Source organism: Chiroxiphia lanceolata, chromosome 2, assembly GCF_009829145.1.
Source record: "Chiroxiphia lanceolata isolate bChiLan1 chromosome 2, bChiLan1.pri, whole genome shotgun sequence".
Lineage (NCBI taxonomy): Eukaryota > Metazoa > Chordata > Aves > Passeriformes > Pipridae > Chiroxiphia > Chiroxiphia lanceolata.
Window position 1 is genome coordinate 59275719 of NC_045638.1, and position 133018 is coordinate 59408736.

Genomic DNA, 133018 nt, shown 5'->3' on the forward strand with positions numbered 1-133018 from the left:
CCAAAGTTTTTATTCCCTCTTTTCTTCGCACAGCGACTGATATTCTTCATGACAGTGGCTGGTTTTACCTTCTTTCTTGTGCACTGAAAGAGCATCTCCAGGCTTTGCTAATCACAGGAATTCCCAAGCTAATGACAGTTCTTGCTCCTCTATCATATCTGACATTTTTTGACTGTTCCTTTTGGACTTTGCCATATATATTTTCTTCACATAGACTGATGTTAAGTCTGTCTTTTAAAAATAGTTGCCCTTGTTATCTAAAGCATGTGTTAATTGACTGTTTTAAAACTCAAAACCAGCGGAATGGCCTTTTGACCAAATATTAATAAAATGATTACTCTTGGACCCAGTTTAATCCTGTTAACTACTTTAAGTTTGAAGCTACTAAGTAGGGAAGATGTGCAAATTAAAGTACAATGTGAGGGGTAGTGACTTTTTCTAGCTCAATATTATTATGATAATAAGGATATCTTGCCTTATAGTTCTTCCTAGATTTAAGTACACAAAAGAAGACTTGTTAGGTTTCACACACAGGGGTTCTGAGCTAAAAAGTGGCAGCTATGATCCGACATCTCTCTTTCAGCTCCTGGGAAAGGTTAGCTTTTTCTTTTTGTCCTAATACTGCAGGAGTTAACAGCTTAGAGGATGAAAATGTCTGAAAGTCTCCAGGAAGATAATACTTGGGAAGACAGGTTTAAGCTAAATAAGAAAGCAGATTTCGTCAGCCTTCTTGGAAACAACCTGACCAGAGACTTGTGATCCATTTCTAAATTTGGCTTTTGCATTTTCCACGTACAGGAAGTGATGAAAATGGCAGCAGTAATCCCTGGTGAATTTGGACATGCACATCAGGGGTTGAAGGCCTTTGTTTTTTATAGGGCTGTGGTAAGTTGAGTGTTGTAAACATGACTCATGACAAGTTTAATTAAGACAAAAAGCATGGGAAACATAGCAGAAGGTCATGCATCTTTGTTCACAGTTTTAGCAACTGAAGATTTTTCTGAGATTTGAATGTGCTGCACCAGCACAAATACAAATACAGGTTTTGTACTGATTTTCTCTTTCTCAAAATGACTTTTTCCCTTATTTTTTGGATGGTGCTAAAATAGTTTGAATAGAAAAAAACTGACCTAATGCATAAGCATATTAACTTGTGGCAAGCCAAACTGCAGCTGATGAAAATAAAAGACGTGGTGAACATATGATAAAACTCCTACAGTCAATTTGGTCCTGCCCCAACAATGACAAATTTACTCCTGGATGAATCAGACTAAATGTATCAGACCCTCAAACACACACTTGTCAGTGCAGAATGTGCCTGTTTCTCAGATTTCCAAATGTACATTTGGTGTTCAAATGAGCACACTTGCTGGTGGAGCGAGAATTTGTTCTGGACTCACTACCTGAGCTTTGCCTCTCTGCAGATGTTGTGTGGAGCCTCAGATTTTGATTCAGAGAAGTTTCTTCCTAAGTCAGCTTATATGGTGAACAAAAGAATCTTTAAAAAAAAAAAAAAAAGATTTGAGAGCTACAGGCACAGTGTTCTTGAGAAGACGGTGGTGATACTCCTTTTGCAGAGAGGGCAACAAATTCAGGCAGCAGGCATTGACTTACAGTTTTGTTCATGAGAGGCACTTCTGAGAACTTCCTGCATATTTGGAAATCTCAGTGATGCCCAGTCACAGCATAGTGCTTAGTGTCCTCTGAATAACACAGTATATGTTGAGATGAACTCCATCTATTTTAACATTGATCACTTGAAAGCTAAGCATCCGTTGAGTTAGTCAGTTGGACTCTTCCTATTAGTGAGGTGAGAATATCTGAAAGGAATTGATTTCACATGAGCAGCAGATTACACACCTCTATGGGTTCCTATTTCTCACCAGTGAAATCAGACAAGGGAGCTCTGGTGATTAGCTGAGACTACTAGCCTAAGTAACTTCATAAAATTAAATGAATCTCAGTCTCAGGGACAGGAGTACTTGTATGAAAACACTCCTCACATGCAGGACTTGTAAAAGCACACTTCTTCAAGACTTTAGACAAGTTTATACCGAATTGGAAATGTCTATTATCCAATAAAATCCTCTTGAGAGTTTTGAAGACCAAGAAGAGCAAATTCATACAAGTGTGGGCAAAATCCCTTAGCATGTGAAATGGGTTAGCTGGGAAGAAGCTTTTAAAAATGTAAGAATTTTAGGTTAATGCAGCCTCTGGATTTTCCCCAGAAGTTGTGCTCTTAAATCCTCCGGAATAATTTGAAAACTTGGTAGCCAAATTAAAAAAAAATGTATTAAATCTATGAACGGGGAAAAAGAAATTTGGATTCTGAAGAAAGTTTAAGTCTCAAGGCTTGCAGAGTCTATCTCAGGATTCAGAAGTATTTTAAAATGCATTTAGATAAAAATTTCCAAATAATTACTCAAACAACACCAATATTTTCTTTAAATCCATCCCTCAATTTCTACCCTTTCTTTAAATCAAAGCAGCAAAAAATCAAGTAATTTCAGATTGTCTTTTGGCCTCTGTGATTAAAACATCCCATTCACAAATATTCACAAATATTTATGCTTGAGTGAAGGTTTTGCATAGCTTACTATCTAAAACGTATGTTTTGGATCATTCTGGTTATGCATATGAATGTATTTATCAGAGGTTTCTCAATTGCATCACTGCATTATTTATTTTATTTTATTTTATTTTATTTTATTTTATTTTATTTTATTTTATTTTATTTTATTTTAGCTCCTTGCTAATAATTGTGAAACTAGATCAGTCTAATATTCTCATGAAGGTGTTTTACATTCATATTAAATGTGTTTGCAGACCAGAAATGTATGCACATGAATAGTGTGAATTTCTGGAGAAACTAATGATGGGCAATTTTACCATCAGATTTTTCAAAAGCCTGTGTACTTTGCTTTTCAGGGAAGAGTCTGGAGAGCTCCATTATTTACAGGGACAGAAAACACGGAAGACGAAACCCCACTCCATTGTGCAAAACTCCTATAAATGAATGCATAAAGACTCCAAAAATCAGCGATGGGGAAAAGCCCTTCCTCTGGGAGTGGCATAGGCAGTCACACCACAAAAGGGACTGCTCCCAGCCATTGCAAAATGAGAGTAGGTTGCAATAATAGCCTCCAATCACCCCAGCTGCAAGCTGTTGCATTGGGAACACCGCAGCAGGACTAAACGACGCACTGGAAAGGATTCACAAAGTCAAGGCTGCAGCCCTGTGCAGGTCCTTGGGCTGGATCGGTGACAGCGGGTGTTTCCTGACCTCTGTGCACCGCGGCTGTACAGCAGCAGCGACTCTGCCCAGCCAGGCTTTGCTCCCCGGGTGCGAAGTGCTCAGCACGAGCATTTCGGCAGGAATGAAAACTTGTGGACCGGGATGGTTTTTGTCGAAGTCCCGGGTCTCTGTCTGGCTTGAGATGTGCAGCAGCAAACCCAGCATCCTGCAGGGTCCTGTCCAAGCAGCCTGGCTGCAGCAAGTGAACTGATTAGCACCGACTCCTTAGTCTAATCTACTTGAATGCCCTATGCATTCCTTTCAAATCTCCTTCAAACTCAAAGCTAAAGGGCAGATGAGCACTGTCATGAAGGCGGAAGTATCATGTTTTACTACCTGATTTGAGAAAAATCCTATTCATACCCCTTCTGGGACCATAATGGCTTCTGAAACATATTTGGTCTTCAGAGCTGAACTAAGGATACAAGTCAGAATGACATGACTTCTGTGGAATCTGCATTTGCAAGAGGTAGAAGGGAGAAATTTGTACCCCCCAAAAATCTCTCTCAAATACCAAGGCAAGAATGCAGAAGTAGGATTTTTTTTTCACTCAATTTTTATTTTTCAGTGTGATTACATTTGGGTTTTTTTTTGTTTGTTTGTTTGTTTTCTTAGTAGGATAGACTTTTTAAGGATAAAAAGGAATTCTGGAGTATCAAAACAAGCTTTTCTTAGATCAGAATTGTTACACCAGTAGCTCTGGTCAGATTGGTGTGCTCTCCTGTGCATTTTGTTCAAGTGGAATGATAATAACTAATGAAGAAAGGACTGTGAGGCTCCTACTGAGTCGGTGGAGGTAAAACTCCCCCTTTAAGTTAGGAAATTTTACCTGAGTAAGAGCTCAACACAGACTGTAAAATCTGGTGATGAAATCCTCAGCTAAGCTGGTAAGAAACCAAAATCCTTCAGACAGAAAAGTAAAATAGGATTTCCAATCTCCATAGTTATTCACATCCTACTAATGAGCTCTGGCATCTGTGGCAGAATTGTTAAAGGAGTATTGATCTCCTGCAAAATTTGATGTGTAATAGTGATTTGCAGACACAGGGAGAATATTGAATCCTCCTCCCTTGTTATGTCCCAGTGGGATGATCAGCTGGGGAATACTAGAAATGCAGATGGCATTTCCGTTTCTCCTTTTCATCCATCAAGTGGTTATTTGATGATCCATCTGATTAGTGTGACTGGTTTGATTTTTTTCTCCCTTTTCACAAATAATGTTATTGAATGTTGATGTTTGAGGCAGTCATATACTATAAAGCAAAGGCTTAATGAAGGGAACTAGTTATAAAAAGGCCCTAGCTCCTGACTAGAATGAAAGCAATTTCTTTTTTGGTAGTTTTAAAAATAGCCAGTGATGTTGAATATATTTGTATTTCAATGCATATTTTTCCTGCTCTTTCAAATGTCACTGTCTCCTTTACTGAGACCTGCATCTGCAGGCAGGACTGTGAAGCAGTTTTTCAAGAAGAACAGTCATGAGCACACCTGTACCACCTTCCCCAAAAGGAGTTAGATGTGGTTTTACCAGCTGATGGCACATTCAGCCATAGCAGGGAGCGAGCCACAGAGTACCACTTCATATCCACCATGAGGATCAGACCCTCCCAGAAGACTCCCTTGGGATGATCTCACATACATCTTAGAAGAAAAATAAGTTATATTGTCCTCAGGGAAAACCACTGCTACCTTTTCCCGAGGACTGCTTGTGCCATTACAATCTGGAACAGGGAGCTGGAGTCAGTGAGCTTATGTCGGATGCCTGACCTCTTCACCTCTTTTGGAAAAGCTACCCAAATTTGGCCAAGCGATAAATGTCTATAAAAAAATCCATTCTTATGTGATCCATGGAGACTTCTGACTCCAGAGGAGGGTTTGAGAAGTAATGAAGCACGAGACCATGTGCTGGAGAAGAAAACAAGATATTGAATGGCTGTTCATTAATCAAGTGCTGGGAACAGAGTGAGAGAAGTACAGTGGTAAAAAGTAGCATGCAGTTCTTATAATTAAGGGCTGTTTCAGGATGCATATGTACAGAGGGAGGTGGGAATGTGAAATAATATTACACAAGCAACCTTAATTTACACATGCCTTACTTCTGGAGTGCTCAAGTTGGTAATTCTGCTGCTGTTTTACGGGCACAAGAGTGTTTTTTTTTCTATTGTATAGAGCAGCTTGCTGCCTTTCAGTTTCCTGTATTTCTCTGGCTTTAAAAGATGTGGAATATTTGTGACTGCCTTGTGCTGCAATGATGCGATTGCAGAGCTCTTTTCAGCTCAGTGGAAGAAATGAAAGGTTGGGCCTCACTGTGAGCAGTTGCTAGGAAAGAAAGAAAGAAACCCTATTTTAAGCTGTTCCACAGAAGCCCATTCTGCCTTGATTGGTTATTGATTCCAGTTTCATTATGGAGAAAGCACATTTTTAGCCACAAACATGTGCAGCCACATGTTGAACTGCAAGTGTGAAAACTGCATCAACTGTAAGTCTCTGCTGTGGGCTGCACTAAGCCCAAGCATCCAAAAAGCTGAGGACCCACATTTCCCACTCTAGCAAATGTCACCAGTCTCTTGAGAAAAGTTTTCTTGGCTCCTTCAGCTATATTGAGCTTTGGATTCAATTCAGTTAGGAGTCGGTTGTGACTTGGATCTCGCAGGCTGTCCCTAGACTGGTAAACGAAACAAAGCCTCAGACTGTTTTGGACATTGGAGCGTGACTGTCTATTCTGCAAAACTGTTGGACTGGTCCAGGGAGTGGTGGAGTCTGCATAAATTATTGCTCTCCCAAATAGTGCCTAGACGTGGGGGTGCAAGAATTTAGGAGGGTGCTGCAGGCCCTTCTGTGCAGCATGGCTTTGGCATCAGACAAAATTCATGGGCATGTTCAGTTTGGTAGGAGGATGTAGATACGCTTCAATATATGTGTATATATATAAACACAGGCAGCCATACTTGCCATTAATATACAGCTAGGTAATGTCTTACAGATCTGTGGATCTCAGTAGATATATGAAGAAGCAAACTTGTACATCCTGCATCAGAGTGCACAGAAAGAAGAGGCATTTGGAGCTGCACAGTTTTGGGTCAGCTTTTACCCCAGCTAAGCCAAAATGGAGGTTTTGTGACAATTCACCGTAAGCCAAGGGCAAGAAGAATATGGGCAGGGAACAGGAACAAGACTACGGATACTGGGCTTTTGATATACTCTTTCTTCAGAGCTGTGCCAGTTTAGTCGTTAGTTCAGAATAAATAACAACAAAGTACCTCCCTGAATCAATGTTTGCAGGAACAGAGCCCAAGGTCAGGCACATTTAAAAGGGACATTTTTCCCCCTAAAGAAAGGCAGAGTCTGTGAAAATGAACAAGGGAAAGACTTGGAAACTGTTAGCTATTTTCTGAAGGCTTTTCTTATTGCTTTTCGTGCAAGTCAATGCATGCTTTGCCTGAATGGAAGTGGGTATTCTCTTTTCAGAAGTACTGGAGATATCTTATATTCCTTTTGTAGGAAGGTTCCAGGCCCTGTAAACTTTCTGTGTTTCATGGCCTGAAAGAATTAAAATGTGGTCACTTTTGTGGGCTGCAAAACTCATCTCTTTAGATCTGTTTTCAGAGGAGGCTTGAGACAGACATCCCACAACAATGAGAGAAGAGAAAGGAGTCCTCTCAGTGCTTATCGGCACTGAGTTGCTATTGAGACAGTTGTTTCCGAAATTCCTATGCTGATCTGTGGATCTAAATGATTGTCATCCAAATTCTGATATTCTGTTTGTCATCTGCAGGACTCTGGCCAAAGTCTGCAATGACAGCTGATGGCCTGCAGATCCAGGTTTTCCTTTTGAAGTTAACAGGAAAGAGGGCAGGTTATTACTAGAAATGTGCCCTATATTGGACTGGAATATGGCCTAAATGCACATCTGGATCCATATTTCTCCAGTTTAAACCAGCCCCATCTCTCATTACAGTTTCCTTTAATATTTGATCAGTTGATCAATCTTCCTTTTTGTTCTAATGAATATTTAATCATGTATATAAAATCAGACAGCTCCAAAATGAGCAATTTGGAGCCATTCTCCCCAGCCACAGCATACAGCTGTGTAATGACTAATGGAGACTTCAGAGCCCTGACAAGCTTCTGCTCTGACTCAACGCGAAAACTTGAGCCTGGACTTCTCCCGCACCCATGTTTTATGGTCCCAAGCAAAGAGAGATCTTTTCTTGCACTTGTCTTATGGTTTCAGTCCTACCAGTTACATTTTAGCTGTTTTTGAAGACTGAGTCTATGTTTCTGAGCCAGGACCTGAACCTGGCCTCCCAGGCAATGGGCTAGTTTGAGTCCCTGTTGCTCAGAACCATTTCTCAGGACAGTAGATTTGACTCGGAGAGAGCTGGTTGGAGTAACCAAGCAGAGCTGGGAACTGAGTATTGCTGGGTTCCAGGACTTCTGTTCTTTCCTAGTCCTTGGAAGGGCTAGGAATGTACCCAGGATGCCCAGCTCCCCTCAGCCCTTGTATGGAGGGAGCCTGGTTTCTTGGCTGAGGATGAAGAATTCATTGGGCAGCAGTGGGATGAGGAGGAGGAGAGCATTGCAGTGCTAGAGCAGACTTGAGGGCCTGTTCCCTGGTGCCTGGCCTTGGTACTACATTAGTTAACACTAGACTCAAACACATCTGTGTTCTGGGGTCCTCTTTTTCTTGAAGAAGCAAGAGGATAGATTCTACATCAGGAATACAATACCATTCAGTAACAAGCTGGAAAAACTTGCTTGCACCATGCTGGTCACCATAAATAAAAAAAATTAAGCCCTTTGTTTTTGTTTTGAATGTATCATAAACCTGATTTCTGGAAGTGCTTCTTTTTTTGATACACTTTAAGCAAGGGGCTCAAAATGAGGAGAGTAGGATCAAACTTAACATCTCATGTTTCTCACTGCTTCTCCAGCAGAAAATAAATTTCCAAAAGAAAGTCAGGATCACATCAAAATCATATCATCCCATGTCCATTTCTGCTTAATGAGGCGTATTCATATAGATCAGTTAGCACAAACACTTATTCGTTCATCCTTTCACTAAACAGTGAACCACAAAAATATAAATGGCATTTAAATGGTGCAGGAGGAGAGACAGCCAGGTTAGTCAGGCTGGAGGTAGGGCCAGTAACTCCACAGTGTAATAAGAAGGCTCTCAAACACCATATGAATTAATTGAAGCTGAACTGGAAGATATGGGTTTTGCTAAGGTTAATAACAGCTGACAGCTTGACCTATTCTTGCAGTTTACTGTACCAGCATCAGTCCCAGGCTCTACTTGTATCTTCTCTCTGTCTAGAGGTTAAAGATGGTGATGAGAGAGTTGAGAATCAAGGGGCAATGCCAACAAGGCAGGTATCCTGGTGGGAGTCTGTTATAGACTGCACAACCAAGGTGAAGAGGTAGGCAAAATATTCTATAAGCAGTTGGGAGAAGTCTCACAATCACTGGTCCTTGTTCTTGTGGGAGATTTCAGCTTGTCAGATGTCTGCTGGAAATACAACACAGGAGGTTCCTGGAGTGTGTGGAAGATAACTAGCTGACACAGCTGGTGATGGAGCCAACAAGGAGAGGTGCCCCACTGGACCTGCTGTTTGTGAACAGAGAAGGGCTGGTGGGTGATGTGATGGTCAGAGGCAGTCTTGGGTACAGTGACCACGAAATGACAGAGGTTTTGGTTCTTGGGGAAGTAAAAGAGGGGTGTCAGCAGAACTGCAATCTTGGACTTCTGGAGGGCAAACTTTGGCCTGTTTAGGACATTGGTTGAAAGAGTCCCTTGGGAAGCAGTCCTGAAGGGCAAAGGGGTCCAGGAAGGCTGGACATTATTCAAGAAGGAAATCTTAAAAGTGCGGGAGCTGGTGGTCCCCATGTACTGAAAGACAAGTCAGTGGGGAAGAAGATAAGAAGCCTGGATGAATAGAGTGCTTTGGCTGAAACTCAGGGATAAAAGAGGAGTTTACAAACTTTGGAAGAAGGGACAGGCAACTCAGGAGGACTACAAGGATGTCGTGATGTTATGCAGGGAGAAAATTAGAAGGGCTAACACCGAACTAGAACTTAATCTGGCTACTACCATAAAGACAATAAAAAATGTTTGTGTAGATACATCAGCAACACAAGGAGGAGTAAGGAGAATATCCATCCTTATGGAGGATGGCTCATGCCTTGGACAGGTGCAGTTTGCTGAGTAGAAAACAGGCTGGATGACCGGGTCCAGAGATTGGTGGTGGATGGAGTTAAATCCAGTTGGTGGCCAGTCACAAGTTGTGTTAGCCAGTGTTCAGGTTTGGGGCCAGTCCTGTTTAATATCTTTGTCAACAATCTGGATGAGGGGATCAAGTGTACCCTCAGTCAATCTGCAAAGGACACCAATTTGGGTGGGAATGTTGATCTGCTGGAGGGTAGGAAGGTTCTACAGAGGGATCTGGAGAGGTTGGATCAATGGGCCAAGGCCAACTGTATGAGGTTCAATAAGGTGAAATGCCAGGTTCTGCACTTTGGCCACAACTCCATGCAGTGTTACAGACTGGGGGAGGAGTGGCTGGAAAGCTGCCTGGTGGAAAAGGACCTGGGAGTGCTGGTTTACAGCCAGCTGAACATGAGCCAGCAGTGTGTCCAGGTGGCCAAGAAGGCCAATGGAATCCTGCCTTGTATCAGGAATAGTGTGGCCAGCAAGACTAGGGAAGTGATTGTCCTTCTGTACTCAGTACTGGTGAGGCAGCACCTCTAAACCTGTGTTCAGTTTTGGGCCTTTCGCTACAAGAAAGACATTGAGGTGCTGGAGCAACTCCAGAGAAGGGCAATGAATCTGGGAAATGGTCTGGAACACAAGTTTTATGAAGAGTAGCTGAGGGAGCTGGAGTTGCTCAATCTGGAGAAAAGGAAGCTCGGGGAGACCTTATCACTCTCTACAACTACCTGAGGTTGTAATGAAGGGGGGCAGTCTCTTCTCTCAAGTAACAAGCTATAGAAGAAGAAGAAACAGCCTCAAGTGGTACCAGGGTAGGTTTAGATCAGATAGTAGGAAAAAAAAATCTTCATCGAAAGTGTTATCAAGCATTGGAACAAGCTGTGCAGGGTAGTGGTGAAGTCACCATCCCTGGAGGTATTTAAAAGGGCATGTAGATATGACAACTTAGGGATGTGGTTTAGTGGTGGCCTTGGCAGTGCTGGGTTAATGGTTGGACTCAGTGATCTTAAAGGTACTTTCCAACCTAAATGATTCTATGATTCTAAATGTCCAGTGCTGGATTTAGCCACTGCACAGAGTTGGGCAGTACCATTATTTGCATGCTGCCACTCAGCCCTGGTCTCCACTGCCAGGTGCACCCAGGCACACAGCTGGGACATCTCCACCTGGCTCCCTAGTGTCCCTCACCCCTGCTATTGGAAGCAAAGGGCAAACGCTGATGGTGGAGTTAGTAGGGTGTGAGTGAATATTGAGGTTTGTCATTATATAGCTTGTGAGTATGTTTACCAGCTGCTTCTATTACCTGACGTTAGACTCTGTCTGTAGGAGTCCATTAGGAGACTTTTCGTATCATATTTATTCTTGTGGAAAAGACATTAAAACAACATGACCTCAAACTGACTAACAAACCTGAAAACTGTATAGTAAATTACCACAGAGAAAAGGCACTCTTCTCAGTGTGTGCCTGGTAACGATGCTTTCTTGCTCTTCTGTTGTTCTAACCTAATGTTTCTATGCAGGTAGCATAAGGCCGCAGGCAGAAGCATCTCACAAGTATGCATTGACTCCAAATGTGTCAGGTCACTGTGGATTTCATAGTTGTTATCACTGACAGTTATCACCTTGCAGCTTAATGACACATAAGCAAGAGCAGCTTTAAGTCTCAGGTGATGTGTATGTTTGCAATGCATTTTTAGGGCCGCATCTTGAGCCCTGGGTAAGGCTTGAAGGCACGCACCAACCCTGCCAGGTGGAACTGGAAAGTGATCCTTAAGATTGCTATCTCTGCAGGAACCGCAAGACCACCAGAGAGGAAGGGACAGGCTGAGGGCAATGTCTCATATGGACACCATTCCTCTTTAATGAGAGTTGGGCCTCTTCATCTAGGATATCACATGCACCAGGATAACCATACAGAGGTGTCAGACCTCCAAAGCTAAGGCAAAATAAGGTTTCGGTCCTGAAATAAACCCAAGCATAATCATGGGGGACTGGTATTATAGGGAAAATGCTGATGTGGGTAATCTCATCTGTTTAGGTTGTAGTTTCCAAAACACAGTAACAACTACAATTAAAAGGTTCAGCAGTGGTGTTGTGAAGGTGTGGAAGGCTTAGATACTCTGTGTAGGATTCATCATTGGATGGCAAAGTCTGAGGTTCCCCTTACCACCCATGGAAAGCAAGGTTCATTTGGCTGAGCTTGTCTTAGGATGTGATGGCTTTTCCTCTGAAGGTTGCTCTTTCCCTTTCTCAATTAGAAAAATATCCTGGAAAGAACTTGTTCTGACCTGGACATGTTTCCTATAAATATCTGAGTGAGACCAGATGGTTCTTACCACCCATGTAGAAAGGAGATCTGCAATGTGAGTTACAAATAGGAGCAATGGATGTTGGTCCTTGGCTTGTACTGTTAATCCTGCCATGGAGCTGGCCTTGGCTTTCCAAATTGCAGCAGAAGGGCAACTGGCAACAACTGCCAACAACTGCAGTGATTTTTCTTTATTACTTTGCACCAGGGAGTACTAAACAAAAACTTCTGATATTAAGGGATATTCTGGGTACCTTCCACAGATATTTTTTACTCTCGAAGACTGGTAGGCAGAAATTTAATCCCTCTCCTAAAATTACTTGCTTCTTTCTTTTGTGTAGAAAAATGAGTTGACTTGCTTCTCTTTGAGCATGTTCTCTCCCTAGTCTGCACAATGTTAGAATACAAGGACAGCAGTACAGATCTCTGTGGTTTTGCTGTCCTGCCTCTGTTCCTATTAATTTCAACATTACTGCAGCTTCATGCTTGCCCCTACATGCTCGTTCTGATCTGGGACCCCTACCAGCTGCTGTGGCCATGTCCTGATACCAGCTGGGATGCACAGGTGCTGCAGCAATAGGATGACACTCTGAGTACTGGACCTCTATTCTTGAGATTTTGTGGGAGTTGAAAGCAACTTCTAAGCAACTTCTCTGTGAGCCTTCAGCCTCTTCAGGATGGGCTGACTCCCAAAGGCAAAGATCTTTCCCAGCTCCCATTTTTCTTGGATTTTTGGATCTTATGTATTTCCATGAGATGTGTGGGCACTTGACACTTCGGATTAACAAGCTCTCTTTCCTCCAAAGCAGATATTTGCCAGCACCCACTGTTCCCAACTTGGAAGAGCTGCTTCCAGAAATCACCCTCTTAGAAGCCTCAACCCTGTTCTGGGAGTTCCTGCAACTGGATCAGGCTTTGCATTTATGTATGGGTGAGGAGAATAGTTGTATTTTAGTCAGACCCTCTGTGAGCCTGAAGAAAAACAAAGCTGAACATCTCCTCCCAATGTTACCAATTGGTCCTATTGTACAGTGGTTTTGTCAGTAAGTTATTTAAGATCTTAATCCCTTTCAGCTATTAGGGGGAACTCTGAGGCAGAGTGAGGCTGGAAGCAGGAGTGATTTTCGCTTGGATTTTCATCTTTTTTTTTTCTGTAGTGCTGTAACCTGATGAAGAGGCAATGCTGTTTCACAATGTGTGCTCCATTCACTGCTGCCTGCTTAAAATGAGGAAGGTGGAGGAGTAAGAAGAAAAGACTCCTTTAAATCCGTAGAGGAGCACTGGTGCTTGTAAGGGCTATTTAAAGAAGCAAAGCCACTTCATCTTGTTGATGTATTTCTGCATTGTAATTTATGCTGCTGTTCACACAGTGTCAGAAAGCTATTATAAACCCTTGTATAAACCCACCCTGTAGACTTGAGGGGCTTGAGTCCATGGCTATGCCAGCACTAGCATATTGGCAATAGGATAATAGCAGGTTTCACTCTTAGAAGCTTTTTTTCTTTTGGGGGGTGGTGTGGTGTTAATATACAAGAGGAAGAATTTTAATGACTCTCAGACCACCTACTTAGCTATTAGCAATAGGCAAGCTACAGTGTATGCATCCCGGTAGAGGTGAGTTTTGAGAAGAGATGTGAAATATGAGCTGGGAGCTTTCACAAACGATTTCTGGAAGGCACTTCATGAAATGCCGCATCAGTGATATACCTTAGAAGAAAGCCCAGGCTGGGAATTGCTTCAAAGCAGCAGCTGGAGGAAAGTTAGCATTTCTTTGGGCATTGCCACTTACGAGAAGGAAAGCTAGATGAAAGATCATTCAGGAGGATAACGTGCTGGGAGCAACAGGGAAATTGGCAGAATAGTGATATAAAGGAAAGACGCTTAAGGATAGGTTTTGTCTCAGCTAACACTAAACATCTAGGCTGTCTTTGTGGTCAGCAGAGCACATCACTCTGAAGCCATGATTCATCTGACCTATTCTGGGCACTAGCCTATGTAGGATGAGGTGAGTTACACTTTATACGTGCCTGTTTCTTCCTACTGGTACTGGGAGGAGCTTCAGGCACATAGCATAGATACGGACATCTGTATTTTAGACACGTCAAGAGAGGTGAGACAAATCCTCCTCTGCACATAGAGTAGGACTGTGAGAGAGGACATGGATGGCCACGTGGCATCCTGTGAATCTGCGACGGCATCCAGTCACCCTCTACCCTTGTCTCCAGAAGAGACGAGGAACTGGAACAACAGAGGATGGAAACCAAGAAAGGAAGAGAGGGGAAAGAGAACAGGTAGGTCTGTTTCAGCCATGTTATGTTTCAGCTCTCAGTAAGAGCTGCTGCAAAGAACATTGGAGAGGTAGGCTGAGGAGAAGAACCCAATAAATTAGAAATGGAAAAATGAGTTTTACAAGTTTTGCTAAGAAGTGAGCTTCTTTGTGAACAACCAACATTATTATAGCTATCAACTAAAAAAAGAACAGAGACATTTTATTATTACCATTTTGTTCTGAAATTGCGTTCCAAAATCTTTATGAATTGTCTTAAACTTGCTGAAATGTATATTTTGTGCTGAAAATCAGGTTTTGCATGAGCAAAAAAGAGAAAGCTTTTGTGATGACTGCAGCACAAATTTCTCTGAATGGTTCTTTAAGCTGCATTGCCAGAAATGTCATGAATCTGCTCAGAACTCCAAGGAGGGGAAGTGGTTTAAAATTCCTAACACTGCTCTTTCAGCCAGAATAGCCATTTTGGGTGTATTTCACATGAAGCATGGCTTCAGGGCTTGATACATCTTCATGCTGGGCCCTGTATTGTGCCAAGGAAGTTCTCAATGTTTAACAAATAATAATAGAAATAAGCTGTGTAAGCATATGTGAATCTTCATGTTATAATTTTACAAGTAGAAAAATGATCTCATAGGCACATAGGAAATAGAGCAGATGGTAAAATGTGTGTTGGACTGAACTCAGGCTGGAGACTAAGTCTCCTAGACAATAAAAGCACAAATGCTGGATGGTCCCCTCCAGCCATGCACACGAAGTACGCATTGTGAACTGAGATAGGGGAGCAGAGATCAAAACAAATTAAGAAGCCACCTTTGATCTGTTGTTTTCCCCTATTACTGTAAGTTGTAGTACTGTGAGCTGTCATTTTCTGTGTGGATATTCGAAGGTGTGCATGCGCTAGGATAGCCCTCTTTTACTGGGAGACAGGTACCCTGCTGCATTATTCCAGTTTTGAACATGTGCAATTCCACCCATTTTGGAGGTGTTTCATCAGCAATGAAACTGTCTCAAGGAGGTGGTTCTGGATAAGGTCTTATAGCTCAGCCCTGCTGCTTTTTTCCTCCAGAGATCCACCTTGGTGGGGATAGATGTATCCTAGTCCACACTCCTATTTCAAGGCATGTGCTTCTCTCAGAGACTAGGGCCAATGTGCAGCCCTGAGCAATAACAAGGTAATCTAGGAATATCAGGAATAACCATGAACTGTCAGAGTTCAAAATTTCTTCTATAAGAAGAAAACTGAGAAATGGAGTCATGCCAGATTGTAAGGAAGCTTTGCTCTGTATGCTAGCAAAACAGAGACCAGCAGAGCATTATAAAAGCAAAACACAGCAAACAAAGCCTCTTCACAACATAATTCTCACCAGAAAGTTTGTAGGTAAACAAAAGCTGTAAATCCCAGGTCTGTTAAAAGACTAAGCTGAGCTGAAAGATTCTTTCAATTATAGCAATATAAATATTCTTAGTGCAGATCTGGCCAACTAGTAGCCCCTGTTTTATGTACAACATTAGATTCATACCTGTGTCAGGAAAAGAATTATCTTCTCCTGTCATATCAGTTTTTTCTTCTTTCTCTTTGCTATAGGATTCCTGATGAGCTATTCTGGAGCGTTAAATACAAATCATCACAGTGCTCTATTAAATAAACTTCTCTACATTGGGCAGATCACATGCTTCAGAGACCAAATCAACTCATGTGTATCTAGTGGCAACTTCCATTCATATCAATGGCTGTGGCTTTGGCACAGCTATCTAGGATTTCATGGCAGAATGTAGTGAGGAAACTGCTAGAATAATTTCATTTCACTTTACAAAATATTTTCCCCCTTTTTTTTACTGTAGGTAATAGACTTTCTTCTACAGTAATGATAGTTTAAAGTAATTATTGTACAGGGAACATGATTTGAAAATGGAAGAATGGGCAATGAAAATTTTGCATTGGGATGCTGAAATCTCAATGCTGAGATACATTGAAGTAATAAGATCTAGAGTTTGGGTTATTGGGGGGTTTGTTTGTATTTGTTGGGTTTTGTTTGTTTGCGGTTTGGATATTTCTTTTTTAGAACAGTTACTCTGTTAGCAGGCTAATATGTTAATTTAAGGCACGGAACCCTGGAAAAAGTCTAGATGCTATCTTCTCCTTTCACCCCAGTACATATCTTACTGAAATGCCTTTGCACTGCTTTTTTCTCAAAAGTAATCCAGAGGCAACCATGTCTACTTACATGATATATTCATTCAGACCACATTACTTATAACAGGCATCCTGAGTCCCTGGAAGAGCACTTCCCCTATCTAAATTATACTGGTATTAGAAGTTGCAACCTGCTTTGAAGTAAGCCACACAGAGATTTTTACTGGTGGAGGTCAGTGGGAGGCAGGAACAAAGGAAGGAGGTGGGAGGTGCTGACTTGAGAGGAAACTGTCTTTGTGATCTTTGTAACTTGCCTTCTTGACAACTAGAGGGGGATTTTCCTAATAGAAAACCTATGAGCTATATTAGGAGGGTAATCCACTTGACCCTTGCCCTCTCCTAAGCCTTCAAGTCATCACAGCATTTCACTTCTTACCAGCTGCAAGACCACTTCTGGGGATTCATTTTGACTGCAATACAAAGACAGCATTGCTTAGTCCAGGAGGAAGACCAGAATAAAGATGTCGGAACAGGTTACGTGGCAAGGACATAGCAATCATACTTGGAGACAGTGAAAGCTGGTGGCAGCAAGGAAGATAAACAGGGTGTGTTTGTGCAAGTGACCTTATTTATTTCAGCATGCTGAGGAGGCACCAAATGTACTGCACTGAAGGAAGTGAGTCCACGCACATATGGGAGTGGGTCCAGCACTACGTGGCTGGCACAAGTTCAGGAGCTGCTTTACAGTGTGACAGTTCGGGGTTCTCAGGGCAGCTGCCGTCCTCAGTGCTGCACTTTTAGAGCTCTTAGCATTGCAGGCTGTGCTGAAATAGGCAGAGTGGTTATTAAGCACTGGTGGGAAAGGTGGTCTGCTCTGGCGTGCACTGCCCCTCTGGCGGGCACCAGCAGTTGGGAGGAACCCACAGCCTCCCACAGCACTAGACTCCCTGCGAGCAACTCATTCAAAATCCTAATTTGTTAGTTCAACATTTGGCTGCTGAATGGCCCATGGACCAATCCTGACAGGGTTTTTTTTAATACTGTTTTTGTTATTCTCTGAATATTTTGGGTGAGTAATTATCCAGTGTGTACTGTGTATTGCAGAACCCAGGAATATTTGCTTTGGCTTTTCTTCCTGGTTAGTTAGGGTGTGTGGTTGCTGGCCCAGATCTCATGGCATTGTTTCTGACTACGTAAATGAAATTTTTATACAAGAGAATAATGAATATACAGACCAGAGAATAAGGCACATTCTGTGGCAATTTCACACAGGCAATTTTTCTTGCTAAAACCCATGAGGGGCTCAGCAGTTGTGATTATTTACACATGTACATAATGGCTGTCCACATATGACTGATGTAGGATAACAGACACCTGGTAACCAGAGATGACTGAGTATGTGGGTGCCTTGAATCATCCCTCTTTTTGTCTGTGTTTTCTTTCCCTCTCCTACTTTCTGTTTGACTATAGAAGCACTTCTAAGGATGAGGAAGAAAACCTTCATTTGAAACTGCATGAAACCAAAGACTGGATGTACCCAGCTTCAAATCCAGGCAAGAGCTGGTGTGTAACTTCCTGTATTACTGTTTTCGTCATTCAGCATATCACACGGATGGGGTGGCATTTTAAAACACACATAGGATTGCTGCCACACATGGGGTAATGCATGCACACACATGCACACTCATCGCTGTACACATACTTCACACTGCAGCCAGTTCAGGTGTGGTGCCAGCAGCAGCCCAGCTGTGGTGAAGAAAACTCAGCCTGAATGTTTCCTCAGCTCCCCATAAGAATTTTAACCCCTGTACCAAGACCCACTTTGTCACAGCTGAAATGGTACCTGGCCTGCCTGTTGTAAAGAGTTTATCCACATTAGGTGACAAGTCCTGGCAAAAGCTAAAGATATTTCTTTTTCCAACTCTTTGAATATGATCTTGTGGTTGTGTTAATGCGTGCATGGCTTCAAGAGATTGAAACTTCAGCATCAAATGTATATCACAAATGTATGTCCAGGCCCCAAATGTGATCACAGTACTCAGACAGCAGCTTACTGAGAGTTCAATCTATGACTTCTCATCCTAGAAAAAAATTGCTGGCAAATCTTCCTGATGGTCTTCTGAAAGTAAAAGAGATCAAATATTACAAAAAAAAAAATATTTTGAATGCATCTAGAATATAATTGGTAGAACACTGGAAACCACAAATTCCACTGACATGGGATTTTGTTACCTGCCGGTGCTTTTGTTCACTGCCTGTGCAGGTCCAGACCTAAACTTGGGAATGTAATGGGAACTTGCTACAAGTGGACATGGGTGGAGATGATGAGGTAGGCATAGAAGTTATTTGCAAGTTACCAAACTCACTGCTTGTGAGAGAATGGAAAATCTTTGCCTGACAAAGAGCTTTCCGTGGGGTTTGAAGGCAAGGCTCTGCCTGCCATCCACACACCAAGGGAGCTCTGATAGGATATCTTCTGCTGTGATCCCATTTAATCTTGGGAAGCAATACAAGCCAGCAAGCATGATGCCTTCACTAGCTGCCTTGTCAGCCACACTGCTCCCTTTCCATTGCTGCATACTGTTCCTGAGATTAGGGAGGATCGGTACTGGTGTGAGCCCGCACATATCGCAGGCTGCCAGTTGCTCAGAAATCCCTGCTCTGAATGGATGAACGGATGGTTTCACGGTGGAATTGAAAATACAGTCCCGTCCTCAATGTAACCTTTAATCTTGATTAAAAAGCTTCCAGGGCCAGGCAGCCTGGCCTGCATCCTTTGTTCAATTCTGGCAGTGGCTCTTGCATTCCCTAATCCCTGTTAATATCACTGCTTGTCAAAGAAGATTTGTGCCTTTCCTGGAAGATGGCCGCCTATTTTGTACCAACCGGGGGAGGAGATGCCTCATCAGCTGGTGCCGGGAACAGCGAGTGGCAGACAAGAAAGGCATCCTGTTTTCTGGGGAGAAGGCGCAGGAGGTGGGTGAGCATCTGGCTTCGACTATTAACTCTGGCTGCTGGCACCACTCCTGTCTTTTCGGAATGCAACACAATCCTCTATTCTAACCATGCACAATCTGTGAACCTGTCATGGCACTGTTTGTGGCCAAGGTAGCAACTTTTGAATCCCAGCCAAACTGTGGGTCAGATTATGCTCTCTTGACCTATATTCCCCTAAAGTCATTTTCAATTAGTGTAGTAGTTAGTCCTCCTTTGTGCACTGATAAATTTCTCCATGCCATAATATTGAGCTGAGATTCCAGAGGCCATGCTCTAGGGGCCATTTTGCTGGCTCTTTAGAGCAGACAGAGAAACACTTCACTAAAACAAGCCCCTCATAATCTCATGTTTCCTTGAAAAGCCTGTCCCACTGCTGCAGGGAAACATAACTGCTCTAGGTGAAGGTGGAAGAAGTCTGGTCCCCAGCCATGTCTTGGTTGATTCCTTTGGGGTCAGGAAACAAAAACCCAACCACTGTGGGGGGATTCATGTGGGGCTATTTGCCCAGCTAGTGCCGGCTGCTGTCTGTGACCTCTCAAGACTGGAGAAATTAAAGGTGACTTCTTACTAAAGGTGGGAAGGGTTGTAGAGGCAGCAGGAGGAATACCTACAAAGGGTGCTTTCCTACAAGGGAGGGGGTTGTGAGTGGGGAGAGCAGCTTTTGTGACAGGTTGAACAACAGGCATTTTGAGGGAGGTGATGTTGCCCTTCTTCTCCACACTGGTGAGACAGATCTGGAGTGCTGGATCCAGTGCTGGGCTCCCTAGTTCAGGGCACACATGGACATATTGGAAGGACCATCTTGGATATGAGCATGGGCTGAGAGAGCTGGGGGTGTTCCTCCTTGTAGCAGATAAGGCTCAGAGGGATGTCATCAGTGTGTATAAATACCTGATGGAGTTAATATACAAACTTTCCTTCCTGCCAGTCTGGCAGTCATGTACAGGTCTGTCTGTGAGGTGAGAAAGTGTGTGGAATCCGTCTTCCGCTTCCATCACTCATTGCTATTTCATTCCTTTTCTGATGGGAAATGCAGGAAGTTGATGTCAGTTATTCATTCAGCAAGAATGGATTGCTGTATTGTATTTTTAAGTAAGAGAAATATATTGAGGTTAATAGCCCTCAATTATATCAGAGAATTGATCTATATTACCAATTTATACTCTATTTTGAAACAGTCTCATACAACTGCACAGGCACTATTCTAGCAAAGTTTTCCATGTTATCTTCTTGCTATGAGACTGTAAACTGCTCTGACACCTGGAAGAACATCTCTATGTAGTCTTTATCATTACAGTAAGATGAAACATATCTTAAAAGTATCTTCTGATGTGACATTCCTCTGGGTATCAAAATAAAATATTGGTTTTGATTGTAGTCGTAATAATGTGACTGAAAACACAAACCTCTTCTTACCTGGGCTTTTCTTCATCTTTTCTTTTTCTGCTTTTGTTGCTAGGCCCAAAGTAATGGCTATTGGCCAGGATTTTATCCCCTCTTTTTCCCATATTTTATTTCAGTTTTGAAAAAACTGGGGAGGAGTTCTACTCTACCTCCTCCTTAGGTGTTAGTCATTTCTCCTTTTTGTGTGAAACTTACACAACCTGGGGAGGAAACAAACTTTATCTTTGAAAGGGGAATTTGAAAAACAAAACTTCGGTTTTGATTACATAAAATAAAAATCTATTTCTAGTTCAAAATTTGTCATATTCAAAATCAGAACTTTTTCAATAAGCATTTGGTAAACTCCTAATTTTGTAGACAGGGTACATTTTCAGTTGAATGTTTGTAACAGTTATAATGGTATTTATTCTCTTTCTTTGTTTCTGGTAAATCAGTATTGTTGGACAGAGAAAGTTATGAATGTTTCTGTCCTTTTCCATCTCTCCAAGAATCAGCACACTCCTATGAGAAAGTCAGAGAACCTCTGTTTATGAAATAATAACATTTTGGTTCATATATTTTAATGTACAGTTTCATTAGAGGATCAGTGCACAAGGCAGATTTGGCTAAAGCATATGTTGAGTTTTGGAAAGTCTGGGAGTGAAGCTAATCCATCTGCAAAGATCCTGGGTCAAGGCACCATTTCCAGAGCTGAGGCTGCTAACCCATGGCTGTAACTGCCTGTCTTCCCTCTGCAAGACCTGCAAAGAGTCAGCCTGACTGGGAGCATGCAAAAGGGTTTGACACCCACTCATGCAACTTACCCGTTGGATTTAACTATTAACTACTTGAACAAAACATCTGTGGGATCCAGAGCACCACCTTCACCCAAACAGCCCTGTGGTCAAGGATCCTTAGATCTGTGCCAGCACCAGAACTTTGCATGGGACAAACATGCTTTGTTGATGAGGTAGAGCAAAGATGTGTGGCTGCATCCCTGCCAGGGTCATGTTATCACTTGATAAGGTGACACTTGCTGGTCTGAGGTAACAAGAAAGCAGTGATTAACTGCTAGGTGAAGGATTTGTCATCTTGACTTCTCACATTTTTTATTTTCCTTTTAAGCATCAAAATGTGTAGAGGCTGATGTTACCCCTGCTGCAAGAGTGCTGTGAATTTGGGCAGGTGTTTTTGGCTTTCCTGCTGCATCACAGGCTTGTGGTGCTGTTATCTATCATGGAGCCAGGCTGGACCAAGGAAAACCCTCCCAGGACTTCACTGCCATGCTGTGAGCATGGGCATATCACTTCAGGACCTTCATCCCTGCCACACAACTGCCAGAAAGGGGCTGTTGATTTCTAAAGGAGTTGGTTGCAGGTACTCATGTTCACACAAGAAAAACGTGGTTAAGAGAGGCTTTTCCTCAAGATGGGCATCCTGGCCAGATCATGGGCTCTCAGGGAGCAAAGGATTTGCATTCATTTGGGTGTTCACAAATATCTGAGCTCCTGTTGTGGCTAATGAGGACCGGAGCCTTCATTCAGCTGCACAAACACGAACATTTAGTGCCATACAAGATGCTCCTGAGTTTCTGGAAGAGTTGGTAAATGTGACCAGATCCAAGGGGCTACCTGTGCCTGTGGTTCCACTGAGCTGTCTCACAGCAGCAGACCTTTTTCAGGGTCACTGTAAGGGTGTCAGTGTCTGTGGGTGCTCTGCTTTTCCATATCTGGGAAGTGGGAGACAAATCCACCAGGTAACTCAGCACTTTTCAGGACCCAGACTCTTTGACAAGGACACTCCTTCCTCACCACTCTGCCTTGTCACTCAAGGGCACCCTGAACCCAGTGCAGGCTCCTTAGCAGGCTCCAGCAGACATTGCTCACCCAGGAACAGTGTCAGTGCCACAGTGAGGTGATATGGCTGTTGCAGATGTGGCTTGTGCCTGGCCGGCTCAGAACAGCAGCACAAGGAGTGGGTGTCTGTGGGTGGGTCCATGTGCTGATGGTTCCTTGCGCAGACCTGCAGGAGGAACCATGGCATCAGGCATCTCACTTGGTGCCACATCCTGGGGGAAGGTCCCTGGCCCTGTGTTAGCAGGATGCCTGTGATGTGGAGCTCTTTTTCTCTCTCCTACCATTAACTTCTTCATCTGCTGCAGCCTGATGCCTCGCACTGGTATGAGGGAGGCAGAGGATCACACCAGGGCTTGGCTGGTCTACTACCAGGGTGACTGAGCTGCCGCATGTGGGTTCCCTGGAGAATTAGGGTTGCTGCTGGCACAGAAGGAGCATTGGTCATCTGGCCTCTGTTTCTGTGCAGTGCATTCTGCATCACCAGGCAGGCTTCAAAATAACTACATCATCATTGTTCTACATTCCTTCCCAGGCCCCAGCCTTGCAGCAAACCCCAAGCAGGTCAGATTCAAAGAGAGCTGTGGCTTACAATGGTGCTAAGGAGAATGATACTCTGGGTACCTCTTAGGATATGTGTGCCAAGTGCTCCCAGGGCAGCTGTGTACCCTGTCTCCAGCTCAGCACAGGCTGTTGGCCAGCTCAGAAAAGTGTCTTTTGCCATCTGGAATTTGCAGCTGCTTCTGCTGCAATCTCCATTAGTTGGCTGAGGTAGTCTGACCAGCATTACAAAATGGGAGAAAAGGACCCCAAAGGCCACTTGGTCTGTTCCTCTTGGCAAGGCAGCATTACATGTGTCAGTGCATTTAGACAGTCGTCCTCGGGAATCACTTCTGTCACTATTCCTTTCCTGGCTACTGCCCATGCAACAGCTGAGAGGCAGCTAATATAATTAGCAAGACTTAATGAGAGACAGTGCTGTTGGCCAGTGCCTTCAGCAGGGCTGCTTAGCCCTGTTTGCATCAGAGCAGAAACCACTCTGTTATCAACCAACTGCCTTGAAAACTGGATGAGATTTTATCCTTTGCTTTCAGGTTTAGTATGAAAAGCTGTGATTCAGCTTTGTATGGAGAGCTCTTCATCAAGTTCACAGAAAACCTGACTTGGCTGGGATCTCCCCCGCACCAGTAAAACTCTCAGTGGTACCATGGTGGTAGTGGGACATAAGGACTACAATTGGAGAGTTTCTAGATCATCACTGTTGTTTATTCATATGTGTTGAATATTTTTATGCTCAACAGTTTCTTTGGATCTCTGGTATTAATAAGCTGTATAAAACATATACATCATCCTCCCTTTTCCATGAAAATGAGAACTTTTCTTGCCTGCAGGTTTTAAATTTTGCCTTCTTTGTTGTACAATATGAAAAAAATTACACCCTGAATAATGAAAACCAGAAACCTCATGGCCTGAGGTGTTCTTCAGTATGATGCATGGATTTGAAAAATCGTTTGGGTTGGAGCCATGGCATTTGGTGACTGGATTTGTGCCTCATTATTGGTACCCAAGCAGGCTAGCTGATGGGGACGCAGCTTAAACCACTGTCCAGGCGGAAGAAACCAGCTGAAACAGTAGGATCAAGGATAGTTGATATTACAAACCAAAACCTTTTTCTCTTTGTCTTTTCTCACTAGGTTCTTGATAGGTCATCATTGTGGTTCAACCCTAGTGAGTAATGAAGCCCGCATAGGCACTCGTTCACTCTCTCCCCGTTGGGATAGGGAAGAGAATCAGAAGAGTAAAAGTAAGAAAATTCATGGGTTGAGATGAAGTGTTTAACAGGTAAAGTAAAATCTACACACACAAGCAAAGCAGAACCAGGAATCCATTCATCACTTCCCATGAGCAGGCAGGTGTTCAGCCATCCCAAGGAAAGTAGGACTTCATCATATCTAACAGTGACTTGGGAAGACAAACACCATCAGTCCAAATGTCCACCTTCCCACTTCCCCCTCTCTGTTCTTCTTCTTCTCCCAGCTTTATAAGCTGAGCACGATGCCATATGGTCTGGAATATCCCTGTGGTCAGTTGGGGTCAGCTGTCCTGGCTGTGTCCCTTCTCAACTCCTTGCACACCCCCAGCCTCCTCGCTGGTGAGGTGGAGTGAGAGGCAGAAAAGGCCTTGACTCTGTGTCAGAACTGCTCAGCAGTAACAAAAACATCCCTGTATTATCAACATTGTTTTGGTCACAAATCCAAGCCATAACCCCTTATCAGCTAATGGAAAGAAAATGAACTCTATCTCAGCCAAAACCAGCACAGACCTTCTACAGGTTATTCTTCTAGAAGTACTGTTGGAAGACTTGTTCATAAGGGAATGAGACTGGAGAAAAGTGACTCCAGCCTGCTACCTCGGCATACCTGAGGTATGGAATCTAATTCAGCTGGTATTTCTCAGATCTCTTCCTATATTTTTTGTAACAAGTGATAAACTTGTATTTTTTGTTAATCACTAATCTTTATTTGCTATGAAAAACAAATCAACCCCATTTACACCGACTGTCTACATCAGAAGGTGATGAGTATATCCTAAAGAAGCAGAATATAAAAGATTTTATTTTTCTTCAAGGTGTTCCTTAAATTAGCTGTTTAAAACCACATTGCTTAAATCTAATTTATGGGAGCCAAAGGCACATACAAGCAATCACTATCAACTCTTGCACTGGTGACTGAATCCATAATGTCACTTCATGAGATAAAATCTCCAGTATCCATGCTGACACAGGGTGTTCCTGACACATAACATATGTCCTTGCCCCTGTCCCTGTGCATGGCACAAGAGTCCCCCAGTTCCCAGGCACAATTTGCACAGCACTAGGAATTGAACTGAAGAACTGATCTGGCTCAAAGAACATCTGCCAAAACCCTTCCCCCTCCTTCTTCCTCCTTCTTCTTTTTTAATCTGGATCAATTCTCCAGTCTGGCCCTAGTGTTAATAAAGCTGACAGAGAAGAAACCTGGATGATGAGGGGAGAAAAGGTGAGAGAGAAAGAAAAATCTTCATCTCATCCTGTTACTGTGGACTCTGTCTCATGAGACCCCACAGCCTGAGCTGTGTAGCATCAGGCACCACATCGGGAAAGATCACCCCAGACCTTTCAACTTTTTTGAGTCTTTGCTTCAGCAGAAGTGATCTCAGGGGAATCTCCGTCAGGCCATGGCTCCTGGAGGGATGTCAGGCAGCAGCAGGGAGGATGCAGTGAATGCTAGGGAAAGAATGAAGGAGCTGCTGGAAGAAATGCTACTTTACCTGGGGAAAAGAGTGGGAACTGTCTAAACAGGTGACTTTTTAGTACATGCACCTGTACGCTGAAGAAAGTGCCTGCCATTCAGGGAAGGGTAATTAATGCAGACTCTGTTGTACTCAGGCACAATGTCACCTGTGCGTCAGTTGATGGGAAGAAGATTGCTTTTTTTTTCTTCAACAAATGGTAATTTTATGTATATACGTATGTATTAATATGGGGCAAGCCACATGTGGCCACAACCAGCCTTTTCATATGCTCTCTGCCAAGAAATCCACCCTGAGGTGCACATGAAACCTTGTCTCTAGGAACTCTTTTTGTACAGACAAGCAATTCACAGACCCCAAACCATCAGTAGATGCCATTGTTATTGCCCTAGATGTTTGTCTGCATCCCAAGGGTGTATAAACTTCGCTTTCCATTCCCTTCCCTGTTTTAAATAGTAATAGGTCATCCCAGAAGCATGTTTACTTCCTTGTAATTTTCAGACTTAAATATAGAGCAGCTCAAATTGCTTCATACTTAAAATTTTCTAATTAAACAGTGGGAAACAGTGGAAGGACTTCGCAAAGTACAATGCGCAGCTAAGCTCAATGATCATCCTTGAGTTCAAGCATTGCCACTTACAGGAGTTTTTTCTTTCTTTCCTCCATTTGTACAGGCTTTAAGAACTTTCGGTAAGTAAGATTTCTTGTACAAGCCCAGATGTTTCCCTTTATACAGGCATAACTGCATTACACTGTGATGGTAGTTATTGGGATAAACTTCTGGAAGGGGAGTGAGAAGGGAGAGGGCTGTGCTTGTCCTAGGCAAAGGGAGCATCATCAAAGTCAGATAAAGAAATAGAATGCTCATAATTAATAGGAGGAATTTATTCTACTTAGTGAAACTAGCAAAAATACAGCTCTGGGCTTTATTTCAGCCTTGGACTATTTTCTTCATTTTGTCCAAGTCTAATTTACTTTTTCATGGCTCTTTGGTGATTTCAAACTCTTTAAAAATGCTCATTTTGAATAGCTTTGTCTGCTCTGATTACTCTGCTCATTCTTCTACGTAGATATTGCTGCATTGGCTCTGGTCAGTGGAGAGCTAAGACAGCTGTAGCAAGTGAGGGAACAGCATCCTGTGCAAGAGCTTCCACTTATTGCTCTTTGAACTGCGTGGAGAGGTAAACCTTCAGGACTCATGCACTGGAGAAACCTCCAAGGCACTGGCGGAATCTGATTTCCCCAGCTTACCAGTTGCTGAACAGGTAGAGGAAAAGCTTTTTACTGCGAGCAAGAACGACAGGGCAACCCCAAAGCCCCACCTTCACAGCACACAGTTGACTCCTGATCCTTCAGAGATGGGCTTGGCAGAGCCCCTGAGTCTGTCTCCAGCACAGGGCTGGGACTCTGTAGGTCTTAGCATGCTGCAAAAGGAGACAGTTTTTTGACATATTTCTTTTATGTAGAGGCATCTGGAGATTATGACATGCAAGGAGCTGATCACATTATGAGTTTCTTGTATTACCTTTGCTGTTATGTAAGGAAGGCAGAGTGTCCTCATATTATGATTGTAATTAAAGAATATTGTGCTTTTAATTTGCACAGTTCCTTCCTCAGCATTGTTTGATATGAATAGATGATAATAGACTAGTTATTGTGAGTTATTAATAACATGTTATTTGCTCACCATATGCCTAGGAGCCAGAGCAGTAAGCAAGGCTGCTATGTCCTAGGTGTCCCTCCCTGCACACACAAATAAAGGGATCATCTTTGATCTCTCTTTGCCTCCTGAGGTCTCTCTTCAATTTGGACTTACTGCTTACTATTCCTTTTGCACCCACCCCTGGCTATGTCTGGGTTAGAGGGATTCTGGAAAAAAGAAAAACAGTTTGTTCTGCCTTGGAGTGGATGCTCTAGTCTGTTTTTAATTTCCATGATTCTATACTGCTTTTGAGTCCAAGGTGCTAAATATAGATCTAACCCATAATAGCCAGCCTCTTTTTCATTTCTGTCTTACGATGTTATTTTCTGCTTTTATCGTTTAAGCCTAATGGATTAATAGGAGCTCTCCAGTGTGTACAATGTGGTTACAAACAAGATGAATGCCTCAAAAGTTTCTAGGAATATTTGTTTGAATAAAAACAAGAGAAAAAAATGACTCTTCCGTCACTCTGCAGGAAGAGGACTGGTGCAATAAAGGCACCTTCTCTCTCCCCTTTGTACTGCAAACCTGTGCATGCCCTCTGGGTAGGGGAAACACATCCACCACACTGCCTAGAAAAATGATACTCTGGAGAAAAATCAGCAGACGGCATGAAAAGTGCTGGCTCAGATATCTTGTGTTGGCAGACTCCTACCAAAATTAGTTCTGGATAAGCCAGTACATCTGCAGTCAGAACAAAGTATTCCTCTTTCTTCCTATTCCTAACCCAGTCATGCCCAAAAAAATACAAGTCAGGAAAACATTTGGGGAAACTATTAAGGAGCATGAAGGGAAAAGAATATTCAGACAAATATGGAGCCATTTGAGACAAATATGAAGTCCTCTGTAATAAATAGCTTGACTTTATAGGGCGAAAAACAAGCCAAACACAAGTGATAGCTTTTTGGTACTGAACTGCGCAAACCAGCCAAGGAAAGAATGTGGTGGATATAAAAGGCCAGGCCCACAGGAGACATGAAGACCACTCAGTACAAAATTAGAGCCATACCTGTGCTTTTCCAAACCTAGTTGGTACCACTGGCCTAAACCAGTAGCTGGTGAGGAGTGGGGTAAAAGGAAACCTTGGTCACTTCATTTCATTTCTGTTAAAGTATCTTCCTCCCTGGGCATACAAGAGTGATACGAGAGAGGACTTCTGTGTCCTTTGTTCCTTCCTTGTTGAGCTTGGTTGGGGTAAGGGTCTCTTTGTGCAAGAGTCCAAGGAGCATGTCTGAAGACTCACTACAAGGTACAGACATTGATGACTCACCTCTCCAGAAGAAATAAAGGTTGGAACCTACATGAACCGCTGCCCTGGGCATAGTGAACTTCTCTTTACTTAGAGAAGCTCACCATGCTTAGCTTGGCTACTGAAGTGTTATCTGAAAAGGGGCTGAGATACACAGAGGCATGCCATGGAACTCAGAGTTTGAATATTTTCACATTGTCAGGTGCCTCTTAAGAGATACCTGTAATGGTTTTGGGAAAGGTGAGTCTTCAGTACCACCCTTAGTCATGGTCCCTCCAGTCGTTCACTTTGCACTACTAACAGATGACCTGGGGTTGTCTTTGGAAGGAGCAAGCTAGTTTCCTCTGAAATAAACTTCCGATACAGTTATGAACATAGTTCACTCCAGGCTTTGCTTCTAGTAGGCACTATGGATGATAGACCAAGTCTGGCTGCTCCACAAAGCCCTCCAGCGCTAAACCAGTACTCTGTGCATCTTGAAATATGACGTTATGCCCATAAGCCATGCTCATGAGGGAGACTACAAGGAAGATAGTTGGCTTATTCACACTCTCTAGTTTGCTGCTGGAAGCATTGATTTCCATGGTGCTTTTCAGAAGACCAGAGGAGAAATCTGTTGCTGCTGGAAATCGCAGTAGCACTATAGGTCTAGGTTGCTGCAAGTAGGACAGATGGCCCAGGAGTTGTGCAGGCCTAACTGCTGCACCCATCTAGAAAGTCCATTGCACAAACCAGGACCAAGCTGGTCCAGGTGGTATCCTGGCAAAGGAAGAAAGGTATGCTATGAAGGAAGGGAGCAAGTATTTACTTTGAGTGTGCTGATGACTGTATACCTCAGTGGGTGGGGAAGCTCAAATATGACAAGTTCAGTTAGACTTAATTTTTCCTAGCAAGAAATGCCAGAGCACTGATGCACATGGCCAAAGTTTTGCTGCAACCTGGTGAAAAGGGATTCTCCTACACTGCTCCAGACTGTCCTGGAACCAGTTAATCCTGTCTCTCCTGTCTGCTGTTTCTGAAAATTTGTGCTGTTCCTACTAACCCAAAAATTAATCCTGGATATTCAGAGACTGATCATTTTAAATGCATTAGGAGCACGGAGGTGCTGGAAGTTCAAAAACACAAAAAAACTCCAGAACCCCACAAACAAACAAACAACCCCCCCCCAAAAAAAAAATAATCCAACCAAAAAAAAGACAGAAGGTGGGGTGAGAACATGGAAGAGAAATTAAAATTATATGATGTTCTATGAGTACATGAACTCAGTGACAGAGAGCACACTAAGATCTTCCAGACCAATGCTACAAACTCCAAGAGCTGCCGCAGAGCTCACAGGGGCAGGTGTGCCCAAAGAGAGCACCCCACAAGAGCAAGGTCAAGTGTTGTGTCCACCATAGGTCTTCTGTGAGCCCTCCACTCAGTTAGGGCAACCTTAAACCAGATAGAGGCTGTGTGTATATTAGTAAACTGAAAATGGTCAGGGTATGACCCTGAACAGTATCTCATACTATTCATACTACAAATTATGGAGACAGTCCAACTTGCACTTTTCCAGGCAGTGCAGCACCATAGTTAGCAGATGGTTAACCCACTCCCAACAGTGGTCTGGAGAGAGCTCAGCTTTGAGGAATACTTGAATCTGTCCTGTATCATCCCAACCACTAAAACCTGACTAGCAAAGCCCTAAATCAGATCATCTTTTAGCTCCTCTTGACTTGCCCTCCTCCTGGCTAGTAATGCCTCTTTTGAGGCCAGCTCTAAATTATCTGCCAGAGGGAAGTTCTTAAAAAGCTTTGTGCTGAAGTAGCCTGCCTTATGTTCTCCATTAGGCAGGCTTTATTCCTCCCATGTTCAGCGTTACACCAGCAGAAGTTGGATTAGACTTGTATTTCTTGGCTAAACAATGACTAAAGGAAGCACGATAACTATCTACAAGTATTTGATGGGTGTAAACTCCAGTGAGGAAGAGGAATTGTTTAGCATGGTTAAAGGACTTTTATGGCGAAAGCAATTATATTAAACTGAACAAAGCAAAACATAAATTGAATCCCCTTTATAACACTAGCAGGCTGCAAGGGCAGCTCCCAAGAGATATGGTAGAAGTAGTGATGTCTGGGTCAGCTGAAACGTCACAGGGAGCCGAGTAGTATTTATGTTACTGACCTAAGAACACCCTCCCATGAACAGCATGTCCACTTTCCCCACCATGTCCACACCCACATTTCCCTTCATCTACATGGGTGCACACCCCGATGAACAAGGAGGGAAGAAGGGTGTCACAGGATGGTTCAACCTCTGCCTGCACCTGATTTGTCCCGTTCGTTTGGTGGTGTAATCCATTACCCTAAACAATAAGTTTTCATTCTGCTGACAGTGATTCTAATCTTGTGACTGTTAAGGGAGAAGTTATGCTTACACTTTCCATAGTGAGCCATGAGTAAGCTTTCCTCAGTACTTCAGCAGGATGGGGCTTAAGCCCCAGTTACCTTAAGCTTACTAGTAATCCTGGGTTATCACATACCTACAGAAATGCCATCAGCATTCCCTTCAGGTTATACCTTTGTCATCTGACAGGATGTGGTATAGGGTGAACAACTCTGTACAAGAAGGGAACGAACAGGAGTACACAGTTCCTCTGAAAATATACTGGTGGTCCTTTATTCACTGATGGAAAAAATTAGCTTAGTCTCTCACATGTGAGAAGTAGTATGCCATAATTTCATCTTACCCTTTTCCTCTGGAAACCAAACACAGGAACGTGCAATCTCATCCATCAGGAGTTTCTGATGGAGATCATGAGCTGACTTGGGCACTGAAAACAAATGTCAGTGTCTCGAGCACTGCTATGTCCTCAGAATCCTGCAGCCTCTGAGGGAAAAAGAAATACAGAGAAACATGGGGTTTGATGAGTCAGGATGCTTTCTCCGGGCATGATTGTTCCTCTGCCTAATTACACAGACACAGTAGCAAAGAAATTAGATAAGCCAGGTAAGATCTGTTGTGAATGTTCTGGTCTCTAAGAGACTAGAACTTTATTTACCTGACATGACTTGTAAACAAATGTACCCTGTTTTTAAAACAGCATATTGCTTCCAAATTGCAGGTTATCCTACTGAAACAACACCACTTAATGGGTTATCTCCCCCTTTAAACGGGTGCCATTGTTGACATGTCATTAAATCCCACTTAGCACAAGTGTGAGAAGCCTGCTGTTAAAAGCTGCAAGCAGAAAGACAATGGGGACATATGCATCCTCCCATGGTGCTGTCAAAGAAGGCCCTGATCTGTTCATAAAAGGTCAGGAAGGCAGCAAGGAATTCAAAAACCTTAAAAAACCATCCTGCACTGTAGTCTTCAGTAGTGCGTCATCACAAGTTCTCTTCTCCCGAGGGAGTAATTCTTCAGATGTTTTACATGCCCCTTCCTGGTGTCTCTCCTGTTTATCTTCAGGAGAGATTTTTCTATTTGTACATTTATTGAGCTTCCTCCGTTTAAACAGAGGCAGAGCTAATAGACATCTCTGCCTATAGCAGAGAATAACTAACACTACCTGGTTAGGTGTGCTCACTAAGGACCATCCAACAGAACAGGTATGGCACTATTGCAGACTCCCTGCTGTGCTGATACATTCTGCCTCTCACACCTGGCTGGCTGCAAAGAGCTCAGTTAATAATATATTTTCTGGTTTATTACCAGTCTTGGTGGCTTCATGAAAAATTGCATGATAAGGATGCCATTTTACATAGGCTAGTTTCCCATCCTGGCCAAGATTTTTCTTCATATAAAAGGCTGGCAGATGGTCATGCTTTTGGTAATGTTTAGAAAAGATTAAATTTTGAGGCAACCCTCACAGGATTGCCTTCTCTTTTCCTTACTCTTGCGTCTTCCAGTAGAAGATCAATATGCAACCAGGGAGGTATATTTGTCAGGCCAAAAGACCCAACAGGTGTTCTTAACATTTAATTAGACTTTCGTTTCAAAAATACGTCACCAATAAGGTATCTGAGGACATGACTACCAGAATTGCCACCTGGCCATTTACCACCTATGGAGCACCACCTAGCGATCCCCTGGAATGACCTTTCTGGGCGGAATAGCTCATTCTGCCTGAGCAAATACCAGAAGTGCAGCAGAATCACAGAACAGGTAAGGTTGGAAGGGACCAGACCTTCTTCCTAGTCTCCTGGGTCATCAATCCCCAAGGGCTGACCTTGGCAATGAAGACTGAATCAAGAACATGTGCAATATCTCAGACTTCTCTGCAACCTCTGTTCTTTTCAGCAGGGGGCCCACATTTTCCTTAGTATTCCTCTTGTTATTGATGTATTTGAAGAAGACCTTCTTGTGATCCTGAACATCCTTAGCCAGATTTCCTTCCAAATGGGCCTTGGCCTTCCTTGTTGCATTTCTACATACTCTGACAACATCCCTTGATTCATCCCAGGGGGTCTGTTCCTGCTTCCACCTCATTTATCTCCTCCTTAAGTCTGGGTTTTGACAGGGGAGTTCCTTGTTCATCCATGCAGGTCTCCTGCTCCATTTACTCAATTTCTTGCCACTGGGAATGTCTTGTAGGCGCTTCATGGGCTGCATGCACTTAGCAGAAGTGATCCCACTTGAGCCTTGTTTTGCTGTGGGGGAGAAAGGTACCTTGTCCCAATTTTAGGGGTAAGAAGAGGCTCAGGTTCAAAAATGCCCTGTGGTGCATCCGCAAAACCTTAGGCAGCATGCCAAAGCATAAGCCTAACCAACTCCCTTCCTTGCTTTACACATTATTTATTTGTTTTACCTAGCGATGCAACATGTATGAGTCATCCCTGGCACTCCTCTTTTCCCAGGGCAGGACTCCCCTCCTATTGCACAGCCACTTCCTGGCTTGGCCGCTGTCTCTTGGCAGCTCTGTGAGCCTTGCCTTCTCACCCAGAGGTCAGTTAGCATGTCACAAAGGCATCAGCTCCAAATTCAGACTGTGGTGCTTAGGACTGCTCTGAGGACCGGAAAGATGCTCCTGAGATGCTAGGGGACCAGAACCCAGTTTCCTCCCCATGAGGCGGAGAACTCATCCTGTGTCCCATTTGAAGGAGACAGGTAGATTATGAAGTACCTCTTCTTTGCAAGGAGAAAGACTTAGGGGGGTTGGTTGATGAAAAGCTGTACATGAGCCAACAATGTGTGCTTGCAGCCCAGAGAACCAACCATGTCCTGGGCTGCATCAAAAGAAGTATGGTCAGCAGTTCAAGAGAGATGATTCTGGTCCTCTACTCTGCTTTCCTGAGATCCCACCTGGAGTGCTGTATCCAGGCCCCAACATAAGAAGGGTGTGAGTATGCTGGCATGAGTCCAGAAGAGGGTCATGAATATAATCGGTGGGCTGGAACACCTATCTCTGAAGACAAGGTGAAACAGCCTGAAGAAGAGAAGCTCCAGGGAGATCTTCTAGCAGCCTTTCAGTACCTAAAGGGGGCTACAAGAGAGCTGAAGAGAGACTTTTTACAAGGGCATGTAGTGACAGAACAAGGCATAATGGCTTTAAATTGAAAGAGCAGATTTAGATTAGATATCAGGAAGAAATTCTTCACTGCAGGTGATGAGGCACTGTTACAGGTTGCCCAGAGAAGTTGTGGTTGTCACACCCCTGGAAATGTTCAAGGCCAGTTTGGATGGGGCCCTGGGGAGCCTGGTCTAGCAGAAGGTGTCCCTGCCCAAAGCAGTGGGGTTGGAACAAGATGGTCTTTAAGGTCCCTTCCAACCCAAACCATTCTATGATTCTTTCTAGCTGTTGGAGGCTTCACATGCTCAGTGTCTTTGGCTTTCCCCTTCCCTGCATCAGGAATCGTAAGCAGTCATGCTGCACAGCAACTACCTCGTTACTGGTTTTCCTTATGTGGCAGTTTGACAAAGGGGTGCGTTGGTACAAAAGAGACATCTATAAACTGAAGAAGATTCAGAAAACAACAATAATAAAAAGCACAATGCTCTTGGAAACATCTATAAGGCAACAATTTAGAGCCCAGCATGCTGGGACAAACCTCAAGACAAATAAAAAGAAATTAACTTGTTAAATATCTCTAAAGCAGGCATGTAAAAAGTATTGTTGTCTGTATGTAGATAGGCTGTGTATGCAGCCTTTTCCACTTGGAGCTATGTCTCCATAATTATGTATTATTTGCAAGAAGAATGAAGAGCGTGAGGAGTGAATATGTTCCAAATGTGTCCGAACCCTGACTAGGCGAAGGCTGTGATTTTAGCTCACTTCAGGGAGAGGAGAACAAGCCCATGCTTTTTGTTTATTCTTCTTGAGCTCTTTGTGACAATTGTACTTTTCCCTGGAAGTGAGTCACCTGGCAAAGAAGATAAGAAACCCAGAAGAACCGCTCAACAAAAATATAGTGCTGGAAACTACCCTCCAAATTTAAGGCTTACAGTCTGTCTGAAACTGTAATCATATTCAGGCCCTTCAGGCTTCCCTAATTACTGAGAAGAAGAACTATCATTCTTTTCTAAATGTGGTGTCAGCATTTGTTACAAGCAACCAGCACAAAATTATCCAAAAACCTTCTGGTGACCTATAAACCTGCAATTTGATATGCCTCACCCAATATTTATTCTGTAACAAGCGAATTTTTTGCACAGATTTTTATTGTAGAGACGCCTTAATCTACTAGGCAACATGTAAGACCCCACGGCTGTAGGCTGCAGCTAGCTATGTTTCAGCTAGCAATAAGGTGCACATCTTAACAGCAATCCATTAAGCACTGAAATTAGTCCTGAGGGGATATGATGAATTCACCACTTCTTGAAGTCTCTGAACTTTGTCTTTCCAAACCTCATACTATACCTGAAATACAAAGTGTGCTCTAGGTACAGGAATTACAGGGAGGTACAGTGTTACAGTATTTCTTAAAGGCCATAAAAAGACATTTTCCACGTCAAAACTACAATTTCTTTCTTTTTTTTTTTTTTTTAAACACATGTAATGAATTTCATTCTTTCTTCCGGTATCAGCTGGTCTACTTCAGTGGAAATCAAAAGTCCACTGCCAAACTATACCGGTAAATAAAGCCAAACTTTTAAGAACATACAGCTAAATTTGCAGATGCCTACTGAGTTGCAGAGCAGAATTTTCAGACACGCTGCCGCCCGCTCCTAATTTTTAGCAATGTCTCTCTTTCACTGTCAAGCCTTCCATCTCCAGAACAATACATTGCTATTGAAATATTTAATGAGTCACTTGTAAATAACCCACAGGAACAACAGCATATTTATCTCATGCTGCAGAGCTGTATTTTAAAAATAGTTGTCTTAAAAAAAAGCCCCATGCAACAACTGAAAAAAGCCCAAATGTTTTCCCCTTCCTACTTCACAGGAGACTTTCTCTCTGCCTTTCCCTTCTCATTTCTCATCCACTCTTCACCCACAGGGTTATGCTGAGGTGGCTATGAGGACGCCCAGGCTGAGACACTCTATTTGCATTCTTCAGTCAATTTGAGTTGGCTCTTCTCCCCTATGTGGGCTTGCAATGTGAAAAAGTGACCTTGTGGCAAACTTGGGTGTGACCTTATAAAACAGCAACAGCTCCCAGCAGGACTGCTGGGTCTCCTAATTCTTACTCCATGGAAAATGTGAGGCAGCTTATCCCATGTGCCCTCTCTGACAAACTTACGTTTATCTTAGGGCAGGAGCATGCATCTATGGAGTTATCACAGTGGGGCTAACTCACCATGTTGTCACATCCTGGCTCCCCTGCCAGTAACTTGTCACAGAGCTCTACTCTGTGCCTCCTTGCTTTGCTAATAGTAGTGTGCCAGAGCCAGATCCTTGCTGTGCACCTTGGTGCTTCTGCTACTGCAAGACCTCAGCAGCACCATGAATTTCTGCTGCCGCTGCAGCTTCCATGACTCTCTTTCTCTACCTATTCCTTCAGCTCAGAAAATGCAAGAGGAGCTTGGAGCTGCTTTTCAAAATTTCGCCTTAATCTGATGCTATGATCCTACTCAATACATCGAAGAAGTGGTTAAGAAGGTAACTGCTGGATGCTGCAGCTCTGAAGCTTTTCACACCATGGGCACAGAGAAGACTCTAGGTGTGTGGGTTCAAGTATCTCCATTTTGGGATCAAAGCAAACCTCTGTTTTCCTAAGGATAACATGCAGTACAAGGACTTTGACAGTAAGGGTGATACCTGAGTCAGAGGTTCTTGCAAAGAGGTTCTGATGCACCAAGGAAAATTACAGAACCTGCAGCACTAAACATGACCCAGACACAGAACATCACTGTGTCATCCTGGCTGCTCCTCTGAACTGGAACACATTCTCATTACTGTGCAAAGAGTGGACCCAAAAAAGCACAAACCATTGGCCTACCTTGTTCATGAATTGTGTACCCAAGCCTGCTTGCAAGGCTGGATTTACCCTCTGTTTACCACCAATGACCAAGCCACTCCAGCCTGAGTTACACAGCTCTGTGGGGGTCACGCTGGGATTATCAATGCACTCCGTATGGGCTAGATGAGTCTGGCCTTTGAGGACATAGAGAGACCTTCCAAGCTTAGAAAGCTAGTTTGGAGGCAAGGGAGGACAATGTCTATTTCTGAAAATTGGGATAATGAGGGTCTTCCATGTCATGCCATATTTTGGACTAGTAACCACACTGATCTGGTTTCATCAGTAATCAGAGAGAAACTTTTTCTCTGCGGAGGTGTCCTTATGCATAGACATTAGCACTACTAGAGCAGCAATTGTTCTGTTTTGGGTGTTTTTATTCAGGCTCTGACAGACTGAGGTTGGCAAGCAAGTGCCAGAGCTGGCTGTCCTTCATTGGCATGCCACACAAACAATTGTTTTGACCTGCTTCTTCCCACTCCCCAACCCATCCACATACACTGCTTCGCTCCTCATGGGAGCAGAGCAGTGGAGATGAAGCAGCTGTGAAATGCACCTGCCCTTCATCTGCAGCCATGCTCAATTATATACTTTTAACTTGGCAATATAGACTAGTTATACTGTAATATAAATACATTTCTTTCCTCTGTCCACAGCTTTGGATCAATCAGCAGCTTGAAACAGCAGGAGGGAACTGAAGTAGTAACATAGCGGGGAAAAATTAAGAGTTGAGGATGTAATCAGCCAACTAAATGCCATTAGGACATAGTGTCCTGAACAGTGGGCGTACAGCTGCACTGGGCCGTGACCAAATCTATTAATAGGCCATGCAGAGCTCTTTTTAGTCCCAAGAGCAATGTTCCTCAAACTTTTGAGCCTAGAGTTCCTTCTCCGTGACTTCAGTAACTCCATTGGGATGTTTAGTTACAGTAGCCAACTCTTCAGAAAAGATCAAAAGTCTGACTCTAGTCTCTTCAGACTAGAAGTCAGAAATCCTGCTCTTCATTTTTTGGCCACACTAGAAGAGTGAAATAGTGCTAAGACCATAAGCTTAGCCCCAATGTGGACAGGAGAGTGCCCATAGAGCATCTGATTTGCTCTAGACTTGATGGTAGATATGAGGGGCAAAGATTGTGGTGGAAAGTGCATGGCTTGGTTTGCTGTTGAGGTGGAAAAGGACCTTTTACATCCCAGGGCCAGGGGACCAGGCTGTGACATGTCTGCAGTATCGTACAGCATGTGGATCAGCACACTTGCCATGTCACCCCAAAAACTGACTGTCATTTTGGGATCATATGGCTCCTGCCAAGAACACCTACCTACACGAGAAACCATCCCCTTAGTCCCAGGCTGTAACTCTAGGGTGACAAGCAGACAATTTCAGCCTACAAGTTACTGATTTTAGAGACATTTAAAGAAGATGATTTCTACCTCACACCCAAGAGACACAGTATGAGGGAACAGGGATGATCAGATGTTTAATAGGCTTAGGGAAGGTAACTCCACGTATCAATGCACTGGGGAGCCATTACTCCCTGAAAATATCTGTAACACCCTTAGGCTGCTCCAGTCTCTTTCCTCTACCAAAGTCTGGTTTGTGGCTGTAGCCAAAAGCCAGTACTGCAGCTCTATGATTAATTCTCATCTTCCCCATGACTGGGTAAGGGACTTGAGATCCCTGGGGGCAGTGAATGCTTTCTGCAGGACATGACCCCAAAGAATTGGAGTCTGGTGAATGTCTGCAGTGCTGTCTGAAACTCAGGGGTGAAATTGTGCTTGGTGGGAAAGCGCAGCAGCAATGTGGGAGAGAAATGCTCGAGGGAGAGGGTGTACCCAGAGTACAGCAGAGGAAGCATGTGTGAGGCAGCAGCTGCGGAAACAGGCAGCAGGGAGGTGGTAAGCACTTGGGAATGAACCCTGGAAACAAGCAAAGGCAAAGCACAGTTATGGAAGAGGAGATGAAATGAGGGCTGTCTGTGGAAATGGCCTGGGGACAGCCTGCATGGGGATGGGGTCTCTCTGACTTGCACTGTAAGGGTGGTTCAGACACTGCAGCCACAGCAACCATTGCAGGCTGGGAAAGCCTGACTGCAGCCTCTGGGGTGTGGTGGGGCACCTCTCCAACTCAGAGCAGGGCTGCCACCTAAGTCCTCATGGGCTTGGCTGTGTAAATTTATTTGTTTAATTGAATTGTCCAAGCCGGGAGTTGAGTCACCCCCAACAAGTGGCAGTAAGGCTTTCACACCTTGCAATGTCTCCTCTCAGCCCACTGGCAGCAGCAGGGAGGGCTGGTTGGGACATGAACACAGCAGGCTTGCCAGCCCTGCCTGGGGCTCCTTCCCCAGTCAATGGAAGGATGGGAAGGGGGTGCAGCCTACTGGCAATGACTCAGCCCACCAAAGAGCAGAGGCGTTTTCATGAGGTGCATGTTCCCCTGCTCTGCTATAGGAAGAGCTTAAAGCAAAGACAGCCTGTAATGTAGGGATCACAGCCCAAAAGCTCAAAATTAGAGAGGATGAGTCTGGATACACATGTAGATAAAGGATATATGTAAATGTTAGCGTTGCGTAGCAGAGTGAGTGTAGGTGAGTAATCTTGGAGAGCACCAGAGTTGACTGTATGGTCTTCTGCACAGTAAGCATCACCTCTTGCGTAAATATAAATGCACATGAAGCAGGAACTGGTGTGTTGGCTGTGGCTCCCAGTATTGCACATTTCAGTTCAGCTCTCTGGAAAAACTAGCTGTTGGTATTAGTTTTAAGATAATGCCAGTGGGTAGTGAACGGCAAAGTATTGCTGGCAAACTATCAAACTGTTAAACAACCACTGAGAAACACAAGTTATACATTTCTTTACTGTATTAATTTGACATTACAATTCAGAGATAAGCAGGTTTACCAGGAACCCAAATGAACCAGCATCCAGTGTTTTATTCATAAGATGCATCTGAAAAAAGTCAGTAATACTTAATATTTGTGTACTATTCCCCAATTTCATAGCTGATGAAAAGCTAGATCCTTTCTATTACCAGGGCTAGACATACTATTCTGGCATACGCTGTTGTGTTTTTATGGTAAATCCAACACAGATATGCTCTAGTCATTTGGGACTATAAAAATATTTCTGAAGGCAGCAGCAAGGCTTCCTACAACCAGTCCTCACAGCTGATAGTACTACCAGACAGTACAGTATAATGGTTTTTTTCTGGCCTTTTTCCCATGTTTCCTACCACAGATGAACTGCCTAGGTAGAAATGTAGAACCTACAACATGCAGCAGCCAAACAGCCTGTGCCTCTCTCAGTCAAAGCCCCACAACAGCAGTCACCCTTCTGTCCCCTTGAGCAGGGGTCTCTGTGCCATTAGGTGACCGTGAAGGGTCTTTCAGACCCCAGAGCTGATGCATGGCTTAAAACATGCTTCTTCCCACCACATGATCTATTACAGTAGTTGATGTCTCGGCTGCCTCGTAAAAGCTCTCAGTGCCCAGGGAGCAGAAATGCTTAAATCTACATATACGATCAATGGAAATGTGTCAGTAGGTGGGTAAGAGAACATAATGGAGTAAACAGCAAGCATTGTAGACTCTGGATACCATGGGAGAAAATACAGGGAGTGGACTAAGGCAAAGAATTTGAGTTTGTTACACATTTCACCTCTGTTCCACCTTCTTTTCACTCCTTTTCTTCATTTTTCAGTTGCTGGGATAATGCAAGCAGAAAAGAATATCCAGACCCATCCATTCTGGCTTTCAGGGCACTACTTTTTAAATAACATCTACTATACCGGAGTTTGTATGGAGAGCATCATGGGTAAATATTTTATGCCATGGATTCAGTTTTCTATCAGGACCTGTATCAATAATACCTATATAGGTCCAATTGTTAGTGGGCTTCTAATGAATGCTTTGTTTAAATGTATATTGAAAACTTGTTTTTACAATGGCTTTCTTCTCTTTAATAGGATTTGACATGTTGGCTGTAGTGTAGCATGCAAGTTGTTTGTATAAAGCTTTAAAATATATTTCTGAATGGTACCATATAAATACTGCAAGCACTGAATTGTACTATTTTACAGTGCAACTGAAAGGCTTCCTGTTCTATACCATAATATGACTTGTTATTTTTCCAACACACACATTAGCCTGCATTCAACTTCTGCACAAGGTAGAAGAACTCAAATTAAATTTACAAGCACACCTGAGCAAAGCTAGTTAGCTCTGGCCAGATCATGTTTCTATGATTAAATAATGCTGGCTATTATAATTTGCAAGAAAGTGCAGCTATAAATCCCTGTCTCAGTTTATTTCCAATGCTTTATTGTGCCATAGAAACTCTGCTATACTTTCTAGTAAGGCTAGACATGGGACTGAGTCCCCCTAAGCAGATGTGTTAGCTACTAACTTGGAGGAGATAAGACTAACAATGGTGTTCTCCCGTGGTCATTCCCCTCAAGGACTTTCCCATGCTTCGCAAACATTAATAAATTGATCTTTGCTGCACCCCACCACAGAGTTTATTAACTGAGGAAATTGGTTCCCAGAAAGATTTAGCGTTTTGCTCAAGGCCAGAGAGAAGGTCCACAGCAAGGAGAAAGAATTGTGGTGGTGGTGATCTTCACTTATTGCCATTTAACATTAACATTTAACACAGTGTGCTGAAGGCACTGGTTTCAGAGCCTAGTGCACAACATGCCTACAGTGCAGCAAGACCATGCTGAGCATGTTGGTCACCACCATGTATCCCTGGGGACCTGTCAGGGCAGCATGTCCCTGGCAGGATGAGAGACCATCTCCTGCCTGCCTGTGGGGATGAGAAGTCTGTGGCTTCACCACTATCCCTGCTGGGAAACATCAGTAGGTCTCTCGAGGGCCCAGGAGGATCTCTTCGGGTCCATGTCTATCCAACTTAGGGAACAGAGCTGGGGTGATCCTGGTCCCACAGTCATGCGGCTCACGCTGCAGCTTGCAGACAGATTTCCTTTTGTGGAAATGAGGGTGACAGTGCTATATGGGTGGCTGGTGTGTACCCAGCTCTGGGCTGAAAATATGCAACACATGTCCAGGACATACATCTGAGACTGAGGACACAAGGGCAGTTCAACGCCGTCTAGAGTTCAGGGTTTTTACAGGTGGCTCTGACAGTTTTGCATTTTATTAAGATTTCTCATTTACCACTTACTTACGTTGTTGCCAAAATTTGACCATTTGCTATTAAGTTTTCCAATCCAGGTGTTTGCCTCCAGCTGAATTATTTTGGCTGGAGTGGGGAGGAAAGCTTCATGTAGAGCTGTTCCTCAAGGCCAAGATTTAGGTTGTGGGAAAAGACTTATATGTAAAAAAGTGATATGACTTACCCTTTAAAACTCTCCAGTGCTCTCTGAATGAACAGGTAGTTGTATGAGGGAATGGAAAACAAAGCACACACGGAATTAGGCTCTATGGGAACAACTCGAATTGATGGCTACTGTGGGCAGAGGAATGACAGTACACTTTGTCTCCCACATATTGTTAGAGCCGGCTCTCACCCCACAGGTGTGGTCTTTTAGCTGCCTTGGCAAATCTCAACATCGTGGTGTTTACCCTGCTGATAAGTCACACGGATGTCATGCAACAGTACTTAACTCCCTTTAATTTTGTCTTTAATTGCACGCACACACTTGGGGTTTCTTCATGTATTCAAAGTCCTTCAGTCTCATACTGTGCACTAGAAGAACATGCCTCAGCTGAAAAGCACCTATTCAGTCTGTTATTTTCCAGTTTATTCTTAATTTATACCACATTTTTTGAATCCTGAAGTATTTCCTTCATGGGATTTTCTATAGTACTTGCCATTGTAGAACAAGAGCTCCTCTGTTCATTTTAGCAGAATCTCTTTGTGATGAGATACCATGATATTGTCATTTGGTAAATGAGCACCTAAATCAGCACCGCAGCTGCCAAATTTGAACTCATCAGGACTTGATTTTTCAGAGTACTTACTATATGACATGATGCTGTGAGTCACTGAAGCATTGCTCTGCCTGTCTTAGCTGAGACTGGAAGCTCAGCATTTCTGCAAACCAAACCACTGGGTTTGGAACTCAGGCATCTAGAAAGTAAAAGGACACAATTAGAACCCTTCTAAGAAAAGCTGGACTAAACAATATTTCCCAGCTCTTTGGAACAAAGGATTACATCCGAGGATGTAATTTTGTACTTCCTCTGCCCCACAGTCCTGTTCCTCGTTCACTTCTAGCTTTTGAAATAACATGAAGTAGAGATGCTGCCATAGCCACAAAGTGGGTCTAATTTGTGTGCTGAAGGAAGGAGCTGTGTGGGAAAATTCCGTCTGATCAGACAATCCAAACTATGTCTGCATAATACATGTATGTATGGGAACTGAATTAAAGTATCAAAGGTAATTTTAAATTAGCATTTTCTAACATTTATATGCTTGTTCTGCCAAGCGTATTAGTATTCCTTCAAAGGAGGGGTTTTATTTGTTTTGGAATAAAGCTTATTTATTCTAATTATGCATAGGAAATAGCTGGTTCTATCTTTCTTACAAAATATTTTTATAAATGGTAGAGTGCCCTTCTCTTGACATTCCACACCAACTTGGGTTCAGCATTTGAAGATGATAAATGGGCATCAAACTCAGCATTTCCACCACCTCCTACCTGCTTTGACTCTTGTTTCATTAGAATTTCAGCAATGTGCTGGTTCATGGCAGATAACCTCCCCTCTCTCTCCGGAGCGCCTGTGAGTGTGTAGGGGGTGAGGGAATGGGTGCATTTCTCATCTCCTCAGCATTTATTACATTCCTCTTTCTCTACCTCCTCTGCAGCAATAAATCAATGCTACTTGTTATTGTCTACTCTTGGTCAGAGTCTCAGTGGGAGAGGCAGGCTCTCCTGACTATAATGTTGTGTGTTTTATCAAATGCCGAAAAAGAAGTAAAGAGCCAAAGGAAAACAAAGTCTTTTATTTTTTTTCAGATTTTGAAAAGAAGGACTGTATCCAAGTCATGCCAGCTGCATCACCCATCAAGACACTTTGTCCCATGTGGGCTGCACTTACCAGCCCCAGCCTTATGTTGCCTGCACAGGCAGAAGAGAACTGTGTGTCAGTAGGGCAGTGTTTCTGTTTCTACTGTGGGAAAGAAAATTCAGAATTTCTGGTCCTAATTATTTTCTGCCTGCAGGTAGCTCCAGGACTGGAGTGCTGGATGCACCATTCCTGTACGTGTGCTGAGATGGGTGCACACTCCTTGAACTTCTACTATGGGTTAATGGCAAGTAAAGCCCTAAAATTAGGTTGTGGCTGGAGTAAAATACAGCATGATTACTGTTTACTCTATCAAGAACAGAGGCACACACACTGGTGCTTGGAGAAACTGTAGATGTGGTGCTTGAGGACATGGTTTGGTGGTGGATTTGGAGCATCAAATTAGACTCAATGACCTTAAAGGTCCTTTCCAACCTAAATGATTCTATGATTCTAAATGAAAAGCAACTTCATAGTGGGTCTATTAGCAACTCCCTGGAGAAACTTTGCCCAGAAAGCCTCTGACTTCTTGTTTTGTTGCCTGCTTTCTAATCACAGCAAACTGTTTGTTCCACATAGTCTTCCTGATTTTCTACTGGAAAAAAGGCCCAGCAACCAGGGATTAGATGTTCCTTCTCTCTACAAGAACACCCTGAAGAGATGGGCTGGAGAAATGATCAGAAAAGAAAACAGTGAGGTGAAGGAGGGGGTGAGAAAGGCAAGGTGTATGCCTTCTAGAGTAGAGGTGTTTGGCTGGTCCAAGCCCAGAAGCACAAAAAAATACCTGACACACCTGCATAGGCATCCAGGACCAAATTACACAGGCAGATTTAAACTGGGGTTGCAGCTGGGATTTTTTCATCCTTAACCCATTCCGATGTTAACTGGGGTAACTCATCTGGGAACCTTCAATGTAGAAGTTTCTGAAGGGGTTTGCAGGCAGATTCTCAGAGTCTGAAGTGCCAAAAAAGGCTCCCTGACACATTAGCATGTTTTTATTGTGGCTTTATAAACTTATTTTCATCTTCTTTCTGAAGTGGTGAAAGGTGTACGGTTAGGTCCCCCCAAGCAAGAAATGTACTTTATCAAACCTCAGTTTGTAAGCAACAGCACCAGTAAAAGCATGCACACACATGCACCTCTTTCTCTATGTCTTCCCTAAACTTTGCCTAGCTTTTTATTAAAATGGCTGCCTCAAGCTATTGACAAAATAACAGGAGATGTGCGAGGTGTGAAAAAAAAACCCAACTTCAACTGAAGCTCAGATTCTTTCTTCTGCTCTGATTTTCACCATAATTTTCTGCCCCTAGCCTCGTTTTCAAGGGCATATGCATAGGTCATGATGCTTTCTTCAGACACCTCATGGAAGATGATGTCCTGCATCAGACCTCGTTTAGGCACAGCCCCCTCCCTCTGTCAGGAGGACTGCCATGTTGCTGTCTGTGAGGACAAACGTGCAACTTATGCTGCAGAGGCAGGCCTGAATGCAGAAATGATGCATCTATTTCATGCTGCTTTTCGAGGCTACAAAATATATTGATGATAAGCAGATGAAAAAGTATTGCGCGCAGAAAGAGGAAGACTTTGTTGCTGTTTCTTTTTTTGTTCACTTTTCCTAAATATATCTCCCTAGCCTTCAGACAGCTGTTAGAGCATGGACTTGCATTACAATAGACATCAAATGGGTTTGCAAATACAGTACAGCCTTTGAGGGAGAGTTCTGGTTCAAGAGCCCTCCTTGCCCCATGGCATGGTGGGAGGGGATTGGAAAGGGACAGCCTGGTACAGAAATGGGGGAAGAGTATGTTGGGAACAACTGGGTTTAGCCTGGGAGAAAATGGGTTTTGTGGACGCTGTGGCCACTGCTGGGAAGACATGGTCCTCGTAGTGCAGCTCTGGACTCTATTGTCTGCTGCATCTGGGGGTCTCCCAGGTGTCCACATCCTTGAAACTCACCTGGATTGGAGAGCTGGTGGTTTCTCTTCTTGTTGAGGGCTGCACTGTAGTTCAGCTTATCTCTGGTTGAAGGAACCCACCTAGACATGTGACTATTTAAGAATTATGAATTATTCATAGCCCACATCTGATTTTTCCACAACTCTCTCACTTGCTGATTATAATTGCCCTTTAATTGCTTTTATAATTTCAATTATATAACAAGTAGGCTGTACAGTAGCTGCCAAAAGTATCTATTAATTTTATTTATTTTGTAATCATTAATTGACTTCAAATAATTCCATAATTATATGATTTCCATAGTCCTGAGACAGTGGTGAGTTCATTCAACAGGCAGGTGGACTTTCTTTGCATACTGTCTGCTTTCACTGGGCACAAGTTTGCCAGTTTCTTCTGTAGAGATTATTATTTAGATCTTGTAATGCTGACCAAACATCCTTAATGTAGACAAAAGGATTTCACCGTTTATGCAATCAAATACTCTAGGGATATCCATCAGAGTGAATGCAGGCAACAGCCAAGAGCAGACCATTCATCACTGTCACTAGGCACTGTTTTTATTTTGCATACCAGCTAGATGCTGAACTGAAAGATGCCCAGGGTTTTTGCAGGATACAGGACCAGCCCTTCTCAAGGGCTTTTATCATGTTCAGGGTAGAGCAAGATCAGATACTGGGTTATATTGAGAGAATCTGCTTGCATAAAGCAACAATTACATAATAAGAATAAGCTTTAGTTGGAGGCTAAATGACTCTTCTGGAAGAAGGTGTAAATGATCTCATGTGAAGTTGCTTTGGCTTTTTTTTTCCCCTGGACAAAACAGAAAGAATAGCAATGGAAAGTCTCATTTGAGACTCTCCTTTATTACTGTTGTATAGAAGGAGTTGAATTGGGAGGAGAGTACTGACTTGCTGGTCAATAAGGAGCCTGTATGGAGCCTTCTTTCCTGAAATGTCACATTGGATGGAGATAGATTTCTGCAAGAATAAGGCTGACAAGGATGGGTAATAGAGATATTCAAGACTAACAAGACTATCCATGGCTCAGAATAAGGCAAAAAGTGTAATGAAGGAATCCTGTGACTGATCCTTTGCAGATTGTTTTCAGAATGAATAGGTTTATAATAAGGCATATAAACATGAGCATGTTTTAAACCATCAAGCAAGGAATCTTGGTCTTAGTAACTATTTTAATCTTGTTTTGCATTCTTTTTTTTTTCTTTAAGGAGAATATATTTTTATTGTTTGGTAAATACTAAATTGCATTTCTTAAATAAGGTATGGCTGCTATAAACTACATTCAGTTCTTTTTGTTAAAGTTAGTCAGAAGCATAAGAGGCCCTGAAGGATACACAGCATGGGAGGCCCCTGATTTAAACAGTCATATATTTATTTGGAAACGTAACTTCTATCATTTTTATTAAAGCAGGAAACGGTGATTAATCCACTCATGGTTTTTTTTGTTATTATTCCATTTGTGCTGAATTCTAGTCCCACAGTAAGTGGAATTAAATGAAAAACAAAAAGGACAGAATTCCTAAAATACATTTATTTTAAATGGATGCATTTGTGGAAATGATGCAATTGAATCTATCTAGTCACATAGGTTTTCAAGATTTTAGATGAATATAGCTGATCCTCTCACCCCAGAGTCCAAAAGTGGGAAAAAAGTTGTCCTGGTTCTTCAACTCTTAGATATATTCTCAGCCTAAAGTGAATAAAATGGCAGGCTGAACTTCATCTTTCTGTCAAATATCCATGGTCAGCTTAGTGGGACTGCAGATTAACTGTCTAGTGGGTCCAGACACCTGAGCTGGCTCAGTGCAACGTGGTTTATCAGTTCAGGTGCAGTGTCATGTGAAGGTGGCATTAGGATTTTAAGGTCAGAGAGAGTTCAGGAGATGTAGAGTTGTGTTTGCAGAGTAGTAAGCTTAAGCTAATAACCTCTGCGGGGCCCAGCCTGGTTCCCTGCACAGCTGCCCCAAGTGTCTGGGATGCCATATGTTCCATGGTATGCTTTCTTCTGGAGATCACACTCTGGCTAGCAGCTTTTACTATTATCATCATTATGATGATGAACCAAAACATCCTTATTGCAATACCACAGATAATATGGAGGATGCTTGAGCTGAATAAACAAAGTAAACAGTTTTGTTCCAAAAGCTAGTTGAGCAGACCCATAGATTCTGCTTAGTCCATGATTTTAACAAATTCAGATTTTTTAACTTTCCTCAGAATTGCTAAGTGAATTTAGAGTGCTTAGTATGACAAATATTCTTTCATTATAACTCAAATTGTTTGATTAAATGAATAAATTCAGCCTTTAACATGTACTCATCAAAACTTTAGATAGGCTCATTTTAAAAATAAGACAAATTCCAATTTAAAAGAAAAAATTTTTCCATTTGCTCTGTTGTTTTTTCCCCCCATGTTTTGTGCCACTGGCAATTTTTATTTTTCTGGCTTCCTTGATTTTAGCTTATCATGAAAAACATGGTATTCCGTAAGAGGGGATCTAAATGGAAACTAGGAAAAATAAAAGGAAAATAAAAATGAAAAGAGTAATAAAAAATTAAGGTGTCAGAATTTTCTGTGCTTGCTTCCTACAACACCAAGTGACCATTAGAATCCATTTCTCTTTCACTAATGATGCTTTCCTGGAGGGAATGTCTGATTATTTGACTTCCATGACATATCCTTCTTCTCCCTCTTTCCCTTCAGTGGCTAGCGGGTTTGGGGATCGTCAGAAATACTGCAACATCAATTACTCCAGCTTTCCTCAGGAAATGGAAATAAAAGCACAGCATTCAAACATTTTGAACTCTCTTTAAAGTCTTGTGGAAGTAGCAGAAGGTTTGAGGTGGAGTTTCTTAACCTGTCTAAATCAGGACTCTCTTCCTTGATATAAATCAGGAAAGGAAAAATTCAACCTTTTGGTAATTTGTGTAGGACTTTGATGATAATTCACCTAGAGACATCTAAGTGGTACAACATGGAAAAACAGAAACTAAAATTAATGGAGTTGAAATGGGATTGCACTGTGCAGGGCCCCCACATATGGTTCAAATTTGGTGCTTCCTCTGAATCCAACAGGATTCTTACAGCCAGAATTCTTCTGAGGAACTGCTACTGCACCCACCATGAAAGCATGGAGAAGAAAACCTCATCCCACAGTGTCTATTTGATCTTCTTTCTCCTCTCTTGGTGAATCTTTGTGGGTTTTGTTTGTGTTCACAATTAAACACAGGTCTGAGTTCACTCTCATAAGCAGGCTTGTCCATCATTCATGATACAAACCTTAAGGCCAGCACTGGAAGGTCACCTTGTTTCAAAACAGTTGATATATATTCCATGAGCTCAGTTAAGTTGTTCACACATAGAGCCACCTGAGATGCCATGACATAGCTGAGGTATTCAGGCTGGGCTGGCAGATGTGGTCCAGTATCTCCATGAGGCACATGTCCGCCTCGAAGGCAACTGGAGGCCAACGGCACTATTGCAGAACAACACCAGTGGGCAGTGCTTCAGAAGTTGTAGCATACACTCGGTGTCTAAAGATGAGACAGCCTAAACTCCCACTGAAATCCCTTGAAATCTAGTCAGTGCAGACAGCAGCACCCAAAGAGCCAAATGCTGAGGTGCAACTCTGTTGCATAAACATAGGTATCAATTTTCTTTTAAGATGTCCTGTATTTTGGGTATTCACACAGGACTGGCAAATATGATTTGAAGCTAATGAGTTATTAATAGCATCTAGGAGAAGCAGCTACATGATAGATAGGCTATTCAAACCAAGCAGCACCTATGTTTTGGCAACCAAATCTCAAGGTCTAAAGAGAGGCACACGGTCTGTGGAGTGAACAATAGATGATTCAAGTTTAAAACCAGCCCAATGGCAAAAACATCCAGCTTAGTTGAAAGAGCCAACTTGGCTCTTCCTGTGTTAGCTATGACGGTGTTTCAGTACACACAGCGAATGAAAAGCATGTGAGTCATAATGCTTATGAGTTAACCTTTTGCTGAGTTAATTCTTCACTCTGTAGACGGAAGCTACAATGCCCAGTTAGCCTATGGCAACCATTGACCAACAGGTTGTCTTGCAGGAACACCAAGTAAGTGAAGTGTATCACATTCACACAAACCTGGCAGGAACCAGGCCAGACACAAACCACTGAAATGATGAATTTGTGCCAAAATAATAATTTGTCTTTAATTTCACCATTTCCATTGTACATAATTATTACCATTGGCATGAATAGTGAGTTATCCCCCTTGCTCAAGGCTGCAGTGAGTGTGACTTTTTCATAGCTATGCTTAATTGTTGCCAGGGTTCCCTGTAGTAGCATTAGCATGCTTAATATTACACGGCTTGAGAAAATTAAATGATCGATATCGGGATAAGACCACTCAGTTGTTCTTTCTTCGCTTTTGTAATTGCTTGTGTGACAGGAAAATAATTACTATGTTGAGTTTATTGCTAGTCTCATTGTCCTCAGTTGGTGATTTTGTTGTTCAGCTGCGGACATATCTGATTTAAATTGTCTATAATACTGCTGTCTTAGAAGGAAATAGAAAGGAAAGGGGAAGGGAAATGAAGTAGGAAAATTAAAGGCTGATCTGAGATTAACATAGTGTTTACTCTGGCTTCTGGCAAGGTCTGTTTGTAAAGGGAGACCAAAGCAAAAATCACCTAGAGTGAATTTGTTTAAAGTGACACTGTTAACTTCAATATCACACTTCAGGATTTTTCTTTTCTCCCTGTTGTTATAAGTAACACCCAAACCAATTATATCCAGCTAATCCCATTGGAACACCTCAGATTACAGCTGACAGACTAAAGAAAAATCACTTCTCTGTATTTTTGGGTTGTTTTACTGCAATTCCTGGCACTATTTTCATATTCTGACTTGGAAGGGACCCACAAGGATCTTTGAGTCCAGCTCTTAAGTGAATGGCCTGTACAGGGATTGAACCCACGACCATTGGTATTGTTAGCACTATGTTCTAACCAAGTAAGCTCAACTATGATCACCAACTTGTGTTGAAAGCTTGCACAGAAAAAGGGTTATGTGGATTTCGGCCATGCGGATTCAGGCCATGCCCAAATCTTCTGTAGTTTCTTATTAGGACACTTTCTTGTTGTTTATGCGGCTTTTTGATAGAGTAACGCTGGAGCAAAAGCCACCACCACTGAATTTAGAACCAAGATTTTTAAATCCAGCAGGGAAAGTAGAAAAGGAGAAATCCCCAGAAGTCCTCTGTAGAGAGCAGGTACCCTCAGGGTCCTTGCTTTCAGCCATGCAGAGACAAGCCAGTCCCTAGCGAAGAGATTCCTACTGCCTTCAGACTCTGGTGGGAGTAGGATGATAAAGAGATCTCTTTAACCATTATGCTTACAAGTCACTGGTGTCAGTGCTAAGACATCCTGGGATAAAGAGGGAAACAAAACTGGTTATTCACTGTCTTTGTTTAGCTGCCTTCAGAGGTTTCAAGAGACCTGAATACAAAGACACTGTAGCATATGCCAACTGTTGACTCCATTAAATAATAAAGTAATCCCAGTGGGTATTAAGAAGCGTGGAATCATTCTAATGAGTCTGGCAAAATCTCGTTAGGATGAATAGCAGGTGATGACAAAATATTTGCTCTGTATGCAAATGACTTGTTTCCTTCTCCATCTACACACAGTTGCATAAGTGCTCAGAACAGGAGCTGTCAGATAACAGCTCACAGGAGTAAAGTACTGCATATGTGGTGGTTGCATTTCAAATATATGAGTGGAAAAAATGGGATAAAATGCTGGAAAGAGAGCCCCCTGTATCACCAAACTCTCTGTCTCCTACTTGCATAATAGACTGCATCATCGGGCATCCAGACAATCCAACTGTCTTCCCAGAAACACCTTCAAAGCAAGGACATATGGGCTGCAAGTTGTCAAAACTTCTCCAAGAGCTGTAAGTATAGAAAACATGGCAGAAGGAGGGCAGGGGCTGTGCTGAATATTGAAAAAAAGGCAAAACATGGCAGTTCCAGTTGACAGAGGTAGGTTACCTGCATAGACCTGAGTCTGATCTGACCTGCCAGTTCAAAAACAACTCCACTAATCAAACCCAAACTATCCAGCTGCAGGTTCAGATGTTGCTGTTTGCACAGTAAATCACTGCTTTGTCCCCTTCTGCTACCTTAATATCAGGCTACGTAGCCCTTGATATCCATTCAGTTCCTGATGGTGTTTCTGGCATACTACGCTTCCATTTTCTCCAGAGTATCATTAATAATGCTTCATACATTTGTTTTTAATCATGTTGGTATTTATTTATTGCTGCAGTCCTGTTCCTACTCCTCATATATGTCAGATGCAAAATTCTTGCGTGGGGGAAATGGAAGTCCCCCAAGAGCCCCATTCTTCTGTGCATGCTGGAAAAGAGGACGACAGGGTAGTTGAGTCAAAGGACATTCCAGATTAAATAACCAAAACCACACAAACACAAGTGTTCCTGCCGATCTTCTCTGCAGTGCCTGGCAAATACCTTCACTGTACTTTCCCCATGTAATTGTGGTTTGCTCTCAAAAAAAGGAGTCAGGAATGCATTTGAAGCCTTCCTTCTAAAAACACTTTAAGATCCCCAGGGCCACAAAAACCTTCCAGGTCTGAAAGGCAAAGGACTGTGTGTATGATGATCCTGTGCTCCCACCATGCTCATTGGTTCTTATGGTTTGCTACAGTCTGTCCATCAGTGAGGGAATTAAGTAAACTGATTATGAGAAGGAGCCATTTGCTTTCCTGATGAAGTCCTATACAGATGGGATAAAAATGGTACACTAAACAGCTTAAATTTGCTTCTCTCACCATCCAGCACTTGCAGCTGAAAGTTATTCTTCCTTTTCTTATGAAAGTCAAGCAAAGGGGACCAGTCTCCTAAATTTTTCCCTCCTCAAAAAAAAACCCCTAATTAATTAACTAGATGAAGCTTTGTGTTCCAAGGAAAATAAAATGGGTTATCTGATTTTAATAAAAGTGATTATTTTAAATTATTAACACTATTAGATGCTAATATTCTTAGGAACCTTTTAGTTTGTAAATCTTTATAAAAAAATGCTTTTCATACAAGTGATTTGTCAGGTAAAGTCAATATCATCATTTTTCTTTCATAAGTTTGGGAAGTTGATAAGGGTCACCAAATAGATCATCAAGAGAATTGGGAAGCAATACCCAGTCCTCCTGATTCCCAGAGCAGCACTTTGTGAACACAGGGGCAATGTGGCTCACTGTGTCATGGCTGTGGGCCTGGGACCTCCATCATCATCATGGCCAGGCTTCTCGAACGAAGATTTGGGAAAGCTCTCTACCCAGTTTTGCTGGTGGCTAAAAAGGCCAATATGAGACAGGTACGTCCAGTTGCAAAAGGCACAGCAGAAAGACTCCTTAATTGGTAAATTCTGCAAGGCACGATTCTTTCTACGTTGTCTTTTCTCCTCAAGAGTGATCCTGCGTGCTTTCTCAGAGGAAACAGCAGTGTTATAGATGGTGTGTCTCCAGACCTCCCAATTGGAGGCCAGAGTAGACCAGTTATGTTGATCAATATGACCAAGGCTGAGATGTTGTTTCAGGGAGTCCTTGTGTCTTCTCTTTGTGACTCCTCTCATGCGGCAGCTGGTGGCAAGTTCACCATAGAGCAGGATCTTAGGGAGGCGGTGGTCCTTCATCCTTGAGACATACCTTGCCCATCGCAGCTGTGTTCTCAGCAACATGGCCTCAATACTTGTGACTGCTGCTTGGGACCTACAGAGCTACCAGAGCTCCTTCTGTGGCTGGATGTTTTAAGAATAAGTTGGACAAACATCACTGGGATGCGATTGACTCTCTGAGCATGGGAATGGGCAACATCAGGTCTTGAGATCTAGACCTGTAGCCTAGGATTTGATGACAGTATCCTACATGGTATTAGTCTTATATTTAATAATTGCATTAAATTGAGGTCTGCAGTTGAAGCACTGCCAAAATGACAGCAGGCCAAGAACTACATTAAGCACTAAAACGCAGGCTCGGCAGGGTTTGCAGGGCAGTGAGGCTTGTTCTCGCGGCGGGGTTATGCGTGCTGAGGTAACACGTTCCAACTCAAACCATCAGCAGTGCACAGAGGTCACAGCTGTCTGGTTCTGCTTAGCAGGTTTTGCTGATCAGCAAAAGCAGTGGAAAACCCAAGTCTTCAAAAAGCAGTAGTTCTTAAGCAACTACTTTTTCTTTCCTTTTTTATCTTTTTGCTACCCAACTAGCCAACAACTGAGTTGTTTGTTTAGTGAGGCTGACTGCAGTAAGAAAACTGGGCAGCAATGGCAGTGATTAATTTCAAACCTGAAATGTCATCTGATGCCAGTGGTGGTCTGAATCAGCTGACCAATGGTCATGCACATAGTGATCCCAGATACATATTGCTCTGAAAAAAATCCTGTGGAACCCTCCCAAATGCAGGATAGATGAAAATGCTCCAGGTTTGGCTCCCTCTACCCAAATCAGCCCTCCACTGTGCCCAGGATTTTTGTCCTCATTCTCATGCTCTAACAGCATACCTCCAGGCATGCGATGTGTGTTTGTGGGCATTCTGTAAAAACATCCCTTAGGTGAGCTGAGGCAAAACTACCAGGGTATCTCACACACTTCTGAGTGAAAAAGACAACAAGCAGAAAGAAGCACTTCTCTCTCAGGGTCACAGGAAGACCATATGGTCTTCAGATGAGATCCGAGACCCAGAAGCCTAGACTGGAGAGTGGAAGACCTAAGCAGTAGGGGAAGGAGTCAGTATGTGCTGCTTGGCCTTGGCAGCAGTCCTTGCTTTCTTTTTTTTTAGCAGTAGAGATGCAATCTTATAGAAAGAGGACAACTTACTCATGCAGAGGCCTCTAGTGCTAGCTGAGGCATCAAAACTCATCCTGTATGGATTCCACCAATTTCTTCCAAAGGGAAATGTTGCATGTAAGGCCTCTGTAGTATCTGTTAGGCTGCCCAGACCTCTTGAGTAGCGTTAGGGATCTGAAATGGCATTACAAGTCCATGTTTAAAGAATGAGACACCCCCTGTCTCTGTGCTGCAAGGTGTTCCAGTTGTTTGAGATCTCGTTTGAGTTTTTACAACCTGAACTGGGCTCTGTGCTTTTGCTGCCGAGTTTGCAGTTAACACAGCAGCAAGCACATATCGCCTGCAGTCTGCACATATGCCCTGCAGATGTGTCTGTAGAGCAGGTCTACCCTGAAGAAGTGATAAATACCTCTATATAGTCTTGTTGTTCCCATAGGCCAACAGTAGTATTGCTTTCCTAGAAGTCCTTTGAGACTTAATGTATTATTAACACACTGGTAAAAAGAGGTTGTAGGTGGGCACCTTTTGTCATGGGTTTGGAGAGAATAGAGAGACCCTACCCATTCACATTGTTCTGCTCATAAGAATAATTCCTGTCAAAGCCAAGGGAGGAGATAGCTACCCTTTGACTTCTTTGTCCTCAACCCTCTTCCTCTGAAAGCCTGGAGTACTTTGGTTTTTTCCTTCTTTCTCCTCTAGTCCCAGCCACAGCCTGCAACTTCCTGACCTACCATTCTCATCCCCATCTACCCTTCCCAACAATGTCTTCAGCATTTACCTCAGACTTTTTGCTCAATCTTACCTTTGCTGCACCACCGCCTCCCAAACCTCTGTAACTTTGTTCTTCCATTCACTTCCTACTCTTTCTACCTTACCCTGTCTAACCTTGACTGTCCCAGACTCTCAGAGTCAACCTTCATATATTCTGCAGCTCCCTGAGGTCCATCTCTGTGCCCACCCTGTATCTTGAAGGATTTCAGTGCTGCTCTTCCCTTAACCTAAGTAGAGATGTGCACATTTCCCCTTTGCCTGGCTTCCCAAGGGATAGAAATCCACCTGGCCAGATCTAGAGGAAAAGAGAATATGAAGATGAGAAGTGCTATATCAAGATTTAGTTGTCACTGTGTGTTTCATTAGATGAGCTTCTAGGAAGTCTGGACTCTGTTGGAGCATCTCCACAGTCATCTTTCTGTGGAAAAACTGCACTGCTGTCACTTGTCTAGTGTTTATTGGTAGCAAATTGTAAATCCCAAGTCATTCTAGAGCAGGTAAGAAAAGGTTCTTAAGAAGAGGACAGCAGCTAAATGGATGAACACAGGCAATTTTTTTTGCTATTTTTTTTTTCTCTTAGTTCTCAGCATTATGCTGAGTTTACTCTTCAAATGTCTGACTGACAAATGTCCCTTCACTTTTATTTTAAGTAGCTCAGAAGGCAGATTATTCTTCTTTCCTGTTTTTCCCTTTTTTCTTCTTCTTTGCATAATAAATCAAAGTGGCTTACCTAGGCATTTCTGTGGACTCTGGAACCAAGATTCATCCTGCCTTTCAGCCTGTGCTAAGACATTTAAGCCAGTAGTTTAATTACCCTTAGATATCTCCACTAATCAGGTACTTTTGGGAATTCTGGAAGCACTTTGCCTTAGGTTGAAACACCCTTTACATGTGTTTATGTCACACTTTTCCCAGACCCAAACTTGCCTAACCTACTAGGTGCATTTTGCTGCATTGAGCTTTCCTGCCCTCCAAGATGTTTCTCTTCAGCAGATGCAGAACTCTCTCTGAGGCTGGTCCACCAGTGGCATTATACCCTATAAATATCAGTACTTTTTGGCACCCCCACTTTGCAGGTGCTTGGGATTTTCAGGAGCAGGTGTATCTCTCCAGCTCCATTGGTTAGCAGAGACAAACAAAGAGGAAATCAGGAAACTGAAGGCAATGTTACCCTTGTGAAGGTGGTTCTGTACCTCCTAGTTTGTGCACAGAGTTTTTGCCCTAAGCTGTGCATGCCCACACCTCCATTATGACAAACTCTGCTGGGCAGTCACAGAACACTGTTTACTTCTTCCTGGACAATAAAGCTTTAGAGAAGTCTTTGTAGTCTTTTTCTTCATTATAACTTAATGAAAACATGGGTCTTTGCCTTGATGTAAAGTTAAAAGGTTCCTGCTGGAACTAAGGGAATATTTAAGGGTAATTTTTTTCTATCCACTGATTTCTTCTGTCTCCAGAGAAGACAGAAAATCAAGCAGTTTGCTGTATACTTGCTAACCTTACACTACCACACAATTCTTAGCAACACTGGGAACAGTTACTTTACAGGGTTGTATTCTGTAAGGGAGTAGTATAACTCCAAATCTTGTGTAACTTACACAAACTTTAGCAAGATGTTTCTTCCATTAATTATGGAAGAATAAAGCATCTAGTCTGTCATATAAAAAAAAATCACCTCTTTCTGGAATCTCAAGTCTAAGATGTTTTTACTGTGAAAAAGAGCTTCGTGGTAATGATAGCAGAATATCAGGTTACCAACTCTGTATAACAGTCCTCTGTTTGACTTCTGTCTACTTTTTAACAACATTTAATGAAAAGCTGAATGCTTTCTTGAGACACCTTTAATTTATGTGTTAAGAATGTTTATGCCTCTCAAGTGGTCAAATTAAATTGTATCAAACGAACTGTATAGGCTTGACCCAGGTTCTAAGGCCCTGTTTAAACTGTTGTGTGTTCATGAAACAATTACAGCTGAATAAACAGTGCCAAAAGAATTTCAGAGAGGATTAGTTCAAATGTTTAACTAAACTAATTCCTGCCACGGTTGGTTTCCATGGGCATTCATTTGATCTGGCAGAAATGCTCTTTCCCTAAGCATTAACCAAAGTCTGACTGTAAGAGTAACATCTGTTCTGTCAGGGGAGGCAAACAATGATTTTGCCTCCCATGATCATTTGTAACTGAACAGCTCCATAAGACACCTCTTGGATAGCAGGTGTCCAGCAGCCAAGTTACTCAATAAGGCTTTTCATTATTTACTGATGGTATGTTATTTGGCTGGGTCTTAAAAACAGTAATTCCGTGTGCATCAACTGTTTTTGCAGACTGCAATTGCCTAGGCTCAAACATCTCAACTTCAGACTCTGCAAACTAGGCATGACTGGAGTCATGACGTCTTTAGGGGAATGCTCTGACCTTACTCCAAGTTTTGATGTCAACAAGGATAAGCAAATCTTCCAACATGGTCTGCTGAACTGATTAATCTCTTCACACAAACCCTATCTTCATTCCACTCTCTAAAGTCTTCAGGAAAGCTTCGAGGATATAGGTAGGAATATGGGAGTACATAAATCAAGAGGGAAAAGACCGGTTGTGGTGGCATTATCCAATCTCTTCAGAGTAAATAGCCCTCATCCTATACTCACTGAAAGTGTAAACCTGAAATACAAAATTCAAGTGTAGTGAACTCAGAATACTTTGTTTAATCCTGCTTCAAATCACAATACTTTTGCATAGGGCATGCTATCAAATTCTACTGATGTAGTAAAGTAACCAGTATCTCAAGCTGCCTAGAGAGGTGCTCTCTCACAGGCTTGGATATGATCTGCAAAGGAGCTTGTCTGGAAATATTTTTTTTGATTACCTGGCATCCAGGGTGCTCGTACAGGTCTTCAATTCTGACATTCGCTCATCAGTTTTGTCTATGAGATCTTAGGACTCTAAACCAGTGGCCTTTTAATGGTAGACATGAGTTCTAGGTAAAGCCCCATAATTTATTGATGTTTAATCCTTTTGGTTATGCAACAAAATTTATCTTTCCTTCATGTTTTTGATAAGGGGATAGCTTATGGTTGGCTAGTCAAGCTATGGGGTAACTGGCTGGACTACTATGGTCATGATATGACTCTGTAACCTCTACAGCACTACTTAGGGTAATTATCTTTATTTATCTATATAATAATGTTTTAACAGATACTGCCAGTGCATGTCTGGCGGGAGATCTGCTTAGCATAAACAGTAAATATTGATCCTCCTTCCTCTTCCCTTAACATACCTGCCAATGCATCTCTACTCTTCAGTCCTGAGATCTGATACTCCTCTTTGTCAATGCACTTAAATATCACAAAAAGAAACTATTTCAACTAGTGATCTTTGCACTGTACTTAGCAACATTGGAAGTAATCATGGCTAATTGTTATGGCTGTAATTCCAAACCTGACAGCTGGCAGAGAATCAGAGATCTCAGTCACATTTGCTGAATGTCTTCTCTAATATGTTCCACCAGGTAGTTTACTGTAGTGCTCTCCAAAGCCTTGCCCTTTGACTACTTGCATTTCTCCAGTACTCAGGTAGTTGCTGCCAAGGCCATTCTCCTCTAGGGTAGTTATTTGCACAGTGTAATTTCTTGACCAGCTGGCAAATGCTGCTTTCACGCATGTTGGACTAGATCTATGTAGAGAAGGGTTGACAGTGTAAAGATTTTAGGGGCATCTAGATCGAGTGAATAAACACTGGTTATAAATAAAAACAAGATGCCATCTTCTCCCTCAGATAACTCTTGTTGACTTCAATGGGAGCGTGGCAACTTTCATGTATGTGTGTACAATATATCTGTATATCCCAGCAGTGAGTGCCTGAGCTAAGGTGAGGTAGGTAGCATTTTCTAAATGGCTTTGGTACTGTGGGATCAGTTGTTCTCATCACAGAATGCACTTTGAAGAAAGTGCCACCGAGGCAATTACTTCTAATAGAAACCGATGTGCCAAAGAGGTGTAGAAACAGATGTGCCTCTTCCTGAGAGAGGTGTTGCCCCTTGGGAAATGCAGAACTCTGGGAAAGAGTACGTTGCTTCCTGAGCTGACATTTTCCCTAGAAATAAGCAGATGATCTCATCTTGTAGGGTTCTCCCTTCAGCAGGAGGCAACTTTAGAAAGCCCTGCACCACCTCTGAAAGGAACAAACATTGAAATGCAGAAAGGACTTCTGGTGGGACAGTGGGTGTTGAAAGGTCTGCATCTTGTGCCACTAAAATCAGAAAAGAGCAAAATGCATAACTAATCTTCTAGCGTCTGGGTAAGTGAAGAACATGGTGAAATGAATCCACTGACAGCTCCAGGACAGTGGATAAAGTCTGACTAGTCACCAAAGGGAGGCATGGAGGAGAGCTGGTTTGTTTTGCAAGGACTGCTGCCCTTAATGTGGGTGCTTGAACTGAAATTGCAATGACAGATGTGAAATTACTGCTCCTTTTGTTAGCAAAGCTGTGGAATCCTGTAGAGACTACCATATATCATATCCTATAGTTTTCTGGTTTTAAAAGTAGCATATTTCATAGGACAACAGGGCTGTCTAGAAGCCAAGTTGAGAACTGAGTTCAACTATGGGTTCAACATACCACTGGAGAGTTTCACAAAGAGCCTTTGGCCGTGGTGGCTCTCCCGGCTTCTTTGGTGTGTGCACTGTGTGAACCCATTTTGCCTCTAGACTTGCCCAGACGCATTCAGGGCACAGGCTCCTGGTCAGGTTAAGGTGCCTGAGTCATGACTTCACAGCTCCCTTCATCCAGTGAAGCTGCTGTAGAGTCTGCACACTCAGCACCCGAGGCAGGAATGAGTAACACAAGGGTGGAAGAGGCTGTAGATAAGGCATGGGCACTCGATCATGTGTTGGAGCCTTTTACTCTAAAACGTGCATATTGGCAGGTAGCACACACCTCCCTTCAGGCTGTTTTGTTGATGCTGATGCTCCAAAGTCAATGGAGTGTACGTGACCACAGAAGAGGTTAAGCTGGTGTAACTAACCCAGCACACTAAGAGCACTTACAGGAGAATTCAGTAGTATGCACTTTTCTTTTGTTAAGGTGCCATCTAGTAGATCAAACTAACCGATCTAATGACCCTCTCTTACAGTCCACGGCTATTAAAGAAATGTACATCTACTTATGCATTTGACTCTATGGCATGCAAAACATACCTTGTGTGCTAGCTGGGCTGATATAAGCAAACATGATGGCCTCTACTGACTGTAGTTCAAGTGTAGTCACCCTTCAGGAGTTGCCCTAGGCTCCTTCTGAGTTAAAGATCAAAAGCTACCTGTTATGAGGGTACAAAAGCTCTTTTCTCCTGCTTACTATATTGTCTTTTATTTCTACTGCCATTCCTTCCTTTCAAACTCAGTCCCAGGCATCAGTATTAAAAGATACTTGTGGTATAGGGGTTTGTATTTCAGCATGGCACAACAGACAGGGGTGGAGCAGTCTGAATTTGTGATTGTTTTTACAGTCTTCAGAGCATCTGTAATGAATAAGATGCTAAAAGGAAACTAAATCAACAATAAGTGCTTGAGATTTATGTTTTTATTCAGAAGCATGGGAAAGCAAGTAAGAAAGGAGAATGTCTGGATGTTTACAGTTCACCCAGCTCTATTCAGCATCTTCACATGGCAGGGAAGAGCATAGCATAGTGCACTCCTATGTTGGACCAACTGGGCTGGGCTTTGCCAGTGAAATTGAAAAAGACTAGAGGACTTCAGGATAAATAAGACAGCAGGAAAAGGAATGAAGGAATTAAACTGACCTTCTTTAAAATGGGTGAGACAGGGTAAACAGGGAGAGATCTTGTTTTGCTTTCATCCTGGAAAAAATAACATTTCTTCCTTTCCAGTTCAGCACAGTTGACTGATTTGGAAACAAATCTGTTTTCTCTGGAAAGATCTATTTGCCCAACAGACTTTTTTTTTTTTTTTTTTTTCTTTTTGGCAAAAAGCAATAGGTTGAAAGAACAAGGCTTGTCTTGTTAGTAGGTTTAAAGGACTCAGTAATTAACTGGTACATTTGGAGGCATGGCATGCAGGATACTTGCTGCAACCTACTTTATTACAGTGTCAGAGGGAAGTGCTGTGAAATGGGCAAGAACTTTAAAAGAACACCATTTATTTCTCAGGCAGTATCAGACAGCAGGATTATTTCATTATGAAGTTAATCCAGAGCATTTGCTGAGGTAAGGACACTCTGGCATGACCTTTGAGAATATGCTTTCATCTGTGACATGCTTTCTCTCTCCCTCCCTTTCTTTCCATCTTTCTTTCTGTCTTTTCTAGGTTGAAAACAAAGCAACACTTATTTAGTCTAGGGACAGCATGCACTTTTTCACATCAGTCCTTTGCAATACATAGTAGGTGCCTTCAAAAAACAAATTGACATCCTGTGATTTGGGGAAGTCTGTCACAAGGGTCATTTGTCCCTGAAGTCATCTCCTTTTGGTGCACAATGTATAGCAATGTTATTCACAGCCAAACCTCTTTTACTCCATTACGCATTTTCTGCTTCTTTTTTTTTTTTTTTAATTTGGTGTGATACTGCAGGCAATGGCTAGCTTGAAAAAAAATTAACAAAAATGTTGGTGCCTCAAAATAGGACTATAATTCCATGCTGCGGTGTTTTAAGACCTTGTGGCTTGACCTTATGAAGTCCTAAATATCTGCATCTTGCAGTTACTGTAAATAATGTGGAGAAGTGCTCAGCGCTCCTGGAATACGGCTACTGTTAGCCCATTCCCCCTATGTAGTAGCCAAAATAGAGGCATCCCTATTGGAAATGCAAAGCTAGCAAGTCTCTTAAGTGCCAAATAGACCCTTACGGGAGAGAAGAAAGTCTCTTCAAGCATATTTCTGGAAATGCAAAAGATAAACATTTACCTAGCAAAATGATGCCTCATATCTCAAGGGCAACCTAAGCACTGAAAATCTCCCACGACTCCTATGCAAAGCCAGATTCACCACTGGTACTGAGACTGAGAAGTGCAGCATTTGCCAATTTGGCAATTAACTTCTCAATTCTTGAATATAATGAACAGTGTATCCAATTGCAGATATCCACATGCATTTCCTACTGTTATACAGAACCCTTCAAATTGAGGGCAAGATTTGGCCCTAAATATCAGTACATATTTATTGCTGTATTTCATTTTTTTCATTCCTACTATTTACTTTTAGATTCTGCCCTGTTTTCACCAGATATTAACAAGTATCTTGGTGTATGGATCTATATTGCAGTAGGGTTGCATGGTACTTGGATCATAATGAAATTTGTCAGAAAACCCTATCCTCCTTTCCATTTAAAGGCCAGGTCATCAATTTTTCTTTTGATCCAGATCTCAGTGGAACAACCTGGGAGGAAAATTGTGACTTGCTGAATCATTGTCTCTTCCTGATCTCCTTGCTGCCCTGGAGAAGGACAGAGGCATCTACAGCAGTTCAGACATCTTTTAACAGCAGTTCAGATCTTTTAGCAGCATCTTTTTGAGGTTGCACAAGTGCTAACACTTTGTGATCATAGTGTTGTCTTTTCCCCAGCTCCTCACGTGAGACCAAGGCCACTGGCACAGCCAAGCAACCCAGCAGGCAAAGGAGGAGGAGCTGTTTGCAAATCAGTATGATTTGCTTTCATGGTTTCCTCCATAGGGAGAAATGAAATGGAGAGGGAAAGTATTATATTGAAAAGATCAAAGCGGATAGAGACGAACGAGTTAATAGGCATGTTTTCAAAAGAAATAATTCTCCTGACATCTCAAGGGATGAGTGAAGGGCATATTGCCTTGTCAGTTAAACACAGCCGTTAGTTTCAAGCCCATACTAATTAGCCAGCTTAGAAAAACACTCCGCTCAGCATTTCTAAATGCGGACTGCAGCCTCTGCCACTCCTCAGCACAGATATATTTGTCCACATCCTCTCAATGTATCATGCTTGTACAGAGGTGGCTTGGTTAGTAGTTAAAAGAGAATCAAGGATTAAATGAGGTTTCGTCCGGTATTTTTCTCACTTGCTATATCCAGGTCAGTCCAGGACAAACCACTAACTGAATAAGGAGTGGGAAGCCTGCTGTGCACTGGGATCCCATTTGCACAATGGAGCAAATCATAGCACTGCCAAGACCCAAGTCACTTCCCTGTGACTGCTCTGGCTTGCACCTGCATAAGCAAGAGTTGTGGTCCCTAATCTCTACTGAGCTTAACAGAGGAGATCAAGAGGGAAAAGTTTGCTTTTGCCCTGCGCTGAAAAAGGCATGTAGGAAGAGACAGTAGTATTACACCAAGGGCCTGGGGAACTAACCCGGAGTGCAAAATGGATTTATAGGGAATCTACTTTGCTTAAAATGGCTTTTAAAAAGTTTCACTTTCCTTCACTTCCCACAGTGTAATTCAGGGCTGCTAAACAATCACAACATTGAAGGGGCCCTGTAAGGCTCAAGGCACTTGTACTGCTTGCATGCAGCAGCAGTAGGTGACTTGGTGGTCTATAGATGCGTAATTTTGACTTGATAGAAGTACCTCAATTAAGGTGTTTACCTCCACCCATTTTTCCCAGTAAAGAGGTAACTAAAACTACCTGGACAGAAGTCCGTGAAATTGTGACTCCAGACTCACCATCTACTTCAGAGGAGTTCAGAGATCAGATATTACTTCAACCATGGAGTTTTCCCAAGGAAGCAGTGTTGGCTGTAGCTGTACACCAGTGCGAGGAGAGCACCAGGGCTCCTTTCTCCCCTGACTGCGCTGCCTCCATGGGCTGGGTGTCCACAAGGCTTGCCTGGTCTTCATTTTTCTTCCCATCCTTGTCCTGATATGTGCATTTGGGCCAAAACTTCTTCAGGACAGGAAATATGTCTGATTAACTGCTTGGGTATATGTTCAGCTTTGAGTCGAAGTAGACCTATGAGTGTCACTGCAATAACTGTAAATTTCCATTATACTTGGCTTCCATGTTCTTCTTCAATAACAGCACTGAACACATCCTGGAAAGGAGACCAAAGCATGTGATTTCTTTATATGATCAACTAATCCCTGCAGGATCCCTCTGTTGTCTCTGCCTTTATCTTGCTGTCTACCCACCCAATGAGTGAATCATGGGACATCCACCTGCCCTGACTCTGTAGTGTCCCAGCTGAAGCACATCCACTCTCCTGCCACAGAGCCCTCAGTGCTAGGATGGTTGAGTAGAAACAGCTAAAGCTTTATCCACTCAACCTGCATCCAAAAACTGTAATGGTGTTTCTCATATCCCTATTGCTGCCACAGGGGACATCACTATTTTTTCTGGGTTTTTTGTTTGGTTGGTTGGTTGGTTTGGTTTGGTTTTGAGTTTTTTGTTTGTTTGTTTGTTCTTTTTTTCTTTGATTTGCTTTGGTTTAGGGGTTTTTTTGAGGTGGTGGGGAGGTGTTAAGTTTTTTTTCCATCCCGAACACAGGGATTGGGTCATTTGGGCTCAAGAATCTCCTGCAAATATATGTTGACCCCAATGGCACGAGATACTACCTCATGCAAATGGAAGTCTTATTAGAGAAAGGAGCAGGAAATACTTTAAATGAACTTCTCCTGGTCCATTTCTGTGCATTTACAGTATCCCCTAGTCAATCTGTTGTCTGCTTATTTTTTAATAGGACAGTTGTCCTGGCATTTCTCTTACATTTTGCTGACAAGGGCCTCCCTCTCTCTCCGAGAAACCCAGCAGTTGCTGCCATACATTCAGTACCTTTGTGTTAGAAAAAGAGGTTGGGGACAGGTTCCTGAAGCAAAATGTTGCTGCTATTGCTTCTGTATTGCTGGAGAGGTTAGCAGGGTATTTATTGCCTTTTTCATTCTCTGTCTTCAATGTCCTGGTTTGTAATGTCAAACCTGGGTAGTTTGGCCAAAGGAACGCAGTACAATAACAGACATAGCAGTTAAAGAGGTTACATGCATTTAAGTGACTGTCTGGGAAATGACAAGAGCAGCTCCAGTCAATTGGAGGAATTAGACCAAGCCTCTATTTAAGCTATAGAGAAGGTTTGTAACTTGTCCAGGTTTTTGGGGTTTGGGTTTGGGTTTTCCTCCCCTCCCTAATAATAACAGCTTGCTAGGAACTAGACAGCCACAATCTCATCTAAATGTTTTTCATCGTCTTCCCGTGAATAGAAAGTATTTGGCAAACAACAGGAGCAAATCCAGAAAATTGGTTTCCAGCTGCTGTAAAGCTAAGCTCTTGTTTACATCCCAGCCCAGTGGGACAGACCTTTCCCATTTCAAGCCAAACCAAGACTTGTGTGCCACAGCTGTAAGCAGCGTGAGGTAGGAAGCAGCACCGACAGAAAGAGTTGTGCTGTGCTGTGCTGCCAGTGCGGGACATGGTTGGGCCTTACAATTGCAGCTGCAAGGAATCTAAGGGGAAAAAAGGATGTTTCCCAACCTCCCCTGCAAAACCTCAGGAGTGGATGTATCCCCTTCCTCCTCCACGGTACTGTTTAACAAGCAAAGGAGCTAGGACTTGTTTAGCTTCTCTTTCTGCCAGCTGCACTGTCCCTGGGGTGCAAGGGTTTCCAGCAGCCAGGCAGCGGCACTTCCCATGCCCTGGGAGAATGGACAGCCAAAATGGGCTTGAGGAGATGGCACTCTCCCCCTGTACCTGGCATTGGTGAGGCTGCACCTCAAATCCTGTGTTCAGTTTTGGGCCGCTCACTAAAAGGAAGACATTGAGGTGCTGGAGTGAGTCCAGAGGAGGGCAGCACAGCTGATGAAGGTTCTACAACACAAGTTTTATGAGGAGCAGCTGAGGGAGCTGAGGGCATTCAGCCTGAAGAAAAGGAAGTTCAGAGGGGATGGTATCACTCTCTACAAGTACCAGAAAGGAGGTTGCAGCGAGGTGGGAGTTGGTCTCTTCTCCCAAGTAACAAGTGACAGGAGGAGAGGAAATGACCTCAAGTTGCATCAGGAGAGGTTTAGATTGGATAGTAAGAAAAAGTTCTTCACTGAAAAGGTGGTCAGGCATTGGAACAAACTGTGCAGGGAAGTGGTGGAATCGCCTTCCCTGCAAGTGTTCAGGAAGTGTAGGGATGTGGAACTTGAGGATAAGGTTTAGCGGTGAACACGATGGTGTTGAGTTAATGCTTGAACTCAATGATACTGGAGGTATTTTTCAACCTTAATGATTTTATGATTCTATGGCTTTTTGTGTTTTATGGGACTGCCTTGTGCACTCGGTGTTTGGAGAGAATCCATTCCTTCCTCCTCCTCCCACTGTCCCAAAGAGGAATGATGCTTACCCATGAGTAATAAGGGAGGTCCTGTGGCTGGCCATGGCCAGAAGGATGCTCCTGGTGGATTCCAAGCAGAGGCAACAGCTGTCTCTAAGGTGCTACTTTAGTACATGATGTTACAAAAGGAAGGAATGGATTCTACAGATGAAATACAATGCAATATTGATTTTTCAGAAAAAACAAAAGAAAGACATCTAAAGAAGCAGACAGACTCACTGCTCCCACCTGCAAAACTAATCTGCCAACATATCTGAATGTTTTTCTGAAAACTATGTGGCCTGTGTTGCCCAGCATTCATCAGTGTGCATTTCTGACTTGCTTAAGAGCACAGCTACCTCATTTCTGGATAATTAGGTAGTAGGAAGCACCAACTAAGCCTAAACAAACATCCTTACTCTGACAAGGAAAGTTATTGTGTAGCCTTTCAGGACACATTTTTCTGTAGTATGCAATGACTCTAATGTCTATTAATTATTTCTAAATGGTTTAAGCATTATCTGCCTTTGGGTAAATTCTTTCTTTATAGTGTAATCTAACCTGTGGGAGGGAAAATTAAAAAACAGTAGTTTTCCTTATCACCTCCCCAAACATAACAGATTTTTCTTTTAATCATTATCACCCTCACCATTACACATCAGGTTGCAGGAGTTGGAAAAGGTTAGCAGGATGGTTTCCTGGATTCCTTTGCATGTGTCACTGCGTCACTAGTTTAAAGAGAATATGTGTGGGGGCCCTTTTGGGGCTCACCTCTCCTTCCATCTACAGCAAGAAGGAAGCCTGTTTGCTCTTTACCTTTATGACAGTTTAAGTATTGCAAGTATCTTGAGGCCATTTTCATGAGGTAAAGAGTTTGCTGAGATTCTACTTTGTGAAGCTACCAAAAATGTCTCAGAAACAGACAGCCAGGAAACCCAAACATATCTGCTCACGTAGAGCAGTCAGTTTTATTTTACAGAGGAAAAACTCTCTATGTGTGAATCTGCATGGTTTACTACTCTGTAGTGTCAAGCCCAGACCCAGAATTTTATGATCAATTATCAGTATCAACAGAATTGTGACTCATCATTGCTGAAACATAGTGACAGAAATATCATTTAAAATAAAATAGCTTGGGAATATGTTTTTCCTCTATTACTATACCTTCTTTAGCAACCACAGACTCCCAAGAGATGTCATTCCCTTTTGCAGGACAGGGTGATGGGAGAGCACAATGCAAAAGACCAGAGAAAACCTGAAACCCACAGACTGGCTTTAGAATGAGAAGGTAGTCTTCTCATGGTTACACAGATGAAAACAGACCAAATTTTACTTCTGTGTACCCAGCATCTTTGCATTCCTCGGATATAGCTCAGGCAGACCAGAATCAGTGTAGCAAATGTTATGTAGCTGATTGAAGAGGACAAAGTCCCTGCCTACTCCCATTGTTGTTTATCATACTTTGTTGCAGAGTGCCCCTGAGGCCATCATTTCAAAAACCAAAACTATGTCTTTCAGCCCCTTAAGCCAAGAGGGCTTCCACCTTTCATGGGAGTTTTCTCTTGAATGTTGCAGCCACAGGGGTTCCCTTATGTGACCATAAAGCACCATGCTTGTCTGTTAGCACTCAATAAATTCAAATTAGTAATAGGTCCTCGAAGAGCTACATACTGCTTCCAAGATACCTCACATGGGACAGAATGGTCTCCCCGCAAATATGAAGCATGCTCTGGCCTAACGGGACACTTATAAAACGAAGTTGTTTTTTTGTATGAAAGACGGGATTTACAGCTAAATGTGTGCATGCAGCAGGAAAGTCTGTCCAGAAAAAATACCCTTGTGCATATTTTACAGTGTATGGTAAAATTAGCAATCACAAAGAAAAAATACAAACAGGCTTCATAGTTTGCTTCCTCTACCCAGTACCACTGGAGCAAGGAAGACTGTGAAGACCTGAGTCAACCCTGACTCATCTGCTAGTTCCTGAGAGAGGATTCATTCCCAGCAGCAACCCACATACAGTGTGTGCAGGCACATGCTGCTGCCTAGAAAAGGCAGCCACATGGGGAGTTGTCTTGTAGTTGCTCAGGGAATGACGCATGCATTCATTCAGCACCTCACCCGACTTGCCTGGCTTGCCCAACCCCCTTGCTAGTCCCCCCCTCCTTCTGTCTCTCCTGAGGCTGCTTCACACCCCCTTCTCAGAGGGCTTTCTGCTGCCAGTCCTGGCAGGACTGATGGGAGGGTTGCAGCAGTTCTTGAACCTGCCCAGGTCCATGAGTTTGGGCTAAGCTGGGCTTGACTCTGCGCGTGATAGAAACAAATCCCATTTCTACTTGCCTAGCTTGAGACCTCTGTGCAGGACATGATACCTAAGAAGATGAGATGTGAAGGAGTTCCTGGGATCTTTACAGTCACTAAACAGGTTCTGTGAATTGTTTTATGTGGATGAACTTGGCTCATGATGTCTATGCCCAAATGCACAAGGACAAGTTATCGGTCCAGCCTAGGGAATGCCTCCCTCCCCTTTGTTCCAGTCAATCCTGAGACTTTTTTTCCCCCTCAGGACAATGGTTTCCTCTTTGTAGTGTGGCTACTGCAGCAGGGCAACACATACGGTTGTACTTCCATGTCACCTTGTGAGCCTCAGGAAGCAGTGGCATGGCTTGGTGAAGTCTGTGCAGGTTGGGCCACACAAACCGTCACAGCACCACAGAGACAGATATGGTGTATGGCAATCTGACTCACTGACATCATGTGAGGGACAACACACATCATTACACACACACGAGCAGCACAGTTTGCCTCCAAAAGGGATAGCCCTCTGGAAGAGTGCCAGGATCTTACCCTTTAGGTTGTAGAAATGGACAGGCTGGACTGGACCTTACAGCAGGATGAAGGTGAGCAGCTGGGTACCTACCTAAAGAGTAAGATGCTTTATAATGACCATCTGACAGAGTAACAGGGTGTCAGAGCAAGTGTAGACTCTGCTAAAGCATGCTTGCTGGGCCAGTGTCTTTGTGTATTTCTGAGCTCATATTTCCAGGTGTGTCCCCTAGGCAAATCCCCGCTCATCACAAGGATGTGACTCAGCAAAGCTGTTTCCATGATGTAGGACATGTTCAAAATGTTCTCCTGGTCTTGGTGACTGGGAGAAACCAGAAGTATGAGGTGTCTCTCATGTGTCTGCCCCTCAGACAGGATGGACATGTAACAAGTCTTGGAGGTCCCCAAGGAAAATGGGAATGGAAAAGATTTCTTTTCTTCTTGCTATCAAATTCTTATTGTCACAGAAAAAATACTCGTTAAATCTTCATTGGGAAAGGACAGAGACACAGAGGATATCTGAGACCTGACGACAGTGTTGTGTAGTGCCAGGGTTAGACTATATATACCTATATGGCTGTATTGGAAGTCCATGGAGATAAATATGACAAAGTCCACCTGGCTTTGGTACTGCTACTACTTAGTTACTGCCATGTGGAGTTTGGGGTAGACTGCAGAAGACATTAGAGACAATGAAAATATCATTTGCTTTGGAGGCTCAGCTTTGGTCAGGAGGCATATCAGGGCCTGGCAGAGCATTTGAACCTACCTATGAATTTGCATGAGGCTGAGGAAACAGGAAAAAGATGAGAAGAGCTGTGGCTTGCAGTGGTTCCTGGACTGGCAGTTGGAAACAGATTGTGAGACCTTATCTTCCAACTGTGTCCCCAGGGAACCATTCTTTTCCTAACAGCTAACCTTTGCTGTAATTTTAGTACATTGCTTCTCATCCGATCTTCAGTGTCCACAGAGAGCAGTTCATTTCTCCATTCTAGCAAAGTCATTTATCCAGTGACAGTCGCAAGACAGTTCTCATGTCTCCTTTCGCTTTTCCCCTATCTTTCAGTCTGTACAGGGGAATGACTTGACCTTCCAAATTTTAGAGAGGCAAACTGGTTATATTGTCTGTGGAATCCAGCACCACCTCGAAATCAGAAACTGGTGAAGCAGGAGTGAGAGGAGATCCTCCCTTGGCAGTGGCAGCAGCGCACCGCAGGGCTGAGCAAACCATGTTCAGGATGGGTCTGCTGCAGCTGCAGTATTCCACAGAGCAGATGTGCTCTGCACTGTTTTAAGAAAAAGGATATTTGTCAAACCTCAACTGAAGGAATGCTCTGCCTATAGGGAGTGGCAAGGAAGAAGACAAAAAGTCCAGCATAAATAAAAAATGGATTGAAAGACAAAGGGAATTTAAACTTCAGAAGCAGGAGTAGTGTGAAGCTTTGCTGCCTACAGTCCTGCTGAAGTGGGAAAGCAGGGCATGTCAAGGCATAAAGACAGAATCCATGTCACCTGCCATTGTATGTCTACAACACAACTATTTACATCTGAGCTAATTCACTCTTGAATCCCTCTTGAGTCAATGCAAAGGAATATATGGTGCATTTGAAATGTCTGCCTATAGATGAGAAGTCCACCTTCAGGTGTGCTTATTGCTCCTGATGATGTAGAGGTACTCAGGATGCCTAGATGTAGATGTCTTAATTAGTTCAGAGGAATTTGACGCAAAGAGATCGCTTTTGGGTGAGAAAATTTTGACATTACTCAAAATGCTTCTCTCTGTGCCTTCCTTGTTCTTTATGGAAAAGGAGAATGTTTGTCCTGCACCTTTCCTCATTCCAAGCTCCCCAGGTGTCCACGTCCTGTGAGACCAACCTTCTGATGGATGTCTGAAAACATCCATCACAACACTGAAAACTTCAGCCCACTTGTCCATGAGCATAGATCCACAGGCATGCAGTGAGGAGGATGTGAGCCTGCTGCACCCATATGTCTCATCCATCCCATGATGGCAGGGCCCTGTTTCAAACATTCATACCCATTTTCTAGCAGGAAAACCTTAAGCTGAGCTGTGGCCATCTTACAAGCTGCAGGTGATGAAGGGCTGTGACAGCAAGTATCATTCAGTGATGATGATATGAGTGACCTTGATACCTCCTGTGTGCTGTGATAACCCAGACTGTCACCGTGCTATCAAACTTCTTGGAGAGAGTTACAACAATTTAGAGAGCTGCTTAAGAGGGCCCTTAGAGGGGAGGGTAGGAAGGAAGTGGGGAAGTGAGCAGGAGGAGGGACAGGAAATTGTGAGAAGGCTATAGAAACAAGAAGAGGTGAAGGGACTGGTCACCACCTCCAGCTCCCTATCTGCCTCAAGAGATGTTTCACAGATGACTTTTGAGACATTTTAGGCCACCCTTCCTATTTCCATCATCTACCAGGAGGGTTGCTGGCAGGCAGCACATTTTTCAGTGCTTTGTCCAGGCCCGTGTTTACTGCTTATCCTCTGGGACTCGCACTGTCTCCCCCAGAAGGCTTAGCTGGCAGTCTAGGAGCTTCTGGGCAATTAAGCTGTAATTTTCCTTTACTTCATTTTATGCTATTGCTTCAAGTTGCTCCTCTTGCCCTGTCCTCAGCAACTCTTTCGTGACCTGGTGTTTCCTCTCTCCTGACTTATCAGCTGTCATTATCTCAATCTTTGCAAGTACCAGACACAGTTTAAAAACACATCCTCAGGACCCTGGAGGTGTTTACTCCTTTCTGTCAAAAAACAGACTTGTGGACAATGTGACGTATCACTTACACAGTTCAGAGGCAGGGCATTTCCCACATTATAAAAGAGTGGACTGCAGCCGCAGAAGTTGAAACATCACTTAAAAACACTGCCATTTGAGAGGGAGGATTGCTCCTTGATGCTAAAAAGTACAATTGTACTTGGCAATTTGTGTATATTTCAAAATGCTGATGGTTTTCAAAACCCTTTTTAGATACCAAGATCTCTGTGCCAAACTAAGATCCAGCAGTAAAAACAAACAGATAATGAAACAAACACTGTGGTCACAAAAAAAAAAAAGGGAGAGAAATTGTTGCAATAATGTACTTTTCCAGGAAAATTAACCATTACAACAGTGCTGGTGAATCACTGGATAGTGGCTCCTGCTTATAAACATGATTTTGAAATCTTACAATGTTGTTATTTACACAGTAGTATTGGCAGTAGCTATGTAAAGGGTTTTTGGCACAGAAAGAAATTTCTTCTTAAAACTGTGACTGGGATTTTTTGAATGCTTCCTAGAGAATTACATTAAATGAATAGGAGTTATCTTCCTAAATTATTTACAAATCTTTAAAAGTCTTATTCTAGCTCCATCATATGCAAATATTTGTAAGCTATGAAGCTGTTATGGATAAATATGAAGCATAAACACTCTTGTGAGGTGGGCACAGGTCCATAATTCAGATCTCTGTGGTAAAGAAGGAAATCCTCTCTATTACCTTTCAGTATCAAACTGTGAAGATCTAGTACAAGTTTAGGTCATATTCAACTTTTCCCCAGAAATCTTTCTAAATCCCAGTTTTGTTAGACTTTGTGGTCTTATACATCAGAGTAGTCTGGGTGATCTGTTTCAACCCCATCAGGGAACTGCCACCAAACTATGATGACATTCAGAAAGATGTTGCACTGTGGGCATTGGAGAAGAGACTAAGACACTGCTTTGAGGGACAGGAATGGAGATTTGCTAGAAATTATGCCATCTGAACATGGCATCTGACTGCAATCCAAATCCAGGCTGTGCTGGTGTCCACGGCAGGATGTTACCATCACAGTGCAATAGCTTTCGTGGAGGGAGTTGTGGTGATCTAAGATCCCCTGATTCCATTCTTGCCTACATACCCTACCACAGCTGGTAACAGGCAGCATTATTGCAGGCAATTACAGTGGAAAAGATGGGATAAACATGAAGGATTAACTGTTCTCACTCAGCCTTTGACGTGTTCCCTCTGGATCACAGCTTTTGGCACATCTATGCTTCTATGAGCAGTGGTAAAAGTACTCTGCTAGTGTGATATCCGTGATGGGTTATGCCTGTGATCACACACACGTAAACACAGGCACACTCACTGATTCAGAGTGAATTTCTCTGTAAATAACAGCGTGTTTCCAGTGTGGTCTCAAGGGCTATACTGCCACTACAGTGGAATTTCTCACCATTAGCCACTGGGTGAAGCGTGATGTTACGACTCCACTGCTTTTGAGATCCCAATCTGTTTACTCACAAGGACTCAAACCTCAGCTAATGTTTTTCAATGTTCCTCAGCTGGAGATTCTTCCCTACATAAAAAATTCTTTTGCTTCAGTGTCTGCTGTATCTCGGACACTAAAAGTACAAATGGTTCACATCGATCGAAGAATACAGGTAGTAGGAACTTTCAAATTTTCATTACTGAGTTATTTCTTCTCACTGTAGTATCATTATTCCATTCATTGTTTTCAGCTCCTAAATATGCTACTCTGAGCTGGACATGTATATAAGTTCCAGAATCATTCAGATTCTTATTGTAGATATTCCCTGACTTAGTGACCTGATTCAGTGCAATTGCTCTGAATCTGAAAGGGTGATATTAAACTAGAGTGATTCCTGTTAATGGAATCAAGGAATGACACCACTCTTTCCCCCTCAGCTCAGAAAGAAATCATAAGATGGAAGAGGACAAGTGTAGAAAACATCCTACTTTCTCTCTAAGGAGAGAGGCAGGCTGTGGAGATGGTTTGGATGCTAAGCTGGCCAGAGTGGGATGGGAAAAGTTTAGAGATGAAGTATGATTGTATAGCGATGGGGTGAGGAAGGCCAAGGCAAAACTGGAACTGAATCCAGCAAAGAATAACAGAAAGGGCTTCTACAGCTATGTTAACCAGAAAAGGAAGGTCGAAGAAGGTGTACTCTCCATGATAAACAATACTGGAAAACTGATAACAATGGATGAGAAGAAGGCTGAGGTAGTCAGCAACTCTTTTGCCTCAGTCTTCAATGCAACTTCTCTTCCCACACCCCTCAAGTGGATGGACAGCAGGATGGGGATTGGGGGAGCAAAGTCACTCTGTTAGTAAAGATCAGGTTCATGACCACCTGCAGAACCTGAAGGTACATAAGTCTATGGGACCTGGTGCGATGCATCTGAGAGTCCTCAGGGAATTTGCTGATATAATTGTCAAACCACTTTCCATCATATTTGAAAAGTCATGGCAATCAGATGAAGTCCCAGGTGACTGGTAAAGGGGAAACATACCCATCTTTAAAAAGGGTAGAAAGGAGGATGCTGGGGACTACTGACCTGTCAGCCTCACCTCTGTGCCTAGGAAGATCATGGAATAGATTGTCCTAGAAGCTGTGCTAAGGTACATGGAGGACAGGGAGGTGATTCAGGACAGCCAGCATGGTTTCACCAAAGGCAAGTCCTGCTTGACCAACCTAATTGCTTTCTGTGATGGAGTGACTATATCAGGGACAAGGAAGGGTTACAGATGCCATTTATGTGGATCTCTGAAAAGCCTTTTACGTGGTCCCCCACAACATCCTTCTCTCTAAATTGGAGAGAGAGAGACTTGATGAATGGACTGTTAAAATGGGTAAGAAAGTGGTTGGACGGTCACATCCATACGGTAGTGATCAATGGCTCTGAGTCCCAATGGATATCAGTGACAAATGGTGTCCCTCAAGGGTCTGTATTAGGACCAATGTTATGTAGTATCTTCATTAATGATACAGATGAAGGCACTGAGTGTACCCTCAGCAAATTTGCAGATGACACCAAGCTGAGTGGTGTGGTTGACACACTGAAGGATGTGATGTCATCCAGAGGGACCTGGACAAGCTCAAGAAGTCGCCCCATGGGAACATCATGAGGTTCAACAAGGCCAAGTACAAGGTGCTGCACCTGGGTCAGGATAACTCATGATATCAATACAGGCTGGGGGATGATCGAGAGCATCCCTGACCTGGGGTGCTGGTGGATGAGAGGATGGACATGGGCTGGCAATGTGCACTTGCAGCCCAGAAAGCCAATTGTGTCCTGGGATGCATCACCATTAATGTGGCCAGGAGGTCCAGGGAGGTGATTCTATTCCACTCTGATGAGACCCCACCTCAACTACTGCATTCAGCTCTGGGGTCCCCAACACAGGAAGGAACAAGTCCAAAGGAGGGCTACCAACATGATTAGAGGGATAGAGCACCTCTCCTACGAGGAAAGACTGAGAAAATCGGGTTTGTTCAGCTTGGAAAAGAGAAGGCTTAGGAGTGACCTAATTGCAGCCTTCCAGTACCTGAAGGGAGCCTACAAGAAAGCTGGAGAGGAACTTTTTGCAAGAGCAGGTAGTGACAGGACAAGGGAGAATGTTTTCAAACTGAATAGTAGGTTTAGATTAGTATAAGGAAAAAATCCATTACTGTGAGGGTGGTGAGGCATCAGAACAGGTTTCCCAGTGAAATTGTTGATGTCTCATCCCTGGAGGCCAGGTTGGATGTGGTTTTCAGCAACCTGGTCTAGTGAAAAGTGTCCCTGCCCATCACAGTGGGGTTGGAACTTTAGGATCTTTTAGGTGCCTTCTAACCCAAACCATTCTATATGATTCTATGAAATGCTGAGTGGACAGGCGACAGGGATCAGGTCACTGGCAAATATATCTGGGATTTCAAGGAGGCTAGACAAGAACCTGGAGGTGTAAATGCCCCATCAGGGACATCACCTCTACAAAAGCTCTGTTCTGTGTATGGTCAAACATGGCAGAGTCACACTAAGACTCATCCATGCACTGGGGCCACATACAGTGTCAAAAAGAAGCAGAGAGAAGGTGAATCAATGCCCAGCTATGTCACATAAAGTAGATGTCTGCTAGCAGCAAGGAGCATGGTTGAGGCTGGCTGTCTCTCTGCATTGAGTGCAAAGGGACCTACCGAATTAATTAGATTATAGAGTGAGGACTTGACAGCTAAAGCTGAGTAAGTTAAATCCCACCTGTGAATGCCTACATGGACAAGAGAAAAAAAGAAAATGAATTCTTTAAACATAGCTGATGATATAAGGAGATCCAGTGGATGAAAATGGTAGCTCGGCAAATTCAGACTAGAAGTAAGGAATGTTTTTTAACCACAGAGGTAATTAACCATTGGAAACATTTATCCAGGCTTGTGGTTGATTCTTCCATCACTGCCAATTTCCAAATCAAGACTGGATTGGCTTTTGGACAGAAATGATTTTTGTTTCAAGCAAGAATGAATGTGGGAAGTTCTCCTTCTCTTGCCTCATACAGCTCAGGCTAGAAGTTACTGGGAAGGTAGGTAGAACAAGCCTGGAGGCTCAAATCAAAGTATCTATCTGTGTTACAGGGATACATATGTTATTGACATTGCATCTTTGCAATGTCAGGACTCAGCTGTATTGTATATTGCAGCATATAGATCCAGACAAAACTCAAGGCAGTTTCCTTCGGGGCTTGTGTCAGACCATTTCTGAAATATGATATTAGCTTGAGATTCAGTTTCTAATGGCAGGTAAAATTTTTCCAAACACCAGCTTAGGTTCACTCTAAGTGTATAATGATGATCTCCTTACAAACGTGATTTGCAATCATTTTCTTGCATAACAGAGAAGGATAATGGTGTCTGATGTCTCAGACACAGTGTCTTCTTTGCATGTGTGTATTGTAGGAGGATTTTAGGGGGACCTGCAGATGGCAATGTATTCAGAACAGTTTTACTTCTTATTTTAGGACTTCTTCATATCTCATTAAGAATATCAAAGAATTCTTAAGAACGAAGTCAGCATAAGAGTTCCCCCCATACAACTGCTGGGTTTTAGCTCCATCACTCGCAGATAGGTGCTGAAAGGAATTCCAAAGAAATAAGCATCAGAGTAAGACTTGTTTTAGCTGGTATTTGTAAGGAAGGGAGGAGAATCAAACTATTTAGAGCATAACAGGAAAACAAACCACAGACAAAGGCTTTAATCCTCTTTTGAGTTACTTATTGAAAGGTAGTTTCTCACAGATGGCAGCTAATCATATGGCTAAATCAGTAACTGCTGTTACCAATAGGCACTAGTTCATTATGAGACATTATCTGTGTTAGCAAACATTCAACTCCCTCCATGATCTGCAGACCAGCTCAAGATTTAAATTGACACCAGAGTTTACAACACAAAATAAATTTTCTTAGTAGAGTTATCATAGATGCATTGATCCAAAACCACGGGCAAGCAATATTTGTAGAAAGTGTTCACACCTTTTCTCAAGACCATTTCCATTGGGAAAGACTTTTTTGGCTCAAAACCCTTTCTTTTGGCCTGGTATAGAATAAGGTTTAGCTACTTTTAGGGTACTTAGCTTGTGTATTGAGGAGCTGAATTTGGGTCATATTTTATTGAACATATCCTCCTCGCACAAGAAAATACGGGTTGTGTTTATGCATTTTCTCCTACTGCCACAGCTTTAGAAGTAATGGCTAACACACCTTCATACTGTAAAATGGAGACTGAATTCTGCTGCTGCTTGTATGGCAAAATGTTCCTTAAAAGACGGTCAAAGCCCAGAGCCTTTTTAGCTGGACATTTCCCACTACCCTACACTTGACTGACCAGAGAGCTGCTTTACCAAAAAGAGTCTGAAAAATCCCCAGATTTTAAAGTAGTCAAACCAAAGCAGTTATATCAATAAACAGAGTTAATTATTGAAGACAAGTAACACCAGAGAGCTTAAAGAATAACAGTTGCCCCAGAAAGAGAGGGTTTGCCATGCTTGAATGGACAGACTCTATAAGCAGCAGGACATCCAAGAGTGGTTTTGTGCTATGCTTACACTGTCTTCAAGATCTTTGGACTTCTTCTTGACGTTCATTGTTTATATGGCTCCACACAATAGTACAGTCATCTGAGCATTTCCAATATCACAGCTAAGATCTAGCTCCTGGAAACAACTAAGTGTGGGTGCTACCTTATGCTATAAGGCTCATTGAGCTGGATCTCCAGAATGAAAAGACACGTCCAATCTGTCCTGCCAGAAACTGCTGTATTCTATCAGTGCATGCAGGCTGCAAACAGTAGTTGTTTGTAGAAGATTTGACCAACTTCATGTTTTTGTATATCACTTATAACACATTTAACTGAATCTTAGATCAATTGAAGTCTAGGGGAATTATTCCAGAAACAATATTACTCTTCTCCTGCTGTGAGTGATTCCTGAGAACAAGGCAATTGGAAAGACTAAAACCTCAGACATGGAGAGATTAGTCAGGGATTGGTGCCACAGCCAGGACAAGTGTTTAGTCATTCTGACACATCCTCATGCTGAGCCCTTGACCAATAAGTTCCAGCCTTGCTTGTTGTCTTCGCAGAAGACAGAAATATATGAGAAACTAAAGTTCTGTGGTAGACATCTGAGTCAAGCACTTACCACATTGCTGTCACACCCACTGCTTTTTGGTCTACTCAGACTTAATAACTCTTCAGTGCATTACATGGATTATGGAAATGCTGTAACCTCAGTCAGGTTGGCAAAGCAGCATATAGCTATAAAGCAGTGGGCTGTAATCCTTCCAGCGGCCATGGTGGTCTCTTCATCTGTCCCTTCATGCTGTAGGTTTGTGGGTCTCTGCCCACAGAAATTATCCTGATGGAATACGTTTGTCCCTGGCCAGGTCTATATAACTTTCTTTCCCATCAGAAGGATTGACTAGTAGGAATTTACTTTCTGTTTGAACTAACTGCTTTGGTTTCCCTCTTTCTCCTAAGCTTGGGGAAATTGTCCAGAGTTTTACAGGGCTATAACACTATTTACCAAATTACCAACACTTCTTTACCTGAAAACTTCGAAATGTGAATGCCATGAAGTTGCATGCACTTAGAAGATCAGTCTGACTTGGCTTTTGGATGTTTGGATGTTCAGCAATGTGCAATTTCATCCCAACCCTTTCCCAGCACACCTGCATTTATGGATACTGTTGCAACCAGTGCAGATATGTCTTACAGGAAGCCTGGAAGTCCCTGAAGCTGTCCCTAGTGCATGACCATTATTCTGTAAAGTCCTTGAAGCTGTCCCTAGTGCATGACCATTATTCTGTAAAGGCAAGAAATTCAGAAGCCTGTTTTGGTAATTTCACTTAAGAAAAAGCAGGAAGAAGTGCACTCTTGGTGCCTCTAATAGGAATATGTCAAGGGAAAAAGATCGTGTATTTTGGTTGCTAGACTTCATAGTGTGTATGTATGTATGTATGCAAGTATGTATGTAACTGTCTACCTAACATTCTAATATATTCTCTGTATCCCACAATATCATATCCCCATAGATTTTTTTTTAAATTATATTAGGCTAACACTGAGTAGAGAATAAATGCTCTGTAGAAATTGCAACCTAAAAAAAGCAAAAAAAAAAAAATAAAGGAGAAGGAATCATTGCTACCACTATTGAAATAAAGCATAGAAAGGTTGCCCACTTGTTTCCAAGACATCTAGAAGAACTGCCTGTCTTAGACGCCTCAGCGATTGCAACGCTTAAGCTCAAGAAAGGAATGAGTTTCTAAGCACGCAGCGAGTCAGCTCCCTGCTTGTTATATTGCCAGTAAAGACGGGTAGTAGGGGATATGAGCAATGGGCAATGTCACTTGACAAAACAAGAAAAAATAAATGAACACTGATTTCTGTGTCTTTACCAAAAACCTGACTTCATGCCTTGGAGGCTATATTTCTGTGGCTGCTGAGTCTGCAAGTTTGGCACAGAAAGCAAAATAAAGAGCAAGTTGGATGATCTGACTCTGGCATGCTGTCAGGGAAGCATCATGTGCATGTGCTGGGAGATCTTTCATGCAGACATCAGCATATGAGTGATTTTCAGCTGGGCTCCTCCAGCCTACAGAGTGGTTACAGCATAAGAGGTGCTGATCAGAAGGCAAAATACACAGCTCTGAACTCCCGGTCACTGGCAGCCTCATTAGCAGTGTCTCATGAAGGGCTACAGAGATGATGAAGGGACTGGAGCATCTTTCATAGAAGGAGAGGCTGAGAGGGCTCAGACTGCTCAGCCTGAAGGAGAGAAGGCCAAGGGGGGGGTCTTACTCATATGCATAAATTTACTCCACCTGAGATTTGAGTAAAGACAGGACCAGGCTGTTCTCAGTGGTGCCCGGTGACAGGACAAGAGGCAATGGGGACAAATTAAAATACAGAAAAGTCTTGTGGATAATAACTTACTTACTATGAAGGTGGTTGCCCAGGGAGGTTGAGGTCTTTCTAGCTTTGGAGACATTCAAAATCTGACTTGACACATCCCTGAGAAACCTGCTGTCCTGTCCACATCAGCTATTATCCTGAGATCCCATGAAATGTCTTTGCTCTCCATAAAGAGTTCCTCTCTCTGTGGGAGCCAACAGAGCATGACCATGCCAGAGGTAACTGCCAAGAGGTCTGCCTGCTCCTCCACTGTAGCATGCCAGCATGAGAAAGACCTTCATACTCCACCTCCTACAGGTCAGAAGCCCAGCCTGCTCTCCAGGCTGCCTATGGAATGTAGCAGCCACTAAGTGCTTCTTCCTATGTCATCTCACCCATAAGCTATGCAAACAGGGAAATGAACCTATACCACCCAACCGGCTGAGATGTAGGTTTTCTCCATAGCAATGCTGGCTAAGGGGAACGGAAAGGAAAACAGGGCCCCCCCCATCTCTTTTGCTCTGTTTGAACACAAGAGCAGCCGAAGAAGGCATTAAGTACAATAGCAATGTCATAGCTTCTCTCCTGCTTACAGCATTACCACTGTTACCTCTTATCAGCTCCTCTGAAATGCAAACAATTAAAAAAAGGCAGAAATAAGATGGGTCAGTGTCCTCAGTCAGCTAATTAATGTCTTGAATGCAGTGGAAACTCTAGCAAAAGCAACGGGTACGCAGAAGGAAGGAAGTGCCCTTCCAGAGATATTCCAAATGTCCTTACAGGCATACAAATTTGTGTGCTTTGGACTGCTAAAAAGCAACTCCTCAGAAACAACTGCTCATCAATGGGGATGTGCTGCAAAAAGTGTCTTGCTTAGGTTCCTAAAATGTTGGTTTGATGCAATTGCTGGCTTTCCTGCTTTGCGATTTTTCGTTCTGCATCTTGTTAGATAAGGGGGATTAATGAGAACTGCCTGTAGTCAGCTGAACTGCCTTTCTGGCAGAGGCTCATGAGGAAACTGTGGAGATCAGTAAACAGAGCTGAAAATGCGGGTGGCCATGAGCTGCCTTTTTTTTTTCTTCATCTTCATGTGTAAAGAAAATAAGAAGTGCAGCAGTCAGCCCCCGTCAGACAGGGGAGATATTTCACAGGAAATAACAGGCAGCTTCAGACTCATTTTTCTCTTGCAGAAGACTGTGCCAGGTACTTTGAAAAATACATGCTTCAGGCTAATTTGTGTTTCTTTGGATACATTGAGGTATAGTTCATGCATAAAAGCATAAAGGAGAGGCTGAAGAAGCCTAGGCCTTGTTCGTTTGCATAATTGTGTATGTTCCTGTTTTGGAGGACAGCGGATGACAGAAAGTTCAAGTTTTCTGAAAGAACAGGTATGGGATTTCTTTTGGTGATGAGCAGCTGCCAGCATAATCCAGAGCAAAGGGGTCCTTTCCATATATTCATTTGGAAGGATGTAAAGCAGCAGAGTACCTGAGGACTGCGATGCAGGGCGATATCTTTCACTACCACAGAAGGTGTCTTCTCATCGTTTTCATTTTCCTCACCCCTGTGTACCACTTCTTGAAACCACAGACTCTCCTTTAGCTGCAGACCAGGCTCAGTACATCTCATGCTGTGTCCCACCAGGAGAACTTCCACAGAGGGAGAACATGGCAGAAAAACCATTGCTGGTGGCATATGTGGAGAGAGTTGCCAATTGGCAAAATAGATGGGAAGGGAGTGTTATCATAGCTTGTCTGCTCTGTATGGCCGAAAGCTTCCTGGGATGTTTACAGTGTCTGTAGGCTAAGGAAGAGAAGCTCTGTGGCTCCAAGGAATGTGAGCCTACTGTCTCAGGAGCTGAGGAGTGAGGCCCAAACATGACTCCAGAGAAAACCATCTTGCTAAAAAGGACTTCCTATTTTGGGTAGCATGCATCGGATCAAGACGCGCATGCATGGTGAGCAAGAGGAGCTCAGCATGTGAATCATCATCAGTGACCATGGCTTGGGGCCAGCTCCAAGGTGGCTGAAGTCTGTCCTTGCTGAGGTGTCACACATTTTGGGATGGTCAGGAGCAGATGCATGTTTCTGGGAACACTGGGATGGTCATTCCACACCCATGACCTTAATGCCTGCCTGGTGACCTGCCATTACACTCTCACAGTGACGGATGTGGTGACACACCCCAGGAAGACCTCATCATGGTGGTCCGCTGCTACCAGCCCTCCAGCCCTGCCACTCACACTGGGCTGCTCTTGCCACCTCAGAAGTCATCACACAGCCTAAATACTCCTGCCATGTGACAAGGACAGTCAGAGCATCCCAGCTACTGCAGCTTGGCTAACCTAGAGCAGACCCAGTGGCTGATAGCCTCAGCTGGAAAGGGGCAGCAAGGGAGGACAGCATGTGAATTATGCACCCTCTCTTCCCATTGCCTCCTTCCTAGGGGCTAAGCAGATTGATCCTCTTTTGACAACCTTTTTGTTACACATGACAGGTTGCAGAACTGCAGCAGCCAGGAGAAAAACAGCTCTATCAGTTTCTACTGATGGCTAATATCAGATGACTTTCAGCCATTCACTCTTCTGCTCTGGGTTTTACTGGATATTTACTCATACCATTTTCCTTTCTCCTTGGGTTTGTACCATGGAGGTGACTGGAGCAGTTTGCAGGTGCAGGTACCAGAGAACGCCACAACCCAGTCCTGCACAAACTGCTGCTCCAGTACTACTACCCTTGCCAGATTGGCTGATGTGGTTGTAGGACTAGCCCACAATCACCTGTCCACCTATTCTTAAACATTGTTTTCCTTTTGACTGATTGAACAATGACCATGTACAATTTCTGGATTTTTTGATGGTAATATTGATTTTTCAAAAAATTATTTTGATTCACAGATTTTATTGAATGCTTTGGGAACCACCAGTTCAGTATGGCTATTTGGTTTAGTCCTTTCACTCACTTCTGTATCTTATCTCATGGCTTTAAGGAGTAATATCTCAACAGACCACTTCCCTATGTACTTAACTTTATTCCACCAAAAAAGAATTTTTGTCTTAAGTGACCTACTCCCACTTTCTTTTTCATTCTCCTGTCTTTTCTTCTGCATTTTACTGAAGAAGATACACATTAAAGTGATAGAATTCAATAGAGCTTTGGAAGAGTCTGTCTTGAATATGTCTATTCAGTTCTTGCATTAACAATCGATGAGAAAAACCACACATTCAATTTGGAGATCAAACTGATAGGAAATACTTTGAAGGAAGGAGTTAACATTGAAAATTACCTTAACCAATTGAAGAAATGGTCTGAAAAGAAAAATCCTTATGGCATTCAGTGGGTACAAAAGGTACTATACTCTATCTAGAATACTCAACTATATGATTATTCAGTGGCATAAAATCAGTTGATAGCAGTTTTGGAGAGGACCATATGACTGTACTTAGATAAACATGTTAATGAAAAGGAGGGAAAACCTCTGGAAGGTCTGGGAAAATTGTGGAATATCTGCTTGCTGGAGAGCTTTAAGAAGGGGCCAGGCATGCATCTGTGAGAAATGATCCTGACCAGGAGGGTCCTGCTATGGGCAGATGAATAACCTTCTGGATTATTGAGGCTCCCTCCTGGTCTTGGTCTGCTTCCTGCCCAGACATGAACCTGCATCTTCTGCTATACCTCTATCCTCTATGTCTCCCACTATCTGACCTCAGCCCAGACTTGCTTACCCTTCTGCAGGAACATGTTTGCCAGCTCCTAGCTGATCACTGGAATCCACCTTCAATTTTCTGTCTCGTCTTTCTCTTGTCACTTTCCTCCTTGTCTTTTCCCCTTTTTTTCCCCCTTCACTTTACTTCTTACCACTCACTGCAAACCTCCATCCTATCCCAGGCCTGACACTCAGCCTTGCCCCTCTCTGCAAACAGATCCCACAGGGCTGGCAAATGCCACCTTTCATGGTATAGCTTGTATGAAGGAGATGGATCAGAAATCTCTACTCCCAAGTCTCTGAATCATTCCTCCAGACTGTTTGCCTATTCACCCCTGCTTTGATTACATTTGGTTAAGACTTGGTAGCTCTCTTTCCCAGCTCCTGAGGATATGTCTTTGCTTGTTTTTGGAGAGGGCTTTGCTTCTAACCAGACCAGATGGACTGTATATTTTAACCCAATCTCTGTTCTATTTATCTCATCTTTTAGGATTTTCTCTGTGCCTGTTTTTTTTAAAACACATCCCACACGTGCTTCCAACCCAGACCAAACCCAAAAGGCTTCAATTCTGAGAAGTGTTTTTGAGCACACAATGCTGAAGGACTGGATTTTAAAATTAAGCCAAATGAGCAAACATGTCTATAAAAGGAGATCACAGTGGGCCAAGACTGTGTGTAGATTTGCAAATCTGCCCTGGGATTTTGATTTCAGTAACAAACCCATCTGAGAGTTGCTCTCACAGTTTACACTCTCCTCCGAAAACATGCCTATGGAGAGTGTGATGCAGCTGTTACCATAGCAGCCAGCACCAGAAGAATCCATTAAGTGATCACAGTCCCAGCTCAAAGTGAATTACCAGACAGCAGGTGAACTTTTGCACCTTAAAAATGTCTCTTGGGGAAAATATGTTGTCGTGCACAGTGGAACAAGAGAATGCTGATCCGTTGCACTGAGTCGCTGCTACATTGTTATCCTTAATTATGTCCGTGCTGATTTTTAAAAAGTACTGCACAGGCTTTTCCTTTTTCCTGTCAGGTGTTTCTTGTAATTTATTTTTTTTCCTGAAGGACAAGACAGACTAGCTCAGTCAATAACTACTAATGAAATGTGCTTCAGGCCTCCCTTCTTTCTGCCACAATTAGATTGTCAGCTGTCCCAGGAGAGAGGCTATTATCTGTGTGGGTGTGGAAAATGATCTATCACTGTTAATAATTCTATTATCATAGCAGGTAGCACTCCAAACATATCAACACCTCATTATAACGATGTTTTTCACACATGGGAAGCTGATGGTCCTCTTGGATGCTCAGACATAAGAAGTATATAAATGGAGCTGGGAGGTGGAAAGGGGACAGATACTGGTGGTTCATAAGAGCACAGGAAAACACACTATTCCTTCATAAACAGAGCTCCTTAGATAGCCAGAAGCTTGTACTGCCAGTATGTGATTGGGAGGAGCCAGTCCAGCACACAGGCTCCAGATCCAGACCTTGCATAATATCTCTTTTTTGTCTCTGTACCATACAATTCTGCCTTATTATAACAGTAAGTGAGGACAAGTGTGCAAATACCTTTCTCAAAAGCAAAGTGCAGCTGTGGATATTGACATCTTGATCCACAAAGGGCAACTTTGGGCTTGCAGTGGCAGAAGACCCAAGCTAAATTAGCAGAGTGGTTATTTAACCCACCCTTGACGCTCTTCCAGAAAGTTACTTGAAGCCTTTAAACCCCTCCACATTATGACCACCACAATAAGCACACGAAGAGCTACTAAAAACTTCCTGTGAAAGAAGGTAATGAGAAAACTGTAGTGTCTGGGAAAACCAAAACAAACAAATGAACTAACAGACCCCAGCCTTCCCGGGAACTTGAGTTGAACTTGAACTCCATGAGGTATCATTTGTTTCCTGTTTGCTGCCAAAGTACAATGAGGTTTATATTCAGGCCCCACCTTTCAGTGTCTGGGTCTAAAAATATAACAATGAACTTGTGACACAAAAGCTCTGTCTCCTGGAGAGGCAGAATTTAGATCTAGCTGCAAAGCACAAATTCTCCTGTCTCAAGGTAGAACTAATTTTGAGTAGGTGTTTTTTTGCTTTGTTTGGTTGGTTGGTTGGTTGGTTGGGGTTTTTGTTTGTTTTTGTTTGTTTCTTTCTTTGTTTTTGGTTTGGTTTTGGGTTTGGGTTTGGTTTGGTTTGGTTTTGGTTTTGTGGGTTTCTTTTGTCATTGTTTATTTTTTTAAATTTTTCTATTTTTAGGTTACCAGACTTGGGAGAGTTTTATTAGGATTAGGCCAGACTCACAGAACTGTTTAAATTGTTAAGTTTATCATGACTATAATCATTTTAATGCACTTATCTCTGTGGTTACCCTATGCCATTCTCTGAGGTGTCTGAGCTCATACATGGCTGAGAGGGAACACCGGGCTACCTGAGTGGGATATACATGGATGTCTATCTATAAATCTTTTTATTTCCTGAAAGTGTTGAGTTTCAGCTCCACAGATAACAAAAGTAGGTGAATACTTACATTTAGTCCATGCTCAGATGCCACCAATTTGACTACTTGATGGTCTTCAGACAGCTCTCACTTTTACATAAGAAAAACATAAGATGACAGTTGTGAGAAATACAGTGGGGTGAGGGTAAAATTAGGAGACAATTCAGTGCCTTGATTTTAATTCCATCTGAAATTTACTCTTAAACCTATTGCTGCTTCATACTGAACTTTCATTCCTTCTGGAAACCCACCACTCATGTCTACAGGGAGTTAGACCAGACGCATTCTCAGTTTCTCAGCAATGGACTAAAACTGATGTTCTTATGACTCTGGCTTATTTGTTGCATCTTCTCTTTCCGGAGTTTACTGCTTTGTTCTCCCTGTTTTTTCTTTAAGCATTTCTGCTCCCCCTTTCCCTGTTTAAGTTATTTTTTTCCCGTCATTCCTAAAGGAGTTATATTCTTAATGGTTATTGGAATAGTTGGATGTGGTTTTGCTGATTTGGTGGAGCACCTCGAGAAATTATTATTTCCTTATTATAATTTTACAAGAACCAGAGTCTCTTTACAACCTCATGTCACTCCATGGTTTTCCTGGGAGATGCCTGACCATGGGCCCTCCTTTCGTCTGTGCAGGAGTAGCTCTCCAACAGCTAGTCCTCACAGAAAGAGACTTTGGGTGATTCCCCACACCACTGTACAAGGGGCTGTGAGAGACAGAGCATTTCCAGCTGGGAGACACAAGTGCTGTTGTATGAGAGGGGGAGCACTGGAGCACTGCTGCCAAAGGGTCACACCATGGAAGCCTAGGGGTTTTATCTGTGAAAGGAGAGAATCACTTTGTCCCTTTCCATCCAGTAGATCCATAAAACTCTAAGGGGAGCCACTTGGCTCTCAGACTGTCTGAAGCTCTTCTCAGCTTTGGAAGATTCCTGAGTACAGCAGTTATCAAGAGCCCGGACTAGACCAGCAGAGATATTACATGATATGGCTGGATAGCAAAGAGTTTGCGTGGTACAGATAAAAAGTAAAGAAGATGTATGGTATGACTGGATAGTAAAGACATCATAAAGAATTAAAGGATCCAATAACAGCACCAGAGTAGCAGCAGGACTTTTGCATGGTGCTTATTTGCAAGTATGGCTGGTGTTACTCATGTACCTGCTTACCCCAGCAGGTACAAAGTGTTCCCATGAGGTTTGTGCATCTTACTGAGATGAAGTTTTAAGACCTGAAAGAGATTCTACTGATCCAGCATTTGTGTAAGAGACAGAAATGTGAATACGTGAATATTTTATTCAGCTGTATCTGTTAAAACTAGCTTATTCTCAGAGCCAATTTTTCAGAACAGTCTGGAGCCCTTTCTAGATGGCCTGGGTACTCTAGTAGTCCTGAGATGATGACGGTCTGACTTGCTTCAATATGTCCCAGCAGCAGTGTGAAGAGCAGAATATACCTGACAACTCATTTACATCCAGTACCTCACAAGATTTTTTCAAGCATTGATTAAATAAAGATCCTTTTTGTCCTGGAAGGCTCATAAAGATGCAAACTCATAAACAGATCTAGATAACATTGGAGTTAGTTATCCTCAACCTGCTAGTACCTTGTGTTCCCCATTGGGAAAGCTAAGGGTAAGGAGTCCATCGAAGAGGAGCCCACCACAGACAGGGTGACAATGGCTTGGCACCTGCTTACCTCCCTGAAATTAGTGGTTATGTGTGGCAAAGGAGACCTGGCCAGAAAAAGAAAAATGTGGTCTGTATGAGGAATAAGCATGCAGCAGGACTCCCATGCAGGGCTCTCTCACTGCTTCACCACTGTGATGCCCAGGGACATGGGATACTGCTTTCTGGATTTGAGAACTGATGAGGAGCAATGGGCAGAGATTGATGGTGAAGGTGGCCTTGGTGTGGGTTAAACTGGGAACAGTGACCAGCTATACTGCTGTAGTACAGCTCTCAAACACATGCATGCATACAAAATCAGAGTAACTTCTCTGTCCTGAACTGCCATGCACTCTGTATTAGCGGATCTTGAAAAGCAGTGAAGTCACAGTAATGTCAAAATGGCCGTGTCGAGCACTGGCACATCAGTTTTTTCTCTTTTCTACTTCAGTCTTGACATTTTCCCCCTTAGAAACTCCCCAAACTCTTTCAAACAGAAAAACTCACAACCATCTGCAAAAGGCAGTATGTGATGGGAGCACAAGAGCAACTGCATTTGCTTGTAAACAAAAATACCAATTCAAAAGTTTAGTTGCCTCAGTAGGTGTTGTATATTTGTGTAAGGGAGTCTTGCAGTATGTTTGGACAGCTGCTGCTATTAAAATTTTTGCCCAAGTAAATTAAAAAAATCTGCCTTCTAACTGTCATTTTCACAAATACATAAGGAAATTTGAAAGTACTTCAATGCAAAACTGAAATCTTTTTTGAGTTATTTTCAAAACATCTCAAACATTTGAAAAGCATGTTCATTTTTACCCTATATATTACCTCAAAGTAATACAGACAGTAAATATATTAATGATATACAGTTCATGGTTGCATGCACATATATCCAAAAATGTTTTCTATCTTGATAGAAATAATATCTTTGATATTCAATAATATTAAATTTACTATAAAATTATAAATTATAAATCATAATGGCAAAGATAGATGAAGAATATTTGCTGCCAATTTGGCACAGACAAGCTTAATTCTCTCCTACTAAACAGCAACAGCTGATTTGAAACATATACATAGTTAAGAAAGATTCTTCAAGACCTGTACCACTTGTGCAACGTGAAGTGTAGACTTAATTCCATTGGAAGCCCAGGGGCCTTTGCACTGGGGGTGGAGGCAGATAGTGCAGGAACACACACCCCTGAGGCTTTTTTCCATTGTGTCACTCAAGTGATTCCCTAAGGGAACAACATTATTCCTACATTTTCCAAATGCGCATAATATTGTTCTTTCTGTTTTCCTTTCGAGTCTTTGTCACCAGTTACAGCTCCAGAATACAGGGCAGAATGGGAGGAGGTGAGACTGAAGCTAGAGGTATTTGAAAGCATGTTGCTTTAACTCTTTGCATGTTGAAAAAGAGAAGACATACCACCCTGGGTTCATCTCTAGATTACAGTGGGTGAGGCCGCCTGTCTTCGTGTTGCAAGGATTTTTCTTCTGACTCCAAACTGAATATTTTTTTGCAATAAACTGTTGTGGGGTTTTTTTCCAGGTTCAACTATAGTCCAAGAATTCCCTCCCACAGGAGTGTAATGCAGAAGCTCAGAAGAAGCCCACCCTGAAGAACAGTTTGAGATTTTTTAACCTTGCAGACACTCAGTGGTGGGAAGGTTGCTACGTACCATCCTGTACCATACATCCCCTATGGGATGCTATCTCCAATCAGGAACATTGCAAGCTCTTTGTTGGTCATATTAAAGCTGCTTTGGAGACCAACACTCAGTATGACACATTTGCTAAAGAGAGTTGTGTTCATGCAGTCTGAGCACAGGACCAGATACCATGCAGTCCATGCAGGGGACCATTTTGGGTTCTGGTACTCATTTCCTGTATACACTCTGATCAAGTTATTTGCAGTTTCCCCCAGTTTCATCAGATGTAGAATTGCATTTGTGGTGTGTGCTGACAACTGTTTGTCCTCTGTGGAGGGGATGAGATGTTTTGTTCAATCTCTTACATAAAAAACACCATGAACAGGAGGATATAGGGCTGAAAATATGTTTCTTAAAGAATATAATCAAACTGATCTAGATCTGAATCTGAGGAGAAACTTCTTTTCGCAGTAAATATTCTACTTAATCTATAAATAACTCTTTAGATTGCCAAATAATCTTTGTAATTTATAATCCTGTTGGCCTGAACAAGAAACAAAATGTAGTCTTCAGAATGGAAGAGAATAAATAAAATGTCAATGTAACTGACATGACCATAGACCCAGATGGTGATTTCCGCTTTATGATCCACCAAACTAGCTTACCATGTGGTCAAATTTCATTAAACATTTCTGCAGCCCTGATGTGTACAGTAAGCCATTCTTCTTCCAAGGGAAGCAGCTCATCCTTTGGAGATGTTTGTATTGCTATCACCATGCAACCAGGAAAGATGAAAGTCAGAATAAAAGAAAAAAACAAAACCATTAGCTGAAGTATGGATAGGCAGTGAGACTGTAAAACCATGCATGGACTTCTAAAGGAAATGACTGTTCTGTATTAAAGAAACATAGCAGAATTACAGGTCATCATCATCATCATGATGGCTGGGCTTCACGAATGAAGATTTGGGAAGGGCTCTACCCACGTTTGTTACAAGCACGCTGGTGGTTGAAAAGGCCAATGCGAGATAGGTATGTCCGACTGCAAAAGGCACAGCAGAAATACTCCTTAGGTGGTATATTCTGCAAGACACGATTCTTTCTGCATTGTCTTTTCTCCTCAAGAGTGATCCTGTGTGCTTTCTCAAAAGCATCAGCAGCGTTAAATATAGTGTGTCTCCAGACCTCCTGATTGGAGGCCAGAGTAGACCAGTTATGATGATCCATATGGCCAAATTACAGGTACCATAGTCCAAAAATAGCACTCCTGGTTTCACTAAGTACAATGGCTCTTATAAACCTCATTAGAACAGATATCAGGAATTGTCCCTCTGACAGGAGAGAGAATCCATGTTCCATCCTGCTTCAAAGGGGAATGTGTCCCACAGCACAGACCGCTTCCAAGCAAGACCATTTCTGGTCCCACTTTTGACATGGGTTTTATGAAACAGAGCTATGATCAGCTGCGATGCTTGCTCTGCCTGAGCTAGGCCATGAAAACGAGACTTCAAATAAACCCTAAAACCTGGGCCCTGAATAAGACACTTTGGATCCTACTCCAGTAGACTTGGTTGAGACTCATTGTCTAACTCAGCTTGAAAGAACTTCCTTGTCAGCTAGGATTTGGTGTCATTCCACACTAAGAGTACCTTTGCCCAGATGCTTAAATTGGTAGAACAAATCCATAAAATTCCATAAAAATTATTTCAGGAGAATGGATAAACCTATATTTTCCACAGACTAGATGTCTGGTTATTGAAAAGTAGCTAGAAAAGCTACACATTTCCAACAGCTATATTCCCTTAAGGCACAGTTTGGCCTTAGATTTGAACTACGAGTCTCTGTCCTAAATTAAACTAAGTCTGGCTCAAAACATTGCCTTCTCACTTGTTCCTAAGTTCCACCACAAATGAGTCTGGCAGAAAGGGTAATTTGAAGACAGTTCTGAAATCCATTTGCAACCTCAGGGTAGGCAAATATTACCTCTTTTACCATCCTGTTTGAGGGAAGAAGATTTGCTTAAATCAGTCTAAAATACTGCTTCATCTCATAAGGGAAGACTGTGCAACACAGGCTGCTTTGCTATTAAACAGAAAATTCGGTGAGATTCTTCCAGGTCCTCCTCTTTACTTATTTGTCATAGGCTAATAAAGAGAGGTTTTTTCCCTTGGAGAATTTAGGGAGTAGATAAACAAGCACAACGCCACTGAGTCAGATGAGGACTTGCTTGTTAATATTAACAAGCACTCAGCCTTTTCAAGTGTCTGCTTACTGATACCTCTGCCACAGGCTTCAGGGTTTGTTTTTGCAAGTTTTTTGCACACTACGTTAAGCAAGCCTGTTTGTGTGTGACCACTAGAGTCAGACTCCTTTGGCTCTCTCCTGGTACCTGATGAAAGGTGAGTTATTCATGGGAAGGAAAAAAGGGTTTTTGTTGTTGTTTGTTTTTTCTTCCTGAATGCGTCCACCAGAGTGGGCAGGAAGAGTCATCCAGACTCCCACTTATCCAGTTTATGCTATATGGGGCAGCAACACCTACTATGTAACCTGCTGGTGCCAGCATCCCATGATCTGCCCAGCACACAGGACATGCAAACCTATTGTAACTCCAAGGTGGGGGTGTCCTGGGTTCAAATGCAAGGTGTTGACAAAGGGCTTAGGTACCCTCAAACCTTCCACAGCCTTTCTTTAGGCCTAACACCTAAGGTCAGCTTCACCTATGTGCATGCAAAGACCCAGTAACTGGTCACAGACAAAAGGCTTAATTTCAAATCCAACTCATGGCGCTTTTTGGATTACTCCCCAATGGACTGTTTCTCTGTGTGTCCTCCTGCAGAACAGAAGCTTTGGTCTCCATACACAACCCATAAAAAACAGAGACGGTAAAAGAGAAACAAATTATGTCAGAATAGCTGAAGGCTTAATGGGAGCGCAAATGAGGCAAAAAGTCACTATATTTGCATTTATTTTCATTAGTTCTCAGATTTACAGGAGACCCAGCAAAATGTAATTCGATAGTAAACCCAGTTAGTTACAGTATCCAGCAGAGTGAAAGTCCCCTCAAATTGGATGAAACTTGATGCTGCCAGCATACTGCTGAATCCCCTCCGGTGCATTTTCCAAATCACATTCCTCCTTTACTCTGCTGACTGCTGCCCAAAGAATCAACAGTAAATCAAGTAGACTGCAATATACTTCTTTTTTATAATGCATCTATAAATTTCATGGAACTATGGATTTCTTCTTATGAAATTTAATTTGAGTCACTTGGGGAAACATTTCCATATTGAAAGGAGCTCCCGGCTTTCATTGTACTTATACTTTGTTCTTACTGAATTGCACATGCTGTGATTTAAAGGGACACAGTCAAGGTAAAGCCTGCCTGCCAAAAGCAATTGGGTCCATTTCCACTTGGCAGATAAAAAGCAGACAGCTGCTGAGCTTAGCCAATCTCATCTCCACCAGCCACTTGAGGATGGGCACAGTGAACACAGGCTAGTGAGTGATGCTGGCTTTCTGCCTCCAAGATTGCTGTGTCATGGAAGGACAAGGCAATAGCTTGGCCATTATTTCCAGCAGGCTGACTCATGGAGAGATGTGCCGCTGACCTCTCTCCATCCAAGGAGCACCAGCACTAACCTCTGCATTCCCATCTCTGGATTTCTGTGAATAGGGCTTTTTGAAAATGGTGGGTCTGAATAAATAATAGGTGCACAGCATAAATTGGGTAACACCTTCACAGCACCAAAACTGATCAGAAACAGCTTTTTTTTTTTTTTTTAAATAAGACCATTCCATATGATTATTGGATTCCCCAAGCATTTCTGACAAGTTCTGCTCCCGTGGTGTTTTGTAATACACACAATCTAGGCTCAATGAGTCAATTTTGCTGTTAGCAAAACAGAGAGAAGATGGTACTGCGACAGTTTTCAGCTTATGGCTCATAAATTAATATCACACAGTCTGCAAAGGTAGTTAAGAAATGTGGCTGGACTGCCAGTGGAATCCAGTTCAGCGTACATAATTCAACACGAAATGTTAAGAGGGCAAAAAATTAGAAATTACTGGAAACTTCAGAATTGGAGAATGAAAAGGGGATACAAAGGAGGAAGTAGGACAGAGGCTTATATTTTAAAGTCACTGAAAGAAAATAAATTCAGGAAAAATCCCTCAGTTAGGCTTGAATATCAATCCAGTTTTCTTTAAAGGAAGAAAAAGGCACTATTTGGTTCCTAAAGTAAATATAGACATAGATGGTTACTAAAGTAACAGAAAAGGAAATCAGAAGTTTGTAAATGCAAGAAGAATAGAATGAGGAAGAGACGGTGGTTAAGAAAAAATTTATCTGGTTTGACCAACTTGATCTCTTGATGTGACTGTCTTTATGGTGGTTGGTCCTGTCTCTGCACATGGACATATATCACAGCTCACAGCTTTCCAAGACCAAAGGTAACACGCCAGATGTTTCCCAAAACACCCTCTAAGGCCTGGGGTTGCTGCTGCTGTTGCACATCCATGGCAAAGACTTCACAAAGCTTGCCACACTGTCTGGTACCTGCTCTGCAAGCAGAACCACTGAACAGAGATGCTGTTTCACATGAAAGTATTAAATATTGTTATGCACAGATGTAAATTGAGGGGTCTCTGGGGAATACACTGACCTGAGCCAGTTTTCCAGTCGTGAGAAATATAGATATTGAATCCTATAGTGACAGGATGGAAGCAGAGCCCACAGGAACCTGGGGTAAAGAGGAAGGCGAGCAGGAGAGAGCCATGACTTGGACTGAACAGGAGACCTCAATTTCTGTCATTGCGCAGAGACCAAACCAGCTGCACTCTGTGGCTCACAGAAATTGATGCAATCCAGGAGCAGCTGGTGGAGAAAACTGTTTGAATCCCCTTCCTCACACTTTTCTACATGAAGCCCTAAGGAATAAGGCATCATCAGGAAAGGCACTGCAAAGAAAAAGGTTAAAGTAATACAGCAGTCACCTTGACTGGCTTTTTAAAGAACTGGTTAGAGAATAGTTCTTAAAAAAATCTCTGCGAAGAAATTTTTGGGAGAGTTTGCTAGTGTCACAATAGTGTCATGAGGAAGATAGTTGCCTCTGGCCTTTTATCCTTCTCTTATCACCCAATTGAAAGTTAGATTCCGGTGCCATTCTCTTTGATTTCTCACCACCGAGAAAACCCTGCTGTACTTTTTGCAACTGTCTTCATAAATAGGTTATCACAAGAAATTGGTGAGCTGCCCTCATGAACATCCTAGAAATGATTTTGTCTAGCCCCTGTGATAAGTGTCACACAGTCTAGGAATACCTAACCCAGAAAATGTCTTGAGATCCCTTCCAATGCTCCATTCCCTGGCTCCTGTGAAAAAAATGGGCACACATCCACATACCTGAAAATATGTCCAGCTACCTACAAGAGTCTTTTTCTTTTTTTCCAAGAAGGGCTTGACTATTTTTATTTTATGAACATTTCCAATATTTTATTATTACTTTCTAAAAGTCTAGTTTAAAACGGAGAAATATGGTTTCTATGAAGCAGATATGGGATTGCCAGTACAACCTTGCTTTGACACAGTTTTGGGTATCTGGAATTATTTGCTAATTAAAAGAATTTTACTGTTATACAATACATTAAATATTCCCTTAAGAAACCTTTTAATCAAGGAAATGCATTTGTCTCAGGGTGGAATTGGTTTATGGGCTAAATCATCATACATGTTAACTAGAGTTTAAAGTGGCAAAGATTTGTAACACACAGAACATTGTTTATAACTGGTAGAGCTGGCTTACAGCTTGCTCTGGGTCATAGATTATCCTTCCACCTACCTAACATCTGCGCATCTATTGTTTGCATGCTGGTTAAATATTATTGAAAGTATTGCAGCACAAATAAAATTAGCAGTGAGTGAAATGAAATGAATATAAATGGACTTCTCAGTTTCAAATCTTAACAGTAGTTTAAAAGGATTTTAACAAAAACTACTTGATATAACCTTATTTCTCAGTCATCTACAGAATATTGTGTCTTCTCACAGGAGTGGGATTCACAGGTCATACTCAGATGAAGGGATCCACCTAGCTAATTTTGTGACTTTCCACTTCTGACTTAGTATTTATATCATTGGCAGAAGAGATAATTGAAAAATGTCTCAGTGTCGAATGTGTTAATTAACATAATGCCAATATGACCACCTGGTCAGTGGCAGAGGATCTGGTCCTTTCTGCAAATTACCACTGAAGTTCCTGGGAACCTGGAGGTATGAGTAGGTCAGAACCAAACCGTAAACTCCACAGCAGTTTTCTTTATCATTCAGGAAGTCTGCTTCTAAACTGTACAAAAGCAAGCCCTGAGCCTGTTGTTTATGTTCCTTTCCTTTCCACGGCATAAAGGGTTTCAGTGCACATGTTCCTTTCTGCTCTGGATGCAGTGGCGTTATGACTGTTTACAAGTGGGCTTCCTTAGCATGCATGCTGCGGCACCCAGCACAACTCCCAGATTTTTGTATTGCAATACAATCCACATGTAGCTGACTTCAGAGAAGTCTTGTATGTCTTTCCATCTTGCGGCTCTCCCAGGTCTGCAATGGAAGCAGCTCTCACTGTGTGTAAAGAACCGGCAAGATCAAGGTGTGAGGCAACATTTCTCTCAGGCCTGCCACGATTGCCTTTCCAAAAAGATTTTAGGCAGCCATGCCATGCCGTGCCTGCACTTCCTGTGTGCAATGGTCTGATGCACATTTTCATTAAATGCCAAGGCACGATTGCAGACAATTGGTGAGGCGACCACTTCCCTGCAGACAGGCTGGTCACTGTCTCAGGGCTTCCCCTCATAGCACGTGGATCGTTCTCTCAGACAACCTCAAGAGATTGTCAAAACAGGGTCAGCAGTAAATTCAAACCAGAAATATAACAACTTGATTCTTTTGCCAATCATCATGTGAGGAGACCCCTCTGGGGCTTTCTGCTATGGAGAGGAATGGCTGTGCAAATGTTTGTGAGAAAGAGGAGGCAGGAAGGAGATATGGCCCATTCTAGGAAGAGAGATAAGAAACATTTCAGGCAGTTGAGCCCAAAAAGCTGTAGCGGAGGAAGGAAGAGAACACAGAAATTAATCTTGGGGCATTGAGATAAGAGTCATGGTTTCAGAAAACATAATTTTTATTTATTCTTCAGAGCTTTATGACTGGGAACAAAATGTGATATATGGTCTTACTCTTCTAACTTTTAATTTCATGCAGTCATTTGCAGTTAGACCAGTTGAATGAAGAAAAGTTGTGCTGCTACTTGCATAATCTTGTAACTCTGCCCAGGACAGGTACAAATGGAAAGCATACGAGGTACAAGAAAGCAAGGAGTCAAGTCTACATAATACAAACTGCTCTTGAGGAAAACCACACACACAGATTAAGCCCAGCTAAGGATTAAATGCAATTTAACCACCACAAAAAACCCCTATACCAAACCAAATCAAACCAAACCAACAACAAAACCCCCACACCTCTGTCTTTCCACAGGCTGCTTTCTTCAAGTAGAAATTGCTAACCACTTTGTTTGACCTCCACAGTCACTAGATTTTATTCTACTCAGGCCTGATCTGCCAGGATGCCACCCGAGTTAATGTTCTTGGGATAATCACAAATTCTGACAATGTATTATTTTGAAAGGTCTGAAGCACTTGCAGAAATACAACTTGCCACTTGCACCTGCCCAGATCCAGCTTAGGGACATTATTAAAATAATTGCATATCCTTTAAGACAATTTTTATGCAAGTGTATGAGCATGTAATATCTGCAAATATCAAGAACATTTTATTGCCCACTCTCTTTGAATGATGCACAATTAGGTCTGCCTGCCTTAGTTTCAATGCTGATCTCACATAATGATTTGCAATTGACAGTGCCTTAATTTTATGTCCCCATACCTTTCTGAGTTAGTGAAAATAAGGAACTGACACCAGCGGTTCACTTATCACCTCACTAACTCCTCTTTAGTCCCATTTCAGTGAGAGTTATACATGAGTACCAACCTGGACCAAGTACCCTCAAAGTCAGGTCTTCAAAGCTCACTGGCACAGACAGGATTTGCTGGGATGCTCAAATGTTTCTACCCTGGGAAGGAACTTCAAAGAGTTTTAAAGTGAGACTTGGGTATCTTTGAGGATCCCCTCTGCTCCTTGCATCCCTATAGAATCTGCTATAGGGCAGACTAGAAGCAACAGAGGGCTTGAACTATACCTATTCCCACCATTTCTGTAACAGGAAGACTCTTTTCCTTCCTGTTGTTCAAAGCCCCATATGGTTTGCTGCAGTAGCTTTCCCCTTTGGTTAAATGGGTGATTAGCAGTACATGCAAATGAAGACACATTTTGAAATGCAGTGATTTTTTTTCCAGTGGAATTGTTATAATTTTTACCCCTAAAGAAAGTTGCTGGTAATTTTTGGCCATCTTCATAATCAGTAGACAGAGTGCCACCTGCAAATAACTACCTGTTCTGCATAATTAAGTTTTTTACTTTATAGATACTGACAAAGAGTTTTGTGAAATGCCAGAATGAATTTCATTCTCGTGGGGGAATGGAAATAGGAACATGGAAATATTTGTACCACATTTGAGTACTTTTGGGTGGATGGATGGATAGATAAATCAATAGGCACATAAACAACAACAAAGATACACAGTTCACTGGAGTTTACAGTTCTCTGGAAGCGTAAGTCTTGCATAATAGCTCTGAGTTTGCACACAACAACACACTGCACTATTATGTCCTATGCATGTGGCAGGTATATCACTCCTGAACACAGCAGAGCTCTACAGCATATGAGCCACAAAATCAGTTTGCCATTCTATCCAGCTTTTACATCTGGTGGGGCAGCTGCTCAGCTGATTGCTGGCAACCATTCCCTGTTTGTCACAGCTAAAATGTTAACAGCAATGGCTTTCCAGATGAATTTGGGAGCATTTTCTCTTTTGAGAGGTCCAGAATTTCTGTGTAATGATTCCTCTGAGGTAGGGGGCTTTACAGATAAAATATCAGTTCTGAAGCCTCAGTAGACCTGTATCCTATTCCTAGTCACCCTGTGCTAAAGGGATTATGCATTATCCCCACTGCACAGTGATATTTTGCAATTTAGTTCTCTCTTCTTTGGCAATCTCACATTGCATGTTGGTTTGCAAGACCCCAAAGATTGCTTCTATATACATAGGTGCTTCCTTTTATTGCAGTATCCATCTGTAATTTCTAATTTTTTTTCCACTTCAAACATACTCACTAAGTAGATAAAATTTACCCACACTAATTTATATAAGATAGACCATCCACAAGCAACTCTACAAGGTCACCCTGAAAGATTTTACTCATCCAGAAAGAAAACCATGATTTCTCAATCTCTGTTTAAATTGGCCGGTGGAATAGCATGGGGGATACTGTGGGATCATATTCCTTTGGAAGTGCAGATAAGAGATTCTTCAAACTGTCAGAGCTTTGGTCCAGCCCACACACCCACTGGGGACACCAAACCCTGAAGGGGGTGGGTAGCATATGTCTGTGTCTCATTTCAGCACAGAGTGGGAGCACACATCTCAGAAATGCTCTTGGGTACCCCAGTATAGAAATAGATTGAATTTCTTGCCAACATCATTCCTTCTCCCTCACACTCATTTCTGTAAGGAGAGACATCTCAAACTCAACAGGAATATATTTTTTTCTGGTTTGATTTTCTATTAAACAACAGATACGCTGTGGTGCTTGCCTGAGACCTACAGCTACAGACTCACAGGTTAATGTATAACCAGTATATTCCTGAAGTATTTAAGTTGCTATTTCCCTTCACTTTGCCAAGGTAATGAGGTGTTTGATGAAGGGAGTTCAGCTGCAGAACTGCAAATGTACATTCTGTAAGCTAGAGAGAAACCACAACAAGCTCTTGCATTTAATATTCTGATAAATTGGACATTTCTGCACCTTACAGCAGGCAGTGACACAATGCACCCTTGTTAATCTGAACAGAAAGTGCTCCTTCAGTAATGGAGTCTAGGCCTGCTACAGAAAATTTGATTTGCTTCACTAATTCAAAACACAAAAAAAATAAATCCAAAGGATGCTCTGGAAGTAGAGGTTATCTGCTGATCTGTTCAGATAAGTGAAGCATAACTCATCAACAATGTGAGGAGGTAATGGAACAAGTTGCTGCCAGCATGCTGTGCTGGTTAGTTAGATTAAAAGAGCATATCTGGTGATGATTGTCTTCTGTTTTTTGTTTGTTTGTTTGTTTGTTTTCCTTTCTGAGAAACATATCAAGAAAGTGTATTAGAACAGTTCAAAATCACTGATGGGTTTTGTTATCTATTGCCTGGTGTCAAATTGCTGATAACTCCAAGACCTTCTTTCTTTTTCAAGACTTTGAACAATCTAATTAAGGTTTCTTGGAAATAAATCAATACTTGATATCACCTCTGCACAGCATACTGGCCAGACATTCTGCCAGCCTTATTGAGACATGGTTTGAAGTCATTGGTGTCAGAGTTTAGGCTCTCACCTTTTTGCTTCTGCATTTTCTTTGTAGAGAAGATTTTCTTGTTGCAGTTAAAGCTTCATACCTTTCCTTCATGGGGCACAGCTGCTGAACGGCAGCACATAGGCACTCCACTCCAGAGGAGTGTTGTGGTCGACTCTGATTTCGTTAACCCTTGCTGTTAGTCTGGATGGGTGGGGGGCTGCGACAGGTTGACTGCGGTTTTCTAGCCGTCTTCAGGAGCAGTTCATTGCACTTTGTCTCTCCTTTGTCCTTTATTCCCCAGTAGTATACACAGAAAGATGAGAATGCAGTAGACTTTCAAATAGTGTTATTCAGTCAGGAGAGGAAAGGCACTCTGTGAGTTGTTGAGGAGGTACTACCCAAAGGCAGTTATGCCTCTGCTTTTAGTTGCCCCTAGTAAACACCTCTCCAGGATGGGCAGTCATTTTAGTAAAGATTATTTACCTTTTTTTTTTAATGATTAATTCAGAACCTGATAAGGCTGAAGTAAATTCTCCGAAGGCTTGAAACTCTTTAGTCTGAATTTTAAGGGAAAAAAAATTGCACTTCTGAGCATTTAGCTCACAGGTAAGTCATAGGACTCTTGCTTTGAAATGATGCTAAAATAGAAGGATTTGCTAAAGCCTCCAAAGTCTGGTGGTTTAGTTAAAAAAAATAAGAAAGCACAGAGGGCTTGTTAGTGATCTCTCTATGCTAGAGATCACTAGCATAGTGATCTTGGCCCTTTTTTATTGCAAGAAGGGACAAAAAAGGGCCAAAATCTTGATGTTTTCTACTTGAAGTTTCCTGGGGAAGGACCCCCAGTAAGGAACCACCCACCATTCTGCCATATGTGCAGAATCAACCCAGCTCCAAGCCCCTCCAAAGCCTAGGTCCACCCCACACCAGCATTTGGACATCTCAGCATCCAGATGCACTAGCACCCAAGGAACTTCTCCTGAGCAGGAGACTCTCTGCCCTCTCATATTGATTTTATGAAATCACAAGGAGATTTTCCCACTATCAGCTGATGATGTTGTTGGCAAGGGCTCTTTATGCAGTGCTGTGAAGGTAGAGGAACATGATATTTAGGAGGCTGTATTATGCTTGCAGACATAAAGAAAGGGTTCATTCAGATACTCAGTATCAGAGTCAAACATTCAATCTGGCTGCTCTTTGCCAGACCAAACTGAGCTGTTTCAGTTGGAGCAGATTGGAACAGAAATGTGTCTTCAGGCAGAATGGGGGAAAAATAATCATCCTGATGATGTAATTGAGGAAAATCAGGGTCACAAGCCTGATTGGTGATCACTGTCAGACAGAGGTTATCCATAATATTTCTTGGCCACATCCACAAAAGTGCTGCAGGGAATAAGATTCCTCCCCTTGGTGCACCCAGGGAACAAGGCATCGATGCACTTAGGATTAAACACTTTTAACCCTGTGCTGTCCTATACATGGTCCTAGGAAGACACTCTTCCAAGAAGCAAGTCTGTTGAAATTCTAGTGTAATGTATAGAGTGGAGATGCACTAGACTCCAACTGCTATTCTTGTCCTTACACAATTCATCAATTTTAATACCTAGTTCAGTTGACTAAATTTGGCATGTCATTTAAAACCCCAGTGGCTGCAGAGGAGAGTGAGAGACCTCCAGAAGGTAACCTCCACTGACATCTCCCACCACTGAAGACAGCAGGAACTGTGCCCCTTCACGCACTGCTCGTGTCCACTGCAATGTAGGGCTTGGACAGAGAAATCTGCACCTGGGTTTTTCCTCATCCTCATCTTTTTCTGTGGCACATATGTAAGTCAAACCTGGCTGTTCTAAAGCCCTGATGGTGAAAGATGCAATGTACTCTTGCTGCTATAGCACCTGACACTGAATGTAACAGCTCAACACAGAGAGGTCTCTCAGTCTCCAGAAAAAAAAAAAAGCATCTCTTCTCTCATGGCAAATGAGATTTGTAAAGCAAGTGAGCATGAACTGGAATTTTTCTGTTAAATACAGCTTCAAAGTCTTTTGTTAGAAGCTAAATGGATAAAAACAGTGCATGAAATTGAAGTTGATAATTAGCTAGTCAGTCCCAGTGAGGAGCTCTAACTGCTTCGACCTTCGGGCTTTATACAAGGGTCAAGTGGAGAAGCACATCTCCCCAGCTGAGCAGCACAACTCACATGGTTTTACCTGAGGATATGGAAATGCAGTGAGCTAAGCCTTGACAAAAAAATCCCAAAATTGAAAATCAAAGTTAATGTATAGAAGAGATTGGTCCTAAGCTGTATGCTAGAAAATTAACGTGAAGAGCTAATGCCCTCAGAGATGCTCACAGTCTTGTCAGCAGAGTCCCAGCATGCCACTCAGGATATGTAAGGGTTGCCAAAAGTGGGGTGAGGTTTTCCAAGTCTTTGTTGTTGGAAAGACAGCACTGATCTATCTTTCAAAATCTTAATTTCACATGTCTGGAAGCACAGATATTTCTCAGGCCGATACTGTTATTTGATGCTTCTCTAAAGAGATGTGTATCACTGCTAATGTTTTGGCCTTTGCCCGTGGCCCCTGAAGCCAGTGGATAGTCTTCCAGAGGACTTTTGCTCTGTCTTCCAGTGAGGGATAGGAACCCTGAATGGAGAAAGGTCTTTTCTCTGCAATTCAAAGATTCACAGAGTTTAGGATTAAGAGGAACCATTAGATTATCTAGTCGGGCCACCTGTGCACCGTATACACCAATTCACCCATATACATCGGCACTGGGGTCAGGAACCTCAGAACATTTCTCTTAGGTGTTTCTTCACATCCCATGTTGCAACTTGATAGAAGCATTTTCTACTGACTCTGTTTAGTTGCATGCTCTAATACAGTCACTTCCCAGTCCTTTCTTTGATAAACTTTCAATCTGACATTTTTCCCAGCCCTTGAATAATTTTTTATTGCTTTTCTTTATTGTCTCTTCCCTAATGAAATCAATGTTGAAGTTCTGACTATCAGCACCAGATATACTTTTACAATGGTGAACCATCTTTCTTACTCATCACTCACCTGTTTATGCAAGCAAGAACTACTTTTTTACCTCTCCTTCCCATACACTTGCAATGAGAGCTCATCGCTGCTTCCAAGAGACTGTCCTCTGTTTCTCAGGTGGGCTCTGTGTTTCTTGTAGCTAAATTTTGCTGAGTTTTGCTCTTGGCTTCTATTCTAATGCTTTTTGTTTTAAGAAGCCTGGCATACCAGAAAAACCTGCAGATAAATCTGCTGTGATTTACCTTGGCACCAAAATTTGTGCCAGCCATTAATTTTTATCTGTAGTGATTCCATAGCTATTTCTGGTCTGATCTCAAGAGTCTCAATTTAAGGTTCAAAAAACCATCCTTTGGGGTTTTTTTTTCCTACAAAGTTATTTGGGAATAGCTAACAGAAATTCACACACTAATCTTCGGTAGAAAAGGTTTTGGATGGTTTTATGACAACATATCATCAAGTCAAACAGTCTACAAAGCCAGTCGAGGTGGATGTTTATTCCTGCAGTGTTGTGTCAGGATACAATGGGCAAGCAAAAGAACAGTAGAAGGACAAAAGTCTGAGTGGGAACCAGCCCAGCCCACTGTCACTAGCATGCCTCAGACACATTGTAATCTGCACTCCCCCTGTAATGCAGTGAGTAGGAGAAGCAGGGAAGCTTTTAAAGTAACTTTCATTGCAGTTACAAATATGATGTGTCTGTCCACTTCCCACCCAAGTCACGGTTGCTATCCGGCACATAAAATCATGTAGAGAGCAGAGGTAGGAAAAACGTAGCAGTCTGTTACCAGGCAGTGCTGACAGGATATACTGGTATGTGTGTGCAAAGGAGAGAATCTGAGTTACGTGAATAAAACTGGGGTAAGCAAAACCATCACTAGCTGAACAAACGAACCTAACATGCTGTAAAGTACCCTGATCACCTGCTCTAACTAAGCTAAAAAAAAAACCAAAAACCAAAAAAATCCTAGTTGTACCTAATCAAGATGTTGCATGTAAAATTTCACAAATGTCTTCTGAAATGGCATACTTGCTTTCCTTGTTGGATATACTGATATTCTCAAGACTACATTTTTCTTTCTCATGGCTACTTCACTGTAGTTGGCTTCTAATCAACTGGCCTTTCAGTCGTTTTTTTCAGAAAAGCTCTCTCCTTCCCCAAAAGTAGAAACTTTTTTTATTTGAACTTTGAATTATGTCTCATTTTGTTCAGATGCTCTGATTTCTCTCTGCATTGGCAAGAAATATTTAAATCACTAGCCACATCAGAGAGACTGCCTCCCTTATGATGTCTTGACTTTCAATACTAGCTCCATTTATGACTTATCTTTAGCCAGTTCTCTATAACATTTCTTCTGCTAATCCCTTCCTCCAGTTCACCTAATAATTGCCTATGTAGTCCATTTTCAAATGATGCATTTCTCTCATTTACCTGTTATCCTCATTCTTTTATTTCATTCTAAGGACCTGTGGTTGACTGAGATCACATGAACAAGCTTGTGGTTTTCTAAGTCACATTTTGCACATTTCTAAAACATAGATGTTTCCTTTGCTGTTCTCTATTTCTGTAATATCACCTCTAAACTAAGAATTTTTTTAAAAAAACTTTGCTACCAAACCTAGTGTTTTTGCTGGTTCTTTCAAAGTCCAGTGATAGAGGTTATTTCTTCCTCAATTCATAAGCACCTGAGCTCCATGTAGATAATATCATTTGCATTAACCACTGCCTTTCTCCCTTAGTTCTTGAAAATGGAGGCAACACATTCACTTAGGTTTTGGAAACAAAGATAGAACATCTTTAATGTTCACCCTGTAATGCTCAATTTCCCTATTTCTTTACTTTTTATATAACCAGTGAAGGTTTCATCCTTTTCTCATGAACTTTGAAGTCCTAATTCACTTGGAGCTTGCAAAATCTTGCTTTTACCTCTATAACTTATAATTTCCTTGTTTTCATTTTCCCATTTTTCTCCCTCTGTTCCCTGTTTGTTTTTAGCTTTCTTTACCCCTGGATTATTCATCCAGTTACATTAGCAGTCCTTTTCTGTTTGTTTTTCTCTCTTCTTTCTTGGAATAGAAGTTTAAGGTATTTTCCGTAGTTGCTTGAAATTCATATACACACCTTCAAATCCTGAGATTAGCTGTCTTTGTTAATTAGCTCCTTCAACTCATCAAGGCTTTCCCTTTTTAAATAAATAATAAAAGAATCTTACTTAAGCAGCTTAACTTTGCCTACACTGCCTTTTGATTGAAATGTAACTGACTCATAATCCATTTCTCTACAAATATTTGCCATGGCCAGCTGTTTTATAACCTAAGATCCCATACAACAGCTCCATTCCTGCTTTCTTCTCTGTTTTCCTCCTCTCCTCCAGAGAAATACCATCTCACTGCAAGCATTTGATTTCAAGAGCAGAAATTCCTTACCCAATTAATGGATGCTCTGAATTGCCCCCTCAAAACCCCTCAGCCTAAGCTAAGCCAAGACACTGACATTGAGCCCAGGTGCAAATTATTTGAGTGACCTCAACTTGCACACAGACATGGGAACTGTGTGTCAGAGCTCCTGCCACTTCCAACACAACAACTCCTGTTGCTCATTAATACTGAACTCCACTGTCAGCAGAGCCTGTAGAGCTATTTGGAAGACAAGTGTAGGTGACCTGAATAGCTCTGTGCTCTTTGCTCTGACTCTGTTAGTGAAGCGTAGATATACAGGGTCACGGAGATGACCTTGAGGAGCCTACCTATGTTTGAGATGCTTTCCCAGAAGGGTGTGGCACTCTTGTAGTTACTGTGTCATATCTGCAAGCTTAGTGAAGATATCTTAGATGATCTCTGGCAACATAAATTGTATCAGACACCTACACATAAGCATCTGAATCAAGCTCTGATTGTCCAATAAACATAAAGGGGCCTTTGTCATCTTGTGCTCATGAAGACACCTATGCCTGAATTTTTATCTCAAGAATCTGGATAAGGCTGAAACAGATCCAGGATGTTCCTAAACATGTTTTCTGTGTTAGAAAGTTTCTTTCACTCATCTTCAAATATTGTTTCTGATAAGAAGAAATTTAAATTAAGAGATGAAAAGGCAAGACTGGAAGTGTCTTTCCTACATATCAGTTTGTGCAGACTCAGAGGGGAAAGCAAGGCAAAGGAAGATACAGCAATGGAGAAAGCAATGTCAGTGGTAGGATGAACACCCAGACAAGAAATGAAAAGTACCAATATTTATGAGAAAGAGGGTAAAGCATTTAGTAATATGAGCCTGCTAACTCCTTCTAGGGACCTGAGCATGGTGACAAGACATTATTTTATAAGAAGAAGGGTATGGAGGTTCAGCATGAACTCTTAAAAGAGGATATAACTGATGTCCATGCATTTCAAGCCAGTGCAGAGGAGCAGGTGGTAAACACAAAAGAGAGAAAGGAACTACTATGGTCAATCCTGGCATAAGAACAAGTGGGTTAATAAGATGCAGACTGGAAATTAAAGAGATGTCCTTGCTCATTACAGATGTGAAGGTCTTCAGATGAAAGTGGTGGGTTCCAGAAACCCTACTGACTTTGCAAAACAGAGCTTGGGCAGTTCAGGAAAGGTAGTGTAGGATATGATGGCAGAAGGCTTTCCTTCCACAACCATTGGGGTGCATTTTATAAGTCCCCACAACAGTCCTCAGTCTGCAGCATGGAGGTGAAACAAAGCTCTTTTCTCTTCCCTGTGTTGCACAGAGATGCAGCCAAGAGTCTGACCAGGCTGTCAAGTAGTGATGGTGATAGCACCTTCCCTTTCACTGACAGAGGAAAGAAAATCATGAACAGCATCACTGACAACACATCAGGCCACAGACTAGTGTTTATTTGCTTTTTCCATTCACAGTACTCAATAAGGAATGTTAATGGAAAGTTGTTTAAGCTTAACAGGCAAAAGCTAAACTCATGAATAAGAGGTCTTGGAACATTTTCCTTTGAAATTTCCTTCTTGTTCCTTTCACTCTCTCCACCTCTCCCTTTCTTTCCTATTAAACTGAAGTCTATTTCCCTAATAAAGTCCAAGGCTTTTAAACGCAGCCTAATGGTCGTGATTGCTATCTTTCAGTGAATAAACAAAATACTTTATACCTTCTGTCAGAGGCACAGAATTCTCTTATTTGAAGGGGAGAGTGTAACCAACATTTTAAACACTTTTTGTGAACACAGGCCAATGAAAGCTGAAAACTGTGAGAAAAACTGGGCTGCTCAATCCTCATCCTTTATCAGAACTGTGGAGATAATAACACCTGACTTCTTTTCTTGATCAGCTCAATTACCAGGGTACACAAAGAGGAACGCAATAAAGGTGAGGTGGTCCATAACAGACTGATCCTGCAAAACCTCAGGTAGCTCCTAGGTGCTTTACACAGAATCAGACCCTAAGTGCCACTGCCAATAACAAAGAGATGACCCACTGAGATAGCCAGATAGATAGCCAGGAGCCCTGGGCAATGCAGAAAACTTGTCCCATGAGTAGTTATAGGAATCTGACTCTGACAGATAGAATATCCGCAAAGCACTGCTGAGAAAGATGGACATTTCTTATCAGATATTGCACTGACACCAAATGCTCCCCTAAAGATGAACCCCCTTTTCACAAGCCACCTGGAAACATCCTGGAGGGAGGGAAGGCTACCCTGAGTTGCCTTTTGGGGTGATTTAGCCAGAATGAAATACTCCCTTTGAACCTGTAGCAGCCCTGTGTTTGCTCTGACGCTGATACACATTCCCGCAGCCCATCGAAGAAAATAGAGAATTACAAGAGAGTCGCAGCTTCTCACTGAAATGTCTCCTTTGACCTGTTAAATTGAAATAAAACAGCAAAAAAAATACACACTGATTGGGATGCAGGAGTTTAATGGTACACGTTTCCAATGTATTTTATAACAGCCACAACAAAATACAATTACTCAGTGTGGGCAGGCGTGCCTCTGGATGGCTCAGTAAAAGTCCAGACAGGCTGTGCAGACCAAGGCTGAGGCAAAGGCCTCTCTCTCCCATTAACGTGGTTGCTCCCTGTCACCGTGTGCTGTCACTGAGATGGGGCTGGTGCAGGTAGGAGGTATGAAGATAAAGAGACCTGGAGATGATGGAGAACAAATCACAGAGTTGCCTGTTTTTCAATCTGTCACCTTCACTGGGTCATAGCTGCTGCTGACAAATTTGCACTCTGCAGAGGCATGGCAAAGAGAAGGAGTAAGGAACATTTGAGTTCAGGGCTGAGGTGTGAGGATTCAGCTGTATTATGGGGTCAGCCAAGTGAACAGAATCTTCTCTTTCTTTCCTACATTAGGGAATGACCATTCACAGCAGAAACAAGACTGCACTTAAGTCTCTTGGGCATCAACAACTTGCTCTGATGTAATTGCACCTTCATTTTCCAGCAAATGGGGCTTGTCAAACTCAAGAGGTCCTGACAACTGCCGTAAAGTCATGTACTTGTCCAGAAGGCTGGGAATGATGATGAGTTTGAAAAGGAATCCAGAGACAGCCTGTGAATTCCCCTGTCCATGGCTGAACAAGGTGAAGAATTTCCCTTTCCCTCTTCTGCACATAATGTTTACTTTTGAGCAAAGTGTAGGTTAACTTAAATTAAAGGAACCGAGTCAGCAGCAGATCTTAAGATAGCTGCACACCATATTACATTACACCTGCAATGTCAGACTCTGATATAGTACAGAATTCCATTTCTTGAAAAATCAGACACAATCCCAGGTCACGCTGACTTTCCAAGTGTTCATAAGTACAAAGAAATGATGATGTACATTCATGAATCACACCCTATTTACAGCTCTCATAAAAGCCCAGGCTCTCAGTGATCTGAAGATTAAAAGCTCTTGTGCCCCAGGATAAAGGTTCTATTCAGCCAATATCCAATAAACTGATTTCCAAGGCCTGCTTGTTGAAATTAGGCTTGCAGGACAGGATTTTCCTAGGAATTGCTTATCTTGGTTCTACCTGGAGACTTGGGCACTGCCTTTTATTTCAATATTTAGGTGCTGCTTTAATGAACATGCCTCCTGAGAAGCTTGTAAGTCAATAAAATCTCTTGCATTTTTCTGCTAACTAGGTACTGAAAATTCAATTACAGTCAGATGTTCACCTCCTAATGAGAGCTATGTTTCTGAGTGTTACTTGGTGATACATAGTTTCTGTGCACCTCTGCCTCTTTAAAAATTCATTTGGGCACATCTTTCAGCATCTGAATTCCAGTCAGTTCTGGGTAATAATAATCATTCATTTCATCGATTTCTGCTGCATTTCTACTCAGGGTAAAGAATAAGGCAGCACTGTGTTGTGGATTCAAACCGAGACTCCAGCTCTTAACAACGATTGGAAGCCCCCACGGGTGTGTGAAGAAGTCAGAGACAACAGCACATCAATTATGAAGCCCTGTACTTTATCTACTGCTGGCAAAAGAAAAGGTTAATTATCTAAAAATAAAGCAACTCTATGCTGGTGTAGGAGGGTGAACTGGAAGGAGGGCTATTGAACAAACAAGATAAGATTGTGATCTACAACGTTAGAAGACGGAAGCTGAATAAGAAACTGTCCAGTATAACCTGTCACTCACAGGCAAATTGCATGGCTGAAAACTCTTGACTAAAATAAATGGACTACGTCATGTCTTTTAATAAGCCTTTTCTGACTCTGACATTGAAACCAACAGGTGCCCAGGAGCCATAGACACGCTGATACTCACTTAGTTACTCCAAGGCTGTACATGTTCAAATGACTTATCACACCACAGCAAGCCAAAGACTTGAGGACTGAGATCAGAGCAGAATTTCTTTAATGTTTCTGCTGCCAGTAACTTTTTGCAGATGTGAATTTGAAGGCACATCTCTCCAAAGCACTGTTATGTTTAGGGTTTTAATCTCCATGAGCATCCATGAATCACGAAAGGTCTGGGGAGCTGAGGAAGCACCAGAAAGCTTGGGATGTGGCTCACCACTGCAGACACACAGACACGTAGCTGGCATCCTTCAGTGTTCTTTAAGACTGCTGTACTAGAGAAAAACTCAGTAACCATCAGTGGCTCTGCCATGGGAACCCGAACAGGCAAGACTACATAAGAAGAGCAAGAAAGAAGCTACACTCATCTAGTTTACCTTCCTTATTTTAAGGCCTGCCAGGCAGCCAAGGACCTCACAAGTAGGCATCAGCTACATATTTATGGCAGCAACTACTCCAGCCTGGGATAATAGCTAAGAGAGTATGAGGCATATGGAATCAATCCCATTGAGTGAAAAGGAAAATCACCAATAAGACCAATAGGACTCTAACACAGTCTATAATATAGATCTTAAACACAGCTTAGAGCCCGGAACATGTAGTCCTTAACGTTATTTTTTTCTAAGTTCTTCATTCCACTGGAACAAAATTTTGAAGGTCCATGAATACTTTGGGGTTTATAGCAGCTGAAATTACTGAAAATCATTACAGGTGTTTGCTGCATTCTATGTAACTCCCTCCAAGGAAAAAAGAGTGAAACGCCATCTCCGTATAAATAAAAAACCCAAGGCGCTAAGATGTTAAAATTACTTAGTTAATTGCACATCACTAATCTATGGGGTTGGCAAATTTCTCATCTCTTGTCTTTGAGCAGGTCTCTTAGTCATGTAACAATTCATCTGGGTTAAAGAAGCTGCATCATAAAAAGAAAAAAAAAATCCTGAACATTAGAAAATGATGAATTTGGATTAGCTTTTCAGGTCACTGTACTAAATACTGCTGCTAACAGTATTAGATTTACGTTGTTTCCATTTAACTGAGCTAGAAATGGATTCCATTATGTTCTTCGTATTTTTGTTCAGGGTAAATACACATGGCCATAGGTGAGTGGTTGAGAATTCCCATGGGGTCACAAGAACAGGTCTGCAGAAGGGAATGGCACTCTCTGAAGTCACTGCTCTGACTGCCTTCTTAGCACAAGTGGCTACTCATAGTGTTGTCATGAGGAGAAGAAATCAGTGAGTAGTACAATCCTATATAGATAGTCTTGCTCCATTGAACACAGGATGGAAGTGCTCTTTCCCCCATGCATTTGCTTTAATTTATAAAGAACTGCAAGTTGCCTTTCTGAACACAGACTGTTCCCAGTCACTCGTCTGGCAACATGACAAATACTACACTCATTTATCCAGGACTAAATGTACCATAGAGTGGCGTGGTGACCTTGCCTGGATGCCAAATGTCGGCCCAGGGGGCTCTCTCATGCCCCCTCCTCAGCAGGACATGGGGAGAAAATAAGACATAAAATCTCATGCGTCAAGGCAGTCAAATGAAACAAACAAAAAACCAAACAAATGTTGTGTGCAGAAGCGAAGCAAAACCAAAGGAGATGGATGCTCTACTTCCCATCAGCGGGCGATGTCCAGACACTTCTTGGGAAATAGGGCCCCAGTATGCAAAGTGGCTGCTTCAGAAGACAAACACTTCAATAATGAAGTGAGCTCATTTTCTGTTAGCCTTTATTGTTAAGCATAATGTTATATGGTATGAAATATCCCTTTGAACAGCTGGGGCAGCTGTCCTGGCTGCCTCCCCTCCCAGCCTCTTGCCCACCCCCAGCCTACCAGCCCTTGGGGGTGTTGGAGAGACAGCCTTGGTGCCGTCTGGGTGATGCTCAGCAGCAGCCAACACGTGGATGGGTTACCAACACTCTCCTAGGCACAAGTGCAAAGTGCAGCACTTCTTTGGGGAATGTTAACCCCATTCCAGCCAGACTCACTATCTGGGTGTCAGTGGCTACATCACATGGGTCACCTTCATCTGGCATGTGTTGATGTGTCCTTGCCAAAAGAGGAGAAAACGAACTAGGGTTAGTTTGAAGTTTTGGCTGGCTGGGATCATGTCAGTGTAATATCATCCTGCGTGCACGCACAAACTCACAGCACGGGTACGAACAGTCGTATTTTTTCAGAGGCATTTCCATGTGAGCTGTATGCACTCATCATGTCTGCAAATGAGAGTTATTTAGAGACATTCGTACAGACTTAGGAAGTCAAGACCACCTTAAAGATACTGTCATACACGTGATGAGCTAAACCATGGCAACATGCAGAATTCTTGTAAGTAAAATTGCTATAAAGAAAGAAAATCAGCCACTCTTCCATTTTTACATTATTAATCATTTCATTGGAGTCTTGATACTTGAAATGCAATATCATTTGCCAACATGCGTCTATTATTAAAACCCTGGGGGTGTGGACCCTCTCTTACTCTTTTGCTGGAGAGTTATGCTCTTTCCCAGCTAATACAGGTCACTTGAAAGCTCCAAACAGATCCTCCTCATTCATGTTCCCAAATATATAGCCTCTGCACTTGTGTGAGGAAGCCCTCTTTTATCATCTGAATGCCCACAGAAATGAATTTCAGCACACAGCTGGGGCACTAGTGTTTAAGGTTAAGGATTGCAACAGCCACACAACAGAGAATAGTTTTGCTGTCTGCCAGGTGCCTCAGACACATTCTCATCATCCTTAACACCAGTCTAACACATAGCAGACTCTTGTGCCTATTTACAGAGCCTAAATGCAAACAACACCCTGAAAGGATCTAGATACAGGGAAAGAAGACAAAAGCACAAGCACTTATTTGCTTACCAGCAAATCAGCTCCAAGAACGACTTCTTTCACTATCACCTAATGAGCCATATCTAAGGACCCACTTTTCACCCAAGACTCATGTCTTTAATACCCTTTCCTGACAGTAAATGAACCTCAGTTCGTTTACTTCCCCTTCCTTGGGGTCCCCTTGGCTTCTCTTCAACTTCAAATCACTTCTCACTCCTGGGATTATCAGTATCAATTTATTCTGGAAACATTTTCCACACTGCTGCCCCAAGGCTAGTGTCTGCCTTCAGCTGTCTAGGAATGCTGATGGCTTTTTTGGTAGGCAGGGGCCATCCTTTCCCATCCTGGTAGCAATCAGATATCTCTGATAATGACCTGGATGAACTGCCAGCAAGTCATTAACATCTCTTAGGGTAAAATGCTTTCCCACCTGGTGAAGTCATACTCTGCATATTGCACTCCAGTTTATATTGCAATCTGCTCAATAAATAAGTCATTTCCTGCAACACACAAACAGACAATCATGCTTTATACAAAGAAATAGAACCAGATGAAACGATATGTCTCATTACCAGTGCTAAATGTGACAATAATCACTATTTTGGGAGGTTAATGGTGATACCATTCTCAACCACAATGAAACTGGTCTCCTTTAGGTCAGGAAATTTACAGGATTTTTGAGTTTGACCTTTCTCCCTTTTAGAAGTCATTAGCATCTGTTTGTGTGCTGGTTGAACATCAGCTGACAAGGGAGTTGCTTGTTCCTAAGAGAGTTTCTTTTTCTGTAGGGAAGCTGTTGATTTAGAAGCCACTAGCAACTCATCAGAAGCTTTCTTAGTGATGGCCAACCTTCACTTCAGAGGCACAGCTGCTGATTTTATACTCTAGCTGGAGGTAACAGTAAATCCATGACATCTTGAGGCCACTTAAGCTACTTGTATGTAGTGGCGCTTGAGGGGGTGGTGACATGAGGAAAAAGATCCCTTTTTTTCTCTGTATATTTTAACTAGACTTGCCTTCTTTGATGTATGGTGAGTACTGAACTTATAAACGCAACAGTCCATATGCTTCAGCCATCTGAGCTAAATGTTTATGTACGTGGGTGGGTGGGTTTATCTCATTGAAATGTGGGCATTTTAAGTCAGGTGTTGGCTTCTTCCATATCAGCATCTAAGATAGGGCACTGCAGAGGGTGATTCACTCTGCTACTCCTAGATACTATGACGGGCTGAACTGCCCTTTGGGGTATCCCTGTTAGTTGTAAAAGGGGTTTTGCTGACAAGATTAGAGGGACAAATGCTCTCAGAGATGTGTGTGTGCCTTTTACCCCTTTGCAACGTACCAACAGGAGGGATCACAACCTGACATGTCATGCCTGCTAAAATGGCTAGGATTTTTTTACAGAGGATTTTATCAGCCATATCCCTCCATTTTTTATTATTATTTTTACATAATTACTAAGATCGGTGCCCTTCACCACACATTTAACAGGAAAATAGTGGGTCCCTAGAACAGCACCTCTGCTGTGTGACAAAGCATTTGCAAAGAGAAATGTCTCATGAGCATGTCCTCTCCCAGCTGTTCTGGTGCCCACTGGCAATGCCAGCTGCTCAGGGTTACACACTGAAGCTACCGAATGCAGTAAGGCAGGGATTTTCCAGAGAGCTACCAGGGAATTAAATGTCTGGATTCCTTTCACATTCCACAGGCGCTTGGCCTATGAGTTGCGCCTCCAGGTTCATTTTCCAGTTCAACTCTGGTACTAGAAAAATGCTCCATTGAGAGGAATATACCCACTTGCCAGGCTGTCAGAGGATGCCAAGAGCAACTTTAGCAGGATTTATCAGACAGACGGCCAGGGCACTAGCACAGAACTATCTCAGGAATCTCAACACTGTTACCACAAACCTATCTTGAGTTTTGATTTTGAAAATATGTTTGTCTTACTCAGAAGAAACATCAGATAAATTATGCAGTTTTGCCTCTCCCAAGAGTGAGCCAACAGCTACAATAGCTAAAGGCACCTCTTGGCTATGCTTTGCACATTTCAGCATAGTAACAGCTGAACGCTGAAAAGCACAACTTAAAAGAGTTGGGGATTTAAATGAAAATGCCTCCTGATGGTATGTTGAGTCACAAGCCCTGTCCTTATCATGGTTAAGGAAAGAAATCAGTGGCACTAGGTGCTGTGCATATCATTGAGTAGCTAGAGGCACAAAATTTTAGAAGGCTCCTAAGGTGCCATATCTTCCCTTGGTATGAGAAGCTCTGCTAGCCTGGTGGGGCAGCATCCAGCAGCACTTTCGAGCTTTTGTCCTGCCTGATGCATGAGATATGGGATCAGACAACCTCTCAAACAAAAAGACTCCAAACAACACAGTTTGAGGCAGCAGCCAAGGCTCTGTAGCTGGGGCCATATGACTCATCTCTTCTGCACTGGAAGAAAGGTACATGCAGCATCTGCACTGCTGTGTTTTACATTTGTTATTCAGGGAACAAAACATATTAAGAGCAAGAGAATGTAAATGCAGGCAGGGGAGGATGAGTCAACATGCTGCAGATGTACCTGTTTTTCTCCATGAACTCTAAGGAAACTCACTGGTGACTCCAGACACCAGAAATTATGTGAGATAAGTCCCATTCCAGCTGTTTGTGGGCAATGTGACATATAAGCAAAGCAAAGCTTGAAGCTGCCCATTAAAAACTGATGATTCAAAATTATTGGGAAGCCAGTGAAAAGAGGAGTCAGGCTCTTCATAGGTTTTGGCTTGGTCTTACAAAAGCATTGTATAGTTAGATACAGTGTAGATACAACGTCTTTAAATATGGTTTATAATAACTCTGTTTCCTCCTCAGGATGACTACATATGCAATCAAAGACATATGGGGAAGGCTTCCTTACTAGGCTACGGTCATTTCAGAAGAGAGGTAGGAAATGAGCCTAATCTTTGAGTGTCAGAATACAAGGTGCTACAGGGTTGATGATCAATCACAATTAATAATAATAAAAAAATCAATTTAATGAATGGCAAATTTACCATGTTTTTTGATAGAATGAATTATAGAATAGTTTTGTTTGGAAGGGACTCTTTAAAGGTCATCTAGTCCAACCCCCTTGCAACGAGACCCTTCAAGTAGCCCAAGTTGCTCAGAGCTCCATACAACCTTTACTTAGGTCACACTCATACTCTGTTCTGTTTGCCATTCCCATGCTCTTCTCTTCCAAAAGCTAAAGATAGATTATAAATTTCAATTTTTTTCATAGACTTTACATGAAAAAGCCAGGATAAAAATTACCTAGGAGTTTGTGACATTATCTAAGCTATCTGGGTAATGGTAGTAACTGAATGCTAGGAAACTGGAAACAGCTGCTACCAAATACACTCACATAACTCATATTCATGCACCTAACTCATATTCTAATTAAGTAAGAAGTTAAAATCCCTCTAGGTGTTGTGCTCAGAGCTTGTCTTTCCCTGAGCAATGCAACAAATAATCTATTTGCAAATCAACAGGAGACACTAGCTTCTAGAATGTAAGGGGGTTTATTCAATCATAGTTATTTACACTCTGAATATTTATAATATTTTGACTATTATAGAATAATTTGTATTCTAAATAAGAATTAGTTTTGTACATAAAACTTCACAAAATTAGAATATGTAAAAAACCTCATGAAAGAATCTCAAATTAAGTGACAAGTGTTAAAGCAAAATTAAATAAACTTTGAAATCCAGTCAATTAATTAGGGAATTTTTAAATGTATATTCAGAATTTCCTACAGTGCATACTTCTCCAACCAAGGGTGATTCTTTAATGGATTTATTTTGGTGATACTTTTACAAAAAAAAAGATTTGTTTTTCTGAATCAGAACAACAGCAATAAAAAGTTAAAATATGAATCCTCCCTTGGATTGGAAATCCCAGCTGTGGGGGCGGAGATACAATGAAAAATACTTTGTGTGATTGTTAGTATTCAATTATTCACTGACTGTCCCCTGGGAGAGCCAGTGTTATACACTGATATTTGTCCTTGTTTTGCACTCTGTGTGCCAGGAACATTTGCGTACGTCCACTATTAAGTCTACAGAAATACAAACACAACTGAAGTCCATGCACCACCTCTGTGGACTCTAGATCCTACTAGTAAAGAGCATGTAACCCAATCTCCTTTAATTTTGGGGGTGGGGTGGGAGTGGGAATCAGTTTGGAAATTTGATTTGCCTCAAATCAGCCATAAAGCATTAAAAAACACAAGCTTCTTCATTTACATAGTCTCAAAACTGCAGGCATTTCTAATATCATTTCTACCCTTTATTCAGTGGTGACAAATCCTGAGGGGGTAAAGGAATAGGATGAAGCAGTGACTCTTGGAGCACTCTCTAGCCTAATTATCACTTAATCAACCCTAGCAGTGTCAAAAAAGAAGCACAGAAATGTCAATCCATTATCAACTCTTGGCTCCCTTGTGCCCCAGAAAGCCCCCTTGTTTTAATATTTAAAAAACAACTTCTGTGACTCTGAGTTTTTCTTACTACTATTTTTCATCTCTTTCTACTACTACTACTTTTTGTCCTTCAAAAACTTTGTACACATTGCCAAGGAAAAACCTGTTAAAGCCCAGCTCTTCTTCTGAGTAATTTCCCCAGACTGTTTTTCTCTTGACTGGAGCAAACCAGGAACCTTAAGCATGATAAGCAATGAAGATAACTGAGCAAAGCAAACAAATCTTTATTTCTTTTGAGAGAAAGTGGAGAGAAAATGGACTTGGATCTGCTGGATCATAAAAGAGATGAAGAAAACAGAAAGCCATGCTTATTCCAGATATGGAACTGCATCGCAGCCTGAAATCCTCTGGATTTGAGGAAGTTTATACTTGTTGATGAACTTTGCTTTTGCCTCTGACCACAACAGTAGCTTCTAGCCAACTCCACGACTTCTCTGGGAAGCCTCTCCCAGTTTCTATTCCTCACACTTGCAGTGTTGACTCATCACTTTTCAGATATGTAGCATGCTTCACGACTTCCTTGCTGTGGCTGTGCAGAGCGAAGTTTCTGCACTTGGAGACAGCAAGGCCTGTGATGTGCAGAGGAAGCTACACCAGCATTACATCATCAATGGCACAGGCAGAAACAGAAGGGTGAGAGATTAACCACACTTTCCTTGGATGGTGCTGAGGGAAGAGGACTGGAGGAAAGGAGTACTTACACTCATTTGGGCCAAAACATCTAAGGGGCACCTGGTAAATAAGGTCTGCATGCAGAGGTTGTGAAAGGCATGAGCCAGGTGTTAGCAGGATGTTTCTATAATGCCAAATTAAAGACTTCCCTACCACTTGCCAGCCTTTCAATGCCTATACATGTTATTTTGTACACAACCTACATTCTAAAGTGAATTGGATGTGGGCTAGTAGATTGTTCACACTGTGATGTGGATGCTACAGAGCAGTGGTGAACAAGTAGCACAAGTTGTTCCTTCACCCTCTCATCATCCCCTATCACTTCTCTTGGGGCTCCAGAATCTTTAAAAACCTCACATAAAGCCCTTGAAACATACATGTACATCACTTTAACATGTGTGAAGGGTTAAAAAGTTATCTAGCCTTGAATCAGACACTAAGAAAAACAAGATCTTGTTTACACTTGTTTGGATAGGCCAACATACCTGGCTGCTGCTACCAGAAGCTCTGGGAGCAATATAAGGAGATGGTGCTGGGCCTCATTCAGCTTAGAGCTGTGAAGCTGGAGAACAATGCCTGTTGGCCTGCTCTGAGCCTCCAATATGAATTATCCTGCCACTGTACAAGCTTGTGAAATGCTAAGGTCCAGCTATGTACAGATTCAGGACAGAAGCTGGAGCTCCAAGACAGCTGCATAGATTTGACAACATTTCCAGGTTGTATTTGTCTCTGTGCTTTAGTTTGTTCTCCTCACACACAAAGTGGAGCCTGAGAGCCTGTCTTAGCCATGAAGTGACCAGTCACGTACCACTCAATTCCCAGTGCACAACAAGCTCAGGACATAGTCATAGGGTAAAGGCAACAAAACAGAGGGTTGGGATGCTTTCTGCCTACTTCTCAGGTTCCTCCCATCACACATTTTGTTCATCATCTGCCCAGGATGGATCCACTCCGAGTAGGTGACGGAGGCAAACCAGCAAGACACACCTTGTGTTTATCGTGTCCTCTGGGCACTGTGCTGTATAGATGCCACCTGGTAACTCCAAAACCAGGATCTGAGTACTTCTCCACCACTTATTGTATATAGGCATACAGGTGATGCCAGCATGACTGACTCAGACAATGATTATGCAGAAGTAGCAATTTATTTTTCATCTAACACTTAGCTGCAACACTTTACCCCAGTAATGGGCCCTGCAGCCAAAGAGACCCTGAAAAGATTTCCAGCCATGTACATGCAGTTGCAGAATATGATCTGCTAACAGGACAACGTGCAGTAAGGTTTACATATGCTGCAAGAGGGAATCCAGTGCTACAATATGGTTTTTGGAAGCTAATTTCAACTAACATTTTCCAAAGCCTCCAAGTACAGGAAGCACCAACTTCTTCATACAGAAAGCCTTGTGTGTGTAGCCCAGGTCTGCAGTCAGCTCCATGTCTGGAAGGCAGAATACAGCTTCTTTTCACTAACAGTACCTACAGTTGAATAGCATTTGAGTCCCTGAGTTATTATTAAAAGTGAGCAGGATCTCGAGAGACTTGAATTTTAGTCTGCCTTCATCTGCTGGGGTTTCTCTGGGCTCGAAAATTGCAATTGAGGTGGGATTTCTGTATTTGATTAGCAACACCTTCAAGTATTACCGATATAGGAGCCTCTCATTTCCAGGATGTGGGAATTTTTCCTTCCGTGGCTGTTGCTGAAGCTTGAACATACAGTCATCACCTTAAAATACCCAAATGAAACCTTTGTTTATTTCAGACTATCTCTGCATTTGGGAAGAGCCAAGATGAAGCACAGTTCCTGGTCAGACACTGGTTTCCCATCCTGAGACATACAGACAGTTGGTCAGGTCTCCTGTCACCACCAGAGTGGAAGAAGGGATTGTCCTGCCTTGCTTTAATCCCAGTGTTTCCCAAAGAAGTAATGACAGGCTCTGGTTGTCGACCCTCTCTATCCTCATCAGGTCCTGAACCAAGTGCTTCTGAAACTCTAGTTCCCGTAAATAAATTATTACTATGAAATTGCAAATTCTAATTACTAAAAAAGAGAAGAACCCTAAACTTCTCTGTGTTATTGAAGAGCTTGGCCAAATAAGCCAGAAAAGCTTTAAAATGAGATGATAAATAAAGCAATAAAACTTACTCAGAAGAAAACACTTTACTAAGCCTTTTCACTTACTTTGTAGGTCTGTCTCCTGGGTGTTTGTGTGACTGAAAGAGCACCCACCAGATCCACTAATTGCTTCAAATCCAGGTGCTTGCTTGAAGCCAACATTTAACCATGCAAATTAACATTTTTGTGTTCAAGGTAAATTCCAACAGCTACTCGTGTGGACCAGCAGCTGCAATTACTCTTTGTTTTCACCCAAACAAGTTTTTGCATGTGCATCCATTGTGCCTGTTTATGAAATTGTTATTTATAAATATTTACTTTATATTTTAATAACTTCTATTAACATCTCTCAAGAAGACATTACCACTGCACTAATTGGCTCAGCACCAACAAATACTTATGTTGAGATATAACAGATATTTCTCTGCAGTGAATGCCAGCTTAAACTCTTCCTACTCCTCTGCTTCTTCTTGAAGTATCTGTGTCAATATCTTATAATTTCTTTTTCATCTGTAGCGAAGTAAATATCTTTATTAGACTCAATTAATGTGCATTGTACCCTACATGAAGGTCTGAATTTTGATCACATCTCAACAACTTTAATTTTCTTATCATTGTGTCAGTTATCATTAATCCCTGGACCTGGAAAGTGATGCTGCCAAAGCTTAGATAATACCTCAGATTCATGTAACAAGAATAATAAAATCCTTTGTCACCCAATCACTTTAAAAAAAAACTCCCATCTTTCTGAACTTGTATCCAAGGGTAATGACCTTCGCAGTCATGCCACTGAGACAGAGGCTACTTTCCTACTGTTAGCTAAGATGCCCTCATCTTGTCAATTCATCTTTCCTGGTAGATCAGTGAAACACAGAGGGATCCACATTTTCCTGGGATTTCCTTCAGTATAATAAATGGCTAGGGTCAGCTCTAGCTGTGCCAGATGGTACTGTACATGAACATCCCTCCATCTCTGCTTATCAGCAGGTACCCTGCTGCTCTGCACAGGCCTGGCACCATTCAGGTCATGTCTGAAGCAATTACATATTGATAGCCTGTTTGTTGAGAACTGCAACAGGGCACAGTTTCACCCCACAGGCTGTTGCATGTGTTTCACTCAGCATTCAGGTGGGAACCATCCAAAGCGCTCAGTGCTTTATGTGTAACCATGACTGATCACATTCGGTGCTCCTTGGGTTGTGTGCAGGGCTTGTTTCAGTAGTTAGAGACAGATGTTATTCTCTTCTTCCATAAGAGACTTCAGATCAAGTCTTGTGTGCTTCCTATGAATTGTCAGTGGTGTTTTGATGAAGCCATCATATTCATATCACCAAACTTCCTTTGCTCTTTGTGACATGAAGACCTTGGTTGGCTGAGCAGTAGAGGGGATAGATTTATACAAACCGTGTAGTTTTTATTATACTGATACCAACTTCCATTTCCAGATCACATGGGCTTGTGGGGTGGCTCATTACAGTCAACTGCTCAAAGTTACTTGTGGGAGCTTTTGGGACACAACCTATTGTCATCTTCTCAGAAGAAAATTTGTTCACAACCTTGTGGTGACTTAAAGGCTTTCCAACTAGGTTAACTTTTAGCCTGAAGATTCTGTATCTGCAAGCTCCCCTTAGTGTACTTTTATCAAATACTTTTACTATTGGAAGTACCTAGAGATTACTTGTCTTTGGGGAATTATGTAATGGTGGCTGTTCATTGAAACAGGCTGGTGTACAGTACTGAAGGTTACTTGAAAGGCTTGAGTATTGCTGTGGTCTTGTCTTTGAGAGTTGATATTCCTAAGAGTCTGCTCCTGGTTTGGTTTGGTTGTTCTGCTGTTTTAAATAGCACCAGTGGCTCCAGGGGAAAGGATGGACTTAGTTCTCCCGGTTATTCATTGCCACTAATAAATACCGCATGGCAACAGCAGCTAGACAGGAGGATACCGTGCTCTCCTGCAGACTCTGATATCCCCTGGAGATGCCACTACTGCCCACTAAAGCAGAAAAATCAATCATTGCTGAAAATAGTTGATTCTAGCTCAATTCCCAGGCTTCCCCATGTAAATACAGAGCAGCTACACCAAGGGGAGTGGGCTCCCAGCAGTGAGTTTACTGGGGAGGGAGCCCTGCAAGGAAGCTCTGGGATGGCTGATGGAGCTACTGGGAAGTCACAAGGTTCCAGCTGGGTGCTGTTGTTTTGCAGCCAGAAGAGAGTGCGAGGCTGCACACTGATCTGGGTAAACAGAAATGAGCTGGTCTGTAAGGAACGAATGACCATAAAGCATGTTGGTGAGTCAGATTAATTCCTAGAAAGAAAAACAGGGCAAAAATCTATTGACACAACTTCTTCATTAGGCAGCTTTTGCCTTCTTCATGCAGAAGAAAATGAAGCCAGTGCTGGGAAAGGCTGTTCCAGTGTCTCCACAAGAAATCAGAGCAAACAAAGGCAAGCTGCCCTCTCCCCCACCTCTCTACAGAGCTTCAGCATTGCTCCCCTGATGTTGGAAATAAAAACAGCACCTGCGGGAGTTGAGCTGCCTGGAGACATCATCGACTCCGCTTGATTTGTTTGCTGGCTCGCAGGCAATTTGGCAGAGCCCGTCCACCTGGCAGACTGTGGGGGCTCATTGTGGGGTGCCAGCAGTGCCACAGGACCTGCTAGCACCCTCCTCCTGCTGCACTTCAGCAGAGCAGCCAATGATGTGCATGTGCTGCAGCCTCCCATTGCCCACTGCCTGTGCTGCTAAGGCTCTCCAGCACAGCCACAAGCATGACTTACCTCTAACTCCTTTCCAGTAAGCATGGGGTTGGACACTGCTTCTCTTGTGAATGGAGAAATTAAAAGAATAAAGGCAGATTCCCTGTGTCACACTTCTTACCAGCCCCTCTGCATCTTCCCCAGCTCCAGGAGATAACATTCTTCTAGAAGCCACCACTCCTGCTGACAAGGGAATGACCAGGGACAGGTGTGTTTACCTCTGAGCACATGCCTGTGCATGTGTGTTGGCTTTCTGTGCTCCAAACTCAAGTGCCAAACGTGACAGCTCCAGTTGAGAATGTGGAAATCCCTCAGGTAGCAACTGTGAATTAGAGCACCAAAAGATTAAGATCAAATGATTCGTATAAATATTATTTTCCCTAGTTGGTTAAATGCTCCCAGCTCCACAAATTGAGCTGAAGGAGCAGCCTCAGTTGCTTTGCAGCTGCTGTTGCAGCCTGGTTCTTCAGAAGCCTCTTCACAGTGAGACAGTATCCTGCATAGTTTGGGATTTCAGCTCACAGATGACCAGCCAGTTGCTCTCTCATGGAGAAAGGGGAAGAAGGACAGAGAGAGAAATTTGTGGTTTCATCAAGTCAGATTGATACCTGCCTCAGCTCTTGGGCTCCTCTGCAGAAAACCATCACCTGGAAATCTCACATTGGGACTATCTGAGCAAAACCTTGTGTACTATGGGGTTTAAAAGGGATTTGAACTGTTTTGGGGCATTGCTTAAGGCAGAATGGGAAGTTCTGTAGCCTTCTGACAAAGGCTGCAAAATATTCAAAGTATTTGAAAGCAATATAAAATTCACCGAGCTTCACACTCACTGGCAATACAAAAACTTAATGTTTCAGGTCAGTCTCTGGTCAGACAGCCAGTAGATGTTGGGTCCAGAAGCACAGATTCCTCCCCACTGGCTTGACAGTGGGCAGATTTGGGAAACCTGGCTCCCCTCTCTCTGCCTCTCTGTCCCCCCAGGCACATTTTGTCTCATCTCTGTTGACTCTCTGTGTTCTCCTGGGTAGAAGTCCACTTACCCATCTTAATACAGCCTCCAAAACTGCATTAATTGTGGTTTCTTGGTGCTACTTATTATAAATGTGTCAGAGAAAACAGGGTGGGAAGAGACCTTGAAAGTTCACTAGGTCCATTTGCCTGTTCCAACAGAGTCAGATACTGACCTAATCTGTCCTGGATTTCTGCCACCTCCTGTTCCAGCAGTATGATGGAGGCTCCACAATTTTCCCAAATAAATTGTTCCATATCTGCACTATCATATTCACCATGAGAAAGCTCTATCTAGTACCTAAGCAAAATTTTTTTATTGATAATTTAAGCCCCTTCCATTTTGTCTTGTTCTCCAAGCACCCCCTTCTCCTAGGTTGCAATATTTATCCTATTTGAAAACTTGTACTATATCCACCCCCTCTCCCCGCCCACTCTCACTGCCACCTCGGTCATTTCTTCTGCAAACTAAACAACCCCAGAGACTTCTCTCACAGGTATCAGTGCCAAAACCAGCAAAGTCTTGACAATAATTTTAGTCTCACTAAAGGGAACTTTTTAATGTAAGCAGTCAGTGACTTTTCTAACAGTGGAATATCCAAACTGGTAAGCAGAAGTGACTAAACACATCACTTCTGCACACTTACTGATACCCTCCACTGTCTGGCTCCACGTTAGCCCAAAACATGAAGTGAAACTCAGCCACTCAGACCTCACAGAAAGTTTGCACAGATGTATGCAAATCTGCTGGCTTCAAGCTGCTTTGCTTAGCAGCAGCTGGATGTGGGTGTGATGGCTGGCTAGGAGAGGTGAGGGAACAGCAGCCACATTGCACCTGGACAGGGAGAGGCTGTTCACCCCAAGCCTGTTGTTTGAGTTGCCTGGGGCCAGCTGGCAGGAATGGGATGGGATAGGATAGAGGAAGGTCTAAAGGGCAAGGAAGTAGCAATGTGAGGAGGACACAAAACTGGAAACCCAAGAGCTGCAAGGCGTCTGTGCAGGCCATCAGTTTGTGAAGGCAAGTGAGGACTACTCTCATTTTCTAATTACCTGTGGTGCTTGGCTGGGCAAAGGGGCCCATTTTACTACTTCCTCTGATGCTCATGGTGCCTGTTCTGCCTTTTTGCTCATGCTCTGAAGTGGTGATGGATCCAAGGTGCACCATGCCAAGAACTATGACAACTCTCAGTGACTTCCCTCTCCTACCTTCCTTGACAGCCCAGACTCAGTGCCTTGTAAAGGCCTGGAAGCAATCAGGAATTAAGCAAAACAATCCTGCTGCCAAGTCAGAGGAAGCAAAGCCAAAGACTGATGTAACATTCAAAGAGTACATAAATGGCACTATTAAAATGTCCCTCTTTACCTTATCCCAAGATCCAGTAGCTGCAAGACATTGTGTGGAATTTGAGAAGAACGTTTTTAAGCAAGAACGGCAGTGACTAATAGCATATAAATTCACAAATACAGATGGGCATCAGACTCAGTAAACAGCAAGCTTTGAAAGGGCCAGGTCACCTCCTGAACCCCAACAGCATCCAAAGGGACCCTGGTGCTCAGGACACATGACAAACTACCTGCAGGAAGGTTTCCCTGTCTTTTAGATGGTTTCAGGACAGTGTTGTTAGGCACTAGCCAGCAGCAAATAAAGTCAAAATGTTCCGAGTTGATGTGCAATGCACACTCCTTCTTACTGACAATTACTCTTTCTTACCCTGAATACAGCAGGTAAGACCTGAGTTATCCTTCATGTACCCACCACAAGTTCAAACAGAAAGTCTGTTTTGTAGTTCTTATCTAAGCATTATATCTAGCACAGCTAAGACAAAACTGCACTCTGTGGAAATCATGTGCTGATCAGAAGTCCTTGCTGATGAGCAGCTTACAAGCATCCCATTTCTTTCACATCCGTGACCACTTCTGACCTTTTCTTCATGTGACTTTAGATTACTCCAGATTCTCAGGTTAAAAAAATCTGTACTAGCAGAGAAACTCCAGATGGAAGACTGTTTGTTTTCACCTTCCTCTGAATGTCCTGTCAAGAAATTTGCTGCTACTAAAAATCCAGGCAAACAAGATAACTGCATACACAAATCCTGTTTGTGCTGTTGAGCTTCTCTACTCTAAATATAGCTGGGTGGAGGAGCCCTGACCAATAAGACAATGGAGTCCTCTGCTTATCTGCACCACAGCCTTGGCATCTGCAGAGGTAATAAGCCATTTTACTTTAGTTGTTTGACCTGACACAGATTTTAGGGGTATAAAGCTAAGAAAAAGAGACAAAAACATTACTTCTGATTCTCTTGCAGTCAACATGAAGAGGGAGGGATTCCACAAAGGGTGTTCATCCTATCTTTCCTGGCCACCTTTTTAAGGATGAGGTTACTCACTCTTGGAGGTGACTCCCATTCTGGTAACAAAGCTGGCTGCTCCTCCTGTGCCAGGGAGACTTTCTGTCTCCCGTTGGGTGCAGGCTGATGGAGCAATGCTCTTGTCTCATTCCATTTTAAACCTGGAAGCTCTCCATGAAAATTAAAGGCTTAATTTCACAAGGGTCTTCCAGCTGTTTAACACAAACCCTCTGTCAACTGGTTGGTGAGGTTGGGTTTACAGTAGTCTGGTAAAGTGATGCATACTAGTGTAGCATAATGGACTAAATTCTACCCAACTTTTTGGTTTTTTATAACCTTTTTTCCCCATATCATAAGCTGTTTCCTTAGGAAGCTCATTCTCCTGGTGTCTCAAGAAATCTGGATATGAGCATGTGTTGGCCTTGAAATCACTCAGCGGCTCAACTCCTTGATAGAGATCAGTAGTGAGGGAGAGGTTTGGGTGGATTTTTTGTTGGGTGGTTTTTTGGTTTTGGTTTGCTTTTGGGGGGGGGTGGCTTTTTTTTGGGGGGGGGGGGGGGAGTTGGTTGGTTAGTTTGGGATTTGTTTTGTTTTGTTTCTTTGTTTTTCTACTTGTATTCTATACTTTGACTCTGTTTCAGTGTCAAAAGTAGCTGAATTTTCAAGTCTCTCTGCACCTCCTCCAGAGAAGCCCAAATCCCAAGCGACACAAACAGACCAACACTGCAAGAATGGAAATCCTGTTCAGGGCTCAGCTAGGCTTTTTCTGCAATGCCCTCTCTGGAAGATCTTAGAAGAGTTTGTCAGAACTGCCAGAGTTTTGTCTTTTGACAAACATGACGTATCTTGGCTCCATTTCCTCCCTTGCTTATCACTATTTTGTTAGCTTGTAGATAATTTCCAGGAGATCTGCTCTCACCTTAAAGTCTGATCAAAGCAAATCCCTGGGGCTTTTTTTAAGAAGTTATAGGGGAAAAGGGTGGGTGTCTTTCTGTCTGGTAACAGTTTCTTTTAATCTGCATGTTTTCTCCTTTTGTAATCCATAAGCACTCATGTTTTTAGAAGGCTTGCCAGTTATGATAGGTTTCCTTGACGTTACTGTAACAGGCAAGGCTAAACACGGCTGTCTGGTGCCTGCAATCCTTAGGAGTTCTGCAGGATCTGAGTCAGTAAAAATAAACTGAACTTTAGATATACTCAAGCCAAGGGCTTTTTCAGCCAACTCCTTTGTAAATAGTCAGAAATTCAAACTAGATATGGTGGGACAAATTAGCATCTGGGATCACCTCAGTAGCTTTACTGGCACTCTGCTCAGAATTCATTTGCTGCAGTTTGTCCTCTACAAAATTCCTTGTGCTTGGAACGGACAGTATGTAAGTCAGAAACTAAGGCTCAACTTCTCAACTTTCATGTTCATGGAAATGAGAAGAACTACTAATAGAGATGGCATGCATATAAATGTCAATATAATGCTGTATTTGATGAGTTCTCATTAACTACGAGAGCTGAAACAAACATTTCAGTATAATACGTGCCAAAACACTTCGAAATATTCAGAAAGCCTATGAAGATGAATGCCTGTGAGAAGGAGATAGACACCATCCTCTATCGTTTTTGATTTTCAGTTCACATTTTGATTGTTCATACAGTTTTTAGAGTAGACAGATAGGCTTCTGAGTCATAGATTGGAAGGGCAACCCAGACATTGATTACTGTCCTAGTATAACACCAATGGAAAGTGTGCCCAAACCTCCAGCAAGCCAAAATTCCCTCTCTCCCCCCATGTTGAGGTTGTGGTGGGTTGTTATTGCGTATCTCCAGCTTTTAGGCTTAATTTGCAGTGCAGAAGGAAAGACTTTCCTTCAGATGGTGATTCAGAAGAGGAGTTTAACTCAGATACTCTAGACTTGTAGCTATTTTACCATACCTGGGTGCACCTCCAAGCTCCTCATCTGGGGGCACACTCCAGACATGTCCCAGTCCAAGTGCTCATCAAACTCTGAGCTTTTCTGTCACACAGCTCTGCACAGAGAGGCAACCCAAACCAGATGGCAAAAATGGTCTGCTGTGAATAGGTCCCCAGCGAGGGTGGTGGGTGGGTTGAATCAGGACATGCCAACCCATGCACCCATGGACAAGACTGACTGCTGCACTGTTCTGTGCAATAACCTCTCCTCCTTCTCCAGTAGGAAAAGGGATTCTGAGGACACTGTATGCTCCTATGTGCTAATGGCAGGTGCTGCAAATATCCACCCTTGGCACAAGTGTAATTGACCACCTGAAACCCCACAAGGGGCCTTGGATGAAATGTGTCACTTAAGCCCTGCATGAAGATGGAAAGGACAGCTGCAGAAAAGCATTGCAACACAATGACATATCAGGGAAAGAACTCAGAGGCATTAAAGAAAGGCAAATGAATTGGGAAAGCTTTAGGAACTCTTCCAAGCACTACATTGTTGTTTTATTTTCAGATATACCACATCATAGGAAAGAGGCATGGCTCTGTAATGTTTCTCCTGGAGAAACTGGAGTTAAATGTTATTCTTAGGAATAGCATATGCAGGTGTTCCCCAGATATTAGCAAATGTTTCGCTATTTATTGCATGAGAAGTAGTTTCTATAACAAACACTTCATCTTCTGATTCATACAGCACCTCACCTGTTGCCTGTCTACCTCTTAAAAAATGAATATGTCTGTAATGCCAAAACCAACTTTTACAAATGGATATTATTCCAAAATAGCGACATATATTGTGCATGTGCTTCTCCCAAAAGCCCCTAGATGACTTCAGTGAGTCCTCATCAGGGAGCAAATACATAATCACGAGGTTTAGGTGACGACTACAGGTCTTAATTTGTAAATCAGTGAATACTCAAAGTAACCATCACAGCAAAATCTGGGAGAAATCTGCAGGATGAATTATGTACCCACACACCAGCCAGGGGGTCACACTGAACACCACAAAGAGGATTGGCTAAATTCATCAGAGAAACTGGTCCCTGTGTACAGCTTTCAGCAATTTCTCATAGTAAACAGCAGACCAGGTTGATGCCAGACCTATAAATGCACAAACACACACAGACATTTGCATACACGCTCCCTTCTCACAAATGGAAGTCACATTCATACTAAATGGTGGGATTTTGTGAGGATTTATACTACCTTCATTACTACTGTGTTACTTTTTACAACCGGGTGAATTCAGCAGAAAATACAATGGTAAGAGTTTGAAGGGACAGACTGTGTTTCTAAAAAGTGTTTCTTCATTAAAAATGCATTAAAAACCACTGAAGTCTGAGGTACATATCAATGTTATAGTAGGCACTTGAGGTTTACTTTCCTAAGATTGATCTCACTCCTGAGTAAAGTCTACCTCAGAAAAAGTCAGCTGTTTGCTTTTGTTATTTTCTTTGAAATTGCTGTGCCCACATTGAAAAAATCTTCTTAAGAATACCGCAGTCTAAGCAATACTGTTCTGTAGAAACTGATCTATTTCCTGATGTGGAGAAAAAACCCCCAAAGCTTGACATCATTCTTCCATGTTCAAAGACACGTCTTTAATCAAAAAATTTATCTGATTCACCGCTAGTTTGATTCCACTGAAACTAGAGGAGTTGCACCTTCTTGTATATGAGCTGAATTTTTCCCTAAGCATAAATACGAATAAACAGAGCACCTGCAGCTACGCCGGATACACTGAAATGACAAGGACTATCAGTCCTCATGCTTCAGGGTACATAATCTGATAACCAGCTGAGGTCAGGGACAAATATCCCCCACTGGTATAATATTGACTGATTAGATTCATTACAAGCCTTTTATGTCTTTCTCTAAAAAATCTTACATTTGCCACTAGATGGACCAGAGACCTGTTCTGGCATGACAATTTCTGTGTACCTAATCCACAAAACAGTTGGCAATATGTGCTGCTCCTGTAATCACTGAATCAGCAGCACACCAGCTGGAAGGACTCTGCCTGCATCCCAATGGTGGCACTGAGTGCTCCAGATGAGGCCTTCGTCAGAAGACGGGAAAGAAGAGGAGGCTTTTCACCGTGGTGTACACATTTATGGAATATGTCTGATTTACAGACATCTGATATATTTGATGTACAGAGTCTGGAGTACACATCATCTGACCTGGAATCCAGACAAGGGTGAGAAAATTAGAATAGAATAGAACAGAACAGAACAGAATAGAATAGCGTAGTGTAGCATAACAGAACATAGCACAGTGCAGCATCAAACACATCTGAAGGTTGTGTACAGGAACAAGAATCCTGGAACTGGAAGTGAGCCAGTGCTTGTCTGTGAAGCCCTGGCTAATCAGACGCCAAACTACTTCTTTACTTCCACTGCAGAGAAGGAGAACAGATGGGTGGGATGGAATGAAACACAAAATAAAAGCAGGCGTCCATGGTCAACTTCATACAAAGGACAATAAACCCTCTCATATTATAGAAAGCCAAAGTATGTTAATATTTCTCTAACGGCACTTCCCACAGAAGCAAAGTCTGCATCTGCTTGAAAGCCACAAGGTGCTTGGGTGATTATCAGTGAAAGGGAGCAGAAGGTCGTATGTGATGTAATTAGGAAGGCTGCTCAGAGAGCGGTTTCACTGCTGAGATGAGGTCCATGCTATCAGAAACAGAGATTCTCCCAGACTGTAAAAATCAGAAAACACAGGGAGAGGCTTCTGCTCCCCATCTTGCTGAGTCACAGGTCAAGGTATATTTTCTGTCCAAGGCTATTCTTTCTAATATGTCACACTTCAATGACACTTTAAGCTCAAAATGGAGCAATCTGGTTTGTCTGACTGCTTGCCAGGGTAGCTGGAGACTTCTGGGCTCTGCGCTGACAACAGTTTACTCGACTAAAAGCGATTGTACGCTCCTTCTGTCCTCAGGAGGAGAGAAGCTTACAAAACAGCATCATGTCTCCTTATGTAAAAAGCACAAGTATTCAGAAAGGAATAAAAACAGTGCACTTGTTTTCCCTTTACACTTATCATCACCAGTGAACTTATCAACTGGAATGAGTTTCCAGCTACCCAAAGAAGTTTTTAGTTGATAAGCATATCTGCCATGAATCACATACACAGACTGCACTCATAACCACCAAAATAAACAGTCATATCTCTCTCTGTCAACTCTGTTGACAGGTGTCTTGCCATTGCAGCGTACAGCAATATTCAGGTAGTTGAAGTAGCTCCAGGAGATTGGAGTTCTTCTAAAACGTTGTGTTTCCCTCACCTGTTTACTCATATTTGGGAGGGTTTTGAGGAAATCCTTCAAGCAAAATGGGACCCTGGTCTTTTTTAGACTAAAGTCCATTTCTTATCCACTAGAAGATGGTCAGCATGTGAGGGTGGCTCACAATCAGCTCAGACCTACCTCCTGAGCTGAGCATGCTCCATATAAATACCTCCACCCTGTGATGGCACGGGGCTGCTGGGTCTTCTGTATCTCTTGTGGTCAAGAAAGCAAGCCAGAAAACCCAGCTTCTGTCTATTACCAGCACACCCCAAATGTGTAAAAATCTAATGGGACACCTACCTTTCTCTCCCTGTTGACTCTTCAGGAAATGTATTAGGTGATCTGTGGCTCTTGAGTACTTAGGAGAATTTCAGTGTTCCAGTCACAGGAAGGTAAGCATCCTCAACAACTGATTGGAATAAACTGATCTTTGTACACCTGGGACTCAGACCCTAAGCAATACGTTTGGTTTTTTTGGGGTTTTTTTTGTGTCATGGCCTGTGAACATCAGAGGAGAGTCAGACGAAAAGCACCTACCCTTCTACTCACAACAAAACTTTTGAAATCACCTTTGTAATCTGCTTTCCTTCAGGTCAGCCTAAAGATACACCTGAGCACTCGTGACCTGCGGGCAAGGTTACCAGCATTGTGAAGAGACAGCTATAGCATTCATCCCCAGACAGATCTGTGCAGGTG

General features: G+C 42.5%; 2 long non-coding RNA genes across 3 annotated transcripts; both read left to right on the forward strand.

Moving 5' to 3' along the window:
• The first annotated feature begins 61761 nt into the window (after positions 1-61761).
• LOC116783251 lies at positions 61762-91209 on the forward strand. Its single transcript, XR_004355582.1, has 2 exons — positions 61762-61916; positions 90408-91209. It is a non-coding gene; the product is annotated as an uncharacterized LOC116783251 (long non-coding RNA).
• Positions 91210-92772: 1563 nt separating this feature from the next.
• LOC116783343 lies at positions 92773-121008 on the forward strand. Of its 2 annotated transcripts, XR_004355635.1 has the most exons (4): positions 92773-92905; positions 109469-109607; positions 114451-114556; positions 120601-121008. It is a non-coding gene; the product is annotated as an uncharacterized LOC116783343 (long non-coding RNA). The 2 variants fall into 2 exon arrangements; XR_004355634.1 differs by lacking the exons at positions 114451-114556; positions 120601-121008 and adding an exon at positions 110356-111843.
• The last annotated feature ends 12010 nt before the right edge of the window (positions 121009-133018 follow it).